Source organism: Castor canadensis, chromosome 4 (assembly GCF_047511655.1).
Source record: "Castor canadensis chromosome 4, mCasCan1.hap1v2, whole genome shotgun sequence".
NCBI lineage: Eukaryota > Metazoa > Chordata > Mammalia > Rodentia > Castoridae > Castor > Castor canadensis.
The window spans coordinates 185,454,633-185,593,482 of NC_133389.1; the positions used below are offsets into that span (position 1 = coordinate 185,454,633).

The 138,850-nt window shown below is 49.4% G+C and overlaps 5 protein-coding genes, 1 long non-coding RNA gene and 1 other non-coding gene across 16 annotated transcripts in view; 5 read left to right on the forward strand and 2 right to left on the reverse strand.

Moving 5' to 3' along the window:
• Window positions 1-214: 214 nt before the first annotated feature.
• On the reverse strand, window positions 215-41,021 carry Thap4 (THAP domain containing 4). Of its 2 annotated transcripts, XM_020157711.2 has the most exons (6): window positions 40,855-41,021; window positions 37,878-39,040; window positions 13,875-14,034; window positions 11,905-12,014; window positions 10,829-10,932; window positions 215-499 (listed from the first exon to the last, which is right to left on the reverse strand). In XM_020157711.2, the coding sequence occupies exons 1-6, from the start codon at window positions 40,929-40,931 to the stop codon at window positions 380-382; spliced, it is 1,734 nt and encodes a 577-aa protein (XP_020013300.2). In that variant the 5' UTR covers window positions 40,932-41,021; the 3' UTR covers window positions 215-379. The 2 variants fall into 2 exon arrangements, with proteins under 2 accessions (XP_020013300.2, XP_073928377.1); XM_074072276.1 differs by lacking the exons at window positions 37,878-39,040; window positions 40,855-41,021 and adding an exon at window positions 24,351-24,483.
• Window positions 41,022-41,371: 350 nt separating this feature from the next.
• Window positions 41,372-68,470, forward strand: Atg4b (autophagy related 4B cysteine peptidase). 2 transcript variants are annotated; one of them, XM_020157710.2, is made up of 13 exons: window positions 41,372-41,530; window positions 50,386-50,487; window positions 50,631-50,702; window positions 53,289-53,387; window positions 53,741-53,842; window positions 54,230-54,302; window positions 55,527-55,606; window positions 61,157-61,350; window positions 62,384-62,462; window positions 62,810-62,955; window positions 64,871-64,927; window positions 65,480-65,573; window positions 66,324-68,470. In XM_020157710.2, exons 1-13 carry the CDS (start codon window positions 41,521-41,523, stop codon window positions 66,395-66,397), a joined length of 1,182 nt encoding a protein of 393 aa, XP_020013299.2. In that variant the 5' UTR covers window positions 41,372-41,520; the 3' UTR covers window positions 66,398-68,470. The 2 variants fall into 2 exon arrangements, with proteins under 2 accessions (XP_020013299.2, XP_073928384.1); XM_074072283.1 differs by lacking the exons at window positions 41,372-41,530; window positions 50,386-50,487; window positions 50,631-50,702 and adding an exon at window positions 52,607-52,731.
• Trnat-agu (transfer RNA threonine (anticodon AGU)) lies at window positions 52,210-52,282 on the forward strand. Its single transcript has one exon. It is a non-coding gene; the product is annotated as a tRNA-Thr (tRNA).
• Window positions 68,471-69,432: 962 nt separating the features above from the next.
• Window positions 69,433-77,074, reverse strand: Dtymk (deoxythymidylate kinase). 2 transcript variants are annotated; one of them, XM_020157704.2, is made up of 5 exons: window positions 76,895-77,071; window positions 76,146-76,254; window positions 74,286-74,376; window positions 72,177-72,374; window positions 69,433-69,935 (listed from the first exon to the last, which is right to left on the reverse strand). In XM_020157704.2, exons 1-5 carry the CDS (start codon window positions 77,022-77,024, stop codon window positions 69,825-69,827), a joined length of 639 nt encoding a protein of 212 aa, XP_020013293.1. In that variant the 5' UTR covers window positions 77,025-77,071; the 3' UTR covers window positions 69,433-69,824. The 2 variants fall into 2 exon arrangements, 1 of the variants encoding a protein (XP_020013293.1); XR_012447464.1 differs by lacking the exons at window positions 69,433-69,935; window positions 72,177-72,374 and having other exon boundaries at window positions 76,034-76,254; window positions 76,895-77,074.
• Window positions 77,075-77,154: 80 nt separating this feature from the next.
• LOC141422705 (uncharacterized) lies at window positions 77,155-78,184 on the forward strand. The gene is made up of 2 exons (XR_012447465.1): window positions 77,155-77,382; window positions 77,982-78,184. It is a non-coding gene; the product is annotated as an uncharacterized lncRNA (long non-coding RNA).
• A 21,893-nt stretch (window positions 78,185-100,077) lies between these two features.
• On the forward strand, window positions 100,078-121,017 carry Ing5 (inhibitor of growth family member 5). 5 transcript variants are annotated; one of them, XM_074072287.1, is made up of 9 exons: window positions 100,108-100,171; window positions 100,533-100,626; window positions 101,868-102,037; window positions 104,794-104,960; window positions 105,282-105,393; window positions 105,557-105,650; window positions 114,411-114,546; window positions 114,796-114,857; window positions 117,361-121,017. In XM_074072287.1, exons 3-9 carry the CDS (start codon window positions 102,010-102,012, stop codon window positions 117,401-117,403), a joined length of 642 nt encoding a protein of 213 aa, XP_073928388.1. In that variant the 5' UTR covers window positions 100,108-100,171; window positions 100,533-100,626; window positions 101,868-102,009; the 3' UTR covers window positions 117,404-121,017. The 5 variants fall into 5 exon arrangements, with proteins under 5 accessions (XP_020013297.1, XP_073928386.1, XP_073928388.1 ...); XM_074072286.1 differs by having other exon boundaries at window positions 100,109-100,171; window positions 101,966-102,037; XM_020157708.2 differs by lacking the exon at window positions 100,533-100,626 and having other exon boundaries at window positions 100,078-100,171; window positions 101,966-102,037.
• Window positions 121,018-123,193: 2,176 nt separating this feature from the next.
• Window positions 123,194-138,850, forward strand: part of D2hgdh (D-2-hydroxyglutarate dehydrogenase) — an 18,268-nt gene continuing 2,611 nt past the window's right edge. The window contains exons 1-9 of one of the 3 annotated variants that reach the window (XM_074072289.1): window positions 123,194-123,323; window positions 124,138-124,484; window positions 129,563-129,620; window positions 130,210-130,349; window positions 130,684-130,877; window positions 132,111-132,279; window positions 134,027-134,170; window positions 134,943-135,085; window positions 138,549-138,714. In XM_074072289.1, coding sequence (XP_073928390.1) covers window positions 124,151-124,484; window positions 129,563-129,620; window positions 130,210-130,349; window positions 130,684-130,877; window positions 132,111-132,279; window positions 134,027-134,170; window positions 134,943-135,085; window positions 138,549-138,714 — 1,348 coding nt within the window. In that variant the 5' untranslated portion in view covers window positions 123,194-123,323; window positions 124,138-124,150. The other 2 variants (XM_074072292.1, XM_074072290.1) reach the window with 2 other exon arrangements.

Sequence of the window (138,850 nt, forward strand, 5' to 3'; positions counted from 1 at the left end):
TCAGGGGTACAGCACTTTGTCTAGCATGGGGTTGATCTCCAGGACTGAAAAAGTAAGAACAAAAACAAAACCTGGAGGAGGAGGACATGTGAGATGGGCAGGGAGGACAGAAAGAGGGAGTCATTCCTTCCTAATTTCTTGGGGGAGAGACTTTGGAAGACACAGGTAAAAAATACACAGTCTACACAAGTGACAACACTCAAGCCCTCAGCCATAAAAATAAAGGCCTTTATTTGGTTTTCTACGCCATTACAGCAACATCTGGACAACACTCCTGGCCCAGCCGAGCCTGCGGCCACACCACACCTGTGGCAGGACCTGAACCGTTGGGACGAGACACAGGAGCCAGGCCCTCTCAGAGCTGGGAACTCGCTGCGGTTTACAGGGTCACCTTCTTGTAGGTGACATGAAGATGCTGAGTCATTGGCTGTGTAGTGGTTGCCATGGAGACGGTCTGTTCAAGTTTGCCTTCAGAATTCAGTCTGAATTTTCGGGTAATCTGAGCAGAGAACAAAACAAAGCACCTAAGTTTACCAAACACCAGAGCACCCACCTGTGCACTGTCCTGGTCCCCACAGTGATGAGGCTTGGCCACAGTTACCAGGAGTTCTGGCCCTGGCCCCTCAGTCACTTCCAGAGACCAGTGGTGAATGGGCTGGTCTCAGCTCAGCCATCCAGAAGCCACCTGTCTTCTGCTTCCTAACACTTGATCGGAGCTCTCCTGTGGTGTGACCATCCACTTCCAAAGGCAGCTCAAACTCACAGATGTAGCACCTTTGGAGTCACTATCCACCAGAGTAAATTACGCTGTTTTCAGAAGAATGTGAGCAGCACAATTATGTCCTGACTCCAACAGACCTTGTGCAGAGATGCTGCAGCACAAGTGTGACCATGACACAAATGGCTACACAACTCCAAGGGCCAGTGGTCTGCAAGGGTCCCGTCTGGCTATGTAGACTTCTCTGAGATGCCCCAGGCCTCTAGCGGAGGAAAGCCAGAAAAGTCAGACATTGAAGCGTTTAAAGGCACCATGGCCCCAGGAGGAGTGAAGCAGGGGACATCCAGGCTGGGGCTGGGGACAGGATGGCCAAGGGTTGAAGAACGAGCAGAGCTTTCTTAGATTTGGGCCTGTCGGGGAGAAGGCCAGAAGAAGAGTGAGAGCTAAGCACAGACAACCCAGGAAGTGTGGTTCAAATCCAGCCCAGGCTTACAAGTGCCCATGGTGAGAGGGCCTCAGACAAAGCCCAAGTCCTCTCTTACAGTGTCCCTTCATAATGACTAGAACTCAGGGAAAAGGAACTGCCTAACTCACGAGGTGACAGGATCAAAAGCAAGCAGGGAAATGCAGACAGACTCTGCTCTAGGTAGGGGTGACAATCCCAGAGTTCCTGGAGACACTGGACAATTTCAGCACAGAGTTGGAGTCTGCCAAGGAGGATAAAAGGGGCTTCTTTATCTGAACACTGTAATAACTCACACCAAGTCCCCCATGAGGGAATAAACAGGTTAGGCACAGCCAAAGACAGGACTGGAAAGTGGTCAGTCAGAAACGCCTAGAATGAAGTTTAGAGAGAGGGAGGGAAGGGACACCAAGGTGAAGAGACACAGTGGAGACTCCTGGTCCTAATTACGTGTAAGCACAGCTCCATGAGGAGGAAGGGAACCCAGCAATGCTTGAAGAGACATGGCCAATTTTCTGAGACTTAACAAAAGTCATCAAGCCACAGATTTGAATCACACCATAGCTGATAATCTAAAGCAAGGCAAACAGGCACACGAAAGGAGCAGAGAAGGGACATTATTCTCACAGCAGTGACAAGATTCACAGCTGACACCTAGCAGAAAGGCTGGGAGCACAGGGTATCTGAGGTAGCTGTCACAGCAAGGTTCTGTCTGCATGAGAGTACTCTTCAAAAATAAAGACAAGAATAAAGCCAATGTAGGCGAATAAGAACAGAGGATTCACCACCAGGAGGGCCCCCTTAAAGGAAATACTAGAGAAGCTAGTGTGTTGAGGACAGTGATCCACACAGAAGCATAGAGCAAAGGGTAATCAATGGTGGGTGCTGAGTGAACACCGCCAGTGAGCATGGTCCCCGCATCCTGTGGGGCCATGTGTGAGTAGGGGAAGCATGGGAGCAGAGGCAGAGAAAGACACATGAGCTCAAGTCCCATGCTTTGCTACTCCAGCAGCAGCCCCTTTTGGTAACTGTGTTGGTCCCGCTGGATCAGAATCTGCTCCCTCAAGAGCCCAAAGAGGCCCAACGTGGTGGCCCATGTCTGTAATCCTAGCATTCAGAGGCTAAGGGAGGAGGACCTTGAGTTCCAGGCCAGCCTGGGTCACATAGTAAGGCCCTGTTTCAAAAAACAAAACCCAAAACAAATAAACAAGAATCCCAAGAGGTATGTACTGCATGGAGCAAGAGTGCTGCCCGTACAGCTGGCGTAGCTCAGAAGCTGTCAGTGCAGACTTCAGTGAGCCTGGACGCGCGCTGCCTCTTGGGCAGTGCCAGAGGAGCAGCAGCAGAACACAGGATGCACGTGCAGAGGAGGGACATGGGGGCATAAGAAAAGGCCATGAAGTGCCCAGAACACACAGGGCAGGCAGAAGGCGGAAGCAGTGGGCCTCACACTGTGTCAGCTTCTTCAGTTCTAGAGTATTTAATCTAGAATTCCATTTTAAAATAAACAAACGAGGCCTTTAACTCTAAAACTACTTTTCAAAGAACACAGAAGTGGAGTGGGGAAAAAGGGCATATATAGACTTTAATATCTAACTTTCAATAATGGACAGGAAAATCCAAACAGAAAATAAGGAAACCGAGGCTGGGAACAGTGACACTCAAGCTGGTAACCCTAGCTACTCAGGAGGTAGAACTCAGGAGGATCCCAGCCCAGGACCAGTAGCTGGGCGTGGTGGTGTGTGCCTGTCATCCCAGCAGGGAGGGAAGCATAAACAGGAGGAGCCTATCAGAAACAACAAGACCCTATTAGAAAAGTAAGTAAAGCAAAAAGGGTTGGGCTTGTGGTTCAAGTACTGGAGCACTTGCTTAGCAAGTGCAAGGCCCAAGTTCAAACCCCAGAATTGTCCCTCCTGGAAAAAAGAGAATAAGGAGATTGGGGACTTAAGAACATAAAACCAGGCAAACTGACAGACAGCCCAGTGCTCTAACCAGCATGAGCAATGACAGCACACATGCTCTCCTCCAGCACCCAGAGGACATTTTCCAAAACAAAACATGTTATACCACAAATCAAGCCTCAATAGATTTAAAAATATAGGTATTACTCCGATGTCTCCTCCAATCACAATAGAATTATAAATCAATTACAGAAGGAAATCAAACTTGTGTAAAATAAATAATACACTCTTGCCAGGTGCAGGAGAGCACCTGCTTTGCAAGTATGAAGCCCTGAGTTCAAACCCCAGCATCACCAAAAAATAAACAAATAAACAAAAAGCCAATAGATGAAATAAAACAGAATGATGCACTGAGACAGCTTAGAACCCTAAGTATGTGTGCACCTAATAACAGGGCTTCAAAAGCCAGGAAGCAAAACCAGAACCAGACAAAAGAACAGAAATATCCTCACCATAGCTGCAGAGTTTAACACCTCACAGTAACCAGACAGAAAGAGAACAAGTAAGCAAACAAACACCAAAAGAACTCAGAATGCCTACCAATCACCTTGACCTAACTGGAAATAATATTATAGTTATTATATTTAGACCACATTTCTAGGTTTTTTTTTTTTTTTTTTTGTAGCACTGGGGTTTGAACTCAGGACCTCATGCTTGTAAGGCAGGTGCTGTACACTTGAGCCACTCCACCAGCCCATATTCGGCTATATACGAGGCATAAAGTAAGTCTCAAACTTTTACAGTAGACTAAAACCTTAGAGAGCATGTTCTTTGGGCCTTGTAGCATTGAATCAGAAGTCACTAAATTGTTTCTTGTTACCAGTTAGGACGGAGGGCGTAATGCAGAGGTACAGCATGCGTACAAACGTGCATAGCACATGCAAGGGCCAGGTTTCATCCCGCAAAACAACCAAAAAAAAGAAAAAAATTCTCAAATATGTGAAAAATAAGTAACATACTTTTAAGTAACTCTGTGCAAAGGAGAAAGTCACTACAGAAATAAAAAATATTCTGAGTTATGTTGGAGATAATAAATAAAAGTATGGCATACTTATGTTGGTGTGACAAAGAAGTAGAACTCAGAGAGAAATTTCTATCTTTAAAGGGTGTAGTACCAAAGAAAAACCAGCCTAAAAATCAAGGCTGGAATTGTGGCTCAAGTGGTAGAGCACCTGCCTAGTAAGCATAAGGCCCCGAGTTTAAGTCCAAGTGCCACCAAAAAAACCCCAGTAATACAAGTTTCCATTAAGGCAAAAAAAAAAAAAAAAAAAGAGGAAATTAAATGCAGAATAATTGGAATAAGAAGTAATATGATACGGTGGTGCGTGTCTATAATCCTAACACTTGGGAAGCAGAGGCAGGAAAATCTCGAGATCCAGGCCAGCCTGGGCTACATAACCAGACCTTGTCTTAAAACAAAAAGAACCCTAGAAACAAAAACGAGATCCATGATACAAGCTCAATATACACAAATAATTTAAAAAAAGAAAAAAATCAATACACAATTGTAATTCTACATATCAGCAAAAATAAGTGGAAATTTAAATTTAAAAATGATTTTAAGTTAGGCACTGGTGGCTCACGCCTGTAATCCTAGCTACTCAGGAGACAGGGATCAGGGGGGATTGTGGTTTGAGGCCAGCCCGGCAAACAGTTTGCAAAACCCTATCTTGAAAAAACCCAACACAAAAAGGGTTGGTGAAGTGGTTCAAGTGGTAGATCAACTGCCTAGCAACTGTGAGGCCCTGAGTTCAAACCCCAGCGCCACCAAAATAAATAAATAAATAAATAAATAAGCATTTACAATAGCATCCAAAATCACAAAATATTTAGGGGTAAATTTACAAAATACATGCTAGAGCAATACATTGGAAACTGTCATAAAGACTTAGGATTAGAAAAATACATCTAAACACATAAAGTGAATGAATTTTGGAAAAAGCATGCACATACATCAAGAGTTTGGGGTATTCTTTTCAACACCTGGTGCTGGAACAGGGGACGTCTTATATGATGGGTGGGGCAGAAACCTGACCCCTACCTCATACTATACAAAAACAGTAATCCGAAATATCACAGACTTATAGTGAAAGGAGAAACTCCCTAAAGAGGCAAGTGAAAATCTTCGTGGGTCAGGTCAAGTCTTCTAAATCAGGACAAAGAAAGCACTAAGCATAAAATAAAACAGTCATTCCTCAAAGAATGCTGTTTAAACAAGGAGAAGGCAAGTCACAGGTTGGGAATACAGACGCCACAGACACGGACAAAGGACTCAGAGACAGAGCACGTAAGAAATGCTCACAATGTGCTCGGCACAAAACGAGACACAAACGTGAATGAAGTGCAGGGAAAAGAGGAGTACATCCTCAGTTGACAAGGGGTGCTGTCACTGCCACAGTGGTGGCCAACACCTGGGGAGGGCTGCACCTGGCACTCCCGCATGCTGCTGGTGGGGTGTGTGGTGCTCCAGCCACTCTGGAAGAGACTGGCATTAACACTTGGCTCTGCAGTTCCCACCCCAGAGAAACAGACATATGGGACCTTACACCTGCACACAGGCGTCTACCGGCAAAGGACACACAGCCATGGCACGTTCACAGGGTGGAGTGCCTGTCAGCATAACCCAACACTGCACAGCAACAGCATAAATGAATCTCACTATGTCACGATGAGTGGAAGCCTGACACACAAGTACGTGTTACCTGGCTCCACTTGCAAGTCTTCCAACACAAGAATTCATCTGATGTGACAGGCGCTGAAGTCGGGCTGGTGGCTCAGAGGGCAGTGTGGGTCTAGTGGCTCTTCCTGAGGTGATGGGCTTGTTCTCAGTCTCACCCAGGTGTACTAAACTGCACACCTGGGGTGTGTGCGTTTATTGCACGTAAATTACAGCTCAACAGAACTCTTAAAAAGTTAGAAAAAAATTCTATTAAGCCAAAGTAAGTAAGACAATATGGCCCCAGTGTGGCACTAACCAAGAGAAAGACAAACAGATGACTTGGAAGGATAGAGAGACCATGATAAAGGATGGAAAGGAGGCAGAAGTGGGACTGTGGGCGGCTCTTCAGCAATGGAAAGCCCAGCTAGAATCATCAGGGAAAGAAAGTACACCCCACCAATCACAAGACAAGACTGAATGCCGTGTGCACTAAAAAGGAAAAGCTTTAGGTTAAATCATAAAGCTGCCAGAAAAAGAGAGAATATGCAGTTTCTGACTTGTAGTAGAGAAAAGACTGTTTCAGGCTGAGTGGGGTAGCCTACGACTACTCAAGAGGCAGAGATTGGGAGGACTGAGTTAACTTGGACAAAGTTAACTGAGACCCATCTCAATCAACAAGCCCACCATGTTGGCATGAGCCTGTGGTCCCAGCTTATGTGGGAGGTCACAGGTAGGAGGATCAGAGTTTGGGCCTGGCCCTGGGCAAAAATGGGAGAACCTTCCTGAAAAAATAACCAAAACAAAAGAGGGCTGGTGGTGGCAAGTGGCAGAGCACTTGCCAAGCAAGCTGGAGACCCTGAGTTCAAACTCCATACCACCACAAGAAAATATTTTTTTTCAACAAAGCACACTAAAAACAGAATCCATAAAGGGAGAGAAAGGTAAATTACACCATATGAAATTAGGTTCTGTTCCTGAAAATCCAAAGTAAAAAGACACAAACTGAAAAAGCTGTCTTCACACATGTAACTAGCAAAGGGCATGAATCCAAATGTCAGCAGGGAGGCTGGAAAAAACTCAACTTTGCTGGCAGTCACGCAGTGCAGGCTGGAGAGCCGTCCTAGTGTCACTCTCCCCTCCTCTGCCCCCGGGGCCTCAGGGGCAACTGTGCAACACAGGGAACGCTCTGAACTTACTAGGGCCTGGACCTGTTTTGTCCAGGCTGCTGCATGCAGTCCTCACAGCACAGACAGCGGTGCAGCAGGGTCCCTCAAGCTCCGCAGAGGGTAAATGAGGACAAAGCCCGAGGAGCCCAAAGCAGAGACTACGGTGGGGTGATCGAGGCAGCTGGTCCCCAACACTGAGGCTTCAGGCAGTAGCAGGAAAAGTGGCAGACAACCCATCTTGGTTCCTGCCCTCAAAGCTGGAGAAGACTCCCAGATTGTATTTCACAGGCAGGTAAACCTTACTGCTAATAGTGGAAGTAGCAACCACCATCCTGTCCCTCTGTGGGATAAATGAGACACAATGTGTCAAACAATGGAACATCACTCGGCCATAAGAAGGCATGCTCTAACTTGGATACACCCTGAGAACACTATGCTAAACGGAAGGAAACCAAACACAAGAGCAGGTGGTCAGTGGCTGCCCAGGGCTGCACAAGGGCATTGGATGGCAGGGAGAGGACCTAGGACTGTGGGGAGGGGACCCAGCATAGTGCAGAGAAGACCTAGGACAGCAACTCCAAGCCAGACAGCATGCATCTGGCTCTACAGCAGGTGAGGGAAAAGGCTCTGAGACTCCACCGGCAAAATTCACGATGAAACTCAGGTATCATTTCTCAATGTGTAAGATGAGTCTTGGAACTGGCAGAATGTGGGCTGAATTAGAGATACACATTAAAAACAAACCAAAGGGCAATTATTAACTCAGAAAAGCTTGTGGGAAAGGAGAAGCCATGTAGAGCCCTGTGGTCCCCCTGTGCACATGACCTCAGCTGCTGCAGAGGCATCTTGTAAGTCATGCCACAATGTGGGCTCTTGGAGACACCTGCAAAGATGAGCGGGGGCCTCCGGGCTGAGGGTGCAAATTCCTCCTTGTCCATAGAAGTCTGTCAATAAAGCCTCAGAGGCAGCATTAACAAGGAGCAGTAAACAATGTTATTGAGTCAAAAGGGCTGGACCTGGACAGGTCTGAGGAACAGGAAATGACAGTCAGGTGGTGGCCTTGCTGAGCGCAGTATCACTCTCAAATGACAGATCAAGGAGGAAAACACAGGGCCACATGGGTCTGCAAAATGTGATTAGAAGTGAGAATTTAAAGGTGCAGCCACGGGACTCCAAACCTAAGTGGAGGACACACGTTTCCTAACACTCATTCAAAGGTCAGGAACATTGACTACATAACACTGTGTATTTGACTACAATGTCCCAGGAAATTCCAAAATCACTGTAAGGACAGGCTACACCCTTCTACTACTGTTCACAAGCCTGGAGGACAGACATATGCTCTCCAAAGCTAGACCCTCACTTCCTACTCTCCAGGCCTCCAGTTCCCTATGCCATTTGTGTGTTTCCTTGATCTCTTGGTTCCACCCATGTCGGCCCAAGGGGGAAAACCAAACCTCCAGGCCAGGTCACTTTCCAGAAGACCCTGGAACAGTGGGTGCTAGGGCTGCAGAGCACAAAGCCTTCTTCTTAGCTCCACACCCCAGACCTTCCAACTCCATTGTCTCTGCCTCCCCACTTTTGCAGAAGAGGCATTTTTCGGTTAATAAAACTCAAAGCTAGTTTTCTAGCAAAAATAAGTAGAATCCAAATAAAACCCTGGTTGAATAGATAACCCTCACCGTGTATGATCAAGAAAAAAAATAGTACACAGACACACACATGGCATCATTGGAATGAAGGTGACATAGAATGCAGATAAAGAAACACCAGTATTGTATAGCATTCCCCCATCAATTCTGAAAAGCCAGCTAAGTTGACCCTTGGAAAATGTGACTTTGCAGATGGAGTGAGGTAGGAAACCTGGCAGGATGAGCAGTCACAGAGGCAGTAGACCCACAGTTACCTTCAGGGCCTTGTCTCCCACAGCCATGTAGCCTAGACCCCTTCCTGAAGGTTTATTGGTAATGGATAATTCCAGGGGTCCGCCCTTCCTCAGAGAGCAGAAAAAGCTAAAAAAGCTCCCAGGTCAGTTATGGGTGATGGCACCAAAGTGGATAATGACAGCTAAAAAAAGGATCTAAAACAAGTAGGAGTTATCTCCCCAAAGCAAACATGACTCAACATTTTGAAGATATTAATATAATTCACTGCAGTAATAGTGGGAAAAACAGAATACCCCAAAAAAGGATGCAGAGCATTTGGTGAAATTCAAACTTTTTTTCTGCCAAAGATCTTAGCTGACAGAAAATTACAAGTGTCCCAGTACAACATAAACGCAGACACCAGAAATTGAAGTTGGGTGTGGCAGGACATGCCTTCAGTTCCAGTTACTTGGGAGGCTGAGGGAGAAGGATCACTTGAATCCAGGGGTTTGAGACCACCCTGGGCAACAAAAAAAGAAAAGAAGTTTCCTCATAACTATCAATAATCATTTAGAAAATGAAATTGATAAAAATTCTACTTACATAGCAACAAAAACTCTAAAGGTTTTGTAAGACCTACATGGTAAAAGTATAAAGAAATGAGATGATCATATAACTAAGACTTGAGATCAGTGCAATTCACTACCACTGTGGTACGTACTGCTCCGCTGTATCTCCCCAATTTAATTGGTGTATTCAGTACAATCCTGGTGTGAAACTACTATTTCTACGATGCTGGAGATCAAGCACAGCAAGCAAGCACTCTACCAGGCTGCGCACCAGGCCCACCGATGGGAATTTTATGGACCCTGAGAATCTCATCCGAAAGCTCATGCAGAGAGGAAATGCTACAGAAAAAAAAAAAATTCTGAAGCAAGTGAAACGTTCTTGAAGATATCAGAGTGGAATATAAAGCTGTATTTAAAGAACATGTTACTAGTGAAAAAGCGAACAAGCATAAGGAAAGAAACAAACCCTATGCTCATGTGCCCACGGCACTCCAGTGCTGGGGTACAGTGACCTCATTGAACCGCACAGGGTCACCCACTTGGGAAATGCTAACACTGCATGACACAGAAAGCAAATCTCAGATTAAAGGTCTAGAAGTGGAAAGCCTCAAGAGTGCAGAAAAATGGGAGAATATTTTTATTATTTTGGATAGGGACACCTTTCTGAGCAGTACCTTGAGTTCAAAAGTGTAAAGGAAACACCCTGAGAGAGCTGCAGAACACCTCTGCACCCAGGCACATGGCATGCAAACCAAGCCATAGGCCGGGGGCCTGATCAGAGAGAGAACGCACTAACAGACATAGCTGTCAAAAGCTCCCTCAGTTAACAAAACAACAATCCACAGAAAACCAAAGACCTTGAGCATTGATTAAGACGAGCCGCAGCTCAGTCTGCAAGGACCACCGTCGGACAGCTATCCCTTCCATCACAGAACAAGAAACACAACAGCCAATTAGCACTCATGAAATGCCATTTTTCATTTATCAGAGCCAAAGGACCAAAGCCTGAGGTGAAGGAGTTGGAAAACTGTCACCCACAATGCTAGTGGGAGGTGACTGCTAAGAAAAGCAGTTTATTGGTACCTACCAACATTCAAAACAGACCTCTCCTCTGACCCACAAATTTAACCGGGAGAAATTTGTAATATGGATTCGGGTACATCTGCAACACTGGACAACACAAACATAAAGAGATATTCGCAGCAGAAAAACAAGAGACCTGAAAACTACCTACCCGCTCACCAGCAGGTAGGGTATAAATTAGGGCTCATCCACACCCTGGATGGTGTGGGAGGTGAAAGGAGGGGACAGTGATAACAGACTGGCCTAGCAGGTAAGTGGTAAGGCAGCAACTGTGTGTGTAGGAAGGTGGCGTGACCCCACCGACCACCTCAGGAGCACCTGGAAGGGCTGGCTGGCTGGCTCACCTGCTCCACGTGGGGCTCCTTGGCAAAGGAGATCCTGGCAATGGAATGGGACACGATGCACAGCTCCTGCCCGTTCACTTCACCCTCCTCCACCTCCACGATGCCTGCAAGGGAGGGTGGTTAGTCACCTCCAGGTTGCTCACATCCCTGACGGCACCAGGCTTTCTGTGCAGTAGTCAAGGATTCAAGGGGAACCGGGATCTTGCAACCACCCAAGTACATGTAATACTTGCCCTTCTGGACATCAAGAGGGAAAAAGACTATTTTCACAACTGCTTTCTTTTTGTTTTTGATTGTGAGACAGGGTCTTATTATGTTGCTCAGGCTGATCTGGAATTTGTGGGCCCACGAGATCTCCTGCCTCAGCCTCCTGAGTAGCTGGGAGCATAGGCACAGGCTACCGTGCCTGGCTTTTTGTTTTTGCTTTTTTGGTTGCAACCTCCTATAGCATGGGAGTAGGTGTTTTATGGTGAGTCACCATGCAGAGTTGCCCTGGACCCCCAGCCTTCCTATCCGCACCCCTCAGTGGGCCAGGCAGCCCCACCCCTGGGAGCAACCCAACCCCCAGGTGGAGCCTGGTCCACACTTTGAGAGAAGAGAACTGGGTGGGGATGGGCAGCCTTCTGACTTCTGTACCCTTTCATACCTGTGAGTGCCCCAGGCAGCTCCAATCTAGGCTGGTCATGTCCTGAACAGGAGCAAGATTCATTTGGGCAAGTGGGCAAAGCCAAGGTCACACAGGCTGTTTTTGAGTAATTTCTAAGTACTGAGCCTAGCTGACTTTCAGAGAGAGAGAGATTATAGCCAGCTGGCCTACTCTCCCAAGCCCTGTCTCTTGGGCAGTACCTGCTGCGGTACACAGGCAGATGGTGGGTCACAGGTACTGAAGGTCTGAGGATGCAGGAGGAGGAGGGCAAGACACAGCTCACAGACTGCAGGGAATCACATCTCCACTGTCCTCACAACAGACACCCATGAGGAGGGATACACCTGAAAGTCAACTAAGATGACCTGCACCCCACTGGCTAGCATGCCCTGCCAGCCCTCGCACGGTTCCCGCTAGGAGAAGGCAATACCTGTGTTCTGTGCACTGACAAAAGCCACCTTGTTGGTGTCAGGCTTGAGGCGGATGAAGCCACATTCTCTGTGCATCGGTTTGTGTGTATCCGGGTGGAAGGAGTTGAACCTAGATGGAAGTGAGAGACGTGAAGCAGGCACCTGACCTCACCAGAGAGCACCTGGCCCGCTGCACGTGAAAGCACCCTTGGAAAGATGGTGACCCCGTGGCTGTGGGGGGAGCAGGATTGTCTAACTTTACCCAGGGGTGGCTTCTCCAGGCTGCCACCATGCCTCCACCCCTTCCTTCCACTTCCTTGTTCATTTTCCTGGCTGACCAACTCCTGAAGACAGGAACTTGCTTTATTTTATTTTTGCAGTGTTGGGGACAGAATAAAGGGCCTTGAGCATGTACCACCGAGTGACACCCCCAATCCCAGAAACTTGTTCTTAATGATCTGGTGATACACTCTTTCTCAGAGGCCCCTTCAGCTTTCAACCCTCATACATAAACACCACAATTACAGTAAAACCACTCTCCTCTGTGGAGCTACATTTTGGCAAAAGAGTCCATCAATTCATGTGGTAGAACTGGAACAGGCATTGAATTAGGGTGTAATTCCTAATTAACCTTTGTCCTTATCGTCAATTCAGAATGGTAAAGATGAGGAGCCCACCCTGACCTGAGAGCACAACTTGAAAAATGACTGGTTGTGTATGGGATCTATCTCGTGACTTTTTTTTTTTTAGCAGTACTGGGAGGTTGATCTCTGGGCTTCATGGTAGCTAGGCAGGTGCTCTACTACTTGAGTGAGGCCTCCAGCTCTATCTCTATGACTCTTCTAGATGAATTGCTGATTAGGGTTGTTGGCTATACTTGTGCCATCTTCAGTATGACCCAGAAAATGGAATACATTTTATGTTACAGTCCAGTACACTACTTAGGTTTTAGAACTAATTTTTTGTTTTTTTACTTCAAACTTTTAAAATAAACTGGGCACTGGTGGCTCACGCCTGTAATCCTAGTAACTTAGGAGGCAGATATCAGGAGGATCATAGTTCGAAGCCAGCCCAGGCAAATAGTTTGCGAGACCCTATCTCGAAAATACCCATCACAAAAGAAAAAAAAAAAAAAGGGCTGGTGGAGTGGCTCAAGGTGTAGGCCCTGAGTTCAAGTCCCAGTACTGAAAAAAAAAAAAACCTTTGAATGTATTAATTTTGTAATTAAAAATAAAGGACTGGGGCTGGCGGAGTGCCTCAAGTGGTAAAAGCACCTAACTAGCAAGCATGAGGCCCTGAGTTTAAACCCCAGGGCCACCAAAAGAAAGAAAGGGAAGAAGGAAAGAAGGAAGGAACGAAGACAGACAGACTGGGGAGCCCAGCTCAAGTGATAGAGTTGCCTGCCTAGCAAGTTCAAACCCCAGTACCACTAAACAAACAACTCCCCCACACAGAAACCCCACAGCAAAACCAATGGTATTTCAAGCACTTGCACAAGTCCCCACTAGGTCCCCACACCACTCTCTGTCCCTTAAAATTGGTATTTCTTCCTATTGAGTGTGGGGTGGAGATAGAATGGAAGGACCTCAAAGGATTTTTGCTTTATTATGCACAAAGAACCCGAGAACCAAAATACTGAGGCCTTTTTGAACCCTCAACTGGCTGAGGGGAAAATGTAATTAAAGCCATATCCTCTTGTCTTCAGTAACCCTGGGGTGAATACAGACCATGATTAGAGACTGAATGAAGCACATGCACTTGTCTTTATTTTTGGATTAATAAACCTAATCCAGATGCCTGACATCTTAAAAATTAAAAAGAACCAGAGAGTACCGTTTTCCCAGCCCTGTGCCTCAGCTGCAGGTTCTGGGAGGGAAGAAGGTACCTTTCTGAAATCATTGCTTTTGTACCTTCTTGTCTGGTGTCTATCTTTAGCCAGTCTGGAATTGTTTTCAGACCTAGGCAGCCCAGAAGCAGGGTGGAAACTTACGAGAAGTTGAGCATGGGCTGGCCCACATGGGAGATGTGCACCTCCTCCAGGTACTGAAAGGGCTGCAGTGTCGGGAAGGTCCCAGCTCCTGGTGGGTCTGACAGCCAGGTACCCAGCATCCAAGACAGTGGTTCCACCACTGGGTTCATCTGGGGAGGCTCTGAGGACAAAAGCACCAGTTAGCCAGCAACCTCCTTCTACCAACAGTTTGCTGAATTTTCTGTAAATACACACGCCTTCGGCAGGCACAGTTAAACAACTAACAAATCTCACGCTGCAAGATCTGTCATCAGAACCACTGTAGTTTCCACAGAAAACAGAACCTAGAGAGCCTGTGGGACGAGGGGAGGGCCAAAGGCCCTATGTGCACAGCCCCCCGCCCTACCCATGGGGCTGACAGCAGCTCCCACTGGAGTCAGATCCTGGCATGGGAAGTTCGTTTAGGAGATAACAGCAAAAGGAAGAAGAAGTGATGCAGAGGGATGCAGGAAGGTAAGATGTGATAGGTGGGGCTGTCATATGAGATCAACTGCTTCTGGGAGACTAGCTCTCCTTTCACACACTGTACCTCCTTCAAGCACACCCAGAAGGGCTCAGCTCGCTCATCCCACTAAGAGTGGGGATGACACTGTGGGCTGGAACTCGGAGGGGTCAGGGAGCAGGGGACAAGCACAGTGGGGTGGGGTGCTCTGCCAGGCAGTTCCGGGAGGACTCAGGATTGAAGCAGGCACCTGTAGGGTCCTGTGAGCATCCATCTAGCACTGCCGCCAGGCTGACCACAGATGTGACAAGATCTGTTGCATCTGTGTACACACTTCTGTACCTTCTTATACCTGGAATCTGAGTGCCTGAACCTGAAGGCTAGAAAGTGGTACTGAGGAAAAGCAGAAATGGGGATGCACAGGCCCAGCCATGTCCTGGGTGAAACACTCACCCATCCACCCTCCCATTTGTGCCAAGGCACTTGCTACTATACCAGGACTGGTGGCCCGCAGGCCAGCTCCATTGAAGATGGGTAACCAGGACAAGAGTTCTGGGAACCCCTTCTCCATCCTCTGAAATCACATAGCCTTGGATTATCCATGGAAAGTGTTTCAAGGAATATCTGGGAGGAGGGGGAACCCAAAGTAGAGCAGCTGGAAACCAGGAGCAGCCAGACTCAGTGGAAGAGCCTGGGCATGAAGCAAGAATCACAGTATTTGGAGAGCATTGAGTGGGTACAGGGCAAACCAGGCAGTGGGGATCAAGGGTGGTAGGAACCCAGTCTTGCTCCAGCCTGACCTGTCTCTCGTACTTCCTTTTCAAGCTGCGAAGAGAGAATGGGAACATTTGAACTTGGATAAAACTTCTTGATTAGACAACGTAAAACTTTATAATCAGGATTTCACTGACTGTCCTTGATGGCAGTAAGTATCGTAAGCTCTGGAAGAATTTGGCTGGCAAGATCTCTACGTGTTGCCTGTCACCTGGGACAGTTCAATCAACTTACCTGACATGCCAGCTATTCCTGGGAAAGACAAACACAGCAGTGTGCTGACAAAACACCCTGCTGGCCCTGCAGAGTGTGAGAACAGGTGAGTCACAGAGAAAGAAGCAAAGATATAGAACTCAGTACATATTAGAAGAGGAGCTAGAGGGGATGGGGACTGCTGGGGCATTCTGAAAGCTTCCTTAGAAGGGCCAGGATAGCCTCCCTGAGAGCAGGGAGGGGCTGGGCCCTGCAGCTGATCTGGAGAAGAGCAGACCAGGCCTACGTGCGGCAGACACAGCATTCTGGGTAGGCAGGTCTGCCCTTTCTGGGGAGTGGCACAAGGCCAGAGGCCAGGCAGGGAAAAACCAGGAGAGCCTGGCTCTCTCCAGAAGGGCTCTGGCCCCACCTCCAAACAGACCTGAAGAGATTTGAATTGAGATATCTGGCTGTGGGGCAGAAGGCACATCTGTAGGGAGCCAGGGATGGTGACAGCAAAAATCCTGGTGGCAGGGGAGGATGGCTTAGGCCATGTGGCACAGGTGCAGGCAGAGGTCCTGGATCTGCCTGGATTTGCTGATGGCTTGAGAGAGAGGGAGAGATCACCCTGAGGTTTTGGGTCCTGAGTAGCTGAGAATACAAGTTGTCACTGACTGATGGTAGAGGCATGGAAAATGAGGAAGAGGTGGGGGAGGGGTGATGCTGGGTTTCCTTAGAGACCAGTCACTGGAGATAGCCATGCCCTGAACTTCCAGGATACAGAAATTGTTATTTCTCAGACCGACAGCTATGGCTTTAGAGAACCTGTTGGTTTGATTTTTTGGGATCAGCACTGAAAAGAAACATTCTCTGCAAACCTCAGAGAGGTGGACTCTCTGACCTGTGCGTATGTGTAGAACACACCAGGCAGCACTCAGAGACCACTGTACAGCCTGCCCTGGTGGTCCATGGTCTGGCCCCTGCACCACAATGAGTATAGCTAAGTTCCCGATGCCTTGCACTGGGGCAGCCCAAAATCCCAATTCCTGTTGAGGTGTTTGGTGTTCTCACCAGTGACTGCTGGCCCGCAGGGCAGGGGGCTCAGCTGAGGTGTGGAGGCTGACTACCGTCTGGCTAACTCAGTACTCCGAGGTGGGTGGGGCTTGGCTTGCCCATGATTAAGTGCAGAGGTTCAGAATCTGACACGCTGCCCCCCAGAGTCAGGATCTGCAGTCCAATTCCCAGGGCACACCTGAGCCCTTCAGTGCAGGCCACGGCACAAGCCTGGCTCTGAGGGGTCCATTGTGGAAGGCAGGATGAGCCTGGTAGCACCCCCAAGGGAACTAGTGTACTGAGTAATGTTGACCAGGCATTTGGGGCGGCCAGAAGGTACTCCCTGTGTCTCAGAGGGTCTTGTGGGACCCCATGAGGAGTTAGTGGAACACTCTGCATGGTGACTGCTCAGGAAATGCTGGTTCTTCCCATGGAGCTATTCTCATATGCTTGGTAGACTACTAGAAACCTCACACAAAAGCCAGTGCTGTGAGCATGTGTGTCTGAGCACGCATGGCTGTGTGTCCTGAGAGCATGTGTGTCTGTGGCCGTATGTGTCCTGTGAGCACGCATGCTCATCACATGCATGTTTTGTCAGCTTGTGTGTCTTGTGAGCACTCCTGTCAGCAGGTTTCTAGCTTGTCTTGTTCCAGGGAGGACAGGAATGAGTCATGCCTGCCCCCTAGGGTGGGAGACTTGCAATAGCAGATAGTGCAGACCCAGGAGTGGGCAGAGCTGGGCCACCGTTATGCAGAAACATTCCAGCTTTCTCTGGGAGGGCCAACATGCCCTCAGGAGGCCTGACCAGGAGGACCTGGTACTCTCCTTCAAGCCCTGTACCCTGGCTCCCAGTCACATGGCTCACCAAAGGGCAATCACAGATGCAGTGTTGGGAATGACTCCTCCAACCCCAGTCCCAGATTGTCCTCCTCCAGGCAAGTGCCTACAGAGTCCACTATGGCCAAGCTGCCCTCCCTGACCTCTGGCCCCTTATTATTGTTATTATTTTGGCGGCACTGGAGTTTGAACTAGGGCTTCATGCTTAGTAGGCAGGCACTCTACCACTTGAACCATTCTACCAGCTCCCCTGGCTCCTTATCTTAGCCCACTTCAGTAGTGACCATGCTCAGCCTCTCTGGAGTTCTGACCGATTTATCACTAGCTGACACCTTCTACCAGCAAGAACAAGCCCAGGCCTCTCTGAGACATTGAGCTGCCAGCACCTTCCCTCCCATCTGCCCCACTGGGGAAGCCCTGGCCTGCCCACGCCTGCTCCTCTGAGGGACCTGGAAGGTGCTACCCTCAAATGTCAGAGACTTATAGCCAAGGAGAGAGAGAAGAGAGGATAGGAGAGGACAAGGAGGTGGCAGGGACGAGGAGGAGGAAGAAAAAAGAGAAACAAGGATACAGAGGCAGAGAGACAGCGAGATAAGAGCCTGGCCTTGTTCCTTCTTTCTTCGCACCTGTCTGAGGAGCTTCCTGGGGATGATCAGTAAGTCAACATCATCTCTGCTTGTCCAGAAATTTAGTTTAAAAAAACCCAAAAACCAAAGATGGTGATGAAAGCTTCGCCTGAACTAGATTTTCAGGGAAAACAGGTTGCAGATATAATCCATGGTCATCAAAACATGAGCGAGGAGTAGCTCAAGTGGTTAGAGTGCCTGCCTAGCAAGCATGAGGCCCTGAGTTCAAACCCAGTGCCCCCCCCCCCAACAAAACATGATGGAGGGCCACAGAAGTTGGAATGCTGGAGCTTGGCTGAAGGACAGGGAGTGGAGTATGGGGAGGGTCCTTTACCAGGTGAGATTGAGAATGACATCACAGCAGCGGCGGGAAGTTCAGAGAAGTCCACTGTGGCCTTCCAGGCAGCAGGAGGAAGCCCTGATCCTGGGGCCTGGGAGACTCCTCTGACCCTGGACAGACAGCCAAGGCAGGCAGCTCCTGCACACAGCAGGGCACTGATGCACTTGCCAGGAGCAAGAAAGGGACAGGGCAGTCTCTGTTCACAGTGCCACTTTTGGACCATCACTGCACAGCAAGGATGTTCCCAATGGCACTTGGAAGAAAAGGTGTGCCCCCAGCCAGAGTTCTCCACTTGCTGAGGGAGACACTGTGGGCGCAGAGGCAGTGACTTGTGATGGGAAGGGCAGCATGACTTACCCACAGGGCAAACTCACTATACATTACACCACACCCTTTATTCACAGTTACTTGTTTTTATTTTTTTTCGTGGTATTAAGATTTAAACTCAGGACCTCACACTTGCTATTCTTGAGCCACACCCCCAATTTACTTAGTTATTTTTGAGACAGGTCTCCCTATGTACCCCAGGCTGCCCCAAACTTGCTATGAACTTGCAATCCTTCTGTTGGAGCCTCCCAAGTTTTGAGATCACAGGTATGCACCACCACTGGCCATGATACCCCTTTAAAAACTGGGAGAGGCCATAAGAAGGGGACTAAGGTAGAAAGGAGAAAAATAGAGGGGATGAACCAATTTGGGTTATAATATACATATACGTGGAAATGTCACAATGGAACACCCCGAGCTATCTTAAACAAAAATGCCTTTTTTAAAAATGGAGAACAGGAAGGCAAACCAGGTGGGGGCGGCGGGGGTTGGTACCAGTAAGAGGGAGGAGGATATAAGGAAAGAGTATAGGAGGGTGAATATGGTGGAAATATTACGTATTCATGTATGTAAACAGAAAAATGAGACCTGCTGAGACTGTTCGAGGAACGGGGGTAGGGAGGATAAAAAGGAGAATGAGGTAAATTCAACTATGATATATTGTAAGAACTTTTGCAAATGTCACAATGTACCTCCAGTACGATAATATAATTTTTTTTTTTTTTAAAGTAAGGGCCGGGCACTGGTGGCTCACATCTGTAATCCTAGCTACTTGGGAAGCTGAGATTGGGAGGATCACTGTTCGAGGCAAATAGTTCTGGAGACCCACATCTCCAAAATAACCAGAGCATTGGACTTTGAGCACATGATAAAAAAGCTTTAGCACACAAGGGAGGGGTGAGGATAGGTAAGACACCTAAATAATTAGCTAGCATTTGTTGCCCTTAACACAGAGAAACTAAAGCAGATACTTTAAAAGCAACTGAGGCCAATAGGAGAAGGGGACCAGGAACTAGAGAAAAGGTGAGATCAAAAAGAATTAACCTAGAAGGCAACACACATGCACAGGAAATTAATGTAAGTCAACTCCCTGTATAGCTATCCTTATCTCAACCAGCAAAAACCCTTGTTCCTTCCTATTATTGCTTATACTCTCTCTACAACAAAATTAGAAATGAGGGCAAAATAGTTTCTGCTGGGTATTGAGGGGGTAGGGGGGAGAGGGAGGGGGCGGAGTGGGTGGTAAGGGAGGGGGTGGGGGCAGGGGGGAGAAATGACCCAAGCCTTGTATGCACATATGAATAATAATTAAAAAAAAAATAACCAGAGTGAAATGGACTGGAGATGTGGGTCAAGTGGCAGAGTGCCTGCTTTGCAAGCATGAAGCCCTGGATTCAAACTCCAGTCCCACCCAAAAAACCAAACAAACAAAACCAAAACCCTGAGTGAGGCAGCTGTTTCTGAACATGACCACTTACCATAAACGCAAGAACTCAGAAGAAAATGGCAAGAAAATGGGGTGAGACAGAAGCTAGCAGACTTTGGGAAAGAGGCAGGAAAAAAGCAAAATCAAACCTAGCCAGATGAATTTAAGATGGAAGGACTCCAGGGAAAACTATCATAGGAAACAACTGGGGCACAGGACAAAGATGAGTAGGATTAAAAAATAAAAAAATGAAGCTGGGCACCAGTGGCTCACATCTATAATCCTAGCTACTTGAGAAGGCAAAGATCAAAAGGATCACGGTTCAAAGCCAACCTGAGCAAATAGTCTGAGAGACTCTACTCTGAAAATACACAACACAGAAAAAGGCTGGAGTGGCTGAAGTGGTAACAGTGCCTGCCTAGCAAGTGTGAGACCCTGAGTTCAGGTCCCCAGTACCGCCAAAAAACCCAACAACAACAAAGAAACTGCAGTTAAAAGAAGCAGAGGCCCTTCACTGCTGATGGGAAACAGTCTGGCATATCCTCAAAGTGAGCATGAAGCAGGACCCACGCAGCAACTCCCCTCTCAGGGATAGGCCCAACAGAAACAAAAAATACCTGTCCACACCAAAGTAGCACGTGAATGTTTATAGCAGCATTATTAAGCACAGCCAAAAGTGGTACAGTGGAACAACTCAGACAGCATCACCTGGTCAACAAAATGCAGTCAGTATGCCCCAACAATGAGCACTATTCAGCCACAAAAATGAATGAGTCCTGACGATGATGCAGCATGGGTGAGCTTTAAAAACACCATCCTGAGTGAAAAAAGCCAGACTCAAGGGTAGAGCATGTCTTACTTGATTCTACTCATACGAAACGTCCATCCACACAAAACGAAAGCTGGTCCCAGTGTTTCTCCACCACAAGGCACAGGGTCAACTTACAAGACTACAAGGAGAGAAAGTGGTGGCAAGGTACAGACCTGAGCTGTTCACAGGGCAGCAGAAGCCTACCGGCTCATCTGAAATGTGGCTGGTCCAGAGATGTGGGAGTGTAGGGCACACACTGGTATTAAAAAACTCACTCTAAACACAGAATTTCAAGTATCTCAATAATTTTTTTTTTTTGGTGGTACTGGGGCTTGAACTCGGGACCTATACCTTGAGCTACTCCACCAGCCCAATTTTTTATGATACAGCTTTTTCCCAGATAGGCGCTCTCCAACTGTTTGCCCTGGCTGGCTTCAAACTGAGATCTTCCTGATCTCTGACTCCTGAATAGCTAGGATTACAGGTGTGAGCCACTGGCACCTGGCTTCAATAATTTTAAACTACTTACTGAAATGATGTTTTACATACTATGGGGTCAAATAAAATACATTATTTAAAGTAGTTTCACTTGATTGTTTTTTCCTTTTTATTATTTTATTTTGTTTTTTTGGCGGCATTAGAATTTGAGTTCAGGGCCTCTGCTGGCTAGGCAAGCATCTCCCACTTGGGCCACACCTTGACCCTTCTTTTATGCCTTTAAAGTGTGGCTAGTAGGAAATTTAAATTACACTCAGGTTGTGGTCTGACTGGGCAGTCCAGTCTCCTCCCTAAGGACTGTTCTACAGGATGGACTTCACCAGACCATGATGCCCACCTGAGGGTCCTGGCCACTAAGGGTGACTGCTGCTGGGATGAGACAAGAGCCTGTTGTTGCAGACCTTCCAGTATTTCAAGAAAAGTCAGAAGTACTGATTTGGGGATAAAAGATTCCACTTTCTAAAGACTTATTCAAATTAAAAAAAAACAACAGCTGTACTGAGAATGGCTCAAACAGTGTGCTTGACCACCAAGTGTTAGGCCCTGAGTTCAAACCCCAGTACCGCAAAAAAAACAAACAAAACGGCTATGGTAGGAGTCACACACCCTGGCGACTGGTTCCTGAGCTGGTCACAGCCTTGGTCTCATGACACAGGGCAAGTGTAGTAGGCGTAAAGCCCCCCAGGTGGCAGGGCCAGTAGTGCCCACTGGCTTCAGGAGCCACAGCTGCTCCGGCCCTGCCACACACTCCTGTCCTCTCCTCTCCCCACATGCTCCTTCCTTATTCTTTCCACTTCTGGCTGGCAAGTGAAAAAGGCCTTGGTGTGTCCTGACCAATAGCTTCTGAACTCAAGAGAAATCTTCACTGCTTCAGACGCACCTGAAAATAGGTGCTACAGTTTGAACATGCGTGATGCCCACAAGCTCATGTGAACACTTGGTCCCCAACTGGTGGTGCTATTTTGGGAGGTGCTGGCTTCTTTAGGAGATGAAGCCTAGCTGGAGGAAGCAGGTTACCTGGGGCGTGTCCTTGGGGATAGCTTGTCCCCCACCCCTCCTTGGCTTTCTGCTGCCTGTGTGCAGTGAGGAGAATTTGCTCCTCTGCCACATGCCCGGCTACCATTACGCTCTGTTGAAGTGCATGGGGCCAAGTAACCATGTACCAAGCTCTTTGAAACAGTGAGCCAAAATAAAACTTTCCTCTCTTAAGTTGTTCTCTCAGAGATTTTGGTCACAGTGATGCAAAAGGAGCTGATACAGTAGGTTTCATGTTGTTTTGAGTTGCACTGGGAGTAGGTTCCAGACACACAACCTGGAGGACCCCGCCCACTGCTGGAAGTATGCAGTTACCTGCCCAACAAAGAGTGAGGGGACCAAACAACAGGGCTGTCATGAAATACCTGTGAGAACTGGGTGGCAGCATGTTGGAAAGGAGAGTAGTTAGCCCTGGTAGCCCTGGTGCAAGAAACGGGCTTCTGCAAAGTGTAGCCAGGTTTACCTGAACGGGAGCCAATAAACCGTCACATAGAGGGGGATGGATGGGACAGTCCTAGGCTCTCCCTTGACTGTAGGAAGAGATGCTTACAGCAGGAATTCTGACAAAATGAAGAAAAGCCTCAACTACAAGAGACAGAAAGGAGGCAGGTGGGCCCCACAGAGGGGGGGCCTGGGTGGTATGGGGGTGCTCTAGGGAAATCCTGTGTTCTTGAGGATCAGGTGGAATGGTGGGGAACTAAGGCAGAGCCCAGCTGTGCCTGCACCCTGTGGTGTGAGTGCAGTTTTTGGTCTATCCCTCCCATGCTCAGTGACATGAGTGTGCTGGGCAGGGTCTGAGTGAGGCCTTGCCCAACAGGAGCTCTGGGGACTTGAATGGTGGTGAGGACTGGAAAAGAGGGAGGGGCAGAGAAGCAGAGGGGCTGCTGTTGGGGGGAGGGGGCTGAGCAGAGGCTGGAGGTTGGAGGTCTGGGGCTGGCAGGACAGAGTCACCAGAAACAGAACAGGGGAGAGGCTTTGGACACCATGTGGTCAGGGAGACTGAAGTGTCGAAGGCGGTGGCAGGGGTGGGTGGTGGGTGGTGAGGGACCAGTGGCTGCTGGCATGGGGCTGGCCCACGGTATGCAGAAGGCCCCAAGTGGTGGGGACTTCCAAGAACCGGACTAGTCGGTTCTTGGAAACCGTACTAGAGGAGAAGCAGTACTGGGGCTTCTAGGACAATGACTCCAGAAGACACACTTTTGAGTAGAACGAGTAATTTGACTGCAAATAAGGGCACACCACTGTGTCCACAGGCCAGGCTGTGGAGGTGCCGAGGGTTGGTGACTAGCACAGGCACACGGAGAAGCCCTGGCTGTGCAGAGAAGTGTCTAAAGCTCCCACCTCGCTGCTGCTAACGCATTTCAATTTGAACAAAGACTGCAAGCTGGGCAAAAGACAAGCAGCGCTACCTCCCAGCAACACTGTACCTGAGCCTGCTTCAGGTTAGGCAGGCTGCCCTGGGGCTGGCTCCTTTGGCCCCCTCCACCACTTCAAGCTGCACCCCACCTAGTAACTGCATTGGGCGGTGGGTAAAGATGCTAATGAGATCATTCTGGAATCCAAATATCAGATTTCAGAGCCTAGACATGTGCTGAAATTCACCAAATTATAACCTCAAGAATTATGGATTTTACTGTGAGTAAATTAGGTCTCATTAAGAAAATAAAAGCAAAATGGAGACCTGGGCATGGTGGGTCACACCTGTAATCCCAGCTACTTGGGAAGCTGAGATTGGGAGGAGACTGAGAGGACCTTGGTAGAAAGGAAGCCTATGCAAAAAGTTAACAAGACCTCATCTCAATCAATAAGGTGGGCGTGATGGTTCACTTCTGTAAGCCCAGCTATGTGGAAGGCATAAGTAGGAGGTCAGCGGCCATGCCCTGGGCAAAAAATAACTAGAAACAAAAAGGGCGAGAGGCGTGGCTCAAGTGGCAGAGTGCCTGCCAAGCAACTGTGAGACCCTGAGTTCAAACTCCATACCTCAAAAAAAAATTAAGTAACAAAAATAAAAATTTAAATTTTCTAGAAGAAATTTAAATTTTCACTTTCGGCTCTAGATATTGAAAACAGGCTTACCCATCCCTAAGTTTTCTGAACTCCAAAACACCGTCAAGGTTCCTCAAGGTTGTTTTCTGCCAATTGACAGGAAATGTTTGCACCTGGCTGTTAGGGCGCTGCAGGAAGTGAATGCCAAATCCAGAGAGAGAATTCTGGGAATTGTAGTCTACTCTAAGTAAAGCTCACATCTCACGAGGAAGTGGAGACAAAGGCAGCCCTGGAGATGACAGGATTTTAGAGCCGAAAGAGCTGCACTTTCTGAGCGAGAGACAAGCCAGGGAAGCTGAATGTCCTGCAGAGTGAGGAACAAGACTTCCACTACCACAACACTACTTGCACTGACCACAACAGCAGGAACCAACTGATTAAATGGGAAAAATATACTGAGCCAGGCCCAAAGCAGAAGCTGTTTCTTCCAGAGCAGCATCCTAAGAGCTCCTGACATGTACTCTTCCCACTTATCTTGGCTTTAAATGTGGAGGTTTGGAGACTGTTCTGTCCCCTGGCAAATGGGCCCAGGAGCCTGGTGACAGGATAGGGTGGATACACTCATGGGGACCTCGAGGCAGAATCCTCCCAGTGACTCTCACCCTCACACTGCTGTGTTGCAACAGTGGCAAGCACTGAAATGGCACTAAGCACACAATTCATCACAGCAGAAGACAGTGGGGCTCCTTGCCTGGCAGGGGCTGTGTCAGGGAGGAACTAATCCAGCTTGAGGGGAGGCATCTGTACTGGCATGGGCACCAAAATGACAGCAAGACCTCAATTTATCACCCATGAGCTGGCAGTGGCTCAAATGGAAGAGCACCTGCCTAGCAAGTGTGAGCCCAACTTCAAAACCCAGTACCACCAAACCCCAACACAGAACAAAAACATGCTGATCAATGTATCCCCCATGAAATGGAAAAGGCACACGCAAATACAGAGAGAAGAGATGAGTGGAAAATAGAGCAACCATTTCTATAAAATTCAACAAAACCTAAAAGGTGTAACAATAATGTCCAAATAAATATTTATAGGCAGACATTATGTTGCATTATCTAGTTAATCCGAGACTCAACTGAAAAACTACTAGAATTAGTGACACACTGATATGACTACTAATTAGTTCTTAAAGTTAGTAGCTTTCTCACTTATCAACAATAACTGAACGTACAACTATGGGGTGGGAGACTTTCAGTTTCAGCTCTGCTAGTTAAAGAGCTCAAAAGTCATATTCCCATCTTACAACAAGAAAAACAGGGAAGGAACCAAAACCAAAGACTTTTCTTGGACCCATTTGGAAAATGAGGCCACCAATGGCTCCCCCCTACACAGAATCACAGTCCAGATCAGTGTCCCTAGGGCAGAACCTACAGGAGACTCCAGCTGGCAGGAATGCCAAAGTGGCCTGGATGACATGCCGGAGGCTGAGGAGCAAGCCTGAGAATCTGCTGGGGACTGCCATCCTGGGGCCTGACATTTTCCAGGGGTTTGGCTCCAGGAAACGTACCAGGTTCTCACCATGCAAAGCCAAGAAGGAAAATCACCTGTTCTGAAACAAGCCTGGAGCTTTTTCCAAAACATGGGCTGCTCTGCAGGAACAGAATTTGCAGGGACTTATCTCACCAGGGAAGGGCATGCCTGCTGCTTCCTGTCTCCCCCAAACACTTGCAAAGGTCGCAGCTCAGGAACACAGGCATGCCAGGGCTGAAATCTAACTGTGCTACAGACCACTTCCCTCTCCACAGGGCCTCCAGCACAGGAACAGGATGACAGCACAAAGAGCGCCAGGCACACTCTGGTGCTAGCGATTCCTGGAGAACCCAAAGACAAAAACAGGCACGTAGAAGGCTTTGAAACTACTGCACCCGTGGCCACTGCAGAGCTTCAACAGCCCAACAGCTAGCCAGATGAAGGGGATTCCTCACCTCCACAACTACCACCTGGTACACACCCACCTGTCAGCGTGACGCAAGTGTTCCAGGAGTCTTTGGGCTCCTGCACTAGCCCACAGACCAGGCTAAAAACCAAAACAGTGTGATATAGCACATCTATAATCCCAGTACTTGGCAGGCTCAGGCAGGAGGAACGTCAGCCTGTGCTATATAGTGAGAACCTGTCTCAAAACATAAAACAGAACAAAACACCAAAACAAAATGAAGTCACCCACGTTGAAATCACAAACACACACAAAGCTATCCTCTGACCTGGAGAAGTTGGGAGAGAAGTGACAACCCAATGTCCCAAACAGGCCCATTCCAGTTGGCGTATTGGCTGTCTCCCCATCTTAACCCACATGGAATGAATGCATGTATGTGTGAAAATAACCTGGGACACCTGTCAACCAGTTGTCTATTATTCTATCTCCTGTCCTCACTGTACAAAAAAAGTAGCTTTGAAATGACCAATCCAATTTTTGTTCTCTTTTTTCTGCTCGTCACTGTCTATAAAACCAACCTCCTCTGCTCAGTCCACGGGAACACTCATTCTATTTTATTGAATGAAGTCTTGCCTGACTCTAGATTAAGAACTAAAGCAAATTAAGATCTTCATAAACTAAATTGTTGTAATTCTGCCCTTTGGCATGAGGAATGCTAAAAGGCGGGAAAAGATAGTCTAAAGAGACAGCAAGCACCAGAGCCAGACTCAAGATATGACTGAGATTTCAGAACTGCCAGGCTGAGAATTTATTTATTGGAAGTACTGGGATTTGAACTCAGGGCCTCCACCAGCCCTTTTTTGTGATGAGATTTTTTGAGTTAAGGTTTTGAGAACTACTTGCCCAGGCTGGCTTCCAACCACGATCCTCCTGAGTAGCTAGGATTATAAGTGTGAGCCACTAACACCTGGCTCAGACTGAGAATTTGTAACTTTGATGATTAACATATGCCATGGGAAAGGGCCCTAATGGAAAAAGCAGACAGCATGGAAGAACAGATGAGCCATGCACAAGAAGCCAGGTAAGGGTGGCTACACGGTAGCTAGGTGTAATCCTAGCTACTTGGGAGGCTGAGATCAGGAGGATCAAGGTTCGAGGCCAGCCCAGGCAATTAGTGCATAAGACTCTATCTCCAAAAATAACCAGAGCAAAATGGACTAGAGGCTGTGGCTCATGTGGTAGAGTACCTGCTTTTTAAACGAGAAGCCCTGAGTTCAAACCCCAGTTCTACCATAAAAATAAAAATAAATAAATAAAGCAAAAAAGGGGCTGGAGGTATGGCTCAAGGGGTAGAGCACCTGCCTTGCCCTGAGTTCAAGTCCTAGAATTGTCCCCAAAAAAGCATGGAATACTGAAGCTGGTGAAACCACCTTTCAGAGGCAAGGATCTTCTTGAAGCAAAAATTGAGAGAGTTCACTGCTAGTACTTCCTTGCAAGAAATGTAGGAAATTCTTCATGGAGAAGGCACATGATACAGGTCATAAAGGAAGACTATCAATGAAGGCAAAATAAAATCTTTCTTCCTTTTTTTTTTTTTTTTGCAGTGCTGGGGACTGAACCAAGGTCTTACACATGCTAGGTTTTTCTTGTTCTTTGTTGACCTAAAAGAAACTGTTTACTGCATGTGAATAGTGAAACGAATGACTGAAGTGCATTCCACAGGGATGGAGAAGGGGCTGTTGGCACCCTGTCACAGGCACTGGCCACCACAAGGCAGGATGGTGCTGCCAAAGATGGAACTGACTAGTTCTGAATGTGTAGTGCTAACTCCAGACAAGTCGCTAAGGAGTTTTCAAAAGAAATATAATTGAAATGCTGAAAAAAGTGAGAACAAACCACGCAAAATGCTGTTAAAACCAGAGAAGGCAGGGGAAGAAAATAAAAGGAGCACATAGAAAGCAGCTGTCAACATGGGTGACATTAGTCTAACACTATCAACAACCACCTTAAATGAGAATGGTCTAGCACACCAATTAAAGGAGACTGTCAGCAAATTCAAAAAGACCCACACCTATGCTGTTTAAAAGAGTTCCATTTTAAACAGACACAGATTAAAAGTAAAGAGAATGGTGGGCATGGTAGTGCATGCCTGGAACCCCAGCACTTGGGAGACTTGGGAGGCTAAGGCAGAAGAATATTGGTTTCAGCCAGCTTGGGCTACACAGTGAGACCCTCGTCAAAAAAGAAACTTGTTATTTTACTGCCAGACAAAACAAGCATCAGGACAAGGAAAATTATCAGGGACACAGGGGGACAGTCCATAATAATGAAGCCATCAATTCTCTGAGAACTGGAGTGACCGTCCCTAATAACAGAGCATCATTTGTGAAACAAAATTAAGAGGCCTGAGTGGAGAAGCAAATGAGGCGCTGTTACAGTTGGAGGCATCAGCACCTTCTGCCAGAAAAGGACAAATCCAGCAGGCAAAAAACCAGAATGCCACAGCCAGGGGTGACAGCATCCATGAGGATGTAACCCACACCTTGAGGCTACTTATCCTCCAGCTCACATGGACCATTTACCAAGAAGGAACACGTTCTGGGCCATAAAACAGACCTTAACAGATTTAAAAACAGAAATCAGGGGCTGGGGACTTGGCTCAAGTAGTAGAGCACCTGTCTAGCAAGCACGAGGCCCTGAGTTCAAACCCAGTACTGCCAAAGACAAACACAACAGGAAAGAAAAATACAGAATGACAGAAATCACACAACACCCACTCAGACCCCAATGGAATTACATGAGAAACAAGAATTGGTGGAGTGGCTGAAGTGGTAAGAGCACCTGCCTAGCGAGTATGAGGTCCTGAGTTCAAACCACAATACTGCAAAATAAACAAACAAGTAAATGAGAAACAAGAAACAGAAGGGGGGAGGGCAAATGGTAGAGAGGGTGAATTAAAGCATGATATATTTGATATATTCTAAGAACTTTTGTAAATGCCACAATGTATTCCCACCCAGCACAACAATAAAAAAAGGAACCAGTTCAAAAAAAAAGAGAGAGCAAGGGAAGGGGTTTAGAGTGCTCTAGTGTCCTTGCCCTATGAACCACCCTTCAGAACTGCTTCCCATCGGGTTTTTATGGAGGCCTCATTATGTAGGCATCACTAATTAAATCACTGGCTATTGGTGATTAACTCAGTCTGTAGCCCCACTCCTCTCCCTAAAGGCCAGGGTGGGGCCTCTTAATCACAAGGTTGGTACCTTTGGTGACCAGCCCCCATTTTCTAGGAGTGGCCTCAGAGCACAAACTCAGGTATGGTTGAAGTGGGTTTTTTATGAATAACAGAAGACATGCTTTTGTGGGGAGAGTACTGGAGTTTAAACTCAGGGCTTTTGGCTGTAGAGACAGGTGTTCTACCATTTGAGCCATGCCTCCAGCCCTAACACATTCTTCTCACCCCTATCACTCAGGCAATTCCAAAGGTCTTAGGAGTTTTGTGCCAGGAACTGAGTAAAGATGGACTATGTCTCATTATATCCCAACCTCATGGTATTGAATGTGAGAAACCAGAGGCTTCTCCTCTGTGATCAGGACCACAGCAAGGATGCTTTCCCTCATCCTCAAAGTCCTACCTCAAGCAGCAAGAGAAAGAGATAGATAAAACACCTACAGACTGGAAGGGATAAAACAGAATTGTCTTTGTTCATGATAACATAACTGTAGAAAATCCCAAAGAATCCACAAAAAATCTCCTGGAACTGTTATCTAGGCAGGTAAGTAGGCAGGAGCAGGGAGGAGGAAAAGCCCTGGGCTACCAGACTCTCTTCTAAACATCCAGATGGCTCATACCTGGACCCACTACTGAGGTAATGGCTTACTCTGAGCCACTGCACAAGATAATGGCTCTGTATCCTTATGGAGCCCTGTCCTCACACCAAGGTTAAACAGAAAGCAAAGGATCAAATGCACAGGCTGGGCCTCCCTACAGCTCAGCACACTTAAGGGAGGTCCTCAGTTTCTAGCACCTAGCAACCCCACTTTTGGATAAAACCCCAGGTCCCAACAGCATCCACACAGTCAGTTCTTACCTGAACTGCCATGTCTCCGTCACCCGTGAGGAGTATTTTCTCTTTGCTAATAATCACTCCTTGCTGTCTTCCTACTCTTACTGGCTCTTTTGCTGCACCTGGGGCAATGTCTTATGTTACAAGTGTACCTAGCCACAGAGGAACATCTGGACTACCTCAAACTCTGGTGGCAGAACTCAGCAATGACAGCAAGGTTGCAGAATATGAGGGTAATATATAAAGATTGTTTGCTTTCCCAGCCAGTGGGAATATGAAATTAAAAACACAATGAAATTCATATTTGCACTAAAAAGGAATATTTAGATATAAATAGTGAACTATGTACATAAAACACATATTTTAACTGAGAAAAATGATCACATAAGACCTAAATAAATGGAGGTCTCCATGTTCATGGACTAAAGACTCAATATTGCCAGGATGGCAGTTCTTCCCAACTTGCTACAGATGCAACACAATCCCAGTTAAAGTCCCAGCAAACTGTGCTGTAAGTGCCAGCAGATCTTCAGGGCTGGAGGAGAAGGCACAGACACTCAGAACAGCCAACACCATACTGCAGAATGAAGTTGAGAACTACTCCACTTAAAGTCTTACCATGAACCTACAGTAATCAGTGCAGTGTGGTACTGGCAAAAGAATACACAGATTAATGGAACAGATCAGAGTGCTGAAGCAGTCCCACACAAATAAATGCAACTGATTTTTACAAAGGAGCTAAGGTAGTTCAATGGAAAAAGAATTACCTATTCAACAGATGGTGGGACAACTGGGTGACCATTAAAAAACAGACAAGGAGCTGTTGGCTCATGCCTGGGAGACTGAAATCAGGAGGATCTCAGGTTAAGGCCAGCCCAGGCAAATAGTTCCAGAGACCTCATCTTCAGAATAACCAGAGCAAAATGGACTGGAGGTGTGGCTCAAGCACTGGAATGCCTGCTTTGCAAGTGGGAAGCCCTGAGTTCAAACCCCAGTCTGACAAAAAACAAAATCAAAAACAAGAATGCTCAACATTGTATCATTACACTGGAACAGCAAAAATCCAAAACCCTGAGAACACCAAGTGTTGGAGGACGTGGAGCAACAGGCTTTATTCATTACGAATGGAAGTTCAGAATGGTTCCAACACTTGGAATGCAGCTTAACCGTTTGGAACAATGCTAAACATACTTTGACCTTTTAACTATTCTCCTAGATCTATACCCAATTAATCTGAAAACTTACATCCACAGAAAAACCAATATATAAGCCACGTGTGGTAGCACACTTGCAATCCCCACACTCAAGATCTGAGACAGGAGGACTGAGACTGGGAGGCCAGTCTGGGCTACATGGTAAGACTGTCTCCAAACAAACAAACAAACAAACAAATAAAACAATCAAGGAAAACACAGACCCCTATAAAAACCCATGAATTTTGTTAGTAAAACATGTATCAATGTTAGCTCCTAACTTGTGACAAATGTACCTAATGCAAGATGTTAATTATAGAGAAGGTGGAGGGTTATTCTCTGTACTATGCAATTTTTCTGTAAACCCAGAAGTGTCCAAAAACCAATCTGTTAATAAGCAAGAAAGAGTTAGGGTATAGGCAGAAGTACACATGACACAAGAAAGAGTACCAATAAATATTGGAGCTGAGTGACAGGGATCTGTTTAACTTGTACATGTTCAAGACTTCCCTACTGAAAAGGCTTCAAAAACCCATGTTAATTCAAAAATTATACGCAGGCCCGGAGGAGTGGCAGTTCAGTGGTATAGCATAGCTTAAGTGAGGCTGTTTTATCCTCAGCATCAGGAAAGAAAAAAAAATCACATATAGATTATGAATCTACAAAGCAATGAGATTTCTGAAGTAAATGTTAAATTATTAAGATGGAAATGGGTGAATAGTGCTTAACAGAGATTAATATCATCACATCAGGACATGGAGAAGTCAGAGCAAGGTGAGCAATGGCAGTGGGGAAGTGAATGAGCAGGTAAGGACCACATGGAAACATCACCCTCACTGGTGTGCAGAAGCACACTCCTAGGATCTGCTGGGAGGCCCAGTATGGGAAGGGCTGGGGGAAGAGGAACACCCCAGAGAAAAGACAGGCAGCACGGGTTCTTGACCGCAGCCTGCTCTAGCCTCAAGCCCCTGGTTCAGCTGCTCAGAGGACGTCTCCAAAAGTGAAGGGACTGAATAAGCATGTGGAGAGCCTTGTCCACTTAAATCCCTAAGAAAGGACCTAAACATTCCCTCAATGAAGAAATCCACTGCATCAATGAGACCAGGCAGAGCACATACTGGAGGGAGGCAGTCAGACATGCTAACAGGCCTGGGGCTGTGGTGGGGGTGCCCTTTCCCTCTCCCATCATTTCCTGCTGTGGACACTTCTTGTTCTCTCTGTACCCCAGCCCTGTCCAGAGCAGAGACCGTATCTGTTCCCTTACTTGACACCCCCTGCCAGGTTGCTGGGAGGCTTGGGGTCCCGCAGGGTCCTCCCTGGTCCTCACCACTGACAAACAAGATTTTCCCCTGGGACCATGTCCCTTTAGGCTACTGTCCACTTATCTGAATTCCAATTATGGCACTTAAAGAAAGTGCCTGTTCTCTGGCCTCTCTCCTCACTGCCCACCTCTTATGCTGCCTCTACACCCAGCTCCACCCCACCACTCTAAAGAGATTTTAGTCACAAGGGACACCAGGGGGCTAAGACCAGCCACCTTTCTCCATTCTGGTCAGAACTGAGTCCAACACAGCCAAGGGCCCCTTCTATCTGGAAAACCCTTTTCTCTCATGGCTCCTCCACTTTCTCAGTCTCCTTTCCTAGGTCTGCCTGGCTGTTCCTGGCTGCAGGAGTCCAGCCCACCACTTTGTCCAGTCCTGGGGCTTCAGATCCTCTGACCTCACCCAACCTCTCAGACTCATCCCTCCAACTTTAGGAGGCTGGTTGCCTGTTCAGAACCCAGAGCTGGCTCCTGAGGGCATCTAAAACCCGATTCTTCTTCCAGCTGCCTGCTCTGCCCCAGTTCTCTCCCACCCTGGGGAACCAGCACTATTCTTCCAGAGCCAGCCTTCAGCCATGGCTGCTGTTTTCCTCCCCAGGTAGTACTATGGCATTCCTGACTCTGCCATCACCCCTCCCTCAAGTCAGGGCAGCAGTGGCCAGTGCCTCCACCCACCCCTTGGAAGCCCCTTGTTATCCTTTTCTACAGTAGCTGGGGATCTCCTACAAAACCTAAAGCACACAGGCTGCTCCCTGCTTAAAGCCACCTATCAATCCCTAACATACCAGGAAGGAAGCAGAAGAAAACTCCCACACCTGAAAAGCTGTAAGCCTTCAGGTCAAAGTACATGCAAACAGACCAAAGTTATGTGGTCTACACCAGGCATGGTGGGTGGCCTTCCCCATCCCCAGGCCAAGAAGAACCCTTCCCCACCTCTGCATGAAGAGGCAGGTCTCCTGCAGGACAACTAGAGTCCAATTGGCTGGCATGAGAAGTGATTCCTCAGGTACAGGCCAAAGAGGTTCTTATGTTTGAGGCCAAAGGAAAACTGACCCTCTTTCAAAATTGCACCAGGATATGAATTTTTAAAAATCATTAGCTATTTCCAAAAATGACAAATGGGATACAATAAACAGTAGTGAATAGAATATGAGACAGGATAGATGAGGGAAAATGAGGCATGGGAAACAGCACCCAGGAATTCAGAGATAAACACTGTATTAATGAATACCTTGATTAAAAACATACAAATACTACTTTCTTTGCTTGAAGCCTTACCCCACCTCAATAAGTTGCAACAATTAGTAAAAAGAACAGAAGAGCAGCTCTCTCCCACTGACCTTGCTTGCCAAATGATTATCACGTTCTGGGAATGAGCAAGGGTATCCTAGAGAAAGTCACTTGTCCTCGAAGAACCCTGGGAAAATGACTCCTCTGAGCACAAAAGATAGCTACAAAGGAAAATATTATCTCAAGGATGGGCACTAGTCTTGAAGGGAGCATCTGGTAGGACTTATCTTTTGTTTAAAGGGATGTTCAGACATCTATGGCATGATGACCCAAATTTAGTAAGCGGGCCAACCTTGAAATCCCTGGGCCCAATTGATAAAGATAGCGTAACAGAAAAAATGATTAAATATACCAAGTGTCAGAACAAATGGGAGCACTTTTGCTAAGATGAATTTGGGCTAACCCCTAACCTACTTTTTCACCATAAATACCCCTGATGTGAAAACACTCATCAAGCCGGGCACCAGTAGCTCACACCTGTAATCCTAGCTACTGGGGAGGCTGAGATTGAAAGATTTCAGTTTGAGGCCAGCCTGGGCAAATAGTTCACAAGACAATCTCCAAAAATTAAATAATCAGAGCAAACTGGAAATATGGCTCAAGCAGTAGAGCACCTGTTTTCTGAATGCATGCTTTGCAAGCTCAAAGCCCTGAGCTCAAACCTCAGTCCCATCAAAAAATAAGTAAATAAATAAAATATTTGTTATATCTGCTATCTGATGTGCCTGCACCTTCTGGGTTCATACTATGTTTCTATCTTTCCTTTGCTTTACTAATACACTTTAAAGGTCTCTACCTTGATGTGTCCCAAAATTCCTTTTTGTGACAGCATCACAAATTTGGTACCCAAGCACCAGGGAGAGGCCTCATCCCTTTTGGAGATCTCCCCCCTGGAGCATCACAAGTTCTGGTAACAAATACAGTAACCAATCTAAATACTTAGGGGGAAAGATACCAACAACATGCAGCCAGGATCCCCGAGAGTGGACCTAAGGAGGCTAGCACAGGAGACTGACCAGACGAGACCGGCATGTTCAGGGCAGTAGGTATAGCCTTAGACCAGGAGACCGATCAGAAAGATGGCTGACATGTTTGCTTTGATTTTATAAACAGAAGAACAGAAAAAGGAGTGAGAATGGCTAATAAATTAAAAGGTCAGCCTAAATGCCAATTTATCAATAATCACACTTGTAAATGGATTACATTACTCTATAAAAAGCTGACAGCTCTGGAATCAAAAAATATAGCTATAAAATAAAGTGACATGAAAATAAGGAGACAGAAAAACAGACTTAGGCAGGTATGATGGTGGTGAGCACCTGCAATCTCAGCACTTGGAAGATGGAGGGAGGAGGATCTCCAGTTCGAAAGAGCCTATCTCAAAGAAACAAAAAGATGCCTCTAACTGGGAGTGATGGTACATGTCTGTGATCCCAGGCATTACTTCTTGGGAAGCTGAGGCAGGAGGACAAGTATAAACCCAGCTTGGGTAACACAGTGAGACCCTGACTCAAACAAAAACAAAATAAAACAAAACAAAAAAATAATGCTTTAAACAGGACATAGAAAGTTTTTTTGTATTGACAACATTAAAGAAAACAGGCATCGGGCTGGTGGAATGGCTCAAGAGGTAGAGTGTCTGCCTAGAAAGCATGAGGCTGAGTTCAAACCCCAATTTAAAAAAAAAGAAAACATGCATCTTGATAAGGTCTTGAAACTTAAAGCAAGACTTGACAGACACGGAGAGAATCTAGAGCTTAACCCTATCTTTCTAGAAGTCAATGCACTGAGCACCTAAGAAGTAGGCAACAGACCTGTTGATCAAGCATGAGCAAGATCCCAGCCAGTGCAGGGGATGCATTCTTCTCACATCACAGTGCAGGTCATAAAAGCAGACTTTGTAATAAGCTACAATGAAAGAGATTCCAAAAAGCAGAAGGCTTTAAGAGACCCTATTATGAAACTCTGATAGAATAAAGTTTAAACTAACTCCCCTAAGAGCTCTGCACCTAGCAAATGAAGGCCCACCACCCCTAGTCTAAACAATGCTAGTCTAAACAACAAATGTCAAGGCTGAAATGACAAACTAGTTGGTGATGAACACAATGAGTACAGCCTGAGCAAATCCACGGAAGGAGGCCACAGGGAGAGAAGACCCACAACTGCAGGTGTTAATAGACACACGGGGACCAGAGCAAAGAAAAAGAAGCAAGGATGAAGGAGGCAGAAAAAATGGAGACAAAGGCTGGTTTTTTGGAAAGACTGTATGAGTGACAAGCTTTGTAAGTCTAAGAAGAAGAGGAAAACGTAGGGTGGGGTTCTGGTGGTTCACACCTGTAAACCTAGCTACTCAGGAGGCAGAGAGCTGTAGGATCTTGGTTCAAAGCCAACGCAAGCGAATAGTTCACCAGACTATATCTCGAGAATACTCAACATAAAAAAGAACTGGCAGAGGGACATAAGTAGTAGTGTCTGCCTAGTCAGCATGAAGCCCCAAGTTCAAACCCCAGTACCATCAAAAGGAAAATTTAAGAAAAGCAACCTCAAGCATGAGAAACTACAAAAGCAGCCCAAGAATTCTGAGGATGCAGCGCACACCAGCCACACTTAACTGGGGCTGCTTTTCCCAGGAAGTGCCTAGAAACTCATGAGGTGGGCTCTACTTCACCTGGGGGTCCGGGAGGTCTCAAAACTCTTGTTCCACCAGAAGTGTTAATCACATCTTTTGACAAATGCTGATACAGAGATAATGAACAATGTGGTATGAAAATGCTTCCATGTGTACAGAGGAAAGGTCACTCTCCTTAATATGTGGAGGACCTAGAAATCAGTTTTAAAAGTACTTGACAGTACAATACAAGGAAAACCAAAACACAGCCAATAAATACATACAAATATAGTCCACCTATTTGTATGGGGGCAAGTATACGTACATAAAAGCAAGAAAATACTCTGACAGATTGCATTTTTTTTTTTTTTGTGGTACTGGGGCTTGAACTCAGGGCTTCACTCTTACTAGGCAGGTGCTCTACCATTTGAGCGGTTCTGCCAGCCCTTTTTTTTGTGTGTGTATTGGGTATTTTTGCCCAGGCTGACTTTGAACTTTGATCTTCCTGATCTCTGCCTCCTGAGTAGCTAGGATTATAGGCATGAGTCACCAGCTCCTAGCCAGCACTCTACATTTTTAATATCAACAAAGAATACAATTTGGAAGTTATATGAAAATGGAAATTTTCATTTCTTGGCCATAATGTTTTAATTTTTACATGAGAGAATTTATTGTATTTTTTTTTTCCTTTTTTTCACACAGCTAGTAAGTGAAATTTATTGTACTTGAATAGAAATTGTACAATCAAGTAACTGTTAAAGAAATAATTATGAATGCCTAGCACCATTAAACCTCAAGAGTGTCCACAAAACATGAATCGAAAGAATCCCACCCAACACTGAAAGCACCTCCTACACTTTCCTAAGCATTTACTTGTCTATTTCAGTTTCCTCGAGCTCCTACCTGGGCTGGAACCCGCCTCAGTGTAAGAACGCAACAGGCGCAGCCTGCCCCCCATTCAGGCACCTTGCACTCAGTAATGCAGGCCCTCCCTGCTGGCTGCAAATGTCACGTCCTCACACAGAGCCTCTCATGTGACTGGGAGCAAGTGATCAGCTCCCTAGCCTGGGTTCCCTGATCCACAAGGTGTGGCTATGACCAGAGTCCCCCCCTCAGACTGTAGAGAGACCCTCAAGACATGAGCCTCACTGCAGGTAGACCTTGTGGTGGGAGGGAGGCAGGGGAGCACTTTGGGTACTGACCACGGCTGGGGGGCAGCAGGCCACTCAGGTAGGGGAGGCTCACTCTCCTCAGCTCGTCCAACTTCTCCCGCAGCTTGCGCACCTGGTTGTCTGAGCGACTGACCCTCTGCCGCAGACTCTTCAGCTCGCCGTTCTTTTTCTCTACCTGCTCCCGCAGGCAGCATACCTGACTCTTGTTCTGCCGGGCCGAGAAACAGTAGGAGTGCAGTGAGTCGATGAGCTTGCAGGCCCCTGATGCCGACAGGATGACCTCGTTGATGGACATGGGGCTTGCATCGCTGTGCTCGCTCTGCACAGCTTCTGCAGCTGGCTTCGGGGTGACATCGGTTGGAGGGGCAGAGGGGCTCTGGGAAGGCTTCTGAGGCGTCACTGTGAGTGAGGAACTCGGGGGACTCTGAGTCACACCCTTGTCGGGCCCTAGGCTGTTCCCACTGCAACTTGGCTCCACATCTCTCTTGGGCCTCTTCCGGTCAATGGGCTCTCGGGGCACAGATGGCCTCTCTCGAGTGTGCTTGGAGGAGAAACTATAAGAATGAAGTGAGCCTATAAACTTGCAAGCCCCAGATCCTGGGGGGGTGAAGTCCTCCATGGAAATGCCACTCTTGTCTGCCCCACCAGCATCAGCAGAGGAGGTGATGTTCTGGTGGCTATCCTCTGTGGCAGACACTTCTGGGACTCCTTGGCTGCCCGCTGCTGGAGTGGTCAGTCCCTCTATTAGTGTTCTTTCTAGAGACTGCTGCTCCTGCTCCTGACTAACAGCATCTGGGGTGGCCCCAGGTGCGGTGTCACCCTGCAGAGCAGCTCGCTTCAATCTGTGGGACTCGGGCTTGGCCATCAGGTTTTCACTCAAGGACACCGAGGGACCTGTGGCTTCTTTCCCAGCTGTGGTGCTTGTGTGTCCCCTTATGCCTCCTGTGGCCTTGCTGGTGTCCTTTCTCCTGGCACGGCCATGACCTCCAGCTCCCCTCTTCTTCTCTGTCAGGTGGAAGATGGAAGGTACAGCAGTGGGCTTGAGCAGGCGGTGCTGGTCCTCCAGTCTTTTGGAGAAGCTGTCTTTGGTGAAATGTTCACTACAGAGGAATGAATACTTAGTGGGGGTCCAGTTATCCCTCTGAACAGCTTTTAACCACTGGATCAGGCGTTTTGAGTCCTTTAGAGGGAATCTGCACAACAAATGACAAAGCAGTAAGAGATAAATGTCTCCTCCTAAAATTATCAACTATAAAAGCAAAACATGTATTTTTTGCAAGCATCAAAACCCATATTGACTTCATCTGCTTAAAACTTTAAGGATTAAAGACTACCTTTACTGTCAACTTGTTACAGAAATGGAAAGAGGAAAGACCCACATCCTCCTCAGGAGCCTGAGTCTGCAGAGGACATAGGCGTGATGCACATTGCTTCTCCCTACTGTGGCAATGTCCAGTGGGTATGAAGGAGGCTGACATGGCAGGATGGCATTTAAACTATAGGAAGTAGCTCCTAGAAGCTGATCCCTGACCAGTCCTCCTGGTGCCTAGGAGGTGGGACTGTGGACACTAAAACCAGAATGGCTGACCCCCTATAAGCAGTCAGGCAGTGTCAGCCACAGAGAACGACCAAGAAACCAGGAGAGCTTCGGAGGTGCTCACTGGGTGCCGGCCCCACCTGGGGCCAAGCAGCTGAGCATGAGGCAATCAGCTCTAGAGTGTGACTCAGAAGTAGTCCTGCTGTCCTATGTGCTTCCACCACCAGGAGCAAAACTGCTTCCTTTAGGGGTCACCCAGCCCATTGTGAACCTTGAGGACATTATGCAGAGTGAAGTAAGGCAGTCACATAAAGATAAATATCAGATGTACTTACACAAAATACTGTAGCTACCTGCATAAGATACTAAAAACAGCCAAATTTATACAAAGTAGGAATACCTAATAAAGATATTTATCACTTCTTCGTTAAGGCAAGAATGAAGAATCTGTATTAAGAAAACTCAGACCAAACTGCATGGGATGGGGGACGGGGGGGGGAGGTGGAGCATTCCTAACTGCTCTGAGCGGCTGAGGACCAGGATGGACCCTAACAGGATGGATCTAGAAGTTCTCAGCAAGGTGGCCTTCTAATCTCCGATCTCAAGGTTTTTGGAGTCTGACTCCTAGAGATCCCCGGTTCAGATACCCTCTACCCCTCCACGTTAGGCGTTAGCAATGCCCACAGCAGCCTGCCCTGCAATAGTCTGCCTCGTTTTCAAAAACAGTAAGGAGACTTCAGGAACACGTGCTCTTTAGGAAGCTGTCACGAAAGCAGGCTGGCCGGCTTAGGTGTTACCGAAGCGACCTGAGACTTGGGGGCGAACCCCGCGGACTTTCACCCCGCAGCACGTGCCATTCCGGTCCTTAAAACTTAACACCAGCATCACCAAGCACAAGCAGGTGCAGGTGGCTTGCAGCCCTCGGGGCTCTGCCGGTACCTCCCGCTGCAAGTCGGCGGGGCGGAGTCCGCGATCCCCGCGCTGGACGCCGCCCCGTCCCGGTCCCCGTCCCCGTCCCCGGCCTAGGCGGCGGAGCCCGGGAGCCCGAGCGCCAGGGCGGCTCCGGAGCGCGGAGCAGGAAGCGCGGCGGCGCCCGCGCCCCCCGCCGGCCGCGCACCTCGGGTGGGCCGCCCACGGGGGCGACAGCGGAGTCCCCGGGCCGGCGGGGACCATCAGCCCCAGGAAGCCTTTCCAGAAGGCGCCGCTCCGGGGGCTGGCGGCGCCGGAGGCCGGGGAGGGCGAGCGGACCCGGGGCCCCCCACCCCCCACTGCTCGGGGCGCCCGGCCCAGAGACGCCGGTCCGGGCCAAGGTCACACAGCGCCGCGCCCCCTGCCCGCCAGACTCCTCTGCGGCACCCCGCCGGCGGGCCCGGCGATCCCCGCCCCCAGCCCGCCGCGCGGCCTCAGTTTCCCCCAGGGCCCCGCCGGGCCGGGGCGGGGGCGTGGCGGAGCGGGCGGCGGGCCGCGTACCTGTGGAAGGAGACGGCGCGCTTCTCGCCCTTGCCCTGCCGGTTGGAGCAGTTCACGGCCGCGCAGCAGATCACCATCGCGGGCTTCGGCCCAGCGCGCCGCCAGGCTCCGGCACTCGCCGCCCGCCCGCCGGTCCGGCCCGCCCCGAGGGAGCGCGGCGACACGGCTCGGGACGTGGGCCGCGGCCGCGCCGTACGGCAAGATGGCGGCGCACTGCCGCCCGCCCCGCCCCGCGCCGCGCTCGGGCTGCCGGGCCACGGCTCAGGGCAGCGGAGCGTCGCGGCGGTTGTGGCGGCGGGCGGGCGGGCGGGCATGGGAGCCACCCGGCGGGGCGAGTCGTACGGCGACATGCGCGCGCGGCCGTCCGTACGGCAAGATGGCCGCGCCAGCCCGGGTGAAGCGGCCGAGCCGCCGCGGCCCCCGGGTCCTCTGCGGGGGGCGGTGCCACGGCTGGCGGCTGCGTCCCGTCAGGAACGCAGCGAGCCGCGACCTCGAGCCCCGCCGCGTGCCTGTCTCCGCCCCGGCCGCCGTGCCGCCGTACGCCGAGATGGCAGCGCCCTCGGCGCTTCCGCCGCGCGGCGCTTGGACCCCGCGGCTTCCCGTCGCCGCGTCGCGCAGCGGCCCTTCGGAGCGACGCCGCGGTCAGTCGGCAGCCGGACGGGAAAGATGGACGCAGGTGAGGAGGGCGGGTGCCTGGCCTCTCGCGGCCGCGCTCCTCTCCCCGGCCCGGCCGATCGCTCGGAGTCCGCGGGGCGGAGGGCGGGCGGAGGGCGGGCGGGCGCGGGGGGCCCCGGGCGGGCCGCGCCTTTCCTCCGCTCCCTGCCGCGCTCGGCCCTGGTCACGCCCGGCCGCTGCCTCGCTGGGGCCGCCAGCGCCCCTCGGGCCTGCAGGGAGCGCCCAGGCTGCGGGCCGGGCCGGGCCTCGCCCTGCCGAGTGGAGAGTGGACGCTCAGCTGGGGTGAAGTTGGAGCTGATGCTCCCCCGTCCACCTGCGCGCCTCGCCTTTGTTTTAGACTCCATAACCTGTAGATGTTCCGAGCTGCCGCTTCTGCGATCGCAGATCCCCCTGGGGTCCTGATGATGTGCTTGGGGACGGTGTTACTGACCCCGGTCAGGCAGAACACCTTGCTTTTGTGTGCATGGTGTTTTGGAGACGCAAGTCTGTCCCGAGGCCGGCTGTCTTTCAGTCCCCCACAGCTGTAGTTTTTACGTTTTTAGGGGAGGAAGACTGTCATCTGCTCTGCCTGCCGTCCTGAAGGGCATTGCTTGTGCTGCTTTCTTCCCCTGCAGCTGCGCCACGCGCTTCTTAGCTCTTGGAAGTAACGTGCAGTCATTGTCCACTCCACTGGCTTTGTGACCTTCGTCCCTTCAGGGTTAGGCGGTGGAGGAAGCAGGACACCCCCACGCCCCGAGGAGCAGGCTGACCAGATGTGTAGATGGTGAAGCTTGTTTTTTTAGAATGAGTGTCGGACACTGGCCTACGGTTTGCTGGGGGCATGGAGTGGAGGAAGGATTCGAACTGTTTACTTACCCACTTCCTTTTTAGGTGTTACTGTTTGAACATGTAAGGTTGTTTATATGAAAGACACAGTTAAGGTGGAAAACGGTTTAACGTCAGACTGTTACCTTTAAATGAGAAACTCATGTTAGTGATACAACTGTGTAGTCACACGAAGATACCTTACTACCACACCGAAAGCTGCTACTCGGGATCAAAGTAGAAAAGATGTTTGCATGTGCAGCAGGTGTCTGTGCTGATGACGCATATGATGTGCGAGCACGAGGGACATGCTGACCCTCCCCTGGCCCTTGGGGTCCTTGAACAGTCTGTCTTCCTCCACTAGGTGTGATACAGTTTCTGGTTATTCTTACGGTCCTGCATTCCATAAACTACATTCATAATTGAGTACCAGGTATGTGCCAGGCATTGTTTTAGACCCTGGGACTAGAGAAGTACAGAAAACACAGGGTGAGGGGTGAGAAGTGGAAAGCAGCTGACAGGCCCCTAGGAGAGGAGGCATGTGCAGCAAAGGGTGTTGTGTATGAGAGTGATGTAGGGCATGCAGTAGATGCTGGACTGTAGCCAGGATGGCCAGGAAAGGCCTCACTTCGAGGGTTACATTCTGATCAAGACCCGAAGACTGCAGGAGGAAGGGCAAGTGGGCTGGTATAGGAGCATCATGGAGGTGGGTGTGTCCTAGTTCAGGGACCCATCTCCAGGCCTTCCTAGCTCTCCCTGAGGACCTGGGCATCTCTTGTGAATAGGATTATGACCCTTTGGAAGATGTTCAGAGGAGGACTAACATTATTGCACTTAGGTTTAACAGGCTGTTTCTGGCTTCCTGTTGAGAATGTGCTGCAGAGGGGCAGAAGCAAGGAGACTGTTCGAATAAGAGGTAGAGACAAGAGATTGGCTTCAGGATGTGTTGTGAAGGCGAGACAACAGGATTTCTTTACAGGTTGGAAGCTGGGAGAAGGATAGGTAGAGAGGAAAGAGTGAATGATGGCACCAGGATTGACTGACTGAGCTAAGAAATTCAGATGGGGAGGGCCTGCTTTGTGGAGAACTGTCAAGACTGGTTTTGTGTGTGCCCAATGTGAGGTGGCAGTCAGATGTCCAAGTAGCGATTTCAAAGGTCTTTGGGTCCATGGGCTTATAGCTAAGGGAATAGGCAGGTGCTGAAGATGTACAGGAAGCTATATAAGGTGTGGGCAGGAACAGGAGAACCAGGGAGGGAGCTGGGGGCTGCTGGTGTGGGGAGTGGCAGGCAGACAGAGTTTGGTTGTGTTCCCTACCCAGCCTGTCCCCAGCACTGTCTGTAGCGATGCTCCTGGTTCAGAGCACTTAGGTACTAGCATAATAAGCAGCCACGTGGCTCCTTGTGGACAGAACCAGAGTGATGCTTACTGTCCAGTGCTTCACACTGCACGTGGTTGGGAGTAAGGAAGCAGAATTTGAATCCAAACATTCAAAAACCAAAATGCTCCCAAATTCAAAGCTTTTTGAATACTGTCCTGATGCTGTGACTGGGAAAATTGTACACCTGAGCTCAGGTGAGGGAGTGCCATGCAAATGGTCATAGGCTGGGGTGTAGCTTAGTGGCAGAGCATTGGCATAGCAGGCACAGGCCCGGATTCCATCTCCAGGAGACAGAGAGAGAAAGAGAAAGGAAGTCTGAACCAAACTCTTTGTGCCAGGCATGCGTCCTGGCACTTGGGAGGCAGAGGCAGAATGTTCACCTGGTTACGTAGCAAGACTGTCTCAAGAAAATAAAACAGAGCTGGTGGAGTGGCTCAAGTGGGAGAGCGCCTGCCTGCACAAAAAAAACCAACCCCACACTCATACTGAAAGTATTTTATAAAGTTATCTTCGGGCCGTGCGGATGGGTATAGATAAAATAAAAATGGGTTTCATGCTTAGATTTCGGTCCCATTCCCTAGATACCTCGTTTTATATATATGCAGATATTCAAAAGTCTGAAATACTTCTGGTCCCAAACTTTTTGGATAAAGGAACACTCAATTTGTACAGGAATTTGTTTGTAGGGTTTGTGCACGGTGTAAGTTCAATCTGTTAGTACGAGATGTCAATGACTGAAAGTCCAGTGGATTTTAATGTGGATATTCTGTCCAGTGTGTTCACTAAAGCAGTATTTTCTAGTTTTTTCACATAACTGAAGTTTTGACTGTTTTTATTTATTGTACGTGCAAGCTGTTGTCTTAAACATAAGAGTTCAAAGGAATAGGAGAACCCTTATGCTGGCATTTATTTATAAAGCATAATCTTTTTTTTTTGGCAGTACTGAGGCTTGAATTTGGGCCTGCACCTTGAGCCACTCCACCAGCCCATTTTTGTGAAGGGATTTTTCAAAATAGGGACTTGCAAACTATTTGCCTGGGCTGGCTTTGAACCCTGATCCTCCAGATCTCCGCCTCCTAAGTAACTAGGATTATAGGCGTGAGCCACTGGCACGTGGCTTAAAGCATAAGCTTGAGGGGGAAATTTTTGGTTCTCTACAGCCCAGGCTGGACTAGAACTCAAAATCCTCCTGCCTTAGCCTCCCAAGTGCTGCAAATACAGTTGTGTATCACCACACCCAGTTTGAGAATAACTTTTAAAAATGAGATGCATTACAGTAACCTTTATTTTTTTATTTTTTCTTTTTTTGGTGGTACTCACGCTTGTGAGGCAGGCACTCTACCACTTGAGCTGCTCCGCCAGCATGCTGCAGTAATCTTTAAAATAAATCTCCTGTCTTTGTGGTTCTCTCTGCTTGAATGACAGTGCGATTTGTACAACATGGAAAGATGGTAAATTCATTGAGCACAATTTCCTATTTTTCTATCAGATTAATAATACTGAATCTCAGTGTTTTTTTCCTGATGGAATTACTGTATTATTAAAATGATTTTTTTTTTCTGGTATGGAGTTTGAACTCAGGGCCTACACCTTGAGTCACTCCACCAGCCCTTTTTGTGATTTTTTTTTCAAGATAGAGTCTCTTGAACTGTTTGCCTGGGGCTGCCTTTGAACCACAGTCCTCCTGATCTCTGCCTTCCCAGTAGTCAGGAGTACAGGTGCGATTACAGGTGTTGGGCTTAAAATACCAGCTGTCTGGTATCTCTGTGCAAAAACAAACCTTAGTTGGAATTAGAATTGTTATTTTGAAAACTTTCCCCTTCCTCCATTTAAAGTAAGATGGTGGTCACGGAGCTGGGCTCAGCTTCAGCCTATGTTGCCTGGGTAGTACCTTAGTGAATGGCATCTCACCCTGGCTTCCTCTTCAGCCAGCCCTGTGGATGTGCCCAGGTGAGGTGAGGTCTGCCCTGAGGGGCTGCCTGTGGCTTTTTCCTGTCCTCTAGCACAAGTGAGTTGCTCACAGGGACAAAGCAATGAGATCCTGTATTCACTTTTCTAGTAGGATTTGCTGTGGGGCCCTGGGGTCCTTGGTGCTGATTCTCCAGGGTGAAAAGTCAAAGACATTTGAGCCCACCCACCTGCCCATAGTGTGGAATTGATGGCTTCTACTCTCATTACACTCGGCCATGATTCTTTTTTGAAGAAAATTCCTTATGTTGGTTTTGGAAAAGAAACTCACATGTTTGGTTCAGTTCTTTGCATTGTACTAGTGTTACACACAGTTTGAGTACAGAATGTATCTCTTTCCACACTGTGTCCTGTCTGTTGCACCAGTTTTGGCTCTGGAAGCATACTTACTGCATTTTCTCCCAGTAGGGTTCAGAGCTCTTCTCCTATGCTGACTTGTTTCACTGTTCCCAGCCCTGTGAGGAAAACACAAATGTGCCCATATTAGCAGTGAGGAAACTCAGGCACAGAAAGATTACCAGCTTATGAGAATCACATGCCTGGTGGCCTCAGACCCCTACCTCTGTAGCTGGGAATGTCTTCAAGGCTGTGATACAGATGCTTACACTCATGCTATCCTCTGGAGAACAAAGAGATGTCCCGCCCTGAGGAGAGTGAGTGTTGGGGGAGGAATGAAAAAGTAGCATACTCGGCTGGCCCATAGCTAGTCTGGGGCAGGTGTGACTCACTCCATTGGAGGGCAGGATTCTGGTGGAGGCCTGGGTGTTGCTTTGCCACTCATGTGTAGCTGACAGGAACAAAACTGGTTTCGCCCCCTTTGTGTTTCTTCATCCCCAAGCTGGCTGATGGTTCATGAGGCTTGCAACCCATAATTTACAGTAGGAGAGTTGGTGATGTATTTGAACTTAATAGATCAGCTCTTGTTGTTTTCACTCTGAAGTTGGCGTCCTCACTTATAAAGTTTGCTAATAAATCTAAGAAATGTGCTGCTTTGTATTTTGCTGCTTCAGAGTGAAGATCCTCAACTTCAAAGTTGCTCAGGCATTGTGTCCCTACTTTCAGAGTGAGCTTTTTTCCTCCACCCTTAACTTGTCACCTTCTTTTATTATATTTTTCGTATAGAAAGCTGGGTATCAAAAGTTTCTCTGTTTCCCAGTTCTGATACTACCTGTATGGGTGTTCATTGACCCAGACTGTGATTGTTTTCCTAATGAAAGGTACCTTACCTGTGAGGTGATCTGCAAAGGTGCCACCCAGAGTGTCCCTCAGCTCTCTGGGACTTCCAGATAATAAACCAGTGAAAACCGATGCCTTGGGAGGAGCTGACATCGGTTGAATGTTCCGGCAATATGAATTTGCTCTGCAGTGTTGCAAATTGAAATTCCACAGGGTTGTTTGCATCCTTTTCCGTCTAGAATAAACTTTCTGAATTTGTGTCTGCATATTGGATAAATCCTAGAAATCAAAAACAGCAGTGGGCTGGCAGAGTGGCTCAAGGGATAGAGCACCTGCCTAGCAAGCGTGAGTACAAGCCCCAGTACCACCACCACAAAAAAAAAAAAAAAAAAAAAAAAAAAAAAAAAATAAGTATTGATTCCTAAAGATAGGAGGTGCTGGCTTTAGAGAGCAAAGACATTAGGGTATTTTTCAGCTTCTTAAAAAGATAGGCACAAACTTTAATTCATGCCAACATAGCTTTTATAATCATGTACAGAAATAATAAGGTAGAAAGTGGGAGAAATAAGTTGGACTTTATTTTATCACTGAGCAGCTTGCTTGGCAATGTCTCTGAGCAGAGTCCAGGCTAGAGCCTACTGTCATGGTCGAGAGCCTCTACCCTACTCCAGGAAAAGGCATAGTGGCCTGTGTGCCCCTTGTACACATGGCTGACCGGCCCTCTGTGGCTGAGGTTTGTCGGTCCTCCCTGTGCTTCTGGGGATACTTCCAGTATTTCCCAGCCTGTTACTGGAAATCAGCTGCATTCAGTTGAGCCTTCTGGGCATAGTGACGTGTGTGTCTTCAACCCTGTGGTTGTGCTTGTTTCCCTCCCCGCCCCCAGTGGTACTAGGTCTTGAACTCGGGACCTTATGCTTTCTAGACAGGGGCTTTACCACTTGAACCAGGCAACGCTTTTTGCTTTTTTTGGTGGGGGGGTGCGGTACTGGGGTCTGAACTTAGGGCTTTGCGCTGCTAGGCAGGTGTGTAACCACTTGAGCTAGTTCTTGGTAACATTCTTGATATTAATGACACCAGCTGACATTGGTGCCCTTCTGTCTGCTGGCCAGCACCTCATAGGAAGTCTTTCATGAAAGCTTCATAGATGTGGCAAAGCTCTTCTGCTGTTATCCCATTTTATAGATGAGAGATTGTCCACACTCAGAAGTTGAGTAAATGGTGCCCAAGCATATAACCTGTAAGTGCCCTAGGTGGAATTAAACCCTAGCCGCTGGGGGCCAGAGCTGGCACCCTGCTTCCCACGTTCCCAAGGACACTGCATAATATGGAAAATGCATAAGGTACGCCGTGCTAAGTTAGCAGATGCTTCGGAGCACCTTAAGTTAGGTGCGGTATCAATTTATACGAGACCACTAAAAATTGGAGGCAGTGGGTGTCTATGTGGAGCAAAGGACGAATGCGAAGAAAGCACAGGTGTGATGTGATTCCATCCGTTCACGTGAAGTTGCACATGTGGATCTGGTTTAAAGAGACTCGTGTGTAATGAGGCCTCAGGTGATTTTTATATTTTTAACATGTCGCTGGGCATGGTAGTGCACACCTGTCCCAGCACTTGGGAAGGCAGGAGGATCTCAAGTTCCAGGCTAGCCTGGGAGATACATATATATACATGCATATATATATATGTATGTGTGTGTATATATGTATGTACGTATGTATATGTATATATATAGAGAGAGAGAGGGAAAAGCAAGACCCTGTCTCAAGAAAAATATTAGATACTAATAAAAAACATTTAAAAGAAAGGAAAGTAATTAACATGTTCCCCAGCACCATCAAAAAAGAAAAATGAGCATGTCATTCTTACCACAATAGGGAGCTAGTTATTGCCAAAAAAATAGATTGAAGCCAAGTGTGGTGTATACCTGTTATCCCAGCACTCTCAAGGTGTAGGCAAGAGATCATGAATTCCATGCCAGCCTGGGCTACATAGTGAGACCTGTCTCAAAAAGCCAAAAATATGACTGGGATGTGCCCCAAATGGTAGAACGCCTGCCTAGCAAGCATAAGGTCCCAAGTTCAAACTCCGGTATCACAATAAATAAATTCAGATGTAAGAGGAACTCATGTAGTGTCCGTGTTTTTCAAAAGCTGTCTATATAGCCAAGATCTGGTGACTCATCCTTGTAATCCTTGCTACTTGGAAGGCTGAGATCAGGAAGATTTCAGTTTGAGGCCAGCCTGGGCAAATAGTTAGAGAGACCCCCCGCTTGCCAAAAAAAAATGTATACATGTATGTATATATATATATATATGTATATCCAGAGCAAAATGGACTTGGAGGTGTGGCTCAAGCGTAGAGCACATGTGTTGCAAATGTGAAGCTCTGAGTTCAAACCTCAGTCCCAAGAAAAAGAAAAGAAATAAAAGTGTCTGTAAAGTTGCAAGTGAAGGGTATGAGTGGCTGAGCACAATTGACACTTGAGAGGCAGCAGGTGTGGTTTTGTGTTCAAGGTTCCCTGAGGAGCAGTTGGGAAGATGCGTCTGCCCTTGAATATGCTGAATATGCTGTCTCGCGCACAGGCTTTTGGGCTGTGTGTTCTGCTGACTAGAGCCTTCTTTTTGAGAACAACATAGAATGTGGGTTTTCTCAGCACAGTTTGATGGACAGGACACCTCTGGGCCTTTTTCATTTCTCAGGTGAAGCAGACAAGATAGTGCTCAGATCTCATTTGCACAACAGGGCACCATAGCTCTGTGGCCACCCCTTCTTTAGAACATGGGGCGCTGCTCTGGAAAGCTGTAGGTGGTGGCTCTTGGTAGTGGCATCACAGTGAAGATATGAGTTCCAGGCTTTGATCTCCAGGCTTCTTAGCACCAGCTCCTTTGGGCACTTTACAGAGGGGTCCATCTCTGTAAAGTGAGGGGTCCATTCCTACCCAGGGATAGTACCTGATCCTTCTGCAGCCAACTGCTCTTAATCAAGAGTGGGGGTACTAGAACCATGTCTCCTGGGTGCTCAGTGAGGTTTTGCCTTCATCACAGCATCTTTCCATATCCTGTCAAGGTGACGTTCGCAAGCCTTAGGGTGTCTGTGAATGCTACATTCTCTCTCTTCTGTGGCCTGTAGTCTGCAGAGACAAAGGGTATGATATCAGTTTACGTTTGTCCTTTAGGTTTTTAACATTTTAAGTCTAAAACAATCAAGTGCTTGCTTTTTTTTTTAACCTTTGCCCTCCTTGAGCTGGCCCTTGCCAGCTGTCAGACGCTGCCTCCGTTGCTTAGGATCCGAACAGCTCAGCAGATTCCCAGTCTTACCCGTTAGTGGAGCAGGTGTCCCACAGGCTGTCACATGCATTCACACAGCCACTTCCAATGGCTGTTGGAAGTGCTGAGGCACAGAGGGTGCCATTGTTGCAAGAATGTACCCCTGTGCTTTTTGAGGTCCAGAAATGCTACGGATGATCTCTTTGGTGTTATTTTATGCAATAAGAAAGTCAGATAGATGTGTCTCTTTGGTTTCCACAGCCACTCTGACCTACGACACTCTCCGGTTTGCTGAGTTTGAGGATTTCCCTGAGACTTCAGAGCCTGTTTGGATCTTGGGCAGAAAGTACAGCATTTTCACAGGTACAGGCCTCCCTGGAGCCACTCCACTCTGCTTCTGCAGAAAGCATCTTGTGATAGTGATTGCTGTCTGCTGACTCTCCCATGATATCTGACTTACAAACTGAAGGCTTTGTGTGTGTGTTCCTCTTTTCAACAACCCCTAGAGAAGGACGAGATCTTGTGTGATGTGGCGTCCAGACTGTGGTTTACATACAGGAGAAACTTCCCAGCCATTGGTAAGTACCGCACTTTTCTACAACCTAGGACAACATATGCATGGTTCAGGAAGGAGGAAAACTTAGACTTAAAGATCTGGAGCTGGGCTCAAGTGGTAGAATACCTGCCTGGAAAGCACAAGACCATGAGTTCAAACTCCAGTATGACAAAAAACAAACAAAAAGAAAGAAAAAAGAAACCTTATGCTTAAGAGTTTTGATTCCAGAGTGCCAGACACCTCGATTTATCCCTGTACCAACCGTGGGTAAATAAAATGCCTGAGGTCTCACACCCAGTAGTGTGGCAGAGCTGGACTCCAAACCTAGGCTCTTGATTATAGATGGGCAGTGATTTTCTGCCTGCAAGCCATAGCTTGTTACTGGAGCTTGAAGTTAGCCTCGTGGATAGTGACAGCACTGTAAACATGTACAGTAGAACAGAATATGAAGGAGAGTGTTAGTCTAATAGTAAGCTAGCATGTTGATTTGGAGACTTAGGCTTTAGTTTGTGTATTTGAGTGTGTCTTGGGTCCCTCTGTACAATGTGTTTCTTGTCAAGTCTAGAATGTTCAGAAGCCATTGCTCTATATCTGTCATTTTCTCTAGTGTATTCCAGCCTTAGCTATGGGCAGATTGAAGGGCAAGGTGAAGTGACATGTTTTCATGTGACATTAAAGTTCATTCTATTAGGACTGTCAAGAGTGGCTCAAGTGATAGAGCACCTGCCTAGCAAGCGTGAGGCCCTGAGTTGTCAAAACCCCCCTTCCTCTGCAAAAAAAAAGTGATTCTTCATCATTGTGTGCCCTGGACGTGGGTGAAAGTCAAGAGAGACCAGGTCTCAGCCTTGCCTTTTTTTTTTTTTGGTGGTGCTGGTGTTTGAACTCAGGGCCTCACACTTTCCTAGAAGGTGCTCTACAATCAGTCTTGCCTTTTTCAACCCAAGATTAGGGATCAGGCTGACATTTTACACTCCCTTAGTGGCCAGGTCAAGAGTCAGTTCCTGCCATGGGTGGCCTTTCATCCCTTCTTCAAAAGTGATCAGGCCTGCTGGCCTGATATTTTAGAACACTGAAGTGTGGAGAAATAAGATCACCGTCTCCACAGGTGAACGTTTTGTCAGGTGTGGTTTGGGAATAGTGACTCATTCCACAGATACCTCGATCACACCTTCTCTGAGCCTGCTTCTGTGTGGCCCTGGTCCATAGTGACCACTCTCAGAGTGCAGGGAAGGAGACCAGGGCAAGAGAGACACTTTGGTCACTTGATTAGTTGTGGAGGAGACAGAGGTGAGGTTTCATGGACAACACAGTCCATCATGGACCTCGAGGCTTAGTGTGGCATGTGACCTCTGTGCCTGCAAAGATGACTTGCTTGTATCAGAAGTGGTGTGAGAGCCGGCTGCTGTTGGCTCACACTGTAATCCTGTCTACCAAGGAGGCAGAGATTAGGAGGATTGTGGTTCAAAGCCAGCCTGGGCAAATAGTTCATGAGACCCTATCTCAAAAAATACCCAATACAAAAAAGGGCTGGTGGAGTGGCTCAAGTGGTAGAGCGCCTGCCTAGTAAGCATGAGGTCCTGAGTTCAAACCTCAGTGCCGCAAAAGAAAAAAAAAAGTGTGGGAGCTCTTGCCTGGCATGCACAAGGCCCTGAGTCCAAATCCCAGTACCACAAAAAAAAAAAAGTAGTGTGAGGGTGATGGCACACATGCCCTCTTTGCTGCCCAGGTGGCTGGACTTGTTGTCCTGTGTGGGAGGAGCCGCCTCAGGTGCAGGGTGGGAGGGCAGGCCAGGCCTGCAGGCCTAATGCTTCTCCTCTCCTCCACCAGTAAGCAGTTCCACCCCTGCCCTTCTTCCTCGTCACGGCTGCACAGTGGCATTCCACTGACATGCACACGTCTGTCACGCTGTGCATATTGTCTTTCTAGGCCCCAGTGAGTGGACATGAAGTGGTGGGGACCAGTGCATGGTGCTTACAGGCAGCAAATGACCGCAGTCCATACTCAGCGTTGTGAAGCCTCTGAATCTTTGCCTCTCCAGTAGTTGGAAAAAGGTTTTCCTGTTACCCTTGTGTTTTCTGGATTATTCCTGGGGTAGTCGTATGTTAACATGCTTGTCAGCTGTTCCTGTTGCTCATGACTGACTTGTTCATGTATTTTGGCACCTCAAGGGGTCATCAGAAGCCAGGTGCCAACAACTTATGCCTGTAATCCTAGCTACTTGGGAGGCTGAGATCAGGAGGATCAAGATTTGAGGCCAGCCTGGGCAAATAGTTTGTGAGACTCCATCTCCAAAATAACCAGAGCAAAATGGACTGGAGGTGTGGCTCAAGTAGTAGAGTGCCTGCTTTGCAAGCATGAACTCCTGAGTTCAAACCCCAATTCCACCAAAAGAAAGGGATGGGGGTTGTTAGGATGCACCACTGCCCCGCAGGTGCACGGGGAGTGGCACTGAGTCCTCAGTTATGCTTTGCCTGAGGTGTAGCAGACACTTGGGGGTCAGTGCCATGTGTGGAACCAACCCCTTGCCTCCTGGGGCTGACCTCCTGCCCTCCAGGCCTCTCCTGGGGCCTTTGATCATGCATGCTTCTCTCTTTGTCCACCACGACAGGGGGAACTGGCCCCACATCAGACACAGGCTGGGGCTGCATGCTGCGTTGTGGACAGATGATCTTTGCTCAGGCCCTGGTGTGCCGGCACTTAGGCCGAGGTGAGTCACAGTACTTGCGAGGGCCGTGGTAAGGGGTATTTCGAACACATCACAGGCAAAAGTAGAATTTGGGTAATGATACACTGATTTTCATTGATTAGAAAACTGATTTTAAAGAATGCTGATAAGCTTATTTTTTAGACATTATCTTTAAACCACTCAACTGTTTTCTGCTTTCTGGATTTGTTTTGATGAGTTGGTATATGCACATTTGAAATTCTGACAAATTTGGTTTTTAACTTTGGAAAGGTTCAAAAAGGTTTTGGAGACTGTCTCAGTCTTGAGCATAGTGTAAAAGGAGGACTTATTTCTTGTGTTTGGTCACACTGATCTCCTGCATTTGTTTCCAATAGATTGGAGGTGGGCACAACGGAAGAGGCAGCCTGACAGCTACTTCAGCGTCCTCAGTGCTTTCCTCGACCGGAAGGACAGCTACTACTCCATCCACCAGATAGGTGGGGCCCGTGTGTGAGCCAGGCCTGACTCTGTAGAGAACAGTCTCTGGGTCTCCCCTGGGAGCTTTTCTGGTCTCGTGGCATTGGAGGATGAGGCTTTAGGTCACTCTGGCCTCTATCTAACCCATTTTAGCTTCTGTGGGTGTTCCAGCACCAGCTCAGACTCCAGACCCTCCCTTCCCCTGTACTGCCTGTGGTGGTCACTGCCTAGTGCCAAGTCTGTGAGAACCAAGCTCCATCTCAGAGGTTCTCTCTCCTCCTGAGGGTGGGTGTCCTGTCCAGACTTTTCTGTGAAGTGTTTCCTGATGCACAGGTATCAGAGGTGGAGCAGGGGTGTTGGGTGTCAGGAGAGGGTGTGTGTTGCTAATCCAGGTTTGTTTCCTGCAGCGCAAATGGGAGTTGGCGAAGGCAAGTCTATAGGCCAGTGGTATGGGCCGAACACTGTCGCCCAGGTGCTCAAGTACGTACTGAGCCCCATCCCTTCCGCTTCTCTAGGGCAGTGCAAGTTCTCCTTGGCCTTTACATTCTCCTTGAGTATTGCCACAGAGATAAGGGGTTCTGATTCTTTGCATACGTGCTCTGGACGGTCCTTGAGATGATTGTGTGGAGTGGTCTTGTGAATGGGATTCATATGTTCAGATGAAATGAATGTTAACCCAGGGCATGGCTCTTGGATGGCCCTGTTGTCTGGCACATGGATCTTGCTATAATGGTGGTTCCTGAAGTCTTGAACCACTGTGGTTCTGGTACTCTTTCACATGTGCTGTGGCCTTCCACCTCTGAGTTTGTCAAAGACACCCACATGGGAATGCTCGCCCTCCTTGCATTCAGGATGGATTGGACTTCACTTCATATGAGTCCCTACCATCCTCCATCCCCCTCCCCCATGCACCTTAGTTTCTACTTAGTCTGCCCCTGCCTTTTCTCTTGCCTTACTTGTTTTGAGGGATGTTTGCTCCTTTGGACACCCTGGAACTATGAATTCCTCTAAAATGACTCTTCTTGTAGTTTCCAGGGACTTGCCACTTCTCCATCCTCAACCCCTCAGACTCGTTTGGCCCAATTCTCCCTTCCCTATGGCTGCTGTCCCAGCATTTCTAAGGGGCTATGGGCCAGTGCCCCAGGATTCATGCATCCAGGCCCTCTTCCTTGCTGGGCTGAGGCCTGACATCTCTGACATCTGTCTCCAACTGTGGCTTCCCCTCGAAGTCCCACCTTTTGCAGCTGTTTGCTCTGTACCCCACTTAAGGGCCCATGGTGTTGGCCCACTCCCTGTAGGGACTTCGATTCTGTGGCTGTTCAGAGTGTGACAGTGCAGGGGAGGGCTGCTCAACATGGTAGGCCTTACCTGCCTCCAAGCTGGAAAAAGCTGTGTGTCTAAGGCCCAGGTTCATGTTTGGGTCTTGCCACTGTGTCTCCCTCCTGCGCCCCACACTCGCACACTCGGGGCTCTCGTGTACTCTTTCTCCTCAGGAAGGGCAGGTTGCAGTGCCCCAGGTGAGGAGGAACATGGGTCCATTCTCAGCTTGCTTCCTGTCTGAAGAGCTGGATGTGCCCTTGACTTGCTGAGACTTGGTCTTTCCGCTCAAGGAGCTGCTATAATACTGAAGCCCATGATTATTGCTGTGAAGGTGCAATGCCTGAGTTGTAGATGGCTCACGGGTGTGTCTCCCACTTTCTGTAGGAAGCTTGCTGTGTTCGACACGTGGAGCTCATTGGCTGTTCACATAGCCATGGACAACACTGTGGTGATGGAGGAAATCAGTAAGTGGCTCGGGGTTTCACCTGACAAGACGGAGGAATTGTGGGTGACACGTTTTCCCTGCTGAGCCCACTAAGGCGCCTCAGCTGGAGAGTTGTGAGTCTCAGAGCAGCGCTATCCTCCTCTGTGGTTGGAACAAGGTCACACCTGGTGACCTTGTTCCCTTACCGTTTAGACCAGGCTAAGGGAGGAGGGCCTAGGTTCCCTCCAGTTGTGAGTTATTTACTAACCCTGTCATTTTTGTGTCTATTACAGATAATGTGTTAGGCTCATAATCTCAGCACTAGGGAAGTTGAGGTAGAAGTATCGCTTGAGTCTAGGAGTTTGGGGCCAGCCAGGGCAACAAAGTAAGACTGTCTCAAAAAACCCATAAGAAGACCAGTAAGCAGTGTGCTAAAGTATGCTGTGTTCGTTTGCACTCTGCTCCTGCCTAACTGCCTTTGTGTGTGTTCATGCACCTCAGTGAGATGCCAGACAGCCTTTGAGCTACCCTGTCTCAAGCAGAGGCATCACGTGAAGGAAGTGCTTCACTCTGTCAGCTTTCTGGAACGAAGGCCCCCAGAAACCTAAAGGGACCCAGGCGTGCCAGAGTTGAAGTCTAGAAGGAAAGCATGGCTCAGCTTCAGCAGCTGGCCTGGTTGAGGAAGCTTCCATCCCGTCATTGCAGCCATAGCAACATTGCTCCTCTACTTAGTGCACCCTCACATTTTACTCAGCTTCACTTTCCCAAAACATTTTCTCAGAAAGCCACTTCAGGGACTGGTACAGTGGCCCAGGTAGGTAGAGCACCTGCCTAGCAAGCATGAGACCATGAGTTCAGTCCTTAGTGCTACTAAAAAATAAGCTACTTCAAGCCCAGTTGTATTGGTGTGCTGGCCATCGAGGAGCAGCATTGATTCCACAGCTGGGAACGCTCTTCTGGAGCAAGCTTTCTTTTCATGCCTCTGTTCCTCAGAGATGATAAACCTGAGACCCTAGTGGAAGAGGGTGTTCCTTCCTCCTGCCTTTTCCCTTACTGTTTATCAAAATTTTTGTAAAATTTGGGAAAATTACAAAGAAAAAGTCAGATTTTACCACTCAGAACCCATATTAATATTATGACACTGGAAGGAAGTGTTCTCATGCTTTTCAAAAACTTACATGGGACCAGGCTCTGGTAGCTCATGCCTATGAGCCTAGCTTCTTGGGAAGCTGAGATCCAGAGGATGGAGGTTCGAGGCCAGCCTGGGAAAATAATTAGCGAGACTCCATCTCCAACATAACCAGAGCAAAATGGAGATGTGGCTCAAGCGGCATAGCACCTGCTTTCCATCTGACTTCAAACCCCAGTCCCAACAAAACAAAACTTTACATAGTATAAGTGTTTTTTCCTGACAACGAAAACGTCATAACCATCTTCCTAACTGGTGACATAGTAGACTATTGTGCCTTGATTCCTTTTTCCCCAGTGTTGGGGAAATCAGTCACTTTGTCACCCTTCACTCTTCTCAGATCTAGCTAGCCACACTCAACCCTCGCTTCGGACAAGGGAGGCTGCTTGTCCTGGAAGCCATGGGAGGGGACTGTCCTGTCGCCTCAGGCTTGACTGGACAGTGCTGCCGGACTGATGAGTCCACGATCCAGTTCTTGTCAGATTCTGGGGGAGGCCTAGTTTTGCTTTTTACAGCTCCCAGGGACACGGGAGCTTCCTTGATGGTGACCAGGCCCAGTGAAAAAGTAATACTCATTACAGAGACAAAAGCAAGATTATTTAAATTTTTTTTTATTTTATTGTTTTTATATTTACTCACGTGTGTATACATTGTTTGGGCCACCTTGCCCCACCCTTAACCCCTTCCCCCCTTCCAGGCAAATAGATCCAGTTCTGACCAAGCACACTGAGGCTGAAGGCAGGCTAGCATGCCTGAGCGCGGTGTAGTATGCTGAAGGATAACCTAGGGTACTTCTGATGGCCATCAGTAAAGACAAGTAGCAAGCTGCTGTTTTATACCACCAACAAAAGTTGCCCAAGGTAGCTAGCATATAGAGACAGCACCAAGCCAAGAGCTGAAGAGACAGTGCCTTGGCCATGGAGGAGTTTTTGCTTCTGATCTCAGAACTACCTATGCAAGGGTCAATTAGGGAAAACTGATGATGTTCAGAAGTCCAGCCAGTACCACCTTCGTTCTGTGAGAGCTGGCAGCAGTCCCACTCAGGTTAGGTTAAGTTGCTGGGCAAGGGGAAGCCTTGCTGCTTGGAATGTCACTGCCACCCTCCCACCTACCTGTCCTTCCATCCATTCCCACTGCCAAAGGCCAACCCAGATGTCCCTGGCCTTCAGTGTTCAAAGATTTAGGCCTTTATAAACACACCAAACAGTGGCAGGCCTCTAGATACAGGAAGAAATTGCAGGCTAGAAAAGTTACCAGTTAGCAGTGAGTATAAACGACCTCAGTGAAAGAAAATTAAATACCAGACAAGAACAGTGGAGCAGAGGAGTGGGGAGAGAACCAAGATTAAAAAATTAAGCTCCCTGAGAGTGGTGGTTCAACAAAAGAGGTGGTTTAAGCTGAATGTGTGCAGTGGAAATTTCCAAAGGAATATAAGAAAGTTCCACTAAGTTGCTAAGAGTTGTCTTTAGAGCTAAAGACCCCATTTTTAAAAAATCAAAACTACTTAAACATACATGTTCCTGCTATTTCCAAATTGCAAAAGTAGAAACTTCTATAAGCATCCAAATAACATAGTAATGCTAAGCTTTGAAGAAAGGTGACCCAGATTGGTCCCAGGATTTCTTCCTGCCTCACAGAGGTTCCCAGACTTGTTGGGCACTGGGGGCTCACACTTGGAACCTTAGCTGATTTCGAGGATCATGGTTTGAGGCCAGCCTGTGCAAATAGTTTGCAAGACCCCATTTCCAAAACAGCCAGAGCAAAATGGATTGGAGGTGTGGCTCAAACTCAGGGCTTTGCAAGTGCAAAAGTGCAAAGCCCTAAGTTTGGTGGACCAAAAAAAAAAAGAAATGGTTTCCAGAGAGTACTCAGAACTCTGAGAAAAATGCCTAGTGTCATGAGGTGCAGATAGGAATATTAATTGCCTAATCATCTCAATAAAAGAAATAGAAATTCTACAAGTAAAGGAAAGAGTGGGTTGCACATGTGCTCAAGTGGTAGTGTGCCTAGCAAATGTGAGACCCTGAGTTCAAACCTCAGTACTGAAGGAAGAAAAAAAAAAAAAGTAAAAGGAGCCCTAGGGATTACAGAGTGGTTCCAGTGGCCAGTGAACCCTTCTTCTAAATAGGGCATTTGGAATGTCAGTGGCCACACACCAGTGGAGTTCCCAAGAGTGCAGAGTAACAGGATCTGTGCCTGGTCTCTTCCTCAGGCAGAGGAGGTCTGTGCGAGAGGTAAAGGCCTTGTCACCAAGGAGAGCACCATCACACTGGAGCTTTGCCTAAAGTCAGCAAGGAGCAGTCCTCAGTAAATAGAGAATTTACAACATCAGATCTGCAGAGTAGACACAGAGGACCAAACAACACAGCGTTTTGTAGAGACACATCAAACTCTGTGTGTGTGTGTGTGTGTGTGTGTGTGTGTGTGTGTGTGTGTGTGTTTGGTAGTACTGAGATTTTGTTTTTTGTTTTTGGTGGTTCTAGGTTTGAACTCAGGGCCTCATGCTTGCTAGGCAAGTGCTCTACAACTTGAGCCACACTGCTAGTCCTTTTTTGTGTTGGGTATTTTCGAAATAGGGTCTCACGAACTATATGCCAGGGCTGGCTTCAAACTGCAGTCTTCTTGATCTCTGCCTCCTGAGTAGCTAAGATAGCAGGTGAGTGCCACCAGACCCAGCCAGCACTGGGGTTTGAACTCAGGTTCACGCTTGCAAAGCATGTACTCAGCTGCTTGAGCCACACCTCCAATCTACTTTGCTGTGGTTATTTTGAAGGTGGAATTGCACAAACTGTGCTCAGGCTGGCCTTGAACTGCAGTCCTCCTGATCTCAGCCTCCCAAGTAGCTAGGATTACAGTGTGAGCCACTGGTGCCTGGCTCAACCCTATGTTCTGATGGCAGAATGTGGTTGTTTTTTTTTTTTTTAGAGAAAAGGGTAGAACTAATAAATTCTAAACTGATTCTTAGCAACAATAATGTGTTTAGAACTTAGAGAGTTGGGGGCTGGACGCGTGGCTCAAGCGATAGAACACCTACCTTGCAAGTGCAAAGCCCTGAGTTCAAACCCCAGTACCGCCAAAAAAAAGTTAAACAGCTAGAGACAAAAGAAAGTTAAATCTCCTTCCCTTTTAAGTCCTTTTTTTCCTCTCCATTTTGAGAAATTTCAGTTCTACAAAAAAGTTCAGTGAAGCCTGGCACTGGTGGCTCATACCTGGAATGCAGATCAGGAGGATTAAGGTTCGAAGCCAGCCAGGGCAAAAATGAAAGTAGGGCCCGATCTTAAAAATACCCAACAGAGAAAAAGGCCAGCAGGGTGACTCAAGGAAGGGGTAAAGTACTTGCCTAGCAAGCCTGAGGTCCTGAGTTCAAAAAAAAAAAAAAGTTCAGTGAATAAGCACTTTCAGTCTCCTTTAACTTGGAAAGTTCTCTGTTTGATCTTCCATAACATTGATATTTTTGAAGAATCCAGTTCAGTTAATGTCCTGTTCTCCACACTGGATTTGTCTGTTTCCTCAGGATTAGATTTGGGGGGTAAACATTTTGGCTAAGCAAACCACTTTGTGTGTGTCCTCAGTCATCTGTCAGTCCATAAGTCAGTGTGTTCCATTGTCAGTAATGCTATGCTGGATCATCTGGGAGAAAGTTATCTCTGTTTTAATGGTACCTTTTTCCTTGCAATTAATGAGTAACCTGGGGGAGAGTAGCTAGGATTATAGGTGTGTACCACCAGCGCCTGGCTTCCCCTCCTTTTTTCAGCATCCTTGGATTATAGATTCATGGACATTGTGAGTATCAGCAGTGATAATTATAGTGTCCTGCATTTGGCCTGAGATACCCTTTTGGGCTAACCCAGTCTTTGAACATGTTGTGTTTGTGTGTTGAGTGGGGCCTATTTCTGGCATTAGTGAGATACTCCCAGCTCCTCCTGTGTGCTCCGGATCAGCCCTGCCTGCTGGGAGCAAGGGATGGTGTTGCTGCTGGAATCTCCTCCCCACACCAGACCCATAGTTTGTGCATTTGTTGAGGGTGTACTTGATGCATTTATATAGCAGAAGAGAAGGAAGAGGAAAGTTGTTGCTTGATTCCCTTCTTGATGAGGAGGGATCTGGGTAAGTGTCTTTGGTCAGGCTGGTGGCCACGTGGATACTTACTTTTTATTTTTTCTCTAAAGTGCATGAGTTTTTCTTGCACTATTATTGTGTATGTGCTTTGTTTCAAATAGTTTTTTACTTGAGCATGCACAGAATATGTTTCTGTCTGAGTAGCAGAATTGTGGGAATTTTTTCTGTTTTTCAAGTTTGAAAAATAGCAGTTGGCTATTTTATATCTTTTCATCTACACAATGCTGATTTGCTTGTTCCTTGGGGAACGTGTGGCCCATGCAAAGCCATCTTCCCCTTCAGGAAGGTTGTGCCGGGCCAGCCTTCCCTGCGCAGGGGCCACCGCATTTCCTGCAGATGCTGAACGTCACTGTAACGGGTTCCCTGTTGGAGCTGAGGTCACCCACAGGTCATCACCCTGGAGACCCTTGGTACTTCTCATCCCCCTGCGCCTGGGGCTCACAGACATCAATGAGGCCTACGTGGAGACGCTGAAGGTGGGTCTTGAAAGCGGCTCTTGCCCTGAGCCCTTCCCTCCAGTCAGTCCTCAGTCACCTTCAGCATGAGGTCAGTGGCTCTGGGGAAGAGCGTCAGCAACCATTCTGCCAAGAATCAAGAGAAGCAGGAAAGGCCTTAATCTTACAGAGATGTGCAGAATTTTAACATTGGGAACTTCATAAGGGGCCCTCAGTACCAGTTGTCGAGTTTCCCAGGTCTCTGTTGGGCCCCAGGCACCCTCCCCTGCTGCCCTCAGGCCCCTCTGGAGGGTGGGTAGACCCATGAGGAAGGGGTCTGCAGGAAGGGTCTGAGGGTGACTGATGGCGGCTGACATCCCTCAAGAACTCCATCCACCTGCCACTTTGATCGTCCCCCCACCTGCATCCCAGAAACAAAAGGCAAAACCCTCCTTGGAAGCTTCGTTTAACTCAGATTTCAGATCAGGGAGTCACACTTGAGATCCTCACCATATGGAACAGAAAATGCTGCCTCTTGTTAAAATTCTTCACTTGTCAAGGAAAACAAATCTTGTCTTAGTCTCAATCTCCTCCCTTCAGCTCTCTTGCCCACCCTTGAGGTCTGGCCACCCCTGGTGTGGTCCCGGTGTCAGCTCCTTTGTCTACTTGCTTCTCACCTACCTCTCATTGCCTATGACTTGCCTGTATTTCCATTTCTACTGCCCCATCTGGTCAGATCACATCCTGCCATGCTTCCTACATCTACATCTGCTACCTCCCCGTCCCATTTGCGCCTGCCTGCTCTGTGCAGGCTGCTCTCTGGCCCCTTACTCTCCTTTCCTGAGGCATCGCAAACACAGCTTTGAACCTGTGTGGTGCACTGTGGTTGCACCAAAACTTGGAGCTCAAGGGATGTCTTTTTATCTGTGTTACTTCTATGGCATGCCTGCTGATTGGAGGGACTCCTGCCTGCATGCCACATTGTGGTGTCTGTTCCTGTCTGGGGGCACCCTCCTGGCATGCCATCAGCAGGGCCAAGGTGCTCAGTGGCCTCCCCTCTTCCTCTCTCCTGCAGCACTGTTTCATGATGCCTCAGTCCCTGGGCGTTATTGGAGGGAAGCCCAACAGCGCCCACTACTTCATTGGCTACATGGGTGAGTTGGGGTCCTAGTGATGCTCTGTCTGCCTGTAGGTGTGGACTTAAGGGTTTCCTGAGGAGCAGTGCTGCTACCTCTCCTAACTCTACATGACCCACCATGGTGTCATGCACTGAGGGCTCCTGTGAGGGGCCCTGCTTCCTAGCGCCCATACACTGACTGACTCATACGGCTTCCTGTGCATTCCCTTTCCTTGACATTCTGCTTCCCACCCTGTTACCTGCCTGCCATATCTCAATATGACATGTCCAGTTAATCTGGCTTTGGTGTGGTGGGTCTGGCTGTGGCCCCCATGTGTGCTGGTCAGGCCAGGTGCCTTCTGACTTCTCCACTGTCTTGCTTAGGTGAGGAGCTCATCTATCTGGACCCCCACACAACGCAGCCAGCAGTGGAGCTGACTGACAGCTGCTTCTTCCCTGATGAGAGCTTCCACTGCCAGCACCCTCCCTGCAGGATGGGCATCGGGGAGCTTGACCCATCCATTGCTGTGGTACGTCCTGACTGCATGAGCTCCTAGGCAGCTGTTCTGAGTCACTTTTTTGATCACAAAAAGTAAAACCTTCAGATTTTTGTAGTTCTTCCAACATTTCCAGTGTTGCCCTCACAATGATTTAGAATCCTAAGGCCATGAAAGAGCTAACAGTGTCTTCCAGCCCTCATATCTTTCTCAGATACCATCTGCCATGGTGGGTAACAGTGTGTGCATAGGTGAGAGTACAGGGCATGTTTCCTTACTTTTTTTGGGGGGGTGTGGTACTGGGGTTCCCCCACTCTTTAAGCACAGTGAATGGCAGCCTGCTAGACTCACGTGTCTGCACTGCTCCTTCATTCTGTTGTTTTTTACTTAGTATATCTGGGAAATGGCTCCTTAGAATAAGCTTCCTAGTCTCCCTTTTGGATTCTGTACTTGAAATTTTTGGTATTTGAATTATGCAAACCTGCCTACTCTCAAAATGTATTTGGGGAAGGAGGCCAAAACAAAACCATAAAAACAGTGCTGTCCTCCAAGGTCCTCACCTCTTGTCACGGGCTCCGCAGCATGGACTCTCCTGCATTGATGGAGAACTGGGCAAGTCTGGTTCCAAATGAGAAAGTTGTAGACAGAACCCAGGGCACACTCTGCCACAAGTGCCTGTCAGATTCCAAGGACAGAGATGAGAATGAGAAAGGTAGGCTGGAGCTCTGTGGCTCACAACCTACTTGTGAATTCCTCCTCTAACTAAAATTAAGTACATCTGCTAAAGCGAATGCATCCCAGTAGGTCGTAGTGATCAGTACTCACACTAAGGTCTAACTAGACAGCAGCCACTGTGGCAGAAGTGGGTGGACACATGGAGACCAGAAGGTACAGAGTACTGGGCTTAAAGCTGCAGGCTGAGCTTTCTGTCTTTTTTGTTTGTTTTGTTTTTGTTTGGTTTGTTTGTTTGTTTGCAGTACTCGGGTTGAACTCAGGACCTCATGCTTGCTAGGCAGGCGCTCTACCACTTGAGCAATGCCCCCAGACCTTTCAGCTTTGGTTATTTTTGAGATAGGGATAGGGTCTCACTTCATGCCTGGGTTGTCCTGGACAGTGGTCCCGCAGAGCTGGGACCACCACACCCAGCTTTTTTTATTGGTTGAGATGGGGTCTCAAGGAGTTTTTGCTTGGGTTGACCTTGATCCATGATCTTCCCAGTCTCTGCCTCCTGAACAGGAGTACAAGTTTGAACTACCATGCCTGGCAAGTGTGAGCTTTTGGGAACTGGGGCCAAGAGGAACAGACAGTGGAATAACTTCCCCGTTCCCACCATGGGGAGAGAAGCAGTGCAGCAAGTGACACTAGTTTTTCGTTTCCAAGTGAAGTTTCCATGCATCTACCAAAGCATGGGTAGGCTGGCAGAGTGGCTCAAGTGGTAGAGCACCATGAGGCCCTGAGTTCAAACCCTAGTTCTGCAAAAAAAAAAAAATAGTGTCCAGTGTTTCTTACTATCAGGCCCACTTTCTGAGTGGTACAGTTGTGGTGTCTTCAGAACAACTCTTGGTAGCTTTTGTTGCTGAGCTTCTAGGGAGATCCTGGGTTGAGACCAAATCTGGCATCCACTTCCTCTGTCACGTCAGAGAGAGAAGAGGCTCTCTCCACTATGTCTTTTTGAATTCTCACAACCTGCCTCATTCCCAGAAAATACAGTGAAGCTTCAAAAAAATGTACAAAACACATCTTATGGGTAAATCAAGGCCGAGGGAGAGAGTTGAGTAATGCCCTGGATGCAGAGAGCCGTGCAGAAGACAGCTGGATTTGGGGTCTAAGTGCATTTGGGGTTGCTGGGGGTGGTGGCCACTGCTGCATCCTGGCAGCAGGAACGGAGACCCCAGCCTTCAGGTCACTACAGGCATGGTCACTGTCCTTACGGTCATTTTCATTTTAGGGGTTTTTCTGTAAGACTGAGGATGACTTTAACGACTGGTGCCAGCAAGTCAAGAAGGTATGTAACTGCTGTCCAGAGTCAAGCTGAAATTCCTGGGGACACCGGCAGTAGGGCAAGCAGGGGTGAAGGCATAGCCTGGCCTGGGACCCTGATCACTGTGAGGTCACCTGGGGAGTTTTGTTCCTGCCTTATAGCTGGGCAGGCTGAATAGAGCAGGTTATCCCATGTGCATTCCAGGGCAGTTGCTTCTGGCTTTGTGGGATGATTACCCTTCTTGGGGATGGACATTGCACGTTAGCTTTAGGGTTTTGAGCCCCCTTATCCATCTCGTTGGTATGAGGTGGTGGGGAGCTGTTTCTTGAAGGCTGCCACTCTGCCAAGTGCCTGCTGCCCTCCTCCCTCAGCCTCCTGTTTAGACATGACTGATGGCATAGAAGCGCCAGTGGGGCACCATGTTGGGTTCTGCTGTAGCCTTTAGTGTTATGTGAAATGGGATAACAATAGTGTTTACCCCATGGCTGTGGCCAGCTGGTCCTTCTTGGCTGTGGTGACCTCGGGGGGCTGTAGTGACCATTGGTGTACATCTGACAGCTGTGTTTTCACTGATAGCTGTCACTGCTTGGAGGTGCCCTGCCCATGTTTGAACTGGTGGAGCAGCAGCCTTCTCACCTGGCCTGCCCTGATGTCCTGAACTTGTCCCTAGGTGAGTGCTGAGGTCACTGGACTGAATAAGGTGGGGGACCCCACCTGATCTCTTGTCTTGGTGCACGTGGTCTGTGTCACCTTGTGCTCCCAGGTCATGGTCTCTTGCTTTTGACTATTAAGGTTTGAATGTCCCAGGTGCAAGTAGTTTGTGGTCTGAGTCTGAGGCCAGGCACAGCTATGGAGCATCCCCCTCCCCCCACCCCACACACCCTGAGCTAGGCAGCAGCAAAACGTGCCACGTCCTCCTTCCATACTGCTTAGGTGCTGTGGGGTGGGGCATGCTCCCACAGGTGCCCCAGGCTCTGTTGAGGACAGGACTCGATAGGCTCTGTGATGATGCAGGCCAGCATGGAAGCTACTGGCCATGGGTAGTGCTGACCCTTGGACTACAGCCAGTGGGGCTGCGGAACTGGCCTTAGGGGACACTGGAGAAAGGCCAATCAGACCTGTTAGACCCTTGACTGGGACAGCTGGTAACTGGCCCCTCACTTTCTGTGTGCAGGCGAGTGAGTTTCTTTTCTTCTCAAGCAGCTCCCCATCCCTCAGCTGCCACGGGGCCTGGTTACCTGCTCATGGTCTGGACCCGCCTCCTACCCTGTTCAGCTGCCCCAGTCAGGGGGAGGCCAGCGCCTTAGCTGGGTGTGGGGCCACAGACCCAAACAGGTCTGGCCATCTCTTTGAGCACCTCCTTGCCCTACACCCCAAAGCACGAGGTATGTCTGATAAGGTTTTATCTTGTTCCTTCCAGATTCTTCTGACGTAGAGCGACTGGAAAGATTCTTTGACTCAGAGGATGAAGATTTTGAAATCTTGTCCCTCTGAAAATCCCGACGCTGGGGGAAGGCCTCCATGGCCCTTGCTGGGGCGCTTTGAGAACCTAGCCCTGCCTCGGGAGCTCGGTGCCACCGCATTCCATCCATCCAGCCTGCCCCTGCCGAGTGCTGTGTGCTGGGCCACCTTCATCCAGAGGCCGCCCACTTGCTTGAGGACTGAGGACTGCACTGCAGTGGAGGCCTTACCGCTTGGACTCAGACTGCCCAGCCCAGAACGTGCATCAGGGCCCATCCACCTGAGGAACCGCCCAGCAGAAAGCTCAGTGCAGCTGTTGGGAGCGCCCAGAGTTCTCTGCTTGACACTGCCAGCCCTGCGTCAGCACTTCGGCTTTGGTCCTGCTTTCTCCTGGGCACCCGGGTCTGTGGTTTGTTTGGAATTAAAGCCCTGTTTGAAGTTGTGAACAAAGACATGAATTTCTGGGGCACTTCCCAGGTTGGAGTCTCATCTCGGAAGACCTGCAGGCTGGCATACGTGGAGCAGTGGTCACATCACGGCTGCCTGCTGCTCAGGCTGGGTCCCCTCTGCCGGGTGTGATTTATCAAGCAAGGGCTACCTCAGTGGGAGAGCTGGTGGAAAGAATTAACAGCAAGGTTTCTCCCTGCTTTGGGGAAAGGAAACACTTGAGGAGTAGGGCACTTGGGAAATCCAAAGATGTATTCGCGTCACGAGCAGGCGCAGATGCCCAAGCTGCAGGGCAGCGGACACCCGTAGTCCTCGGGTCCCCTCAGGGTGCACTTTCTAAGGGTCTGCTGCATTGTGAGACTTCTGCCTGCTGCTATTTGCTTGCAAGCCAGCTGCCCCAGGACTGGGGCTGGGGTGGGGGGAAGGGCACAGAGCTTCTCTGCCGGTGGTGCTGCCCCCTGGTGGAGGGAACATGCTACCGCCCACGAGCCTTCCACCATGTTCTTTGCCCTCCTGGGGCGCTGAGGTGTCCAGTGACTTGGGACCCAGAGGGTGGAAACACTACCGCTTTGTGGTGCATGGTAGACATTGGGGCAGGGCAGCCAGGCACTGGGCATCAGCGGTAAAGTGTCCAGACTGTTCAGCACTCATTTCCCAGCTGCCACCTTTTAACTCTGCCTTCCTGGGTCCTCAGGCCTTGCCTCTCTGGTCTGCCGTGTATCCTAGGAAGGGGGTTTGAGCAGGAGGGGACAGTTTGGTGGCTGCTGCAGGAGTTGTCCTGAATGCCTTTCCCTTGGGATCTGCAGGTGGGCAGGGCTGGAGCTGCTCACCAGGTGACATGTCTCAGCCAGAGCCCTGGTGGCTCCAAATGGCCCAAGGTAGCAGGGGACACCCCAGCCCCCCAGCTGTTGACATAATTTATTTCCTCTCATTCTTCTTCCTCTTTCCCACATCATCTCCCTTAGCTACAGGGGAGCTGGCACAGCAGGGAAAGCGGGGACAACTTCCACTTCTTTGGGGCTGTGCTTCCTGAATCCAGTAGCCCATCTCTGAGGCTCCTGCTGTTGGTACCAAGGGTGGGCGGATGGAGCACCACCACCAGAGGGCGCACTCGAGGCTTGAGAAAGGCTTGCTGGAGATGTTGCTCATTCTTGGTAGTATAGTTTGCAGTTCTTAATGGCAAATAATAAGTTTCAGTAGAAAACAAGCCGTGTGTCTGCTGGTTTTTCTCCAGTTATCTGCAGTTGTATGTGATTCTTAGCATGGATGTTTAAGCTCATAGTATCACAGGTAAGGTCTCTTGTAGGGCAAGTGGAGCCGTTCTGCCCTGCTTGAGAGGAGCAGTGACACCAAGCGAGCATGTGATCCCAAAAGAAAATGAACCAGTAGCCCTTTCTTTGGTAGGAGGAAGTTTTGTAGAAGGAGCCCCAAATGCAGGATTTGCCTCACTGTTCCTCCAGGCAAGCTGGCACTGGCCTAGGGAAGAGGGACACTACCAGGGCACAGCAGGGAAGTGGCCAGGACTATCCTGCCTTGAGAAATTCTAGTGGAGCCGGGTGCTGGTGGCTCACACCTGTAATCCTAGCTACTCAGGAGGCAGACATCAGGAGGATCATGGTTCAAAGACAGCCCAAGTAAATAGTTCATGAGACCCTATCTATCTTGAAAAAACCCATCACACAAAAGGGCTGGTGGAGTGGCTCAAAGTGTAGGCCCTGAGTTCAAACCCAGTACACACACACACAAAATTCTAGTGGGACAATCTAGGTGACCCCCACCCACCTTCTGGTGTGTCAAGGGCCTGAAGACAAGAGGGCCAGTTCTGGGCTGGGTGCAGTAGGTGAGGCATTCTCAAGAGACACGATACACTCAGCCACTAGAACAATTTGTTCTTATGGCCCTGGAGGGCAGAAGTCCAGACCATACTTTGGCAGGACGGTTCTTCTGAGAAGGTATGTCCTGTATCTACCAGCATCCAGAGGTGCTGACATTGCTCCACCTTCACACCTTCAAATGCTGTGCTTTTTTTTTTTCTTTTTGGCGGTACCGGGCTTTAAACTCAGGGGCTATGCACTTTGAGTCACTCCACCAGCCTTTATGTCATGGGTTTTTTTAAGAGATTCAGTCTGGGGAACTGTCTGCCTGGGCTGTCTTTGAACCATGATCCTCCTGATCTCTGCCTCCTGAGTAGCTAGGGAAAGACCCCTGACAACACTGGACCCACCTAGACAATCTTCTACTTCGAGGTCCTCCACCTAATCCCATCTGCAGAGCCCTTCGTGTTTACCCAAATGTCACTTCCTTTTATAGGGGGCCTGCCTTCTAGAATTCCCTACACTGCTCTCTACCCAGAAAGTGGTCTATGTAGGGCAGATTCTACAAGTCAACAAGTCATTTCATCTTGGGGTCACTTAAAAGGGAATCAAGTGAAAAGTTAAGCTCCAGGGTTGTAACAAAATAAGAGCAAAGTTAACATCAGTGTGTTCAAAAAAGTCAGGATGTGAGAGGCTCAGAGCCTGGACAGTTGGGAACAGTCAAACCCATGGCAGACCCCTTGAGCAGGCAAGGCCTTCACTGAGGACAGAGATTCCCACTCAAGGCCAGCTCAGTCCACAGCCAGCATCTATGGATAGTGATGCCTTCCACAAACACGTTTTCCGGTAAATTTTTATTAGTGCCTGTAAGAAACTCAAGGGAATTCCAGCTAGTTGCCATTTCCAATAAGCTCAACGAAACTGCTCAGACGTAAACTTCAGTAAGAAAACGTCGTACTGTACTAACAGCTTCAGGGTACAGGAGTTGGCAAAGGAAGATACTTCTACAGCACTGCTCGGCAATCCATGCCACCAACTCCGGGGCACTCCAGCTCCAGGTCATGAGAGGGAGCCTGCAGATCTCTGCCACCAGGAAATAGCTCCAAATGTCAAAGGTGAACACGTCTTGCATGAGCCTTGTACAAGTCCCTACCTCCTGAAGGACTCCAGGGGGCAGCATCTGCAGTGGGGGCCCCAATTTATTTCCATAGCTCTCCCAGTGGCCTATGTGTGGCAGTGAGGATGGCGTCCTCAGAGAGCACTCGGATTTCCTTGTGGACATCCTCAATGCTTTTGGAAGCATCAACCACCTGTTCCCACAGGGGATGCAGAGAAAAAGGACCGTTAACCCCTTCCACAGTCTCAATGCACATGGTGATTTCAAGCGGCCAGGACCCTGAAAGGGCTGACGCACACCCCCTTGGACTGTTCAGCCACGCCTTTCTCTGAACCGTGGGCTGATGGTGTCCTTGGTACAAAGCAGCCTGCACACCTGCCACAGCCCAGACGTACCGCCCATGCTCCTAAGCCAGCCCAAGTGCCTGTACCCCCAAGTGACAAGTGAGGACAGCAGCATCAGCTTGCTCCAGAGCATCTGCTCAGACGCTGTTCAGAATGTGAGGAAATTTACAGCAGAAGCGGCATGGCAGGACCTGTCCCAATGTGGGTCTGCTTCTTGTCCTCTAGGGAGATGAAGGCTGTGCCACTCCCATGCAGGAGCAACACAAGGAATCGGGGCAGGCAGGCCCCCAGAGAAAACTCTCTGCCAGCAGAAAGCCAGGAGAGGGAACTACACAGAAGTGCCAGTGTTCCTAAATGTCTTCCTGTGCTCTTAAGTCTGGGCCAGGGCCCACAGCTCTGTAGGGCTGAAGGAGGCATATGAAATCTAAGTGTCTTGTGAGGTAGGACTGTACAAGAAGGGCTAATTCCTCACATGCCACCTCCTTGTCAGCCTCCGCTGAGCCACACAGTGCTCCAGGATAGCTCTAGGCTGGCTTACTGCCCAAGAAAATAAGCATTTCAAGGAAATGCATTGTCAACTGTTCTTAAAAAACAAGCCATAAAACTTTAGGATAAACTCTTCAAAATTATGGAGAAATGTAATATTAACACAAAGGACAGACCATACATGGTAAATAGCAAAGCTAGTCTGTGGCCATTGAGCACCAGCTCAGGTGCTGGGCTGAAGCCCAGGCCCCTGCTCTGGTGGAGGAGCCCAGTGGGATAGGAGTTCTGCAGGTAATAGTCACAAAATGGACAGTGCAGGCACTGCCTGACCCATCTGGACCACTTTGGCTGCTGTGCTGAAGAGGCACAGGCAACTAGTGTTTAGGAAAGAACATGGAGGTGGGATGAAGGGGTGAGGGGGAGAGAGGGACAGGTATGGAGAAGTGGCAGTGCTGACATCCACTGCAAGGGCACAGTGAAATCGCTGGAGGACAGCAGAGGTTGAGGATGGCTATCCAGACCGGGAATGAAGCAAGTTCACTGACTAGAGGAAGCAGGCCCAAAAGGAAGTTCACCATGGGCTGTTCCTGAGCTCAAGGAGATGGTCAAGTGCAGCCCTGTGGGGCTCCACAGAGGAGGGGGCACAGAAGAGCTCCAGACTTTTTAAGGAAAGGGCATTATCATCTGTTGTAGAGGAGGAGGTGCCTACAGGGTCACCTAAGGTTGGCAGGGAGACCAGGAAGAAGTCAGCAAACATTTCCCATGGACTGAAAGGACAAGACAAAGTCTGAGAACTGAAGCCAGTAAGCTCCCCATTTTGACAGCACAGCCTAAGTGTAAGGACAGTGAGCTAAAGTACCATTCCTGTGATAAAGATGGAAGGCAAAGTGTAAAGTAGTTTGTAGGACTTCATGTTCTGAATGATGGTGTTTTGTAGCTAAAGCCTTGCAGAGGATGAAATGCAGGAGCAAGCTGGGCCTCACGTCTAAAAGGGGTCTGTGATAGGCAGGCTCGTGTGCATCACAGGGCCCCAGGTCTTGTCTGGCTTGCCAGAGAAGACAAAAAGTCTTGGTGCTTTGCGTAATTCATGGGGTTTAGAATTGCCGGCACAGGGCTGTGGGAACGACCCAGGGGTAGGCAAGGTCCTGGGTGACATTCCTAGCCCCACCAGAAGAAAGAATCTGCCTGGATAACACCTCTGAACTTCTGCCCCAAAGTCCACAGTGGAAAAACCTGACAAACTGCAGCACCTGTGCAGAGACGGCTCCTGCACCCCTTCTCTCACCCTCACTCCTGTGCCTCTTCTCCCTCACCAACCTCGCTCCTGCACCCCTTCTCTCGCTGACCTCGCTCCTGCGCCCCTTCTCTCACTGACTTTGCTCCTGCACCCCTTCTCTCTCGCCAACCTTGCTCCTGCGCCCCTTCTCTCACCCTCACTCCTGCGCCCCTTCTCCCTCACCAACCTCGCTCCTGCACCCCTTCTCTCGCTGACCTCGCTCCTGCACCCCTTCTCTCTCATTGACTTCGCTCCTGCGCCCCTTCTCTCACCAACCTCACTCCTGCACCCCTTCTCTCTCATTGATCTCCAGCAGTTCTGGCCTCACCTTCCAGTTCAAAGTCGTGTCTCTCATGAGCTGTTGGAAGCACTGCAATGCTCGCTCCTGGAAAATCCCATTCTCGTAGCGCTCATGGCCAAACTCTCCCCTTGCAGCAGCATCCACCAATTGTAACTGAAGGAACAGGATCAGGTCAGGTTTGGGAAGGCCCACGTCTGGCTGTTTGCACCAATCCAGGGAAAAATTCTACCAAGAAAGAACCGAACAGTTAGAGAAAGAAAGCTGAGTGGGGTCTAATCTTTTGTTTTCTTTTGGATTTGTCTTCTCCTATGCCACCTGCTAATTTTCCTCTGCAGATACAATTAGTGGACAGAATAGCACCAGAGCTTCATGTGCTGAGCACCCACACCCTACAGTGGATGTGGACCCTGTGACATAGCTCAGGTCTTCTGCCCAGGAGGAAGGCACACCTGTATACAGACTCTGGGAGTTCACCTAGCCTGGGAAGCTGGGGTGGAAAGCAGATTCAAGACAACGTATAGGGACCTTGGTTGTGACCTGTTACCCACAAACCTGCCAGGAAGACATGAAGGAGACTGAGAATCCTGGAAAGTCACTGCCTGCCGGGGCTGGTGGATTGAATTCACTTGCATGTCTCCACTTACTCGTCTTGTCAACTAGCTAAAAATGGTGTCCTTACTTCTGGAGGAAAGACAGGCCCAGAAAGGCCCTCCCCACCACCCCCCTCCACAAGCTGAGGACTGCAGTGCCTCAGGAGGACAACAGAGAACACACCCACAGTCTGCTGGCCATTGCCTTTCTTATTGTACCAACCAAGTACTACATTGGGGGGGGGGTGGAGCTAACTAACACATGAAGAAATGAAAGAATTAAAAAGTTACCACTTTGATAGGGCTGGAGGCATGGCTCAAGTGGTACTAGCAAGCACAAGGTTCTGAGTTCAAAGCCCAGCTTTCCTAAAGTTACCACTTTGAGTTGGGCGCCCAGCTCAAGCCTATAATCCTAGCTACTTAGGAGGCAGAAGTCAGGAGGATCCCAGTTTGAAGCCAGTCCAGGCAATAGTTTGAGACCCTATCTTGAAAATACCCAACACACAAAAGGGCTGGCAGAATGACTCAAGTGGTAGAATGCCCACTTAAGCAAGCATGGGGCCCTGAGCTCAAACCCCAGCACCACCAAAAAGTTACCACTTCATGAGCTGGGCATGGTGGTTCAAGCCTATAATGCTATTTGGGAGGCAGAGGTGGGTAAAAGGCACACACTTTTACCACTGACCTATACCCCCAGCAACCAAAATAAAAAAAGTTAAAATGTTAATGCAAGGAAGAGATGTAGAGACTGGCACCGGTGGCTCACTTTGTAATCCTAACTACTTAGGAGGCTGAAATTAGGAGGATCGAAGTTGGAGGCCAGCCTGGGCAGATAACACATGAGACCTTATCTTGAAAAATCCCATCACAATAAAAAGGGCTGGCAGAGTGGCTCAAGCGGTAAGGGCACATGCCTAGCAAGCATGAGGCCCTGAGTTCAAACTCCAGTGCTGCCACAAAAAAAAAAAAAAAAAAAGTTTGAACACTGTTTAATGACACTACAGAGTGCTAGTTTTTTAAGATTATGGTTTTAAAGTTATTTTTTGGATGAGTACTAGAACATTTATGAAAAAATGACCATGTTGTCTGCTGTGGCAGAGATCAACAGCCCACTGAACAGGAGGGAGGTCAGGAAAATAAGAATCCAGCATCTGCTTGCAGCGTAACAGCCTGTATGAGAACTCACTAGTGTATTCTTGGCGCAGCAGGCAGCACGTCAGTCTCTGAGTTTGAACCTCAGAGAAGGCAGTTATGTTCTGGGTTGGAGGAGTGGCTCAAGTGGTAGAGCACCTGCTTAGCAAGCTTGAGGCCCTGAATTCAAACCCCAGTACTAAAAACACATGCCGCAAATGAACTACCCTGGATATACATATGAAACAATCACCCAAATAAAAGCTGTGTCTCTGAAGTATTTCAACGCCAAATTAATCTAGAGGGAAAAGGACGCAGGAGTCAGGTATGTTCCTGAGGTAACCCACACGCCAGATGAGGGCAGGTCAGTGGTCCACACACCTGACATCCTGACAGGAGGCCATGCAACACTTACCTCCTTGGCACTTGTAAAGGCAACACCAGAAAATGCGTATCTGTCCACAACAAGGGTCACACCCTGGTTCAACTTCTCCTTGATCCATGGCCTGAAAAACACAATGCTCCTGAGCCTCTGAACTGGCTTCACTGGCCCTGAACCTTCATTAAAAAGAAAAAGGTGGAGCCGGGTGTCAGCAGCTCATGCCTGTGATCCTAGCTACTCAGGAGTCAGAGATCAGGAGGAACGAGGTTCCAAGCCAGCGGGCAAATAGTTCACAAGACCCTGTCTCCAAAAACCCTTCACAAAAAAGGGCTGGTGGAGTGGCTCAGGTGTAGGCCTGGAGTTCAAACCCCAGTACTGAAGGAAAAAAAATAAGTAAATAAGAAAAAGAAAACAAGAAAAAAACCTGGATGGCTTTGAGTTTTGTAAAACCAAAGGCGAGATCCATTTAAGAATTGAGAAGCTGAACTTCAACAAAATAAGTTTCTACTGTGTGACACTATCAAGTGAAAACAAAAGACAAGCCAGAGTGCGAGAAAATGCAATACCTCCGATATCCAAAACATAGAAGACTGGAAGAGCAGCCCAAGTGGTAGAGCACCTGCCTAGCAAGCGTGAGGCCCTGAGTTCAAACCCCAGTGCTGCCCAAAAAAAAAAAAAAAAACAGGCCAAAGATCTTAACTGATACTTCACCCTGACTATGTAGTTGGAAATGAAGCATTTAAACTGCTCTACACATCATCAGGAAAATGCAAATTAAAACAGTACATTAGAATAACCAAGACCCAGAACACCGACAAAGGCTGGTAAAGATGTGGAGCAAGTGGAACTCTGTCATTACAAGTGGGAATACAATGACACGTAAAAAAAAAAAAAAAAAAGGTGGGAATACAAAACGGTACAGCCACTTTGGCAGACAACTTGGCTGTTCCCTACAAACACACCAGCAGTAAGGCTCCTTGGTATTTACCATAAGGTGAAAGCTTCCGTTCACACAAACACCTACACACAAGGGCTAGTGGTGTGGCTCAAGTGATAGGGCACCTGCCAAACCCCAGTACTGCCCCAAAACAAAAACAAACAAAAAACACCCTACACACAAATGATTATAGCTGCTTTATTCACAATTGCAAAATCTTGGAATTGCCCAAGGCATTCTTCAGTGAGTGGATAAATTGTTGGCCATCCAGATAATGGAATGTTAAATAACACTGAAAGAGAAACTCTCAAGCCAAGAAAAGCTGGACAAAGTATGAATGTACGTGATTTGGCAAAACCTATGCCCTTGCAGAAGAGGTGGGATAATAATGCAGGCCTACAACATATAATCAGGCTCATTCTGCATCTGATACTGTTTTGGTTTGGGGTTTTTTTTTTTTTTCGGTGGTACTGGGGTTGGAACTAGGATGATTCTTCATTTTGAACTGGACCTGTAGTTGGGCACAGTGGCTCACATCTGTAATCCTAGCTACTCAGGAGGCAGAGATCAGAAGGATCAAGGTTCAAAGCCAGCCTGGGCAAATAGTTCTGTGAGACCCTATCTCGAAAAAAACCTTCACAAAAAGGGCTGGTGGAGTGGCTCAAGGTGTAGGCCCTGAGTTCAAACTCCAGTACTTTAAAAAAAAAAAAAGAACTACACTTTCTGATCAGTTTTTCTGTATACCTAAAATTACCTTTACAGAAAAGCCTGTAAGTTCTAAGAGGGGTGGAAAAGCCGTTTTTTGTGCTCTCTAGTAAAACGGAGCTGTGCACCCTCTACTCACAAGGCTGCTGAGTCAAGACCTAACAAACATTAGCACCCCTCACATCCTTCAGAATCACAGCTGCCTGCTCAGAATAGCTCCTGGGACAAGGAAGGAGTGGGTCAGTTTTTACACTTGTTCCCAACGGTTTGCAGAGAAAAGCAGGTGCACGGAGTGATCTTCAAGTTCGTTTTTCTTTTCTAAGTAGGAACTCAGAAGTTTGCCGATTTCCGTTGATCGTTCTAGGAAAAAACACAAGTACCAATGAAGTCAGGTTTTCCATCAAAATTAGAATGTAACTTGCACTTACTTTCTCATGCTGGGCTCAGGTCTAACTGTCGAGGTTTATCTGCTAACTCTCTAGACAGGCTTGCACGGCTTCCTGAAGACGCAGCAATGGCAGAGGCCGGGGAGGAGTGTTTCAGAGGAAGTCGTGACTTCAGAAGCCACTGGACTGCCTGTCCAACGAGGCTCCCCGCCCCCAACTCCCTGCCACTGTGTTAACTGACCGCATGTTCAGAGTCCCGGCTTTACTTAACTAAAACACGGAGCCAGGCACGGTGGCTCACGTGTGCAATCCTAACCACCGGGGAGGCTGGATTCGGGAAGATCGTGGTTCCAAGCCAGCCCGGGGCAGAAAGTTGTTGAGACTCCCGCCCCTCCCCGCCGTGTCCAAAATGGACTGCAAGTGTGGCTTCGGGGGCAGGGGGCCTGCTCTGCAAGTACAAGTCGCGAGTTCAAACCCAGGAGGTGCAGAGGAGCACGCAGGGGACGTGGACCTCAAAGTCCAGCACCAAAAACTACAAAAACTAAACCCGCGGGGGACCGCGGACCCACTGGCCAGGCGGCCCGCCCACTCCCCGCCCCGCCCCGCCCGCGCACCGGGAAAACGGAGCAGCTCAGCGCGGTGGCCCGTGGCGCACAGCGCGGACACCAGCTTACGACACTGCGTGCTTTTGCCCGCGCGGTCGACGCCTTCCAACACAATGAGCGCTCCGCGCTGGGCCGCCATCGCTCCCGCCAGCCAGCGAAATCCCGCGCACTTTCCCCCAACGCCCCCCACACCAGCGTGCGCTGGGATTGGCTGAGGCCGTGGGGGGGGTGTGGTTCCTGGGGCCGCGCATGCGCCTTGCGCCGCACGGCCTCTTCGGGACCGGAAGTCCTGCGCCCAGTCTGGCGGCGGGCGCGGGGCGCGCGGGGGGCGACCGGGGTTGAGCCGGTCGGTAGCGTTCCACGCGTCAGCGGCCGCACCGCATGGCCAGAGCTCTGCTTTCACCGTTCCGGCTCGTTCAGACCCTGGCCACGTGGCAATCCTTAAAAAAAAAAAGTAAATTTTCAGTTTCCCCACGCTGACCTGCAAGGATCTGAAAGTAAGGAAAGAGCGCGTGCGTCGTGCCCTCTGTGCCTCCCCCGCGTCCTAAGATGAATCACCTTGGGGACATGCAGACTGCTTGTGGGAGGTCGCACTTAGACACAGCCTGGGGGCGGGGGGCGGTGCAAGGGAACCCCAAGATGGAGAATCCTGGTTCAGTGCGCACGTGCTGAGCGCCCTGTTCTTTCTCTCTGCCTGTTTGCTCACACGCTGTAAGCTAAACCTGTCTAGGCTTCTGGCTTCACCGTCCCCGTGAAACTCCGTAACGACTGGGAAAAAGCCTGCTTTGCTCTGGCATGCATATGCCAGCATTTATAGCATATCCCTGCTATAAATGAAAAAACAAAAACCAAAAAACCCTCTTGTCTAATCCAGTTAAAGTGAGCTACTTTGGGATTTGCTTTTTGTCCATTACCATGTCCTTATAATCTCATTATACTCTGAAATTTCTCTCCCTACCCTCATGGGTTTTTCTTAGGTTGCCATGGGTCATGTTAAAGTGAGCTACTTTGGGATTTGCTTTTTGTCCATTACCATGTCCTTATAATCTCATTATACTCTAAAATTTCTCTCCCTACCCTCATGGGTTTTTCTTAGGTTGCCATGGGTCATGGAATGTGCTGTGATTCTTGAGACATTGGTGTCAATCAGCTCCAAACCCCTTAGACTTCAATGAAAGTTTGGGCAGATGTAGAAATGATTGTCATTCTCAACGTTTCTTCTGAGAAGACCCACTTTGATCTCTGAAAGTGTCTTTATAAATTTTACTATTCTTAATAAACTCTGTTATTATTCTCATGTTTTGCTTCTTGCCTGAGTCTTCTTTGGCCAGACGCAAGAATCAAAATAGCTGCACTGGATGTTTGGTAATGCTCAGGTACCTGCAGGTGAAGCCTTTTGTTTCGGATATCTGATGTAAGGTACTGCTGAATAAAGACCACGCCACGTGTGGAAAGGAAAGGTTTATTGGAACCAGACCACAGGGCCGTCACTCTTGGGTTCAGAGTGAGGCAGCTTGGCTGAAAATGGGTAGTGGGCTTTATAGGAGGGGCCAAGCCATGGGGGAGGGAGAGAGAGTCTCTGGTCTCTGATGATCTGTGATCACCAGATGGAACAGGTCAACATGCCTGGCTAGTTGAGTAACTGGCAGTTCCTGAGTTGTTTTGCAAACTGAGAAACAATCAGGCAGGGAGAAACAAGCAGTCATAAGTCAGAGGGTCTGGTTTCAGTGTTTGCCTCAGGTCCTTTCGCCTGCCCCAAGAATGCCAGGGACCTAACATTCCAGCCTTTTGTTGGTATTATGGACACCCATAGATCTAGCTGCTTTGTGCTGAGTAGGGGCGTTGTTAAGGGGGGGAATTTGGAAATTTGTGAGGTCCCCAGGAGCAGAGGCTAACGGTTTTTCCCGGGCTTCATTTGTAGACAAGGCCAGTTGTTGGTAAGTTCACCTATGGCAGAAAATTGAGAGCCAAATGAGGACTGAGAACTTATGCAGGAGAGGAAGAGGGAGAGAGTTTGTGGGAGAGGCGTAGCCGTGTGGGGCCCAGCGGTATGCAAGAGTACTCATCCTTTGCTGTTATGGAAGAGTCTAAGGTTGGTGGGCAACATTTTATCCTTGAAAGGTGCTGCCACTGTCAAGCACCGTTGAGCTGGACAGCGGTGGACGTTGTGAGGATGACCAGATGAGGGCTGGTCCACTGAGGTCCCAATGGAGAGGGCTGAAGATCCTTGAGGAGAACAAGATCCCCTGGTTTAACAGAAGTTGCTACAGGGCCCTCTGAGGGTGGGGCAGGATCTGGTCTGCATGCTGTCTGAGAAGTTCCCGGAGGAGGTTAAGATCAGGCAGATAGTCAGCTAGAGAAGCAGAGTCTGTCGGAGGCAAGTTTTCTAAGAGAAGTGGGTAGCCATACATTATTTAAAACCCAAATAGGAATATTAGGAGGAACATAAAAAGGTGTCTGCTAAAGGCTGCATATTTTTAGGGATCTAGATTCTGTGAAATCCTGTAGCTTCCAAGAAAGCTTTAAGCTGCTTTTATGGTATGGGGGAATGGGAAACAGAGGACTAGTGGTTTTTTCCCTCATGACTCAGGGAGCGAGTCTGTCCGTTTAAGAACACACCCAGGTAGGTAACCTGAGGGAGACATAATTGAGCCTTCTCCTGGAGACTTTGTACCTCTGGAGGCCAGAAAGTTTTAGAAAGGACTCAGTTGCCCTGCAGGTGAGGAGTTCTTGGCTCTGCACTGAAGTAAGTCATATTGAAGAAGGGTGGCCTCTGGCTAGTGCAATCTAATAAGTCTCTGGTTAGAGCCGGTCCACAAAGATGAGGGCTGTCTTTAAATTCTTGGGGCAAGACTGACCAGGTTAGTTGCTGGGAAGGGTTTGTGGGATCTTTAAGGGCAGATGGAGGCTGACTGTCAGGATGCAGGTTAAATGTAGCACTTTTGGATAAAAGAGAGCTTTAGCTCATCGTTTTATATAAAGTGACATTTTTAACTCTGCAAAAGTTTGTACAATATTTAGATAAAGTATAGACCCAGAGACCTTTGCATGAGTAAATACGTAAATGAACTCTGATTTAGTAGTACTTCTTATAGTCAACTTCAACTTTATCACACACTGAAGCTTTTATTATACACTTAAAACTTGCTCAGACCTTCATACAACATACTAAACCCTTTGATGAATTGTCCTTATTTCTCCTATTTGAAACAATCTTTAGGACAAAACCTTATTTACTATATCCTTTCTCATTCAAAAAACCATTCCTTTTTCCTTCAACTTCTCTCAATACCTATCTATATCCTTTCTAGTTGTTTACTTTGTAACTTGTATGTTAAAATTAACTTTTACAAGAATTTTAAATTTAAATAAAATTGTTTTTCCTTTTTGGCTGGTGGATGAGACCATCCACCCGCACCATGGGGATCTGTAAAGAATAACACTTACCTGAAAAGTCAGGTAGCACCAAGTAGGTGATTGAGGCCTACCTGTTACTTGGACGGTTACCCTGGGCTCCTCTGAGGTGATCTTGAAGGGGGCCGAAGTCCCAGGGCCACATAAGTCTTCTGCTGCCAGGCCCAAGAGGTCCATGAGGCCTTCTCTCTGTTGAGAGTGGGCGTGGGAGACTGACCTACCTTGCAGACACAAAGAGGGGCCGTTGTCCTTCCAGTGTCCATTCTGGCCACATTGCAGACAGGGTCCTGGTGGCAGGCGAGGTGAAGGGCAGTGTTTTGCCCAGTGTCCTGTCTGGTTGCACTTGAAGCAGGCCCTGGAGGTGTGCATTGTTGTCCGGCCCTTCTCGAAGTTGGAGGTGGTGGCCTCAGGGCAGCCGCCAAGAACTGGGCCTTTTACTGGTCTCAAACGTCATCTCAGTTATTAGATACCTTAAATGCCATTTTCACAAGATCTCCCTGGGGGGTCTGAGGGCCACCCCCTGCCTGTTTAAGTTTTCTTTGAATATCAGGGAAGGATTGGGAAATAAAATGAGAGTAGAGAATAATTGGGTTAGGTATTTGAATTCTTTAATTTAAGAGGCTGAGTCGTTAGAGAAGGAGCCAAGTCTTTTCAATTTGGGAGAGAGCTCAGTCATGAAAAAGGGCACATGAACTCTGATAAATGCCGTCAGCTCCTGCCTCCTCCCAGAGTGGTACGGGTGGGCTGAGCATGCTTGGGACAAGGTATGGGGGTGGGTATGGGACACAGGTGGGGAGGAGAAGGGTGAGGGTGTAGCAGGGGCTGAGAGCAAGGCTGGCAGTGTTGGTTCCTGAGGAGCTGATGGCTCAGGGTCAATTGTGACTGCTGTAGAAGGGGATAGGGTGGCAGATGTTTAGGAGAGCCAGCAGAGGTGGAAAAAGGGGGTTCTGAGTCATGGGAGGTTGGGGTGGGAGAAGAGGTTAAAGTAGAGGACCAGCAGGAGGAGTTGGGAGGTGGGCAGACAGAGCCCGTGAGGTCACAAGTACAAGAGTTCAGTCGGAGTGAGAGACACAGACTTTGAGAGGGGGGTTTGTTGCTGGCAAGGAGGATTTTAACGGTGTTACAGGATTGGAGCAGGGAGGTTCGAGAGCAGAGAGAAAGGAAAGCTTGGACAAATGGAATTTCGGATAACTTGCTGTTGCGATGGAAGAAATTGTCAAGACCTAGAAGTATGTGAAGATCAAAAGTACCGTTTTCAGGCCATTGTGATTGATCATCTAGCTTGTACTGAGGCCAAATGGTGTTGCAGTAATAAATCTGTCGCTTAGGTTATATATGGTCTTGGAGACCAAGGGGGAGGGTGTGGAGAAGGCATCCCAGTGGACGCATCTAATGTAGAAGGAAAGTGAGAGAGAGAGTGAGAGAGAGAGACGCAGAGAGAGAGAAAGAGAAAGGGAGAGAGAGAGAAAGAGAAAGGGAGAGAGAGAGAGAGAGAAAGAAAGGGAGAGGGAGAGAAAGAGAAAGGGGGGAGAGAGAGAGAGACAGACAGACAGGTGCCTTGGTGAGTGTACTCTTCAGGCCAATATAGACCTAGGTCAAGGTCTAATGACTCAGGCAAGGAGAGCAGAATCGTCTGGTTGCCGTCTGGTCATCATCTGGTCATCGTAAGCTGGAGGGGCTGTCGAGAGCTCTCACCTTGGGCGGAGGAAAGGAAAACAGGGAGGGAGAGCAAGAGAGAAAAAGGGAGAGAGTGAGAGGGAGGGGGAGTGTCACCTGAACTGGTTCCCAAGGGCAGGCGTCCCTGGCCTGGGTTGCCATCCAATGGAAAATGTCCCAACCAGTTAGCCAGGCGTCCCCGTGCTAAGCAGTGGGCACCCCAGTGGCTGAGAGAGGTGTGCTTGGCATGGTGCCTGCGACTTCCGGGACCAGAGAGAGAGAGAGAGAGAGAAAGAGAGAGAGAGCAGGCAGCCCCAAGGAGAGTGACACTTACTGAGTCTGAGGGGAGGAGTAGGTCAGGTGGACAGCAGTGGAAGAGAGAGGCTAACGATGGATGGGAAAGCCGGCAAGGCAGTAAGGTCCGAAACCCTCAGTCTGGAGGCACGTGGGGTCAGTTCAGCAGTCTGGGTTCGGGAGAGGGCGGGACATGAAAGCCAAGGGAGCAGCCCCAGCAGGGCCGGAGCGTCCTGTAACCTCTCCCGGGTTTCGGGTTTCGGCACCAGATGTAAGGTACTGCTGAATAAAGATCACGCCACGTGTGGAAAGGAAAGGTTTATTGGAACCAGACCGCGGGCTGTCACTCTCAGGTTCAGAGTGAGGCGGCTTGGCTGAAAATGGGTAGTGGGCTTTATAGGAGGGGCCAAGCCATGAGGGAGGGAGAGAGAGTCTCTGGTATCCGATGATCTGAGATCACCAGATGGAACAGGTCAACATGCCTGGCTAGTTGAGTAACTGGAAGTTCCTGAGTTGTTTTGCAAGCTGAGAAACAATCAGGCAGGGAGAAACAAGCGGTCATAAATTGGGGTCTGGTTTCGGTGTTAGCCTCAGGTCCTCTCGCCCACCCCCAGAATGCAGGGACCTAACATCTAACACCTATATGTTGTCAGCTTTCAGGTAGACTTTGATCTCTGTGCCTGGCAGAAGAAAAGCTAGGAGTTATTTTTCCCCAAATATCATCTGTAACACTTGATCTTGGGTTCCTATAAAACTGAGAGATCATTTTTTTTTTTTTTGTGGTACTGAGGTTTGAACTCGTGGCCTTCACCTTGAGCCACCCCACCAGTTCATTTTTGTGAGGGTTTTTTTGAGATAGGGTCTCTCGAATTATTTACCCAGCCTGGCTTTGAACCAAGATCCTCCTGATTTCTGCCTCCTGAGTAGCTAGGATTACAGGTATGAGCCACTGGCATCTGAGTCAAGGCTGTTTTCTAATGGGCTATTGAGAACTACCCTGCTTCGCTGCCATCGCAAAGATTGGTGGAGGCTTCCAGCTGAGAATGGCAGTTTCAGGTGACCTCTCCAGGTCCATCCGGAGCAATAGGCCAGGTCACGGGCCGTGGATTCCTGACTGCTGTCCTACTTCTTCATGTGTGTGAGCCCTTGCTGACATTTCTCCCCAGCACGCCACGGAAGCTTTATGCTTTCCCTGCTGAACCCTGCCTGATTCTGTTTGGGGCTCTGGAAGGGTGGGGGTTCTGGTTCTCCCAACTATGTCTTTTCTCCATGGAGGTTGAACATGGCTTCCAAAGGCCAGTGTGCCCTGTTCAGGCAGAAGTTTCAAAAGCCATTTTATGGGGCAGCCATCCTCTTCTCACCCCTCACAAGAAAACGTGCATAGTTAGGGCTGGCTTTTTACCCTCAATTCTGGAATGAAGGCCCATGAAGCACAGAGGAATCAGCTCTTGTGATTTTGAGACAGAGACTTTGGGATCCTCGTTACCACAGCACAACTTACTGAAAGCTGACTGACAAGAGTGGTACTCAATAGCACCTCACGTAGATAAAAATAAAAAGAATATTCTTGTCTAGTTGATGTCTCATTCTAAAATGTCATCTTCAGCTGGACGCTGGTATCTTACGTCTGTAATCCTAGCTACTCAGGAGGCAGAGATCAGGAGGGTCATGGTTTGAAGCCAGCCTGGGCAAATAATTCATGAAACCCTGTTTCAAAAATACCTAACACACAAAAAAAGGGATAGTGGAGAGTGGTTCAAGGTATAGGCCCTGAGTTCAAGCCACAGTACTGCAAAAGAAAGAAAGAAGGAAGGAAGGAACGAACGAAGGAAGGAAAAAAAGAAAGAAAGAAAGAATGAAGGAAGGAAGGAAAGAAAGAAAGAAAAGGGGGGAGGCTGGTGGAGTGGCTCAAGGTGTAGGCCTTGAGTTCAAACTCTGGTACCACAAAAAAATTAAATTAACTAAAACGTTCATCTTCACTGCTAAACACCCTCACACATGTTAATTATCTTTCAGGTGCATATCACAATGTCCAGCTTTCATTGGTTGAGATGGGGGAGGTCTCCCTAACTTCTTGCCCAGGCTGGCCTCAAACTGAGACCCTCTCGATCTCCACCGCTTGAGCAGCAGCAGGTTCCAAACATGGTCCTGCCGATGTGTACGCCATCTCCCCGTGACAGGCAGCCAAGGACTGCCGCTGCTGCTGAGTGAAGCTGTGTTGGGTCCACATCTTATTCTCCTGGCTTTTCCTTCATGACTGCAGGATAGCTGTGGTGTCCAGAGTATCAGTAATGACCTCTCAGCCCTGATGTGGGCAGAGGGGAGCCATCAGGGTTAAACATGCTCTCGTTTGTGCTTATGCCATATGGACACTGAGTCACAATTGAGTCTTGGATCCAGTCAGCACAGCCTGCCCTGTGGGAGGAGGGTCTTTCCTTGGGGGAAGGAAGGTAAGCCTGGTAGGTGAGCACAAGGGCTTCATTCTCTCATGGATGAAGCATTGGGGTACTGGGACCTGTTTCCTCATAAGCTAAGTCTATGTGTGGTTGGAGATAATGGGTGAAATAACTTGGCCACAAGTTGATAATTGCTGAAGCTGGCAGCAGGCCCGTGGGGCTCATTAGGTTCTCTCACTCCCTGTGTATTTGAGGTCTTCCATTAAAAGAACAAGGACAAACCAGGTGCTTGTGTCTCACACCTATTATCTCAGCTACTCAGGAAGCAGAGATCAGGAGGATTGCAGTTCAAAGCCAGCCCAGGCAAATAATTCCAAGAGACTCTATCTCATAAAAACCCATCACACACACATACAAAAGGACTGAAGAAGTGGCTCAAGGTGAAGGACCTGGGTTCAAACTGCTGCAAAAAAAAAAAAAAGGACAGAGAACTCTTTTTTTTTTTTTTTTAAGCGGTACTGGGACTTGAACTCAGGGCCTTCACCTTGAGCCACTCCACCAGCCCTTTTTTGTGAAGGGTTTTTCCAGATAGGGTCTCATGGAACTATTTGCCCAGGCTGGCTTTGAATCGCAAACCTCCTGATCTCTGCCTCCTGAGTCGCTAGGATTATGGGAATGAACTACGGGCGCCCAGCAACAGAGAACTCTTGTGCCTGGCTCTCCGTATCCATGTCTGTAGCTTCCAACTGCAGGATCACCTCAGACCTCGCTAAGTACCCACTATGTACTCCCTGATTGCTTGCTCCGACTGTGGCAGAGTGGGTGGCTACACAGCAGAAGTTTATTTTCTTGACACTAGAAGTCCAAATTCAGGGTAGATGCCTGGTGAGGGCTCTTCTGTTCAGCCACAGGAAGCTGCTTTCTCCCTGCACCCCCACTTTGGAGAGGGGGGCGATTGTGCCTCTACTTATCACCTCATTTAGCCTTAGTTACAGTCACCTCTGCAGGTTATTTTGATTTGTTTTATTTTTAGGTGGAATGGCGTTTGAACTCAAAGCTTCATGCTTGCAAAACAGGTACTCTATTGGTTGTGCCACGCCTCCAGCTCCACAGCCAGTTATACGTGCAGCCCAGATGTGCCCCTCCTTGTCTCTCCTCATCACACCCCTGTGCAGACAGTAGTGAGGAGCTCATTTGGAAACAGGCACCACACTAGAAGGAATCTGGGTCCCCAAGTGACCCCCTGAGCACAGCTGCCCTGTTCCATAAATATTATGTAGACAAATAACGTGTGTGTGTGTGTTACTGGGAACTGAATTCAGGCGGGCCTTTGTGCACTGTGCATGCTAGGCAAATGCTCTACCGTTGACCTACATACTCAGACCATTTTTAAAAATTTGCAATAGTGTGGTCCCATGGTCTTCTTTCTTTCTTTAAGTATTTTATTAGTATATAATAGTTGTACAGGTGTTTCATTGTGACATTTCCATATATGCCCACAATGTACTGCAGTTTGGTTCATCTCCTCCATTATTCTCCCTCTTCCCCCCTCCCCCCCCCCGCAACCCTTTTTTTTTTTTTTTTTTGCAGCATTGAGGTTTGAACTCAGGACCTCACACTTGCTAGGCAGGTGCTCTACCATGTAAGCCACTCAGCTAGCCCTGATTTTGTGGTGGGCATTTTCGAGATAGGGTCTCTTGCACTGGGCTGGCTTCAAATCTCCATCATCCTGATCTCTGCCTTCTGAAAAGCTAAGATTATAGGCGTGACCCACTGCAGCCCGGTGACACCCTGGGTTTGATTCTCAGTAAAAGAAAAGAAAGGAGAGGATGAGGGAGAGGGATAATTGAGGAGAGAAAAAATGGTCCTTCATGTATTACATGTTGGACTTCTCCCATATGGGAGGAAAGACCCCCTCACTGCCTCTCCCAACTACTGCTCACTTACGCAGTTTTCTTAACTGTGGCATAATTAACATCTGGTGTCCAATAACTCTGATGGGACACTTACAATGTCCCCAGATCTCACCAATTGCCCCCTTAGGAGTGAAATTTCTCTCAAATGGCTGGGGTGTGGTTCAGTGGCAGAGTACCTGCCTAGCAAGCACAAGGGCTTGAGTTCAAACCCCAGCACTGAAAAAACAAAAAAACCCAAAAGACCTGTTAAAAGGTTCTCTTGAATTTAGGGCTGGTGGGATGGCCCAAGTGGAAGAGTGCCTGCCTAGCAAGCATGAGGCCCTGAGTTCAAATACCAGTACTGCCAAAACAAAACAAAACAACCCAAACCAAAAAAACCCAGGGCCTCATGCATACTAAGCAGACACTGTACTACTGAGCTACACACCTGCACCAATATCTTTTTTTTTTTTTTTTTGGTACTGGGGCTTGAACTCAGGGCCTTCATTTTGAGCCACTCCACCTATTTTTATGAAGGGTTTTTTGAGATAGGGTCTTTTGAACTATTTGCCTCCAGGCTGGCTTCGAACCTTGGTCCTCCTGATCTCTGCCTCCTGAGTAGCTAGGATTACAGGCATGAGCCACCCATGCCCTGCTAACAATACACTTTTTTAAAAGATGAAAGGGAGATCGGGGACGTAGCTCAGTGGTAGAATGCTTTGCCTCTCATGTACAAGGCCCTGGGTTCAATGCCTTGCACCATAATGAATGAATAGATAAATAGACTGAGAGTCAGTGGCTCACACCTGTAGTCCCAGATACTCAGGAGGCAGAGATCAGGAGGATCGACATTTGAAGCCAGCCTGAGCAAATAGGTTGGGATATCCCTACCTCCAAAATAGCCAGAGCAAAATGGACTGGAGTTGTGGCTCAAGCAGCAGAGTGCCTGCTTTGCAAAGAGTGAAGCCCAGAGTGCAAAATTACAAATACACAAAATTACAGAATTAAAATTACACCTGTAATCCCTGTACTTGGGAGCCTAAGGCAGGAGGATCTCAAGTTTGAGACCAGCTTGGGCTACTTAGTGAGACCCTGCCTCAAAAGGCCTGGGCTGTAGCTCAGTGGTGGCACACTTACCTAGCATGCAGGAGGTGCTGGGGTCCATCTTCAGTGAAGGGAGGTAGGGTGGGTGTGAGAACCTGCAAGTACCCAATAAATAAGTAAAATTACATTTAGCATCACTTGAAATCAAAGTGATACAATTAAGGCAATGAGGTTGTATTGGCATTACTTTTTTTTTTTTTTTGCCTAACAAGTTAGCAAAGACTTGAAAAAAAAATGTTTTGAAAGCTATGATTGGCAAAAGCACAGTAGTTGGTGGGAGCGTGAGTTGTGTTAGGGAGAACAAAAGGAAGCCATGTTAGAACTGGACCCCCTCACCCTTGAAGGTGACTTACCGGAAAGTCTCCATCTGGCCCTAAAGAAAAATACACAGCCACCTTTAGCAATTTACTAGAAGCTCCCCCACCTGGCCTAGAAGGAATGACCCGCCCTTAAGCCATTCTCTTGGAGGGTCAGAGGGACATTGAGGATTTTCATGCAGTGACCTTTCTGAGGCTTCTCCACCCACCTCATTTATCTACCCCCAGTCAGTAGGTGGCTGTGGGTTCCAGCTCTCTTGCTGGGGAGCCTGCCACAGGACCACTTCTCCACAATAAACCATGTCCTGGAGTTGAGCTGACTCCCGCCTATCTCCTATGTCTCTTTCCACTCTAACAAGTTGGTCTAAGCTTTTTTTTTTTTTTTTGGAAGTACTGGGGCTTGAATTCAGGGTCTCATGTTTGCTAGGCAGGTGCTCTACTGCTTGAGCCTCTCCACTAGCCCTTTTTTTTGTGTTATTTTCAAAATAGGGTCTCGTGAACTATTTGCCTGGGCTGGCTTTGAACCATGATCCTCCTGATCTCTGTTTCATGAGTAGCTAGGGTTATAGGCTTGAGCTACCTGCACCTGGCTTGGTCTAACTCTCAAGCAATTAAAAGCATCCGCATTAAGGGCCAGGTGTGCTGTCACACACCTGTAATCCTAGCACTCAGAGTTGGATCAGGAGGCAGTAGGATCACCAATTCAAAGCCACCCTGGATTTCATATCAAGGATCTGTTTTAAAAACAAACACACCGAAAGTATTAGCACTTAAAACAAGAAATATTCCTTGAACCAGTTTCTAAAAGTTAACCCCGAAGACAGTGTGGTAAATTGGAGGTGGCCAAAGTCTTCCCCAGGTCTCCATTGTTATGTGAGGTTCAGGTCCCCTCCCCAATGGAGTTTTTCCTTTTTGCTGTCCTGGGATTTGAACTTAGGGCTCCATGATTGCTAGGTAGGCGTTCTACTACTTGAGCCATGTCTCCAGCTCCCCATGACTTCTTGACCAACAGAATGTTGCCAGGTGATGCATTGGGACTACAATGGTGAGGTCACAAGGGTTGTGCAGCTCCCATACTGGCCTGCACTCCTCTCTCTTGGAGGCCTAAGCATGTAAGACGTATTGCTCCTGGGGTCGGCTGTGTTGGAGGCCACAGGTAGGCACACTGGTCTATGGTGTCAGTGGATGCAACCCTCTAGGCACCCAAGTGCAGTGACTTCTGTCTTGTCCCACTGAGCAGCAGAATGACCCAGTTGAGCTCTGCTGAAATCCTGCCTCAGGAAATGGTGAGATAGAATAAAATGGTTCTTTTAAACCCTAGGCTTTCAGGTACTCTATGACACAGCAACAGGTAAAGGGAGCAACAGATACATGTGAATGCATGATACAGCTCTACTTATGTGAATGAAAAATTGGAAACAAAGTGGTGTACATCCTAAGGTGCTTGTTAAAGTAAGGAATAGGAATGTTACAGATGCTGGTGCAGTCTGTGAGCAGAAGATTCTCAGGGGGCAGAGATCAGGAGGATTGTGGTTCTAAGACCCCATCTGGAAAATACCCAACACAGCCAGGCTCCAGTGGCTCATGCCTATAATCCTAGCTACTCAGAAAGCAGAGATCAGGAGGATCGTGGTTGGAGGTTGGAAGCCAGCCAGGGAAAATAGTTTGTGAGACCTTATCATGAAAAAATCCTGAGTTCAAACACCAGTATGACAAAAAAAAAAAAAAAAAAGAAAGAAAGAAAAGAATATATAAAGTGTGGCTCACTGTTGATGGAGAGTATTAAGAAAGCAAAGGTGTAGACTGTGGTCATACACAACTATAATCCCAGCACTTGGGGGCTGAGGCCTAGGCTATATAGTTAGACCCAGTTTCAAACAACAACAAGAAGAATGTAAGGAGTAGACAAATGGGCTGGGCAATATGCCTCACATCTATAATCCCAAACTCTACCTGAAAAATAACTACAGCAAAAAGGGTTTGGGGGCATGATTCAAGTGGTAGAGCACCTGCCTGGCAAGCACAATGCTCTGAATTCAACCCCCCATACCCCCGCAAAAAAAGTAGAAAAATGGGTGGTATAAACTCAATAGGAAAGGAAACAACCCAATTAAAAAATACACAAAGCTCTGAGTGAACACCTCACCAAAGCATATATTCAGATGCCAAATGTGCATATGAAAACATGCTCAGTCAGAGTCATTAGGGAATTGCAAATGAGAGTAACAAGGAGATATTTCCCCGTAAGAATGGCCAAATCCACAACTCCAGTCTCACCTGATGCTGTGAAGATGTGGAGCCACAGCAATGTCCATCACTCCTTAGAAGGCAAAACGGTGTAATCATTCTGTAAGACAACTTGCATGTAGTAGGAGGGCTCAGACAGATGGGGCATCGTCTTTCGGGAAGCAAGTTTATTAAGCAGGCAGGCAGCAACTCAGAGGACTCATGTCCAAAGGCTGAGCCTGGAGATCAAAGGGGGCTCTCCTTATATACCATTTAGAACAGGTTATAGAAATCGGGGGGGGGGGGGTGGCGTGCAGCTTGTCCTATACATGGTCACATGTAATTTCATGGGTCATTTTAACCTCTAGGGTGAGGTGACCATCTCTGGTCTCACCCCAGGTAACATTCCCCAAATCCTGTATTTTTTGTTTCACTATAGCACTCTTTAACTCTCATTATCTCCCTTCCCCCTCCCTGCCTTCCTGCCACATTCCCCCCTTTGATGCTCAGACCCTCTTCTGGGTCAAAGAGCATCATCTTGATCTAGGGGTTTATATTTTTATAGCACCATTACAGGAGTAGCTGTTTTCTTTTTAAAGTGGCTTTTATAATGGGGCCCTGAAGGACTGCAATACAAAGGAGATTAGGCAGGGTAATAGCAGACACCCTCCTAGGACAAGGAGAGTTGCCCCTGTTAAGGTCTTGAACCCACCTAGGATTGAGAGAACCAGAACTCAATGGAGGTCATTGAGCCTCCATCCCTTCCACGTCTGCACAAGAATAGTAAGTATGGAATAACAGAGTTTTGGTAACAGCACTCCACACTTGGGTAATGTACATGAGTCACAGTCCAGGGTCTGGGGGTTCCAGGTAGAGATCTGATGAAGATTAGCAAGAAGAAAACATGGCAGGGGCTCATCCTCAAAGGTGAGATGGGCAACTCCTTAAGTTTTTGCCATGTGTAGACTAGTCAACTTCCGGAGTGACTAGAGCAGGGCTGACGTCTTGTCATTCGTGGTGTCCTGTTGTCTCCTGGGAGCTGGGTCCTGCCCTTCTGCAGTGGGCTGGAGAGCCTTTGTGAGAGCAATGAGCTACTCAGCTGCGGTGGATCCAGGGAACAATCTCTGCTACTTTAACTGTGGTGGTGTGACAAAACAACAGCAAAAGGGCCCCTCCAGTGGGGTTGTAGGGATAGAACATTTCATTCCTTTACCCACACAGCACCCCTGGTTTATAAGGGTGTGTGGGAGTTGTCAGACTAACGGGGAGTCTCTCTCTTACTCAATTATTGATTTTCGAGCGTCAACCTGAGGGCCTGCATCTGCTGTCTCTGGGTGAGGTCACCTATTTCCTTAAGGTCCCCTTGCAGACCCTTACTAAAGGGGTAGGTGCCAAAAGGAATTTCAAAAGGGGGAGACCCGTCCACTTAGTGGGGCTAGACCTAATTCTGAAAAGGCTATGGACAGTAACTGATACCATTGTAGATAGGTCTCCTGGCATAGTTTTCCCAATTGCAATTTTAGAGTCCTGCTCATACGTTCTACTTTCGCTGAACTCTGGAGGCAGTAGGCTGTGTGTAGCTTCCAAGTTATTCCTAAGCCCTTAGCCACCAGCTGTACCACCTCAGCCACAAAGGCTGGGCCATTATCTGACCCAATAGACACAGGTATTCCAAACCCAGGGATGATTTCCTTTAACAGCCACCTAGCCACTTCCCAGGCTTTCTCAGTCTAAGTGGGGAAGGCTTCCACCCATCCTGAGAAGGTGTAGACGAACACCAGCAAATATTTACATTCTCTGGCCCATGGCATCTCAGTAAAGTCCACAATCAGGTTTTCAAAAGGAGTTCCTTCAACGCTTTGCCACTTTGGGGTGGCACTTTTGGCCCTTGTCAGGGATTGTTTTTGGCACACAGATTGTTCCTCTTACATATGCTGGAGAGCTTGGTGACATAAAATGCTGGGCCAAGGTGGTCTCAAGAGCTCACCCTGAGTGAGTTCCTTCATGGAACTGCTTGACAAACGTGGGAACTAGCGATACTGGAATTGCAATACCGCCATTGGCAAACTTCCACCATCCACCTGGTAGAAAATTTCCCTCCTCAGTCTTAAACCAAGCCTGTATTTGTGGTGTGTATCATGGGTCCCATTCATTTAAGGGCACAGGAACAAGGCAGTTGTCAGTGAAGTTGAAGTATGTCCTCCGGTGAGAGCTGCTCGTTTGGCTTCCCTATCAGTTTTTCAGTTTCCCTGAACAGCTGTTGTCCTCCCCTTCTGGTGCCCTTGGCAGTCCATGACCACTACTCACTTAGGGGCCAACACAGCTTCTAGCAATTTCAGAATTTCTTGTCCATACTTTAAAACAGAGTGGGGAACTCTGACTGAGTTCTTGTCCCAAAGTAAGTTTGTCTGTTTTAGCCACCAAGATGGCAATGGCTACCAGGGCATGGAGGCAGGGTGGCCAGCCTTGGGAAACTGCATTAAGTTGCTTTGATAAATAGGCCACTGGGAAGTGCCAGAAACTTAGCAGCTGGGTCAAGACTCCTATAGCTGTCCCCAATCTCTCATGTACATATAGAAAGAAGGGCTTCATCACATTTGATAGGCACAGAGCGGGGGTGTTTGTTAGTGCCCTCTTACTTTTTTTAAAGGCCTTTTTTTGCTCCTCTCCCCATGGCTTCCTGTTCTTTCTCCCCTTGTGGCTTCATAAAGGAGTTTTGCTAAGAGGGAGTAATTGGGGACCCAGATCCAGCAGAAACCTGTAGACCCTATAAATTCCCTAATCTGTCGATGGGTATTGGGGACTGGAATGGAACAGACGGCCTGTTTCCTCTCAGGGCCCAGTCTATGTTGTCTTTGTGACAGGTGAAACCCGAGGTATATGACAATATCCTGGCAAATCTGGGCTTTCTTTCAGGAAACCTCATATCCTGCCTTCCACAAAAGGGAGAGAAGGAGGCAAGTTCCTTCTATATAACTTTCCTGAATTGGTCCAGGCAACAGAAGGTCATCTACATGCTGAAGGACTGTGCAGCCAGGCCAGTCAGCTGGGAGAGCTATTAGGTTGGACACCAGAGCAGTCCCAAAGATAGTGGGAGAGTTTTTGAAGCCTTGTGGCCACCGAGTCCAAATCAGTTGTCCCTTTTCTTCAGTACTAGGACTTTCCCATTGGAAAGCAAAGGTGGGTTGACTCTGTGGGTACAGGCAGATGCAGAAAAATGCATCCTTAAAGCCCAGGAGGGTAAAGAACTTTGCCTCAGCTGGGATAAGACCCAAAAGCATGTATGGGTTTGGGACCACAGGGTATAAAATGACAGTTGCTGAGTTGACTGCACAGAGGTAATTCTGTCAAGATGCTTTTGGATCCCAATTTGGGCCTTGCAAGGAATGTAGTATTGCCTCTGGCTAACAGGAATGGCTCCCAGCTTTAAATCTACCATCACTGGAGTTGTGTTCTGAGCCAACGAGGGAGGGGGGAGGGGGGGAGGGGGTTGTCCTCAGCCCATACCCCTGGAATATTACAGGGAAGCTCAGGCACCTCAGCAATCTCTTTCTTAGTGGCACAGAGTCTCCCTTACTCCTCCTGTTCAACTATGAGAAAATCTTAGCCTCAGGCCCCCTCAGCTTTAAGGCTGCCATGTCATCAGAATCAAAAGTTATCTGTGCCCTTAGTTTGCACAAGTCTCTGCCCATCAAGGCCACAGGGCAATCAGGAAGGTAGATGAACTCATGTCTTACTTTATGCTTTCCAAGATTGCATTTTCTGTATAGGAGGAAGGGGCAGCGATTCTGATCTTCCGTGACCCTGACAATGGTCACATCTCTGTGAGACAGGGCCCAAGGGTTGGGTTAAAACCAAGTGGGTTGAGCCAGTGTCCATCAGTAGATCAACGGGATGACCTCCTATCTTCATTTGGACCATAGGCTCCTGGGGGCCCAGTAGAATGGAGCCTGGTCTGCCCTAGTCCTCCTCATAATCCTCAAAAGTGGCCAGTCTGATTGATGATGTCTTCCTCCCAGGGGCTGGTTCTCCCCTGAGCAGGCTGATAACTTTCCCTCAACAACTTCGCCTCTGCCTCTGGTCGGGGGGCCTTCTGGGGGTCCCTGGGCTATTGGGGACATTCATTTTTCCAGTGTCCATCCTGATGACAGTAGGCACACTGGTCTCACCTTAGTTCCTCTCTAGGGTGAGGCCATTTGTGGGGCGCTGATCACTGTCCTCTGCCATGGCCTGCACGCCAAGGCCCTGTCCAACTGTTCTTTGGCTAGAGCCACAGCAAAGAGGTCCACCTTCCTTTTCATCTTTCTATTGGCCTCCTACTTTCGGTTGACAAAGACTTTTGTGGCCACCTCTAGAAGGTAACCCTCTGAGGATCATCCTACACCAAAAGCAGGCCAATCTATGTTACAGAAGGTCCTAAGCATGTCAGGAGTCAGCTTGACTCTGTAACCATCACTAAATCCCTTTTTAAAGTTCTTAAACATGCACCCCAGGGGGGTGTTCTTACTCTGACCTCTTCCCACTCCTCCTGTTACCAGACATCAAGACAGAGGCAGAAATGGAAGGGATGAGGGCTGTGGAGAAGAGGAAAGGGGTCCTCCTCTCCAGGACATGGGGAAAAACAAATAACATCATTCACTTCATCTGTCTCCAGTCACTCCCCTCAAGAGGATTTGGGTGTCTCTTGCCTGTAGTAAGTCCATATAAGCCCTGGACTGGAGGCCCCGTTAGGGCTTACCATGAACCATATGAGTTCACCACAGACCTGTGGATCAGGACTCTGCATTTGCTTTGCAGGTGGGCTGCGTCTCAGGCTTGCACTTTCACACACTCTCACACAGCACAGTACTTCCACTCTGCTCTCTGAACCTGAGAGACATGGTTTCACCCCAAAATGTGGTTACTAGGGTGTCTCGCTGGGAGTTGATCAGACTCCCCATTCTGCCTCCTGAGGCAGGCTTGAATTTGAACACAGGTTCTTATCAGTCTGATGAGCAGGGTTCCCAAGTTGGCTGCTGAGCCTTTTCAGATTCCTTTGTGCTACCGAAACTCGCCTCTTTGGTTTGCTGTAAGAGAGGCTCCCTCCCCTCAGACCAATAAGTCTGGTGGTGCCTGGCAGGGGCAGCCCTCCTGGTGAGCTGGGGACACTGAGCTGGTGACAAAGAGGTGAAAACACCACCCTCTGAATCCTGGCAAGTCCCCAGAAATGTAGCATGATGGCTCAGACAGACAGGGCACTAAAGCTTTTGGGAAACAAGTTTACTAAGCAGGCTGGCAGCAACCCAGTGGACTTGAATCTAAAGGTTGAGGCCTGACAACAAAGGGGCCCTTCCTTATATACCATTTAGAGCAGGTTACAGAAATGGAGGGAGTACAGCTTGTCCTATACATGGTCACATATTATTTCATTGGCCACTTTAACCTCTGGGGCGAGGTGACCCTTCTCTGGTCTTGCCTCAGGTGCTACTTGACATTCCTCAAATCTGGTTTTCTTTGTTTCACTGTTGGACTCATTGTCTCTCATTATCTCCCTTCCCTCTCCCTGCCTTCCTGCCACAGCCAGTCTCTTACAAAACTCAGAAAACTGTCCAGAAAAAAACCGTGCACATGAATGATTATAACAGCTCTATTCACAGTTGCCAAAATTTAGAAGCCACCAAGATGCCCTTGAATAGGTGAGTGTATGGACTGAGGAATATCATATAGTAGAATGCTTCAGAAATCAAGAAGAAATGAACTAGCAACTCACAGAAAAACATGGAGGGACCGGAGGTATGGCTCAAGTGCCAGAGTGCCTGCTGTGCAAGCGTGAAAGCCCTAAGTTCAAGCCCCAGTCCCAGCTAAACAACAACACAAAGACATGGAGGAGACTTACATGCATATTGGTCAATAAGAGAAGCTAGTCTGAAAAGACTTTACACTGTAGAATTCTAACTATGACATTCTGCAAAAAGTAAAAATACAGAGCCAGTGAAATTCAGGGGGTGAGGGGAGAGAAATAAGTGGAGCACAGGGGATTTTTAGGGCAGCGAGACTGTTCTGTATGATACTGTAAAGGAGAACACCTGACATGACTGTCAAAACTAGAACAGACTGAAACTGGAGTTTTGGATCTCAGGCCCAAACACCTGGGCCAGTCACTCCCTCCCATATGTCAAATAAAGACATGGTGAAGGGCAGAAAAAGATTTAGTCAGGGCCTGGGAAGGCAGCATGAGAAGAGGCAAAGGAGCCACTTCAGCTCATCTGTAGCCATCTTGGGTAGAGAGATGAGCTTTAGATGTAAATAGACAAGTTAGGGCGGGGTAAAAGGTATGCATAATTAAGCAGTCCAGTTACAGATTGTGTTCCAGTGGTTCATTATCTCAGTCTTTGTTTTGGAAGAGGTTCCAAGAAGTTATCACTTGTCCTGAAGAGGCTCTGTTGTTCCCTTCCTTTGGGGCAATTTCCTCCATCTCTGCTCATAAACATATCAGCAAGTCCTATCCTTCCTGAGCTCCAAGGTGACTATAAGATGACTGAAGAGAGAATGGCTTAGAGTCAAGACAAATACAAAAGGCAGAGATGCCAAGCTTTCCCTGTTTTTAGTTAAGATGCCAAGCTTTCCCTGTTTTTAGTTAATTTGTGGGCCCAAAACTGCAAAAGCAGTTAGGCACCTCTTACAATACCACACCTACAGTAGACTCTAAACTATGGACTTAGTAAACAATGTTACAATATTGTTTCATCAATTGGTAGTAAGGTCACCATAGGAATGGAAAATGTCCAAAATAGAAAACTGGCGGGGGTGGGAGTGCGTGTACGGGGAGGATATAGTAAATAGGAGAACTCTACACTCCTTTTTAATAGTACTGGAGCTTGAACTCAGGGCTACACCTCAAGCCACTCTTCCAGACCCTTCTTTTTGTTTTGAGTTTTTTTCTCTGAGACAGTATCTCGAGAACTGCTTCCCCAGGGTGGCTTCGAACCTTGATCCTCATGATCTCTGCCTTCGAGTAGCTAGTGTTAGGAAAAACGCCGCTCCCAAAGAAAGCTCACGAGAAAAGTCTCAAGTCCAAGAACAACGGGTAATGACAGGCTCGAGCTGTCAGGCTGGCCAGGGGAAGATGGCGCAGCACTGACTCTGGGCTGGGTGTGGCTTTTATGGAAGAGGGAGCTTGAGGAGGTTAACGGTGCGCAGGAGTCTCAGTTAGGGGTGGAGGTGGCTTAGAGCACAGGGATTTCTGTTAAGGGTGGGGCTGCCATTGTGGTTGAGGTTGCTTGGGGGAGGCTCCACTTCTCAAGAAGTGAGGCCTGAGGATAAAATGGCCGCCGGTTCACAAAATGGTGACATTATTACTCTATCAGCTAGTGTTACCAATAAAAATGGTCCTGAATATGAATGACCTTGGTTCTTGAGTCCGGTAGGAGAAGAATTCAGCCAAGACGCAAAGATTTAATAAAAGTAACAGTAAAGTTTATTAGGAGGGGAATATGCTTTCAACAGACTGAAAGAGGGTTGTCTCCAGAATGAGAACAACAGCGTCAGGGGGAGAAAAGGAAAGCATTTCCTGTCCCCCACGTGGGAAATGGGAGCAAAGACACAAAATGCTGGTCCCCAACTCCTAATTTTTATACTGGAGAGCTGGGTAACATATGTGGTCAAAGATAATGGGTCTGAGTGGCTGAAATGGTTGACAAAACAGGAAGGGGTCACCTTCCCCCCAAATCATACCCAGAGACAACAGGTGTGAGTTAGAACTTCCTTTTCGTTACTCTCTACCTATCCAAGGATCCTTGCAGCTTGTTAACATCTCAAAGAGGAAAGCAGAAGCAGGTAGCTCCTCTTTGTCTCCCTGTTCCTGTAAGTTAGGAGATGGGAGGGGGCCATCCTAGCTCCAATGTCAAAGTCTGGCCCTTTAAATATTTGTTAAAATAATATAATTTCCCAATCTCTCTCTTTTTTGGTACTGGGGCTTGAACTCAGGGCCTTCACCTTGAGCCACTCCACTAGCCCTATTTTCGTGAAGGAGTTTTTGAGATAGGGTCTTGCAAACTATTTTGCCTGGGCTGGCTTCAAACTGCGATCCTCCTGATCTCTACCTCCTGAATAGCTAGGATTACAGGTGTGAGCCACCGGCTGGGCCCTTTCTGCTTTTATGGCTACCATTTATGTCTCACTACTACCACCAATCACAGGATTACAGGCATATGCTTGATTTTTTTTTTCAAGAAACCTAAGACTGCTTGAAAAATAGCTTATCAATTAAAACAAAAACAAAAACACCCAAATCATAACCAGGTAACAAGGACAGGGTGCATGTCTTTTCATTACACAAAATGGGTCCAGGAAGGTATATCCACACTGCTAACACTGGGACTCAAAGGTGAATAATACAATTCGTCTAGCACTCTGGAGAGGTGGAAAACTTTAAGTTCTTGCAGTTTGAATTTTTATGAGCACAGAATTGACAGGAAGAATAAATGCTTGTTTTTCAGTATGTGATTACAGTTTGGAGATCAGGAAAGGGAGCTGGGAGCACGGTTCAAATGTAGAATACTTACTACACCAGTATGCTGGAGGCCCTGTGTTCAATCCCCAGCACCACAAAAAATAAACTGCACTTTTTATTTTTGGTGTTTTGAGCTCAGGGTTTCATACTTGCAAAGCAGGTGCTCTACTGCTTAAGCCACACCTCCAGTCCATTTTGCTTTGGTTATTTTGGGGATGGGGTCTCCTGGATTGGCCTGGAACTGTGATTCTCCCAATCTCAGCCTCCCAAGTGGCTAGGATAAAATGCTTTTTTAAATTTATTTTTTGCAGAGCTGTGGTTTGAACTCAGGGCCTCATGCTTGCTAGACGGGCACTCTTACCACTGAGCCATCCTGCCATCCCATAAGGTTTACTGTTTTGTTTTTTTCCCCAGCCTCTTAAAAAGTGCATCTGAAGTAATGAGGTCCTGTAGAACCAACAGCCTTGGATCCCCGGGATTAAGCGCATGCGTGGGGAGGGCGTTCTCAATTGGTACTGTCAATCTGGTGATCAGCTGGAAGACTTCAGGGCATCCTTCACCTCCGGCCAACGTGAGGTCAGAGTACACACAGGGTTGAGAGGCTGCACATAACCCGGACCCGTGAGGCTCTGATGGACGCTTGAGTCCTAAATCCTAGCAGGGGCGCTTCAGCGTGGCGGGTGAGAGAAATGTGGTGCCTGGCGAGTACCAGCCACGACGACGCTTCAGGGTTGGACACGCACAAAGCACCCTAATTCCCCCACCAAAAGGGCACAGCCTCCTCGCTAGCGCATTGGCACGCGGGCACCTGTGGCCCGGGGCCCGTCAGGGCCCAGGTTAAGCGCGGGCGCCCCCCGCTGGCGGGACGGCAGCAGTGACCTTAATAAAAGACGGGGGGCGGGGGGCTCGCCGTCCTCGGAGAGGCCACGCAGCCCCTCGGCAAGGCGGACAGCAGCCAGTTCTGGGCTCTGGCCCAGCTGACACCTCTGGCCAGGAGGAAAGGGGCGGCACAGCGGCCGCGAGGGGTGGGCGGCTGGACGGCCGGCTTCGCAGACGCTCTCGACCCCAGCCGGGTCCACGTGCGAGCGGGACTCCCCGGTCACGCGCCAATGGTGGGTGACCGCCAAGGCGTGAGGCCAGCAGGCAGGTGCGGACAGACACCGGCGGCACCTGGCGCCCTGAGGCGGCGCTTCGGGCGGAGACCCCGGCTGAACCCCCGCGGCGTTAGGTCGTCATCTTCCTCAGTCCTTTCCCAGCCCCTGAGGCCGAAGCCCGAGGCGCCTCTTCCAGCTCCAGAGCCGGCCGGAAGTCAGGGGGCGGGGCCGCTCTAGCCCCACCCCCTGCCACCGACCAATCAGCGCGCACGGCTCATGAATAGTGAGCACGCGGCACCGCCCCAACCCCGTTCCCGCGGCACCGCCCGCCCGCGCAGACCCTGAACGCGGCCGCGGCGAAGATGGCGACTGCCATGTACTTGGAGCACTACCTGGACAGTAAGCGCCCCGGCCGCGCCGACGCCCGCGCGGCCCCGCCCCGCCGCAGCACCCCGCTCACCACATACCGCACGCGGACCCTGGGGCTCGGGCGGGGGTGGGGGACGGGGCGGCAGGCCCGCGGGGGTGCGCGGCCGGGGTGGGGTCGGACTGCGGGGAGGGCGGACGCGGGGCGCGGCGCGAGGTCCCGCTGCCTTGGCCGCGCCAATTCCAGGTGCGTCACGGAGGGGCGGGGCGGGACGTAGGACTCGACCACGCCCCCTCCTCTGGGCCCCGCCCTCCCCACCTCTGGCTCCGCCCCCACCCCTGGCCCCGCCCTCTGGCCCCGACCCCGCCCTCCAGGCCCAACCTTCCCTCCCAGGCCCCTCTCCGTCTGACTTTGGCCAGGTCCTCTCCAACTCCGCTCTGTCCCTGCTGGACCCGCTGCAGGCCTGGACGCAGCCCCTGTGCCCGCGGTGAGGGGAGCCCTTCCCGCGCCCAGCCTCAGTTTGCATCTGCTAGCCTGGGGAGGGCGTGCCGGCTTGGTAGGGTGCGACTTTCCAGGGGAACTCGTCACACTCCGGCGGGGATGCTCTGTGTAATGGGTTGACGTCCCAGTCAGGTCTCACTCTGTTGACAGGTAGCGAGATTGGGTCCCCTGAGACCATGGAGGCTGGTTATTTCCTGCACTTTACAGAGGAGGAAGTGAGGCCCCTTGCAGGGAGGTGGGGAAACAGCCCCTTTGCTTTGCTTGAGGAGGGGAGCACGCCAGGTGGGGTCAACTGAGTGCCTTCCTGCACTAGCACCCGTGTGAAGGTAGCATGGCTCCTGATGCTCTGAGCACCTGCCGTGTGCTAGGTGTTGGGCAAGAACCTCATCTTCCTGCCCCATTTCCCTTAGTTGGGGCACACTGGGGTTTTAAAAATTCACAGAAGATTAAGACCTACAATAAGCACATGGGTCAGGAGAGTACAGGTGAAGCTCCCTGCTCCCCTCAGTGGAGAGGTCCCTGGGAAGGCAGGGTTGGCCGCTAGGGTTGGGGAGCCAGAGGTTGTGTGCCGTCTGGGTGAGCTTAGGAAGCTGCTGGCTTGAAGCAGCAGATTTGTCAGTTCAGATTTAGGCTTAAAATGATGGCGTTGGCAGCTGTGGAGAGTAGATGGGGTGTGTTTGACAAGACCAGAGGAGGGAGCCAGGGCTGGAGCCTGCTGTAAGTGTGGAGTCACCTGGGACTAGGGGATGCAGAGCAGTCAGAAGAGACTTCTTGCTGACTGACCTTCGTTTCATCACTAGCCATGGGCTAGTGAGTGAGTTCCTCAGTGGTACCAGTTGCAGTTCCAGGAACCAGGAGCTGCTGTGTTGGGCAGTGAGGAGCAAACATGTCCATCTTTGTGTCAAGTTCCCCTGGACAGTTTGGTCTGTACTGCCCAGTGCCCTAGACTTCAGGGCAAAGTTGGAGAGATCAAGGAGGACCTAGGTTCTGGCTTGAGCCTTGGAGAATGCAGTTCACTGAGGGAAGTGACCCTGGGGGGGGGGGGGGAGGAGAGACAGGGTCCTGGGAGGAGTCATGGCTGTCTCTCCTGCCTCTGCTGGCAGCTGGTTTCTGCATTCCTCTCTCATTGCTCTAGCTTCTGCTTCTAAAGCATGTTGGCTGCTGTCAGCACTGTTTGAATCCACCCTAAAAGAGATCTTCATCCCTTCTCTCCCCAAACCTGAACAGAAATAGAAGGCAAAGTGGTGTAGCCGCAGTAGACTTCAGGTGGAAGGCCTTGAAAGCAGATCTATCCTGAGAAGTACAGGGCTTCCGCTCTCTTTCAGGCATCGAGAACCTTCCCTGCGAACTTCAGAGGAACTTCCAGTTGATGCGAGAGCTAGACCAGAGGACAGAAGGTGAGTCCAGCCAGGGAGGGGCGGTAGTGAAGGACATGGGGTGGCAGAGGGCTTGGGGGAGACTCACTGTAGTGGGGCGCAGGTATTACCGTGTCCTGGAAGGAGTGCTGGCACTTTTTTATAGGAAGCAGTCAATATGCATTTTTAGTTATTCTTTTGGTGTACTGATTTGAAATCAGGGCCTTGTGCTCACTACTCAGGTTCTCCACCACACAAGGCACACCAGCAGCCGTGCTCTTTTGGTTTTTTGAGATAGGGTCTCATTTGTAGCCCAGGTTGGCCTGGAACTCTTGCTTCTCCTGTCTCAGACTCCTGAGTTTGGTGGGGCACAGGACACTGGTACTTATATTTTAAAGTCGAGTGTAGTTTCTTGGGTTGTTGCCATCTTCATGTCACATCTTTTTTTTTTTTTCGGTACTGGGGCTTAAACTAAGGGCCTACACGTTGAACCATTCCACCAGCCCTTTTTTTGTGATGGGTTTTTTTCCAGATAGAATCTCGAAGACTGTTTGCCCGGGCTGGCTTTGAACCATGATCCTCCTGATATCTGCCTACTGAGTAGCTAGAATTATATGCGTGAGCCACTGGCACCCTGCTTCATGTCACATCTTCTTAACCATCATTCTTTTGAATCAAAATAATTGTTGCCTCTTTCTTTCTTTTGAAAAACTTCCTGTTTCCAAACTGTGGAGGTAGATTGCGTATCCCCTATCCAAAATGCTTGGAACCACAAGTGTTTCACATTTCTGATGTTTTCCCATTTTGTTATTTTTGCATATGCAATGAGCTGTCTTGGGACTGGGACCCAAGTCTAAACACAATACATGGCTCGAAGGTAATTTTATACAACATCACTAATGATTTTGTGCAAGAAACAAAGTTTGTGTGCACTGAACCAAGCTTCCTCTGGTACTTGCCACCTGAGGCCAGGTGTGGGATCTTCCATTGTTGGGGCTTGAACTCAGTGTTGGTGCTCAGAAGGTTTCAGATTTTTGAGGTTTTCAGGTTAGGGATGCCCAACCTGTAGTTTAAAACGTTAGCAATTACTTCCTGTCCTCTTGATACTTAGCTCCCTGTTTCTCATCAGCATGCTCTGTTATTTCTAGTCAGTTTCAGACTTTGCTCACTTACTTTATGCAGTGTGGTCCTCTGTACAGCCCCTCCCCCACTCCAAGGTCTGGTTAGCTAGAATTGGAGGCTGGTGAGACTGGGTCCCTCGGGCAGCTGTGGAGGGTGCAGGTAGTTTACACTGCCATATTGTGTGCTGCGCCATGTGTCCTGTTTTGATTGTTTTTTAGTGGGACTGGAGTTTGAGCTCAGAGCTTTGGGTCCTGGTTTGGATAAGTAGCTTTGTTATAGCTACTGATTACTTTGTTGACTCTGATTCCCACATTTTGCTTTCCACATGCCTTCCTAGGGACTCTTCACTGCCATCTGACCGCCACGTTGCCCAGCAGGTCTGCATGTGCTCTGGTCCCCTTCCTGAGTGGCTCTGGGCCTGCTGTGCAATCAGTACCCTGGAGTTCTCCTTGGATCTCCCCTTACTTTCTTCTTGGGGACCCTGTTCCCTGGATCCTAAATGTCCTTTTTTGGGTTTGTTTCTTTGTGTTGGTGGAGCCTCTCCTCTGGTAGCTAGCTGAACTGGACCTGGAAAGGTCTGAGGAAGCGTTTGTTTCAGTCCTGTGTGACTATGGCTCAGCTGGGTAAGGAGTTCTGAATGATGATTCTTTCCACTCAAAATGTCAGTGCATCCCTGAATGGTCTCCTGGCTTCCATATCGGGATTGACAAATCTGAGGCCATTTCAATATATTATCCTTTGTGATCTTTTTCTTCTCTCCCATTCAGAGAGACTTTTGATGTGTTCTCTTTATTCTTGGAATTTTAGTTTCAGGATGACACACTGTGCTTACTGTGCTGGCTGTGTTAGCTAGATTGGAGTGCTGGTTTCTATGCAGGTGCAGCATCTTTGGAGTGGAGAGACTACTTTTCTTGTGAAATATGATATATGACCAGAAATGGGCATAAAATGTTTGCAGGAGGGTTAGCAAATACCACTCCCTGTACCCACCTCCTGGATGGAGAGATTGCACCTCTCCATCGGGAAGCTTGCACAGCCCTCCTAGTCACTTCACCCCTGCTGCTCTCAGTTGGTGGTGACCCTCCATTCCCATAACCATAGGTGTCCCGCCTCTCAACATTTGCTAAGAGTTCTGTCTGTTTCTGCCCATGGTGTCGTCAGTGCAGGCATGCACGGTGTGGTCCTGCATCTTGTTTTCCATGCCTTTTGTGGGATGGACCCACATGGCTGTGTGCTGCTGGGTGGCACTCGGTGCGACTGAGCGCAGCTTGATCACAGCCTACTGTAGAAAGGGCATCTGCATTGTTTCCTGTTTCCCCATGTGTTCCCTGGTGCCTGAGTGCCCAGCTCTTTGGGGCATATCACTAGGAGTAACATGTCCTGTCCTAGTCAAGGTGAAACCATGACTTACTGTCTAGACAGAGTGCCGAGAAAGCACATTGGGAGCTCTCGCTGACAACACCTGGACTGGGCCTGCCCTGGGCAAGCTAAGCTGCCAGGTGCCAGGCATGAAGCACACACCCACACGACCACTGATGCTCTGCCAGCAGCTTGGACTCCTGGCAGTCCACCTCCTGTCACCATTTGGTGGTGTCAGATTTTGCTGCCAGTCTGGTGACATGCTTGCTGTGTGTCTAGTGCAGGGCTAGTTTCTCATCTGTCTGTCTCTCCGTCAGATAAGAAAGCAGAGATCGACATCCTGGCTGCAGAGTACATCTCCACAGTGAAGACACTTTCTCCCGATCAGCGTGTGGAGCACCTGCAGAAGATCCAGAGCGCCTATAGCAAGTGCAAGGAGTACAGTGACGACAAGGTGCAGCTGGCCATGCAGACCTATGAGATGGTGAGGGGCCAGGGGCGCGGGTGGGGCTCTCACCTGCTTTCTGTGCTATAGAGGGGAAAGCTGTGCATCATGTATCTGTCCATAGAGTGGTGCCTCTGAGGGGGCACTCACCAGGGGCCTTCATCTGTGGCTGCTCCTATGGTTTTGGATTCTGGGCCCTTTTTGTTTCATTTGGTTGGGGAGCTGTTGTAGGGTTTTTCCTTTCGGTGCCAGGGGATCCAGCCTAGGGCTTCACAAAGCTGGGCAAGGGCTCTACCACTGTGCTACATCCCTATACCGCAATTTTACTTTGAAGTCAGACTTTCAGGTGTCCTTTTGCAGGTGGACAAACACATCCGAAGGCTGGATGCTGACCTGGCACGCTTCGAGGCGGACCTGAAGGATAAGATGGACGGCAGTGACTTTGAGAGTGCTGGAGGACGGGGGCTGAAAAGCAAGTCTGCTGTGTTCTCTTTGTTTCATTACTGTTAGCTGTGGGATTTGAAGAATTTTGTCTAAAAGTGTTGGGAGTTGATGGTAAATATCATATTTGGGTGAATCTTGCCCTGCTTTAGTTAATGCTATGAGAATAATGTGGGGGCCTTACTGTTTTTCAGAAGGTCGGGGTCAGAAAGAAAAAAGAGGCTCCCGGGGTCGAGGCAGGAGGACGTCGGAAGAAGACACTCCGAAGAAAAAGAAGCATAAAAGCGGGTAAGGCGCTTTCTGCTCTTTTCCAGGGAACCACTATTAACATTTGTCTTGGATGTGGGAGTGGCAGGGAGGGTGCATCTGGCCGATGCCCTCGAGTCCAGGTGAGTGCTAGCTCCTGATGCTTTGCATGTGCTGAGCCAGCCCATGCTCATACTGGCCCTTGGGCAGCGCCATCTTGTTGGGAGCTGCCATTGCGCCAGTGGAGCTCCCCAGGTCTCAGAGCCCATGGTGGAAGGGCCAAGTTTGTGTGAGGCAGTGACTCAGCTCTGTCCTCTTAACACTGTGTGCACTGCCCACAGTGACCAGAGAATGCCGAGTGGTTACTGACAGTGCATCTAAGCTACTCTCACAGTGACTGAATTTGTAGCCATCTGTTGACTGTCTTGTAAATATATATTTTACACGTATTCACTGTCAAGTTGTATGACTCCAATGTACGTGTTATTTATCATGAGTTTCCTCAAAGGACTCTACTGACACCCTTCCCTGGGGCCTTGTGCTGCTTCAGGTGACATTTGGACTAGAGGGAAAATGGTAAAATGCAGAGGCCTCTAGAGATGGTTCTGACAATTCTGGAGAGGTCAGAAAAGCTAGTTTTTGACAAAAGGGGAAGTTCTAGTTATTAAGCCTGGTCTTGAGAAATTTTTTTTTTTTTGGTACTGGGGATGGAAGCCAGGACCTCACATCAGCTAAGCATACACTGTACCGCTAAGCTACACCTTAGCCAAAATTTTTGCCTGACAAAAGACCCCAAGCTGGGCATCCCTAGCTACTCAGGAGGCAGAGATCAGGAGGACTGTGATTCAAAGCTAGTCCAGGCAAATAGTTCGAGAGATCCTATCTTAAAAATACTAAACACAAGAAAGGGCTGAGAAGTGGCTCAAGTGGTAGAGTGTCTGTCTAGCTAGTGTGAGGCCCTGAGTTCAAACCATAGTACTGCAAAAAAAAAAAAAAGAAAAAAAAACCCAAGCCAGGTGTCAGTTGCCCACCCTGGTAATCCTAGCTACTTGGGAGGCTAAGATCGGGAAGATTATGATTGGAGGCCAGCCCTGACAAATAGTTTGTGAGACCCCATCTCCAAAATAACTAGAACAAAATGTACTGGAGGTGTGGCTCAAGCAGCAGAGCGCCTGTTTTGCAAGCAAGAAGCCCTGAGTTCAAATCCCAGTCCTACCAAAAAAAGAAGAAAAAAAAAAAAGACCTCCCCAATACTTTTGTGTTGTCAAGCAGTACACAATACAGAAAGCCACACAAAACGAATGGATAGTATAGTGAATTGCTGCTCACAGTGTAATCTCCCAAGACACCCTGCTTTAGTCTTGCTAGTTTTATTTATCCCTGTCTTCCCTCCTTTCTTTCGGAATGGATCTCATGTTACCCAGGTTGACCTCAAACACTTGGATGCTAGTGCATGCCACCAAGCCTGGCTTTTATATTTAACATTTTATTATTTTTGTGTAGTTTTTGTGGTGCTGGGCATGGAACCCAGGGCCTTGGGTAAGGTAGGCAATCATTGTACTACTAAACCACTTCCTCACTCCCCTTACTTAACTTTTTTTTCAGTACTGGGGTCTGAACTCAGGGGCTTCGCCTTGAGCCACTCCACCAACTTTTCTTGTGATGGGTTTTTTCGAGATAGGGTCTCTTGAACTATTTGCCTGGGCTGGGTTCAAAGCAGCTTCTTACTGATCTTTGCGTCCTGAGTAGCTGGGATTGTAGGCGTGAGCCATGGTGTGATAAAATGTTCTAGTATTTTTTCTCTTTTTAAACATTTTTTATGATTTTGGTTGTACTGGGGTTTGAACTCAGGGCTTCAAGCTTGTAAAGCAGGCGCTCTACTGCTTCAACCAAGTTTCCAGCCCATTTTGCTCTGGTTTTTTGGAGATGGGGTCTCTTGAACTCTATGCCCAGGCTGGCCTTGAACCTTTATCCTCCCGATCTTAACCTCCCAATAGCTAGGATTACAAGTGTGAGCCGTCAGTGCTTGACTTTTTCTCTTGTTTTTCCTATTAGGGTATATTAACAGTAGAAAGGGATTTCATTGTGATATTTTCATATGTGCATATAGTGCGCTCTGATAAGATTTGCCCCTCTATCACTCTTATCCTCCCCCCCCGTTTTAAAACATTTTAAAATGAGTTTAGTGTTGTTTTTATGCACGCATATAACGTACTTTAATCATACTCCCCCATCCCCTTTTCCTTTCACCCTCCCACTGATCTTCCCTCCCCGAACAGTTCCCTTTTTACATTCATGTCTTTTTGTTTTGTTATTTTTAAGGTGTTTTTTTTTTTTTTTTTTTTTTTTTTCTTGGCATTGCTGGGGCTTGAACTCAGGGCCTCGTGCTTACTAGGTAGGCGCTCTACCACTTGAGCCACTCAACCAGTGTTTTTTTGCTTTAGTTATTTTTCGAAAAGGGTCTTAAGTTCATGTCCAGACCAGACTGGATGCTCTTTGTTGTGCCTTCTGCACAGCTGGAATGGTAGGTCAGTGCATGCCACCATACCCAGCTTTTATTGGTTGAAATGGGGTCTTTCAAAAAAGAAAAGAAATGTGGTATGTGGACTTTGTCTGCTCTGCCCTTAACCATGATCCTCTATCTCTGCCTCCCAAGTACCTTGGAATCAGAAGTGTGTGCCACTATGCCCAGATGCTTTTCTTTCTCTAGTTTTTTAAGTTGTTTTTTGGTGCTAGGGGCAGAATCTACGGCTTTGTGCATGCTAGGCAGGCTCCCTGCCACTGAGCTACATGTCTGGCCCACAATTTCTTGAGTTTTATACTTACCTTCTTCTCATTTCTGTTTTAGTTGAATTCTGCAAATTTTACTGTGTTAGGGTTTTATTCTTACTCCATTTGAAGTACTTGAAAACATGTGTTGTGGTCTTTGTTGGCCTTAACTTATGTAGAAGCAGGTGTCTCAATTTCTAAGTAATCTGGGGTTTTTCCAGATAACTTTCCAATTTTAATTTTTAGTTTAACTTTGCTATAGTTAGAGAACATTCTGTTCCTGAAGCCCTCTGAAGTTGACAGAGACTTCTGTCCTGGCCCTGTTCATTGTGTGTCTGCTGGATGTGCTCAGGCATTCAACCAGGAGTGTGCACCACTGTGGTTGACTGGGTGGCTCTCATCCTACTCACACTGTCTCTTGCTCTGTCAGTTGCTGAGAGAGGCATGTTGGGATTTCCAGCTCTGCTTTCTCCACTGCTTTGAGTTCTCAGTTTTTCAGGGTTTGCTTTATATATTTTGACGCTCTGTTACTTGGTAGTTACACATGTAGGTTTTTTTTTTTTTTAATACCTTTGTCATCTTTATTCCTGGTAACATTCTTTGTTTTGACATTTTTTTTTTTGGTGGGATTGGGGTTTGAACTCAGGGTTTTGAGTTTGCAAAGCAGACTTGACAATTTGAACCACATCTCCAGTCCCTTTTGTTCTAGTTATTTTGGAGATGAAGTCTCTTGAACTCTTTGCCTGGGCTGGCCTTCAACCTCGATCCTTCTGATCTTGGCCTCCCAAGTAGCTAGGATTACAACTGGTGCCCGGTTGCCCTGTTGGTTTTTTTTTTTTTATAGGACTCGGGTTTGAATTTGGCTTCATGCTTGCAGAGCAGGTGCTCTGCCACTTGAGCCATGCCTCTAGTCCAGTTTGTTTGTTTTGAGACTGGGTCTTGCAGGTCTCAAAACAACCCAGGCTGGCTTGTACTGGATCTTTCTGTCTGCACACTCCATGCTGGGATTATTGGTGTGCACTTGAGTGGGTTTCTTTTTTTTTTTTTTTTTTCTTTTTATTTTTTGAGTGGGTTTCTTGTATGCAGCAAATAGTGAGTCTTGTTTTTTGCCAACTCTGACAAGTCTCTGCCCATTCATTGCAATATGTGGATTTTTCTCATTTACTGTAATGAATGGCATGGCTGGATATAGAGTTACCATCTTGCTACTAGGTTTTGTGTTTGTCTCATGGTTTTTTTCTATTTTCTTTTGGACTGATCTAGGATTTTGTTGGTATTCCATTTTTCCTACTGTTGTCTTATTAGCTATGCTTTAAAAAAATGGATCATTCTACTGTGCACATGCTGTTTCATTAGCTTACCACAGCAAACTTGAAATACCATTCATATTTAATAAAAGGTACTGCCCAGTATTCTTCCATTTTCTGTGGTACATGCTTTGTGCTGTTGTGCTTTTTACTTCCACATATGGCATAAACCTCACATGTACTTTGTCGTTTTAAGTGTGAACTATTGACATGTTCAGCAGATTTTGAAACTGATCATATATGCAATCTAAAGAGGTTGGACCCAAAAGCAGAGTGGAATGGTGGTTACCGGGGTAGAGGTGGGAGGGGTGCAGTGGGGAGATGTTAGTCAAAGGACTCTGAACCTGAGTTAGGTGTGAGGAGTAAGTTCTAGAGATCTGTTGTACAGTGTGGTGACTAGATAATAGCAAGGTGAATACTTGAGAAAAGTAAATTTAAAATTTTTGGTGGGGGTTGAACTAGTGCTTTGGGCATGGTAAGCAGGTGCTCTACTGCTTGAGCCTTGCCCCCAGCCTGTTTTTAGAAATGGGGTCTCCCTTTTTACCCAGGCTGTCCTATACTGTGATCTCCTCCCCTTCACACTTCTGGCTGTAGGAATGACTGACAGGCTTGTCATCCCAGCTTTTCTCTGATGAGATGGAGGTCTGCAAGCTTTTCTGCCCATGTTGACCTGGAGCTGCGATCCTCACTCTGCACACAAACAGCTTAGTTTTTAGCCCAAAACTGAAAGGGATCCCTTTGCCGATTTCTGGAGTGCATTATCTGTACCTACCTTTCTCTGCCCCAAGTCCCAGCATGTTTAGCCTCCTGGGATTTTGGGTTTTTCTGTGTTCAGCAGGACACTCACGCTGTTTGGACTTCCTCTCTGTGGGAAGTGACATTTTCCTGCTTTCCTTGTGGGGCCACTGTCTGGTGTCTGAGAACAGTTGCTTCATATGTCTTGTCCAGGTTTTTAGTTGTTAACAGTAGGAGGGCAAGTTCAGTACCTGTTGTAGCATGGCCAGAAGTAGAAGTCTGTTTGTTCTCTGTCTTTTTTTTTTGACTTGGGTTTGAACTCAGGGGTTTGTACCTACTGCTTTGAGCCACGCCCCCAGCCCTTGTAGTGTATTTGCACTGGCTGTGTGAAGTTTTGTCTGCAACATGGTCTGTGTGTTTGCTTCTGTACGCCAGCCTTGCCCTTGGTTGTCATCGAGTTTCATGTCTTCTGATGGTTCTTTCCTTGGCTGCCCTCAGGTGTAAAGAGGTGGAGAGCGATTTGTTCTTTCCCACATGTGTTTGCTCTCCTCTAGTTCAGGCAGGCTGATGTAGGTACATCTACCTGCAGTAGACCCAGTGTTCTCTGGCCTCAGGTGTTGTGAGGGGAAGCTCTTTGGCTGTGGGCTGAGAGCTCAGGGAGCCTCAGGCTCGCCCTCACCAAGGCTCCCTGTGGCTCATTCTGGCTGTGGCCACAAGTGGCTTTCCTTTCTCACATTCCATCTATGCTGCTTCTGTGGTTGGTAGGGTCTGAGGGTAGAAAAGACCCCTGTCTTCAGACTCTGAGGCTGCAGGGATTTTCACTCAACCTTTATATTCCTGTGCAGCTCGTGTGGCCCCTGGACTGAACACATGTCCTGTGAGGACATGGCCGCCGGCTGTGGGTCCTGAAGTATTATGTTGGTGGCTGTGCTGAGGTGGTCCTGGGGTTTTGCCAGCCCTGCCAGGCCCAGGAGACAGATGGACCCCTCTTTTGGCTGTATGTCACTTAGTTTTGTTGCTCCAGTGCTTTTGATGTCTTTAAAACCTCACCTTTTGAGTTTGCTGGGCTGTGCATTTCTGACTTCGTAGGGCTTCCCCCTACCCAGAAGCCAAAGGCCATCTATCCCTGCATCCTGGGCTCTCACAGGCCTTTTTGCTTGACACTTCTCTGAGCATTTCTCAGGACATGGTTAGTGCCAGGAGCCCAGCACTGGTGTTCTGATGGTGGGGATGTTCCAGCTCCCTCTGGCCGGTACTTCCTCTTGAGGCCTCAGTCACAGACAGTCTTGCAGTGTCTCTGCAAACACATGCAGCTCAATGACAGGAGCCATGCTGCTCCTCCTGGTGCCTACACCTGCCCAGCAGCAGTGGGGACGGTGGCCTCTCCCTGTGTTCAGGTCTGTACTAGGATGCTCGCAGCAGTGACCAGATGGAGGCAGGACGCCTGCTGCGAGTTGGCTGCATCCAGTGCTTGTGTGTAGATCCATCTTTCTCTGGCCTGCATGGCACTGTTGTTACCACCGTATTTCCCAGACATTGAGACAGGCCAGCTGCAGTGCGTGTTATAGGCAGCCTGTGCAGAGGGGCATCCCAAGAGACAACCACAGATGGATACAGACCTGGACTTGCTGGGTGCAGGGTGGGAGCTGGTGTGTCTACAAGGACACAGCCCTGAATTGCACACAGAAATTGTTGATACCCCCTGTGCATTGGTTTCCACAGCCTAGCTTAGGGGTGCTGTAGTTTGCAGAATCCCTGTTCTCTGGAGACCTAGGACACAGTCAGTTTCCTGTCTGTCACTCCCTCAGTGCCTGTCCAGGAATGTTCCCATACCTCAGTCATTTCCCATCTGTGAGATCCTGGGAGCTGAGGCTCCTCCCCACATCAGTACTGCCCCAGGGCCTTCTTCCTGGCAAGGCAGGACCTGCATGTGGGGATGAAAGGTTCATTTTTTCCTGCAGCCACTGATCCCAAAACTTAGATAGCCAGTCCCCTGCTGGGGGCTACCTGGAGCACTGGGGAAACACATGGGGGTTAGGCCTGGGGGCTCCTAAACCCACCGGGCAAGGGGAACCTGCCAAATCTAGTGTCAGAAGAGCTAGAGCAAGTCAGTGGGCAGCTGCTGAGAGCCAGGGGTGCCCCAGCCTGCCTGAGGGACAGGGGCTGTCTGTGAAGTGTCCTTGCTGGGTGGTCCCCTCAGCCCATCTCACTCTCTCCTACTTCCCCCAATCTGGCCAGTACCTTTGAACCAGGTGGTTGTGCGCTGTAGGTCACGTGGCAGCTGAATGGGATGTGACTGTTGGGTGGAGCTTCCTAAGCAACCAGGCACTCACTGATTCACCTGAGTTGAGTGGAAGAGCATTACAGAGAGCACTGTGCTGTGTCCAGGGATGACTGGTCATGCAGAGACCATAGAGGTCAGGAGGCCAGGATGCAGAAAGTCACAGGTCTCCCTTGGGAAAGCAGACACTTCCTGCCTGAAGGACCGCAGTGATTTGCTCAGAAGCAGCATTGGCAGAGCATGTGGACGGGGGTATGTTTCATTTCTGAGATGTTACAGATTTCAAATGCAAAGAGAGGCAGATGGGAAGAGGCTCTTGGACCTAAGTGTATACACACACATCTCTGCAGCTGAAAGGTCTAGAGGACGTTTGGACAGGGATGCAAAGGCCAGTGTGTGTGGCTACCTCTGGGGACGAGGCTTCTCTTTACATCCCCTGACTGTGACTGTGTCCATGTTTGCAACTGGTGTCTTCTCTGTCACGGCCCTTATATGAACTTGCTGTATTTCTTTAGCAATATATATTCCTGGGTTTTGGGATTGGGCAGGGACTATGCTAATGGGGCTATACTGTGTAGCCCACCCTACAGCTTGTGGATTTGCCTGAGAATTACAGGTAAAGAGTGAGTCGCCCTTTGAGCACAGCCCTTTCATATATGTAGCACAGGGCTCCTTATGGTTTTGAAGTATGTCATGGGGTTGCCCTCCTGCTATTGTCATGGGGTTGCCCTCCTGTTGTCATGGGCAGGCTGCAGGGAGCATGGGTTGGGGGACTTCCTGTTGGGCTGCAGCTGTGGGGAGGGGGAAGTGAACAGTGTTTGTGGTCACAAGAGGCTCCTGGCAAGAGGCAGGTCAGTGGGCTTGACAGCATCCTGGACTGGGTGCCTGTGGGAGGGTGAGAAGAGCCACCTGGACTTGTGGTTGGGGAAGGTGCCCATGTAGATGCATGCTGGCTTGGGCACAGGACATACTGGCCTTCTCTTGGGATGGGGGTGTTTCTATCAAGTTATGGAAGAGATGGCCAACACCATGACACCTGGGTCAGCCTGGGGAAGGACATAGGCAGGCTTCTCTGAAATGCTATCTCCATGCTGGTAGGTGGGGAAGTGTTCTTGCTCCAGCCAAAATTGGTAGAAGGCTGAGGAGGGCCAGTGTAGAAGAGAGGGGCCCTGGAGGCCAGGGGCAGTGTTCATGGGTGGTGGCACTGAGGCTGAAGGGTCTTGTGACCCCCAAAGGACAGGAGTGGCTGATGTGACATGAGGAGCACTGCTAGCACAGCCTCTCAGCACCTGTGTTCTCGCTGCTCCGTGACCTTGGCTGGTTATTGTGGGGGTGCTATGTCCTCCTGTCAGCTGTTCCTGCGTTCTGTGGTGGTTGACTATCCAGTGAAACCTTTTACTGACAACTTGCTTATTTATGTCCTTGTGTAATGCTCAGGAGAGTGTCGCTTAGTCAGAGGGTTTTGAGGTTCTCACTGAAAATACATCTCAGTAACAGGCACTGGGAATTTCCTCAGGTTCCAAGTACTGCAAGGAAACTGGAAGCAGTTTATTAATGTTGAGTAGTTTGCAGGCTGTTCTAGATTTCCTGCTTGGAAGCTTCCTTTGTCTTCAGCCACAGGGCAAGGGAATTTTGGCAGGAGGGGTTGGTGCCTGACCTGCAGCCACCTCCCTCCTCCCTGTGATCAGCAGTGTCTTGGCTTCCTCATAGATCCGAGTTCACTGACACCATCCTGTCTGTGCATCCCTCTGATGTGCTGGACATGCCTGTGGATCCGAACGAGCCCACGTACTGCCTGTGCCACCAGGTGTCCTATGGGGAGATGATTGGCTGCGACAACCCAGATGTGAGTGTCTGGCTTTCGGATGCAGGGGCTCTGGGGCAGACCTGTAGGGGTGATGGGGGTATTGGCCTTTCCCTGGTGAATATGCCGAATGCACAGGTGCGGGGGCTGAGGCTTTGCCCTTGTTTGTTTATTTCTTTCTCTTATTATACTGTTGTATTGAGGAGACATTGTGACATTTACAAAGGATCTTATGAGATATCATAGTTGAGTTCACCTGTCCATCGTTCTCCTTCTCTCCTTACCTTGCAGTGTCCAATCGAGTGGTTTCACTTCGCCTGTGTGGATCTCACCACGAAGCCCAAAGGAAAGTGGTCAGTATGATTGCCTGTTGTTTTTTTTTTTTTTTTTTTGGTACTGGGGTTTGAACTTAGGGCCTCATGCTTGCTAGACAGGAGTTTGACCACTTGAGCCACTCCCAACACAAAACCAGCCGTTTTGTGTTGGATATTTCGAGATAGGGTTTCGTGAACTATTTGCCTGGGCTGGCTCCGAACCTGAATCCTCCTGATATCTGCCTCCTGAGAAACTAGGATTATAGGTGTGAGCCACCGACGCCTGGCGTGATGGGTTTTTTTGAGATAGGGTCTTGCAAACTGTTTGCCTGGGCTGGCTTCTCCTAATTTTTGCCTGAGTGTAGCTAGGATTATAGACATGAGCCACCGGCTCCCAGCTGGGTGCCTGTTTTGCTTCTCCCACCTGTGGTCTTGCCCCAAGAGCCTCTTGTTTGCCAGAAGCTGGGCTAGCAGTGCTTGTGCCTCCCTGCTGCAGCCTGGGTGGGCCTGCCTGTCTGGTGCTGTGGGCATGTGGTGGGTCTCAGTATTGCCATAGAGCTGGTCCTGGCTGTGGGGACTTACAGAGGGCTGGCTATTGTCCAGTTCACCCAGAGAGACAGTTGTTAGGTCTGCATGATGGTTTATACTGCTATCCTCTGAAGAAGAGCTATTCGGATCCCTTTTTTTTTGCTCTGTGCTCTGGGGATGGAACCTAGGGCATCACTTAACCATGCCCCACGCCCCCATTCTGGCTCTCAAGTGAGGTAGAGTCTTTGTAAATGTTCCCAGGGAAATTTTAGATCTGTGGAGAGCAGAGAATCAGTCTAGGGCCTGAGTGTGGCTGGGTGCTCCCTGCTAGTGTTCCACCTAACCGAGAAGTGGTACAGGAGGCTTGCGAGTTCTCCAGGTAGTGGTAACTGTTCAAATGTTCCTAATATTTCATTGACATAAAGACCTGGTGATGTTAACCTGCGCTAAAAGTGGGTGTATATTCCTGTCCTTGTGTGGAGCATCCAGAACAGGCCATGGTAACATGCTTGTTTGCTATGAGGTGGAAACTTCTTCAGCCCAACCTGGATTGATGGGAATGAGCTGTCCTCTGGTCTTGGTGCAAGGACCACAGAGGGAAGGCAGGGGTGGGTGCCATGTCTTGGAAGGCTCCTGGTCAGCTCGTGCAAACCCTCTTACGTGTGATCTGCTTCTGATGGGATGGTGGTTCTGAGCTGAGAAAAATGATGAGCATCTGCATGGCTGTGCAGGTGGGAGGCAGGGGAAGCCAATTTTTGAGTTTGATTTGGATATGGTAGTTGTTCACAGGACTTCCAGGAGGGAAGGACTGGTGGAGGGTGTGTCTGGGGGAGCTGGTTGTAGTGAGGGCCAATTGAGCAGGGACAGCCCCATCAGGCCTGTGGCCACCAGTGCCTGACTCAGCTATACTGGATGCTGGAGCCTGCACAAGAGCTCATGTACACTTCCAGTACAGTAGCACTGGAAGGCAGGTAGGGCTGCTGTTATATGCCTGTGAGGGTCCTTAAGCAGCTGCCTACTGTATTGGACACAGGGTCAGGCAGAGGAACTGGCTATGTGGGGTTGGGGTAGGGTAGAGGATGGGGCTTCAGTACTTTTTTTTTTCTGGGGGGGGACTGGGGTTTAAACTTGAGGCTTTGTGCTTGCAAAGCAGGTACTGTACTGCTTGAGCCACATTTCTAGTCCAGTTTGCTCTGGTTATTTTGGAGATGGGGTCTTGTGACCTGTTTGCCTAAGCTGACTTTGAGCCTCCCAAGTAGCTAGGATTACAATCATGAGCCACTGGTGCCCGACTTCAGTGTGGTCTTTATATAGATCTTGTGGTGGGGGGTAGGGAGGAGGCCGCTCAGTAAGATCTGGAGCTGCTGGTTGTCACCTCGCTGTACTAATGCACAGGTACTCAGACCTTCTTAGCGCAGAGGACACAGGGAAGTGAGAGTAGCTGTCACAAGCTAATGAGCTGCCTCCTGCATGGGAAACCTGTTAAATGCTTTGTGTCACAGCAGCTGGCTGTGGTCCCGGAGTGTCTAAGACTAGCCCTGTGCCTGAGGCTGTGGAGCATGCATGGTTCTCTCATGAGCCATGCAGGCTGCAGTGTTCAATGTAGCTGTCGGGCACTGATGGCCATAGGTCTGATGGGCCTGCACCTGCTCATTTAGCCCTCAGTATGACCAGCTTTCCCAGACACACCTTCCACCAGCTGGCTAAGGGTATCATCTCCACAGTGGGCACAGTGACCTTGTAACCAATCAGGGAAAAATAACCAGGTTTATCAATTTGAGCACGAGACTATCATTGATATGTGTCTTGTCAACTTCAAAACACTCATGAGACAGCAAGTCACATGCAGCTTTCCCCAGAGGGAAGGCTGCACCCTCCTGTGTTTGTATGGCTGTCCTCTGGCTGTGTCTCCCGAGTCCAGCTGCCCTGGGAGATGCTGGAGGTGGGGTCTGGGAATTCTGTGTTCTGGCAGAAGTGATGCAAAGGGCCAATTTCTGGGCCTTTCTTGTCACAGGTTCTGTCCACGGTGTGTTCAGGAGAAGAGAAAGAAGAAGTAAGGAAGAGGCTATGTGCCCAGATTGAAGCGCAAGTTAATATATTTCCTCATTCACGTTGCAATATTTCCTTTCATTTTAAACTACCTTATTTCAACTGATAGAACTCAATGGCCAGTTGTAATTTTGGATATTTTCTAAAACGAGAAACCACCTCACCCTGTTTGCACAGAGGAGCAATCTCACAGGGACTTGCCTCAGTGACTTTATGTACAGACCCCTGGCTCTGGCCATTGCATCCCTCCAGCCAGCCTGGGGTCTGGGGTGGGTGTTCATGAACCCAATCTGCCAGGCCAAGTGCATGTTGTGGTGGACATTTTAGCCTGGTACACTGCCACCACCTCGTGACCAGAGGCAGCCTTGAGTGTCCACGTGCAGTTTTCTAGGACTGCATGGCACCGTGGAAGCACTCTTGCCCCCATGCTGTGCTCTGAACCTGACTCTGAACACCGTGGACTCCTGGCTAGGTCACCTCTGACGTGCCTGGAAGTGGCCTGGGCTCTTCCCAGGAGGAAGTGCTTCTGCCTCACTGTGCACTGCCTTTTTAGTGTGAACTTCTGGTCTTCCCCCACGGGATTCCCCTTCCTGAGTTACAGCTTCATCAGCCTCGGCTGTCAGTTACCAAGACCAGCACTGCCAAGTGGCAGCCTCACAGCTGGGCTGAAGTCCTGTTTCTCTGGGAATTCTTGACGTTTTTACTGTGAAGATGAGATTATTGTAATAGCATGAGGGTCGTGGTCGGTGTGTCTGTGAAGTGAATCTGTCTACTAAGAGCTGATTTTTGACCTCTGTTTATGTTGTATACCACTAGATTGGCAGCTTACAGCCAAGGGGAGTACAATTATGTGACATGATTTGTGAATTTGTGTGCCCAGTACAGTTCTGGAATGAAGGTAGGAAACTAGAGTGTACTTTTGTTTAATCAGCACTCACCAAGCCAGTGTTGAACCATCTTTTTGGTAATAGTTGGAAAATGCCTGTGTTTGGCCTATTGAGATACATTTGTGGTGGACCCCAAGCATGGCTTCTGAGGATCTCTGTAGACTCAGAGGTCCTCTAGCTTGCACTCAGAGTCTGTGGGTTCTCTAAGAACCAAAGGAAGCCTGTGTCTGCCCTCACACCAGAAGAACAACTGTGTGATAGAAGTGAGATGTGGACTTCCCAATTTAAGGAGAGCCTCTTTCCTTTAAGAGGGCCTCAGATTGATAGGTCGTTTCCTTCTGATGGCCACACTAAGATTTCCTACTGTTGTGTGGAGGAGATGAAGCAGAAGGGAGCTGTGAAGCCCTGCATCCCAGACCATGCCACACCCACAGGTTAGTCCATGTTCACAAATGAGAACGAGGACTCCAGGAATGCTGAGGTCAGGATGGTGTGGGGACCTGTGACTCTGGGGTTCTGAACTTGTCAGGGTGTTCCTGGTCGGCTTGTTGGGGTGGGAGAGTGGGGAGTGGCTTTACTGTGCATGGGGCGAGTTGTTTGATGGTACTGGCTCTTCCCTGATGGCAGGTGAAGGCAGCTCATCCCCATCGGGTCCCCAGGCCAGATGGAAAGGGCTAGCGGCCTTGACTCAAGGTCCAGCACCTTTCATGGTCCCTCATTTTCAGCCATATGTGAAACTAGAAATTCATTTTGTGTTGTGACACCTTTTTGTTGGCAGATACTTAAAGAGCATGAGAATCAGTTGTAAGAATTTTTTTTTTTTTTTTTTTGTGCAGTGCTGGGGATCATACTCCTGGCCTCCTGCATACTTCTTTTTACTTTTTTTGCTTTTGTTTTTCTGAGACAGGGTGTTGCCATGTAGCTAGGCTGGCCTCCAACTTGCCATCCTCCTGCCTCAGCCTCCCAAGCGTTGGGATTACAAGTGTGCACCACCATGCCCAGCTACTTTCACCACTCTTAAGCATAGGGAGTTTGTAATCAAGCTGCCTGATATGCCTTAGCAGCTGGTTTAGTATCTGTGCTTCATCCTAGGCTGGCTCCACCCTGCCATCACTGAGTCCAAATGGGGTTTGCTGGTGGAGGGGCTGGGAAGCTGCGTAAGCTCTGTCTTCTGGCTTCCTGAGGTCCAGCTAGCTTTTTAGGGGAAGTGAGGGCTTCTCTGTTTCCCGTATGGTGTTCCATCCTCTTATGAAGAACCATCATTGAATTGGCTTCCCACCTTTTTAATTATCTCTTTTAGTGTTTACTTTTGCCAGTTACAATAATGTCACCAAAATAATGTTCATATAGCTTTGAAAAAAACTGGAAAACATGGGGTTGGGTATTTAGCTCCATGGTAAGAGCCCTTGTTTGACCTCCAGCACCAAAACCACAACAGAAAATAGCAGAATAGGAGACTTCCTTGGGATGTTGTTTGGCCCCTGGTACTCAAGTGCCTCTCATAGTGTCTGCAGAGGAAGGGCCACAGGTCGAAAGAGTGTTGGGCCCCCTGCTCTGGCACTGCAGGAATTCAGGTGTCTTGCTGCTGGTACCATAGAGCGCTGCTCCTGAAGGCCTGGGAAACTTGGGGTTTAATTTTGGATCAGACCCTCCTTGCCTGCCTGGCCAGACCTTCACTGGAGGTAGCTATGGAGTCGTCCCCTTTTTGTGGATCAAGGGGGTCCTGCCTTGGGCCCTGGCAGCTGCCTTCTCTGAGCCCAGGGTGTGGGTCCTCCTTGGTGTAGCTCATCTGTAGATGCAGGAGTGTTTTGCTCAGAGAAGCAAGTCATTTTCATTATTTTCCATGCTGTGCTGTTAGTCTCCAGTTTTCTTGTAGGAGTCATAGCATGATACATTAAATAAAAACTTGTTAAACTGAGCCCCCAGATGGGTGAAGGTGCTAGTGGTGTGTGGCCTGGGACGTGGACACTGAGCTGCAGCCTGTGTGATGGCCAAGCAGCAGCTGACCATCCCGTGTGTGCTGCAGGTTTTGACCTGTGGGCAGGTACACAAGGTCAGCCTGAGCCAGGCCACCAGCTGTGTCTTCCAGTGTGCACTGAAGGGCATGCTGGTTGGAGGGCTTGTGGGCGGTGGTCCTGGGGAGGTGGCCCACACCTGTCCAGACGGCACTCTGCCTCCTTGCTTGTCCCTGACACCTTGACAGGGACTGCTTTGAGCAGTAACACTGCCCAGAGAGAGAGAGCTTCCCTATGTGGCTAAAGAGCCAAGGGTTGGCCCTGTTAAAGGCTTTGGGGCTCCGTCATCATGGTTCGAAATCAGACAATAAGGAACATTTATTTCGGGCACTGAAGTTTTAAGGTTTTCTTCGATTTTTAGCCAACAGTGATTGGTCTTCATTACTTGTGCTGAGAGGAGTCTTAATGCAGAGGAAGTCTGAGAGAAGTGTTCCCATTCAGGAGCATCTGAAATTTCTTTCTCCTCAGTGTGTGCTTTCTGGTGTTCTCCTTCACCACACTCCATCCAAAAGGATGATGCAGCTTTAACATGAATGTCACATTTTATTTTCAAGGAATTATTACCTGTGTCCCCTTTGTAAAGGAAAGATATTACTGTAAATCTTTTTATTAAATAATGTAAAGATGTATATCTGTATTTTTGGATCATGTTATAGATTATGGATATATTGTTTAATAAATAAAGTATTTTTTGGAACAAACATTTGGAAGTGCATCATTTTGGGAAACAGGCCTAGCATTCTGTGCTGCACCAGAGATAAATAAGCATGTCTCAGGTCAGTTTTGAAGGTTATACAGTGAGTCCAAAGAGAGTTGTGTGGGGACGTCATAAGCCCAGGACCCTGGGTTCTCAGGAAGGATAGTGGCCAGTACTAGGTGTCCCACTGTTGTAGCATCAGAAGTTGGTCCCAAGGAATGTCCAGGGTTGCTTGATGAAGCAGTACCATGCCTTCCCCAGAACTCATGGGGGCCAGGACCCCTTTGGGGACTGTTCTGGGCTCACTGGGATACTGCCAGCAAATACTCCAGACTGGGAGCTTAGCAATGTTTCTCTCTCACAGTTTTGGAGATTTGAAGGCCAAGGTGAAGGTGCCAGCAGGACTGGCGTCTGATGAGGGCTTTTGCTTTAGTTTGCATATGGCACCTTCTCACTGAGTGCTCTACTGCCTTTTCTTATAGGGACACTGGCCTTATAGGATCAGGGCCTATACTTTATTACTTCTTGTAGGTCCTATGATCAAATACAATCACATTGGGGGTTTGGGCTTCCACATAATGGGCCCAGTAATCTTACAATGACACCTTGGCCAGCAGGATGGAGTCACAGTCTCACCACCAGCCAGAGGAAACCAGCTGTCACATCTGGAGTCCTTGCTGGAGGAGGAGGAGGCTGAGGTCCTGGTGGAAGTGCCCCGTTTCACTTACTCTAGCATGCTGTGCCCTTGGTGCAAGCTCCAGGGCACTGGCAGCCGTGTGTCACATGACTGCCCTGGGTGGTAAGTGGGTGAGTGGCTGGTAGTCTTTATTGGCTCTGAATTGTTACTAATTCCAAGGGTCCATGATGCCACTGGGGGCTGTGGTGGTCAGGTGGTAAGCAGTGGTTGTTTAAGAGGGCTCCCCCACCCAGCATCTTTCCAGTTCCTGACTGTAACTGACAGCCATCCTCCACAACTGCAGCTTCCCACAGGGGGCTGTGGAACCTCTGGAATGCCCTCTTCCAACCAGCATAGGAACCCAAACACAAAACCCATCCTGGGCTTGGAAGATGCCGGGCAAGTGCTTTCCATTCTCCAGTACTGATTACCTGTGCAGAAGTAGGTGACTGCTGGGACTGTGGTGCTTCAGGCTCTGACTCCAGCTGCAGCTGCGGTTTCAGCTCAGGTGTTGTGTTGGGACACCTACATCTGGATACAGTATGCAGCTGTTTTCTCTGCCAGTTTGTAAGGACCCCCAGGATCCCTTGGGTCTTACTTGGAAAGCAGCCACGCACCTCTATGGTACCGTCTCAGCCTAAGGAAGATGCTTGTATGTTCTGCCTTGATCTGACTCTGAGGTCTAAATTATTTTAACAGTCCACAGAATATTCTGGTCTTCTCTGATGACAGATGGAATTGAGTGAGCCAGAGATGCCTCAGTGAGACACATGGGAGCCAGAGTGGGAGATGAGCCCTAACAATGCCTGGTATCCTACCCAGATACCAGGTATTGTCAGGAAAGTAGTTATTTTAGCAACTTAATCTAGGGTATGGAGGGTAGGAAAAGTGAACACTGAGGCAACAGAATAATTGCAGGAAGCAGCAACCACCTGTAACCTAAGGTGGAAAGGGGTCCACATTGACTCAGGAGTCTAGGGGAGGCTTCTGCCTTGGAGTTGCCATAAGGTGCTGTGCAGAGCAGGCATGCCTCTGCCTGAGGAGTGTGTGCTGAGGGCTGGCCTCACACTGGGGGACCCGTGCTCTGTGTAGCTGGACTGGCTGGACTGGCCTCAGGAGAGGGCTGGCCCCTCTGAGGTCCCTGCAGGTGAGTCCCGGCCCTGGGCCTCTCTGTTCATGAAAGAGTGCCTGCTGCTTAGGCAGGAGGCTGACTTGTGGCTTTCACTATCTGCAGGGTTGTCTGCTGACCCTGGTGGAGTCAGAGACCCCTGAGGGACCAGAGGTCCGCTGGGGATTCGGGAGCTGCTGGGGGGAGACATCTGGGGGCGGGTGGACAGAAACTCCCTGGGGGAGGCACAAACCCTTGGGAGGACCCACAGTGGGGCGAGGGACTAGGCATTTACCCTCCAGGGCCAGTCCGGGGTGGATCACGTGGGGAAAGCCCGTTGGGTGGAGCCAGACACTGGTCAAAGCAGAGGGTCTAGGCTTTGGACTCTCGAGGTGTCCGAGGTTGCGAGGGCGGGACGGGGGGTGGGGCGTGGCAGCTGGGGGCGTGGCCTCAGGTCGGGGCCAGTGCGCACGCGCATCCCGCTCGCTCCGCCCTTCTGATTCGGCGGCGTGGGGTCTGCGGCGGAGCCGGGGGCGCGGACGCGGGTGCGAGCGCGCGGACGCCGGAGCCGGGCGGTGGGCCGGGCTGCGGTTCCTGGGGTGGAGGCGACGGGCGCGCGTCCGCGGCCGGGCCCTCTGCGCGGCGCCTCGTCACGTGATCGCCCGGGGTGGAAGTGCGCGCTCCCCAGGGGCGAGCCGGGGCGTTGGGGGTCCTCGGGGTCCTCGGGGGCGAGGCTGCGGCCCTTCCCGACCGACCGCGTGGGGTCCGGGTCCCGCGCGGGCCTCGGTGCTGGGCCTCCTTTTCCCCGGGGTTGTGGTTCAGGTTTCCCGAGCCCAGGTCGGCCGAGGCGGCCTCTTAACGGCCCCTGTTCGAGGTGACTGTGACACGAGCTGGTCTCACACGTGCAGCATCCTCCTTGGCCACCGTGCGCGGTCAAGGCCTTTTTAAGGTTTTTGTCGATTATGCAAACTGTTAAACTCGGGCCAGGATACACCCAAAGCCTGAAACTCACCATTTAGCACTGCTGTGGTGCACAGTTCAGTGGCACCCAGTGCCCTAAAGCTGAGTTTTACTCTGAAGGAGAAGGACCAGAAAAGGCTTAAATGGTAAAAATGTAACTTCCGCGAGAGAATGCACTAGCCACAGGTACAGCGGGTGAATTCTCACGTCGGGATCAAGAGCAGAACCTTTGGGTGTCAGGTCCCTTTTACCCCCAGCCCTGCCCTGGCTGCTAGCCCTCACCTTACTTCCCCAGGGCGGAAGCCCTCCTGTGCCTCTGGGCCTTGTATGGCTGTGTAGGCCTCTCTTTTCATTGCTTCACGCTTGCTGGAGTTGCAGGTTCAATCCGTTATGTTCTAGGGTTGGAGCAGTGATGCCTCATCGGATACCCAGATGGTCTGTGTGGCTCCTCCAGGCCTCTCTAGGATGGAGAAGGACAGCTTGCGCTCTTGGGGCTTCAGTGAAACAAAGGTGTCTGGGTTGTCCTTGGGGAGTGTCTGGCCCCTTGACTGTCAGAGAGTACTCCTCAGCCTCCCGCACCCCTGAGGTGAGGCTGACCCAGGAGCGCTACCCTGTGCAGCGGTTGCCATTCTCCACTGTGTGTGAAGAGGACCTGGCCACCTTTGAACATATCATCCCTGGCAGGGTGGTCACAGACCCAGAGGAGTTGGAGGCGTCCAATGTGGACTGGCTGAGGACTGTCCGAGGTGAGTCAGGTCCCTGAAGGTGGGTGTGAAAGGTAGCAGTGCATTGAGGCCAGAAAGCCACACATAGGGAAGAGTGTGGGGTCACTGTCAGTGTGTCCCTTCATACCTTTGAAGTCAAAGCTCTGTTGTGGTTATGACCAAGATCTTCTGAGAACAGACTGTCCAAGTTTATTGGTGGTGCATGACCTGGGCAAATTAAAAGGCAAAACAGTCCCCTGGCTGTTCTGAGGAGGGTGCGTGGACTACTGTGCACATCTTTCCAGCTTCTGTATTTGTGTCCTGGGCTGCTGTAAGCAAAGACCACAAACTGGGGACTAAAACAGCAAAAGTTCATTCTCTCAGTTCAGGAGGCTGAAGCTTGAAAGCCAGGTGTCAGCAGGCTGTGCTTGCTCCAGAGTCTCTGGGGGTGGGTCCTTACCCCCTCTGAGCTTCTGGCTGTACTGGTGTTCCTGGACTTCTGGTGGCAGCACTCCAGCCTCTGCCTCTGTGTGGCCTCCTCTCCTTCTCTGTCCTCTTCTGTGTCTTTAGACATGATAATAATTGGATTTGGGACCTACCTAGTCCAGTCAAAGATGATGTCAATTCAAGATCCTAGTTACTTCTGTAAAGACCCCATTTCTAGATAGGGTCACTTCCACAGCTTCCTAGGGTGAAGATCCCATGTCTTTTGGGGGCCCCATGTAGCCCACTAAGGTGAGATGGCAGGGCTGCTGCTCAGGCTGCCACCTGCCCCCTCCTCCATGACTGTCCCTTCTGCACATGAGCTCATACAAGTGAGGTCGTTCTCAGCAGCCCAGGCCCAGCACCTCCTTTTAATAATGCCTCATTTTCTTCTCTGAAATGATTTCAGAGATAATATAACCCACATGCATTCTTGGTGTAATAGTAAAGAGAAGCAATTGGCAACTTTATAGCAAAATGCTGCATTTGCTCTGCAGTGCCAGGACACTGTGGGCACCCAGGCCCCTGGGCTGAGCCTGGCTCAGTGCAGCACCCATGAGCTGTCTCTGGGAAAACCTTTCTGGATGGAGAAGCTCAGTGAGCTTCCAAACCATGTAGTACAGAAACGAAGGGTGCACTAGACGGTGCCAAAAGTCTCCAGCAGATTGAGTGTGGTCAAAGCTCAGATGATAGAGTTGGCTATGTCCCAGTGGGATAGCAGGGACACTGAAGTCACAGGGCCATTCTTCACTGCAGGAGTACCCCTGTGGGGAGAGGTTAGGAAAGGATCCCAAAGAGCAGGATCCCATTGAGACCCACCACTGGGCAGGGGGCCTGCAGGGCCACATATGTCATCCCTGGTGGGGTGAGTGCCCACCATGGGCTCTACGAGCTGGCTCCTGGCCTGGCTCCCTGTGGGCCCTGAGAAGATGGAACCTCTGTGCCCACCTCAGCATGATGGTGAGCCCTGCCCAAGATGAATACTGGACACAGGAAACCTTGTATGTCAACTGCTCAGTTCTTGGGCTTTCTGGCTTCCATTCTGCTCCAAGGCTGGAACTCAGGGGCAAGCAGCTGCTTTCCTGGTCTGAGGAATCTCTCCCAGGGCTTCCAAGAGTGAGGAGCCAGCTGTAACAGGCCCCTCCCTTGCCATGCCTGAGTCTGACTGGGCAAGAACTGGCCTTTCCTGGGCTTTCCCCAGGCTCCTCTCTGGTTGGCCACCCTTGCTGCAGGTGAGCTGTCCTCTGAGTCGGTGTGCATGTGTGATGGTCCCTCTTTGTGGTCCACTACCCTGAGCATGGTGAGCAGCACTGGGTCTCCCTCACTTCTGACTCCACAGGCCCCAACAGAGTGGAAGTACTGAGGTGACCCATTGGAATTTAGTTGAAATACCACTTGATGTGTCTTTCTTTTGGAGAGGAGGCTTGCCTTTAACTTGCAGTCAGTTAAAAACTTATCCTCAGTGTGGTGTAGAAAATAGAAACTACTTTTAAAGGCTGATGGGGACTATAAAATTTCTCTTAAAAACTGAGATTTTTATTTGAGATAGAAAACTCTTATTAAACATCCTTATTTAAAAACTTGACCACTTGTTTACCAGTGGATCCAGAAATATTCAGTGAGCACCCCACCCTAGGCCTGCACTGGTTGAAAGGTGGTGGTATCCTGCAATTTGAAGACAGAGACTGTGTGCTAAGGAGACTCAGGGTTGTGGGAGGGGGGTCAGCAGCTGCCCTGTGGCTGCAAGTGTCTAACAGAGATTGAGCGTCCAGCACAAGCCTGGGAAAGTATCTGAAAGGGCAGTGCAAAGCCTGTGAGCATCCAGGAACCTAGGAAGCCTGGAGAGGATGGATGGGGGAGGACAGCCAGAGAGGGAACGGGCAGGCAGGTGAGGCCTTGAGGGCTCTGTGAGCGCTGGCTTTTGATTTGAGCTGGTAGGAAGCTCCTGGGAAGCTGTGAATCAGAGAGGAGCCCGAGGGGCAGCTGCTGTAAGTCTGGGGCCTTGGGAGAAGAATGTGATGGGAAGAGGGTCTAGCCAGTGGTCAGAGGTGTAAGACATGGCCAGATTCCATAGAGATTAGAAGGGGTGGACTTTAGGATTTGTTGAAGGTCTATGCAGGAGAGAAAGAGAAGCAACAATGTGGACCATGGAAACCGTGGGTCTCTGCTGGTTAATGGTGTACAGAACAGCAGGCCTGCTGGGAAAACCAGGAGTTTGGGTTTGGACCTGTCAAAATGGATGCAGGCCAGCCTGGAGTCCAGGCCAGGGGCCACACTGGAGCCCAATGCCCCAAGATTGGATGATCATGGTAGAGAGAAGGAACCAGCCAAGGGTTGGAGCAGGCCAGGCCAAGGGGTAGGAGAGCCATGGGAGCAAGCTCCAGCAGCCAGTGGAGGAAGGCTCCGGGGGGAGAGGGAAGGGACAACTTGTCAGGTGTGGCTGCTGAACCAGGTAAGACAACTGAGAACCATGGGCATCAATGGTGACCTTGATGGAGGACAAATACACCACTGGAATTGACTAGGGGTATGGAATGTGGGGATGTGCACTTGGGAGTCTCACAGAGGAGCATGCAGTCCAGAGGAGTGGAAGGTGGGGGTCTTGCAGGGAGCCGGGGCCCAGAGGTTTCTTTTCATGTTTCAGTCCGGGATGAGAGTGTTGCAGCATGTTTGTGGAGTTGATAGGATGGTTGGTTGAGAGAGAAGAATGATAAGGCAATGAGCAGTGGGTAGTATGAGTGGCAGGCCATACCACTGAGGGCCTGGAGGGGCCTCAGCAGCTGGAGGGAAGGCAGTGGTGGTGGGTGTAGAGACAGGTTTTCAGAGATGTGGAGGGGTACTGGCAGCCATGGACTGCCAGTTTATGGACATGACTGTATTTCCATAAAACTTTATTTACAAAAACAGGAAGCAAGCTAGATTTGGCCCTGATATGGGTGGATACTGAAATCCCAAGTTCACCAGGAGAGCTGGGGAGTGATGGGCTGGGATGGTAGCCAGGCTTGAGACACATGAGTGGTGGTGTAGTCTGGTGGTGGCTTTTCAGGTAGAGACCCCAGGAGAGTCGGGCAAGGAGGGTATCTACCATACCCCAAGCCCTGGAGTGCCTGGCAAGCAGGAGAGGAGCAGTACCCTTGAAGGGCTACAGGGGAAGCAAAAACCAAAGGAAGATGGTGGAGCTCAGGAGCATGAGACCTGCTGCTCCAGAACTTGGGTGGCAGTGCAAGCTGCTTCTCTGGGGATGGGGTGGGGGAGGGGGTGCCTTTTCATTGTTGCTAAGCCCAGAGGCAGGCAGGATGTGAGAACAGTGTCTGCCCAGAAATGTGTGAGGTGTGGGAAGGCGCAGGTGCAGAGGAGGAGTGTCCTGACACTGGTCCAGGCAGTCTTCCTTTTGGTCCCTTCCCTAGCCTGGCTGGGGCTTTTCCTGGGAGTCCTTTTCCTTGGTTTTGGGCATTTCCTCATTAAGTCTTGCTGGTCCTATTTCCTGGCCCCCTGTTGTTTTTGTGGATCCTGTGTTATTAGCACACCGGAGCATTGGGTTGATCCTCATTTTATTGCCTTTTAGTTAGAAGGTCCGTGACACAAGAGTGGGAGATCTGTCTGATTTTATTCTCAGCCTATACTGTGGCAGACCCTTGGGTGGGCTCTCAGATGTCTGTTGAGAAACCTTGTGAACACAGGAGGAGGGTTTCCGCTCACCAGGCCAGTAGGGCTCACAGTTCCACACTTCCTTGGGATGGTAGAGCACCATGAGTGCAGCCGGAGTGACCAGAGTCTCCAAGGTAGGACAGCCAGTCCATTTAGCAAAAGGTATTTGTGAAAAGCAAAGTATCTTTTAGAACCACAAAATAGCCCAGGACCTGTGTAGAGCCTGAGTTTTGATCAGCGCAGTGAGGACAGAGGGTCTCTGAGCACTCCCAGGTATCCTGCTGCCTCCTACATCCTCCACCATCTTGGGTCCTCAGAGAAGTTGAGAGGACAGAAAGAATGACCATCCTGGGTGGCGGGTTACCAGTGCTGCCCAGAGCTTAGAGGGGCTCCCACCTGCCACATCTTGGTATCAGATAGATAAAGGCAGCAAAGAATTGTAAGCCAGAGAGTTGAAGGAAGCCTGCCTGATGTGAGAAGAGCTGTGTAAATTACCACTAGGAGCCAGGGAAGGAAGGTCCTTACAGGGAATGTAAGGCAGATGGATGCATTTGAAAGTCCCCACTTGGCAGCCATTGTCTAACTGGTTCCAGCAGGACTAACAGTGCCAGTCAGCAATGATTGAGGAGTGCCAGGATCCTCACAGAGTCCCAAAGGGGACTGTCACTGCAGAAGCCCAGCACACATCCCCATACCATGGGGTCTGAGCTACCTTCCCCTCTAACACAAAGGCGGACATGGTAGCCTGCACTGTTGGTGCCTACTGACTGCTGCACCCAGGCCCAGCAGCCAGAATGCCCCTCCCCAGCGTGGATCCCGAGGACTTCAGCGTCTTGCTCTGTCCTTGAGTGTTTGTGGGCCTGATAGTGTGGCTGTGCGGGTCACCGCACTGAGGAAGAGAATATGCTGGAGAGAACCTTCTTTTGGGTGGGCTGGGGGGCAGCATGTCTGTCCTCCGTGCTGGCTGACATGACTCTTCTTTGTCACAGGCTGTAGCAAGGTGCTGCTTCGGCCCCAGACCTCAGAGGAGGTGTCCCGCATTCTCAGGTAACCCTGGTCTGCAGTTGAACTTGTCCCAGTCAGGTGCGCTCAGAGCCCATTCACACTGTCCAGTTAGAACATCCCTGCGGCTTCTGCCACTGGGATCACTTGGTGCTTGTGGGTTGACTGCCCTGCGGATGGAGCATCCCTTTCTTCAGATCTTGAGCCACCACAGTCCCTAGCCAGGGAGGAGGCTTCATCTGTAGTGTGAGGACAGGTCGGCCAGGGACTCTGTTCTCAGCTACAGTGGGATTAAAGGGAGTGAGGGCAGTGGGTTGTGGGGTGGTGTTCTGACCTTTGCCAGCTCTGTGAAGACTTCCCGAACTTAAGAGGTGAGGCCTCTGAGGCTGCATCTGCCGCCTCACCTGTGATCTGCAGACAGCCTCAGACTCCCTCCGTCTGTGCACGGCTTTGGGGTGGGTGGACTCTGCTTTCCTCAGAATCCCTCAGTATGGCTGTGAGGAGCCCCGCCTGAGGCTGCGGGCAACAGGTGGCCTGGCTGGCCAATGGGAAGGTCTAAAAATGGGGTCAGGTTGGGGGACAGTGGAGTGAGAATGGGGACACTGGCTTGATGTCCCTTCTGCACTTGTCCTAGGCACTGCCATGAGAGGAACCTGGCCGTGACCCCGCAGGGCGGGAACACAGGCATGGTGGGGGCCAGTGTCCCTGTCTTTGATGAGATCGTCCTGTCCACTGCCCTCATGAACCAGGTCATCAGCTTCCATCGAGTGTCGGGTAAGCTTGTGCCGCCTGCTGGGCCTGGGGCACCGGTGCCCTCCTGGTGCCAGTTGTGGTTGTCCTGCACATGTGTGCATGTGTCCGTGTACATACGCACGTGGGACCCTTCCTGGGAAAGAATCAGCTGCAGTTTGGCTGCACAGCCCACCACACCTGGACCCTCTGGACATGTTGCCAAGGAGTCACTGGGATGGCTTGTGCTATGTGTGCTTGTCCCTCCTTTCCCTTTGCACTGACTTTCTGGCCATGGCAGCCCTTCCTGGAGGTGTGTGAGTGCCAGAAGTGACACACATGGGGTCTGTGAGTCATGTTTGCATGGGTTGCTCTGCAGGAGCTCTGGTCTGCCAGGCAGGGTGTGTGCTGGAGGAGCTGAGCCAGTATGTGCAGGAGCGCGACTTCATCATACCACTGGACTTGGGAGCAAAGGGCAGCTGCCACATTGGAGGGAATGTGGCAACCAACGCTGGCGGTCTGCGGTTTCTGAGATACGGCTCTCTGCGTGGGACTGTTCTGGGCTTGGAAGTGGTGAGCTGGGTGCCAGCAGAGTGCTCTCCGTGGGAGTCCTGGCTCCCGTTTGGGGCTGGTGTCGCATTCCCTGGGCATTTGGTACAGGTGTATAAGACCACCCTGGTGGGTCGGGCATGTCAGCCAGAGATGTCCTGGCTGTGGGCCCCTGAGGGTGTGTCATTGCATATAGCACCCTGCCAGGCCCTTCCCACAGATGTACTGATGCATCTGATGGGGCTTCCACTGCCTCCTGTTCCACACGAGGAGCTTCTAGGGGACACTTCATTCACACAGTAATGTTCCACCTGGGCAGCCTTCTAGGAGCTGGAGCGTGAAGGAAGGTCAGCTGAGGCTAATTTGGTGTGGAGTCATACCAGCTTCCCCTCCAGAACACTTGGAGTCCATTTCCTGGAACCCCCACCAACCCTGAATGGTTCATGGTTGCTAAAGGAAAGGTCCTTTTGTTCTGTTTATCCATGTGACAGAGCAAATACAAAGCCATGTTTCATTCGCTAAGTCACAGCATCTCAGTGGCTTTGTTTTCTGGCTGGCCGCTGCTTATTTTTACTGCAGGTTGCTTTCTCAGTTTCCCAAACAGTTCTGTAAACCTTGACTTCAAGTGCCAGCCAGCAAGACTCATGCAGGCGTGCAGCATAGGAACCATGATGCCTCTGTGGCTGTGGGCCCAGAAACAGGGAGACCAGAGCAGTGCAGTTCTCTGCTGTTCTCATAGCTATCTCCATCCGTGCTCCCCACTCCTTCAGCTGTGCTCCCCAATTCCCCCATCTGTGCTCCCTAATTCTCCCAGCTGTGCTCCCTTACCTGTCCTCCACCAGCTGTGCTCCCCACTTCCCTAGCCATGCTCCCTGCTCCCTCAGCTGTGCTCCCCTAGCTGTGTTCCCTGCCTGGGACAGGTTTCCCTCCAGCAGCCAAGCAGTGAGCTTCCTGGTTGTGTGATGAGGTTGCAGGAATCGTCCAATCAGGAAGGAAAGTCTTCCCTTCAGTCTAGTTAGGCAATTTCAGGCCCCATCCCACTCCATTCTACCCCAACTTACTTCATTCCCTATCCAGATGGGGGTAGGCAGGTGGGGGCTCATGGCTGATGGCTTTCTTGGTGTCCTAGAGTTGGGTTAGCTTCCCCTGAGTGTAGTGTGAGAGAGGAGAAAGGGGAGGGGCAGATGCAGGAAACCACAGGGTCACCGACCGGAACTTTGGTTACTGCAGAAAGGCCTCTATCTGCCTTCCTGATAGGTGCTTGCCGACGGCACCGTCCTGAACTGCCTGACCTCCCTGCGGAAGGACAACACGGGCTATGACCTGAAGCAGCTGTTCATTGGGTCCGAGGGCACCCTGGGGGTCATCACCGCCGTGTCCATCTTGTGCTCGCCCAGACCCAAGGCTGTGAATGTGGCTTTTCTCGGTAGGCTCCTCATCCCACTTCACGGTTGGCTGGTAGGCGAGCAGGCAGCTGCTCTGAGCCCAGTTCCCTTGGCTGAGCTGTGGTTGGTCCAAGGAGCCTGTTTCTTCTGGCTTCCCTGATCCCATAGTGTTCAGGAATCCAGGACCTGGTCCTCCAGATGTCCACAGAGTGCAGTCTGGAACCAGCAGCGATTCCTGTGTCTGTTACTCCATAACAAAACTGGGATTCTGGTCCTCTTTTACCCCACTGTGCTCCGATTTAAGGAGCATGTAGTTGTGTGATTCTGAGGGAAATGATGTCTTATGTAGAGTCCAGGGGGACAGTTAGTATCCTCACAGGAGACATGGGTCCTGGTTTCCCGATCACTGGCTTGCCACACCTCTTGTGTAGCACCTCCACACCAGGGCTCCCATGGTCCCTTTCTTCTTTCCTGCTTCTTCCGAATTGGGTGGTTAGCCAGCATTTCTTCCTCAGCCAAATTCAGAAGTTACAGATCACGGTCTTCCGGAGAGTACAACAGGTGCATTTAACACAACAGATTCCTTTTTTTTTTGGTGGTACTGGGGTTTGAACTCAGGACCTCACATTTGCTAGCAGGCACTCTACCACTTGAGCCACTCTGCCAGCCCAACTCACTGGATCTGATTCAGTTCATGTCTGTGCTGCTGTGAGGTGCAGGAATCTTGGAGGAGATTCCAGGTCTGTCGATCCCCTCCCAAGTACCTCTTGTCATGTATCTTAATTCTGTCTTTTTAACATCTCTGTCATCATAATTACCTTTATTTTATGGCCATTTTCTCACTCTTCATCTCTTGCATCAGGCATCACATGTTCCGTTTGGGATTTCCTTCCTTGTAAGTCCACTTGTGGCCATTTCCTGTAGTTGAGGTCCACTGGTTCTTGCTCGTGGCACCTGGTACCCCTTGTGCTTGGCTGTCTTGGGCAGTGTGCATCTCATTGTCCCTAAAGAATTGTTTGTGGAGCTCCCAGAGGTCAAAGGTGCTTTCCTCCTGAGGGTTTGCAGGTGGCTTTGCCAGGTGGCACCAGTCTTTCCTGTGAAGTCTGAGCATGTTCACCTCCCATTGGAGGGTCTCTGGAGCCACCTATTGGCAAGCACGTCCATTCAGGTCCTTTCTGCGTCTGCACCTAACGGTCACCTCCCCAGGCCTACGCTGGTTGCTCCCCAGCCCTAGAGCAGTGCAGACTTCGGGTGTGTAGGATGAATTTCTGGAGCAGATGCAGCCTGAGTACTGACTGTGTTGAGAGAATCAGGCTGTTTCCAGAGGCTGTCTGTCTCTTGTCCTGCACTTACAGACTTTCTTTATTCATTTGTTCATTCATTCACTCGTGTACTTACTTGTTTTTTTGGTACTGGGGTTTGAACTCAGGGCCTCATACTTGCTAGGCAGGAGCTTTACCACTTGAACCACTCTGCCAGCCCCTTACAGGCGTTCTCAAGATGTGCGCCTCTGATTTCTGCTGCCATTCTCAGTGTCACATCGCAGTTCTCAGGCACATTTTCTATACAAATCTGACCCTGGGTGACCTTGAGATGTACTTGTAGGCCAACCTGGGTGAGTTTCCTGTAGCAACAGGCATTTTGTTCCTTGCAGTTGCCCAGCTCATCTGTCCATGCAAGTCAGGTTGGTGTCGTCACTTTGAAGGGGGACCTGGCCAGGCTGTGGGGGAGGCTCTCGATACTGCTGTCCTTTTGCTCGTGGCACCTAAACACTGTGACCCATTGCAGGTTGTCCAGGCTTTGCTGAGGTTTTGCAGACCTTCAGCACCTGCAAGGGGATGCTGGGGGAGATCCTGTCTGCGTTTGAGTTCATGGATGCTGAGTGCATGCAGCTGGTCGGGCAGCACCTCCACCTGGCCAGACCAGTGCAAGGTACCAACCCCGTGTAGTTGGACAAACCCCACCGTGCTCCTTTTCCTTACGGGGCTTGGTGGATAGCTCAGAGGTCCCAGCAGGTGCAGGGTCTCTGGCTGGAGTGCTTTGTGGCCACTGGGCATCATGTATAGGAAACTTGTCCTTAGCATTTGTATCCTGTCTCTTGTAGGGTGGACTGGAAGAGGCCTGAATATGTTAAGGGATGGAATAGGGTCACTCAGTAAATTCCCACTTACTGATTTCAGTAAATATAAAGCAAAATTCACGATAACCTTAAAAAAATTCACGTTTAAAATTTTCCTAAATAGCAATGCATATTTGAGTTTTTTAAAAAGTTTACGCAGCAGTCCAGTGGTCGAGGCCACAATAGGACATCTACACACAAGTAGCCTCTCCCCAGGCCCCTGGGGTTTGGTAAGAGTGGATGAGTCAGTGGTGAGAGCCACAGTTGCCCTGTGGTAGCATCCCCATCTCACCATGGGCCAGTGGGAGGTCCCCAGCTGGCCCTGCCGTGAGGCTGAGGGTGAGCACCTTCACGGAGTCACCCTTGGGGTCTGTTTGTTTTCCAGGGAGTTTGGTTTCTCTGACAGTAAAAGGCTTATATTTAAACCATCTAAAATTTGGTCTAGCCAGAGAGCTGCCTCCTCCTCCACAGGCTGCCCAGGCCTCACCAGCATCAGAGCTGACTACCCATGTGACCCTGAGCAAGTCTGACTGTGGACATGACACTCTGAACCTGTGCTCATTTTGCCTCTCTGCTCCCTTCCAGAGAGTCCCTTCTACATCCTGGTTGAGACCTCGGGCTCTAGTGCAGGACATGACGCTGAGAAGCTGGACAGCTTCCTGGAACAGGTGCTGGGTTCTGGCCTAGTGACTGATGGCACCGTAGCCACGGACCAGAGGAAAATCCAGGTGCTCTTGCATTGTTCGAGGTCCTCCCTCTTTCCCTCCCATTCTCAGCTCAGGCATCCGGAGGGCATAATCTGTCCAGCAAAAGACGGTGTGTGGCCAGAACGTGACCAGGTTTCATGACTTGGGTAGCAAACAACTTTGGGGTAAAAAATGATCGTTTTCATCAGTAATTTAAAATATCCCCTATATGTCCCCCAACCCAAAGCTACCAGGTAAGCACAGCTGCATGTGGCTAAAGAGCCAGCTGCCGTCACAGATTTCTTGCAAGTGTGGAGGCAGAAAGAGCTGTTCCTGTGAGCCCTGGAGCCCGGTGAGCCCTGGGGAGGACAGTGTCCAGAGGAAAGGGCATTTGCTTTAAGACCAGGAAATGATTTGGCCTCTAGGAGGCAAAGGAGTAGGAGAAGGCCCTGGGGCAGTGGGAGCTGTTGGTCACCTTCATTGGCTCTGGCAGTGGGGAGCTGTCCTCTTCCTGTTTCCCACCTTGGTCCCACTGGCTGCAGGATGGTGAGTGGCCAGCAGGGGGCAGGCAGGCAGCAGGGAGCAGCCTGGGCTCTGGACCTCAAAGGCTAGGGGTTTGTTTTGGAGACTCTCTGGGTTTGGCTGTCCTGCCAAAAGAGGCGGGAAGAGAGGTGGAGTGGAGTGTGAAGCCACATCAGCCTGTTCAACTTTCTTCCCTTTCCTTTTTATTTGTAATTATTATTTTTTTCTGTGGGACTGGGCTTTGCACTTGCAAAGCAGGTGCTCTGCTGCTTGAGCCACATCTCCAGGCCATTTTGCTCTGCTTATTTTGGAGATGTGGTCTCATGAACTATTTGGCTGGGCTGGCCTCAGACCTTACTCCTTCCAATCTCAGCCTTCCAAGTAGCTGGGATTATAGGCGTGAGCCATAATTAATTTTTATGCTTATGAATTATTACTCACAAAAATTACCTTGTACCAAAGGCTTTCTGTCTGTGGCATGAGCTCGTCCTGGATTGGTAGATTTCAGAGCTCATGGTGGCAGGTGCTCTTTACCAGCTTCTAGCCTCAACTTCTCCACATCCTGACATGATTTCACTTTTAGGGGTGACACCATATCTGCTCCCAGGGGCAGAGGTGTTGATTACTCACTGTGGGTCCTAGGTATTCCCCAGGGAGCCTGTGTGATCAGTGAATGATTGGTGCTGGTCAGTCAGTCTCTTGTCCAGCACTGCAAGTCTGTCTGAGCCCAGCCAAGGGGCATGCTGCCCTGTGCATCCCCCAGGTTCCCATGTCCCCTGAGTATTGTTCTCACCCACCCTGGTAGATCATGTTGCAGTGATGCACAGTGCCTAGGCATCAGGGCCCCCAGAGCTACGGTGCATTTCTCCCTTGTCATGCATTGGGGCCACTGTGTGCTGCAGCTCTGCACTATCTGCTTTCTTTTTTGAGGACCTGGCTGTGGCAGCTGCCTCTAGCTTGACCTTCTACTCTTGAAGAGTGAAGGATTTGGGGGCCTGAGGTTCTGCAGGAGCAACTGCTGGTCAGAGCAAGCTGCAGGAGTTGTCAAATGTCCTGTATCGCTTGCGGGGGTGGGTGGGAGTGTGCCTGCCCCATGTGCCATACGGCTGCCCACAGCATTCACGGCCCTGCACAGTCTGTTTCTTTCCCTGGGCATCTGCCCTCATCTCCTCCATGTCTTCCTCCAGCCCGGACTCTTGGCTTTTACAGCTGATGCAGGAATGTCCGCTGGTGTCCACTCTAGTTCTTACCTCCAGGCTCCCGTGAGCCCTGGGCCTCAGGCCCTGTGCCCTCTTCACGTCTCTTCCAGGTCCCCCCAGGGCTTCCTAGAAAAGGTCGGAAGAGGCTGGAGGTCTCCATACTCACGCTGCTGCTGGTGCATGGTTGGAGTTGTCTTTGCACAGGGTGAAAATGCCCTTTCTTGGATTTGCAGCTCAGTGACTTGGACGTGGGCATTTGTGGCATGAAGATGGGGGTCTTGAAGGCATCTCTCTGCTTCTTCTCATGTTGAATGAGGCCCTGGCGAGATGCTTTGCCAGCCCATTTTCTGGGTTTTCATAGATTTTTCCCTTCAGAAGCTCTAAGTTTTCTGGCCTGTCATAGACGGTGGCCTTGCAAGTGTCCAAAGGCACCACAGGTGTCATGTGTTGAAGGAAGGCACCCTATGTCCTGCCCAGTCCAGCCCTGCCCTTCACCCAGTTGGAGGCGCACAGCAGATGCCCCAGCTTCTCTGAGCTGTGGTCACAGCAGGGCTGGTTGGTGCCCCATGTCTGTCCTGCACATGCCCATTGTCACCACTGCCTGCTGGATGTTTCCTTGCCCTGCGTGAACCAAGCATATAACAGTGATCAGAACCACAAACTCTGTGCTCAAAAGCTCACAGTTCGATTAGCACCTGGGTCATGACACCTTTCAAGGAGTGAGGTCCTGGAGGGAGACAGCACAGGTGGGGTGGGCAGGTGCCTTCATGTTCTAGAATGTTCCAGAGGGGAGGAACTGGAGCAGAGGGTGGGGGGTTTGGTAGAGAGAGCAGGTCTCCTGGCTGCAGGAACGAACAGAGGGCAGTGTGGTGCTGAGGTGGAGAAGCCCCTGGGTGGCAGTCTGTCAGCAGCTCCTCCCAGGCTGGGTTTGTCTGTGTCAGGTGTGACCAAACTGGCTGTGAAAGTTGATGAGAGCATTGGGGAAATCTGGTTCCAGGTGATGAGGGACTGCTGTTTATTCTTTAGGGTTTTAGGCATGCATTACAGTTACCTTAAAAAAAAAAGTCCTTATCCTTTAGAAATTTTACTTGCTACGTTCCCTGAAATGATGGGGTCTCTGCAGTGGTACGGCACAGGGGTCAAAGTCTGGGTGCACAGTGCAGCAGGACAGTGGCGTGGAGAGATGGGATTCCATCCTTTTTGAGGGCTTCAGATTTCCAAAGCAAATGAAAGCCAAGTAAACTATGAATGATCCACTTCCTGCCTGGCCTCTCCTGGGCCCCCCATATGCCTGCTGTGCCTCAGTTTTCCTGTTCCAGCCCCCAGTCCTCTGACTGTCCATCCCTAACCTCCCTCCAGGCCCCTCCAGTAGTTCAAGAACCTGCTCATCCAGCCTGTCTGCCTGCTGCTCTGCCTGTCCCTGCCTTGGCTCAGCCATGCCCAGGGCCCCTCTCCCAGGCAGCAGCCCCACCAGCCATATGTGCAGTGGTACCTGAGGCTATGCCACATGCTCTGTGTCCGTCCTTGATGACTGTTTCCTCTGCTGGGAAGGGCCATTGCTGCCCAGTGCTTCCCAGCTGAGGGCCCTACAATGCTTAGTGCTGCCTTGGAGCCAGTGGCCTGATCCTGGTCCTGTATCCATCTTGGGATCGAAGCTGCACACCTCTGGGAAGACCTGGACATGCCTGCCACCCCAGACTAATGCTGTACTGTCACAGTGACCATTGCATAGGAGTCCCGTTATGGGGCATTCTGACCGTCTTTTCCTCCCCCTCCCCCCCCAGGCACTGTGGGCCCTGCGGGAGAGGATCACAGAGGCCCTGAGCCATGATGGCTACGTGTACAAGTATGACCTCTCTCTCCCTGTGGAGCGGCTGTACGACCTTGTGATAGACCTGCGCTCCCGCCTTGGCCTACGTGCCAAGCACGTGGTCGGCTACGGGCACCTGGGTGAGCAGCATGTCATTCTGCCACTGCTTTGCCAGCTGTGCTGGTTGGCGGTGACAGTTTCTGCAGCCAGGCCTGCACAGGTGGGAGGTGCAGGCCTCTTCTAGCTTTTCTAGTGTTTGGTGAGTAGCTCTCACCA

Excerpts from the sequence above, each read along its gene's own strand:
- Dtymk (XM_020157704.2), bottom strand. The coding sequence starts at position 77,024 with ATGGCGGCCCAGCGCGGAGCGCTCATTGTGTTGGAAGGCGTCGACCGC. Across the intron at positions 72,375-74,285 it reads CCTTTACAAGTGCCAAGGAG|AATTTTTCCCTGGATTGGTG; the intron begins GTAAGTGTTGCA and ends CTTTCTTGGTAG. Across the intron at positions 69,936-72,176 it reads ACACGACTTTGAACTGGAAG|GTGGTTGATGCTTCCAAAAG; the intron begins GTGAGGCCAGAA and ends CTGTGGGAACAG.
- Ing5 (XM_020157708.2), top strand. The coding sequence starts at position 100,135 with ATGGCGACTGCCATGTACTTGGAGCACTACCTGGACA. Across the intron at positions 104,961-105,281 it reads CCATGCAGACCTATGAGATG|GTGGACAAACACATCCGAAG; the intron begins GTGAGGGGCCAG and ends GTCCTTTTGCAG. Across the intron at positions 114,858-117,360 it reads ACGAAGCCCAAAGGAAAGTG|GTTCTGTCCACGGTGTGTTC; the intron begins GTCAGTATGATT and ends TTCTTGTCACAG.
- Atg4b (XM_020157710.2), top strand. Across the intron at positions 50,488-50,630 it reads AAAGTACAGCATTTTCACAG|AGAAGGACGAGATCTTGTGT; the intron begins GTACAGGCCTCC and ends AACAACCCCTAG. Across the intron at positions 54,303-55,526 it reads ACTGTCGCCCAGGTGCTCAA|GAAGCTTGCTGTGTTCGACA; the intron begins GTACGTACTGAG and ends CACTTTCTGTAG.
- Thap4 (XM_020157711.2), bottom strand. The coding sequence starts at position 40,931 with ATGGTGATCTGCTGCGCGGCCGTGAACTGCTCCAACCGGCAGGGCAAG. Across the intron at positions 39,041-40,854 it reads CGCGCCGTCTCCTTCCACAG|ATTCCCTCTAAAGGACTCAA; the intron begins GTACGCGGCCCG and ends TTTGTTGTGCAG. Across the intron at positions 10,933-11,904 it reads TGTCAGTGCACAGAACACAG|GCATCGTGGAGGTGGAGGAG; the intron begins GTATTGCCTTCT and ends CCTCCCTTGCAG.